The 144,179-nt window shown below is 45.7% G+C and overlaps 2 protein-coding genes across 2 annotated transcripts; both read right to left on the bottom strand.

The window, feature by feature from the left end:
• Positions 1-33,747: 33,747 nt before the first annotated feature.
• LOC149371348 (cell adhesion molecule Dscam1-like) lies at positions 33,748-97,901 on the bottom strand. Its single transcript, XM_089579881.1, has 22 exons — positions 97,583-97,901; positions 95,735-96,088; positions 93,322-93,499; positions 92,261-92,490; positions 75,020-75,181; positions 66,843-67,127; positions 55,021-55,140; positions 54,042-54,218; positions 53,022-53,169; positions 48,095-48,243; positions 45,412-45,543; positions 44,879-45,046; positions 44,033-44,103; positions 43,348-43,588; positions 41,822-41,914; positions 41,094-41,315; positions 40,012-40,317; positions 38,816-38,983; positions 37,449-37,779; positions 36,944-37,086; positions 35,799-35,982; positions 33,748-35,275 (listed from the first exon to the last, which is right to left on the bottom strand). The coding sequence occupies exons 1-22, from the start codon at positions 97,899-97,901 to the stop codon at positions 35,155-35,157; spliced, it is 4,302 nt and encodes a 1,433-aa protein (XP_089436007.1). The 3' UTR covers positions 33,748-35,154.
• A 1,676-nt stretch (positions 97,902-99,577) lies between these two features.
• Positions 99,578-127,726, bottom strand: LOC149371347 (cell adhesion molecule Dscam1-like). The gene is made up of 4 exons (XM_089579857.1): positions 127,717-127,726; positions 124,941-125,102; positions 109,951-110,106; positions 99,578-99,747 (listed from the first exon to the last, which is right to left on the bottom strand). The coding sequence occupies exons 1-4, from the start codon at positions 127,724-127,726 to the stop codon at positions 99,578-99,580; spliced, it is 498 nt and encodes a 165-aa protein (XP_089435983.1).
• Positions 127,727-144,179: the final 16,453 nt, after the last annotated feature.

The following is a 144,179-nucleotide window of genomic DNA, read 5'->3' as shown; positions in this document are numbered from 1 at the left end:
GAAACATAAGCTGGAAAGAGAGATAATGGAGGCATACTTAATTAGGTAACGGGACCCTTGTGCGCGAGCAAGCCGTCAGTGCCTCCAACAGATGAAGTGGTTGCCTTTTTGAACGATTCTATGCCCGCGATTTAATCTGTTTGCGTCCTGTCTTCGTATCTTTTTTTTTGTGTGTCCTCATCCGTGGTTAAAATCGGTTTATCGAGATAATAAATTACTTGGTAGTTGGCACCCGTCTTTTCTATTGCGTGTTCTCGTCCTTGTTTTCTTGAGCCGTTGCATTCCTTTAGCTATGTATAATGGACAAGTCGGGAGGTGCTTAAATGAACGCCCAATGACCTACGGTGGACATTTTCCTTACCACTGCAAGCATTGCAAGCCGACCGGATGCGTATCGATGCTATACAAGTGAATATTCTTGGACAGAAACAAGGATCAGATAACACGTAAGGTCTTGGAAGCCACGGCGATCAACGGCAACAGGGTATACTGTATTACTACCGCTTCCCTGGCCCTCACAGAAAACGAAATAAATATACCTTGTTCTGTTTTAGAAGTTTTAACGCTCCACGCACCGTTTGATGGCTTATAGCTACGCCTTTTTGACTGTTTTTATGCTTTTCGTGTTACATCTTCGCCTCTTTTCCCGCCACGCTCTGTGATACATTGGTTTTAGCTTTTCATCACTCGTGAAATTTCAACTGGTCGGCGCTTTGCTCCTCCCGGGTTTGGACGGGTTTTTTCTTCGTTCGTTTTCTTTGTTTGGTTTGTTCGTTTTTTCTTTGTTCGAAAAAACTGTGCGACTGCATAATTTTCTCGTGTTCCCAGAGCAAGGAACATTGGGACAAAGTAGTAAAAAGTGCTTCACTGCACGACCAGCTTCGGGCTGTCCAGGAGGCCCGCGAGGCGGCGGAGAGCTTCGGGCTCTGTGTGCCGACGTGGGAGCTGCCCTTTACACCTGGCGCCTAGCCGAGTGTCCTTCAGGACCCCTACTGGGAAATAAAGTTTTACCATCACCACCTCCTTCCCTCCTGTTTCGCCTACGTATTGTTCTGTTCGCCGAAATAAGTATAAGTTGTTAGCCTCGCGTCGTCTCTCTTTCCCGTGTGGTGTGCCTCATTGGCTGTTATATTTGCGCTACAATTTCTGCATTATTAAAGTAGTTAAACAATTCAAAAGGTGATTGCAGCTGTGGCCGAGCATATGATCAGGGCTAACTGGTTTACTCTTTACTTTTGCAATCGTTGCATTTGTAATAATTTATTTGATCATTGTGTCTACAGAGGGAGGCCCTAATGAGTGGTTTATTTTGTGTTAAATGTGTTGGCACGGACTTAACATTTTTTCTTGTGCTCTTTTGTTAGTACGAGAAGTTAGGTGGCAGTTATGCACCATAAGTGCAGAAATTAATTTGTTTTTAATGACATTTTTGCCCACTGTCCTCACAAGGTAAACAGCCTTTCTATTCTGTTTTCTTACCAGCGCACCGTGTCATACCGTTGCTTCCTGCATGTACCCTAAATTATGTTGGAAACCACACGAACAGTCTCTGACAAACCGAGCAGCCAACATGAAATAGAACGCCCTGTGCACTACTGATAGAGTGTCAGGAAACCTGGGAAGCAAGACGAAGAAAGTCAGTGGAGGCTACCTTGGCCCGTAAGACATAGCGACCTACTGTATAACGAATGCACGTATGAGAACATAGACTGACCAGATTTTCACTTGAACGTGAAGGCCACTTCAAGATTATTCAATATACGACCAAGTTCACAGATGTATTCTGTCATCTTTTGCAGAGCACTCGGATATATTTGAGCATTTGAGGATTGTGAACGAAAGCTGTGCTACTGAAAAAAAAAATAGAAACATAAATACGAAGTGCCTTATTTGAGGAATTTTATTTATTTCTCTGTGCCAATGATAGATTGTTTCTATACTTCATTCTGCCTTTATTGTTTCACTTTTTTCTTCATTAGCATACCATTGCCTTAATTCATCACTCGTAATAGACCTCCACCAGAACGAATAGAAAATTTTGATGAACGAATGTAAATGATCCAAACTCAACAGGCTATACCCGCGGTTTTCAAGCGGTCGGCTTGAAAAGTCGACCAAAAAAGCATGTAGAAAAGGAGACAAACGGTACGGAAGCATTCACCTGGCAAAATGGCGGAGCTCTTCCACCGAGGTCACATAATTCACTAGCGTTTTACTGCCCCATCCAACAGCGATCATTACCAGCCATCCATTGCAGCCCACACCATTAGTCTTCTACCTGAGCTGCATTATCTTTTTGTTATCTTATTTTCGTTTCCTTTGCAACCTACGGCGCGATGTGCTGAAGTTCTGGTATTGGTTTATGAGAACCGGGCATTGGCGCTGTCATAACGAAGTTCCTCTGCCGATGCCACAAGCTATCGCCGTCAGCATCGTGTGCTGGAATCCTATGGACTTGGACTATGAACTTCATAAACAAAAAAGCGAACCTGTTCATTAGAGCCAGGAAATTGGCCCTTCCAGAAGATAAAAAAGAGCAACAATAGGAGAACAACACAACTGGAACAATATGCACTAAATCGCTCTTTTTCGTCGGCCTCTTCCCTGTTCGTCAGTAACCATACGCACGTGTAATATAAAAAACAATTCCTAACGACCATTTTCTTTGGACTTCATGGTAATGCAATTAACAAAATACCGTAGCTCTAGTGCTTCGTTGAAGACGTCCACAGCAGCACCTCCACGCATTCTCACAAGTGCGGCCGCTCTTCCAGGAACTAAGGGGTTTCCGGGTTCCTGAAACAGAAGGTACGGAAGATTTGTGGCGACAGCTGAGACAGGCCAAGATTTAGTTGCGTCCGCCCCGGGATCGTTTGTCTTCGCATTGCAACGAATGTCAGTCGGTGCTTTCCCTTCAATTTCCCCGATTTTCTTAGTCTTTCGAGAACGCTGGTCGTTCATCGCATGTGTATTCCTAAGAACTTTCTGGAGTTACAGAATTTACCTTCCTTACATTTTTCTGCGTGGTTATCAAAGCTTTCCCTGAGGTACGCGAAACACTCCATGCATGCAGTTATTATGTAACCAGTGTGAACGTAAAGAATTGAAATCACGCAGACCATTTTTAATGTTTCGAACTCGATGAAGGCCGAAAATGCGCTGATATTCTCGTAGTTGGAACTAAAGAGGTGATTGTTAGTCGACTTGATATTGATAGACCGCAGCTTAGTATGGAGTAAATGATTTCTTTTCTTTATTTTTAAAATAATATTTCGTCTATAAAGAGTAGTCCTAAGCAGCACATTGTGGTTTGGTATGCTCTGAAAGGAAAGAACAAAGCGTATAATATCAAGACGATTCTGCACAACTGCATGCGACGATTCAAGAAGCTGTACCTATACGTCTTCTGAAACCATTTTTCGGTTTCACGGCTTTTCAGAATTTCTGGAGCGGATGATTCTAGTGAGGTAACTTAGTAGATCTTTTCTCGTCAGTTTTCCTATTCCTGTCGTTGGCTCTTTCTATCGAAATTAATCACTGACACTTTCTTTAGCTATGTGTGTTTGTGCCGTATGTAACTTGTGCTCACGTCGTTCTCCATTCCATTTTTTTTAATTGTCCTTCTTTCTACCCCGAAGGTCCGTTCTTTTATAGCTGGCCATCGCTGGGTTCGGCACACAACCTGGCTCGTTGTCTTGCGGTGAGAGCACTTTCAGCTTTCTCTCCTCATTCACGGGCGCCACTGTCGTCGTGGTGCACAGTCTATTAAACGAGCCTCTCCTTTTACGAGCTTCGTTTTTATAACACTGCCGTTAGGTGGGGTCGGCAGAGTGTTTTGGAAGTGCGCGAAGGACTGCAGCACTGTCGTCCTGTTCAGTGCGCCACGTACCCGTCCGGCGGCCCGGGGACTCAGTGCTGTGGAACCGCATTTTTTCTCAACCTTCGCAAGTACTATGCGAGAGAAGTGAAATGAAGAGATATTTCAACGGTACTCTATGGGATGCTATAGTGAAGCGCAAACAAAAAGCCTAACGTTGACATCTTTAGTGAGCGAGACATAGCAGGTTATGCTTTTTACTCGGAAACCAAGGTGAAATTCAGGATTGTACTTGCAGTGGGTGCCCGTTATGGGTGCATGCTTGTGCCTTAAGCAGGAGACCCTGGTTTTCGATCCTCGGATGAAATTGCACATAAAGAAATGTCATTTGTAGCACAGATGCCGCACGACACAACAGCAATGCAAGATTTCTGGCTGCGGCGGCCGTAAATTCGTTCAATACCACAGTCAGGTGTCGCAGTATTTTTCCGAACCTGAATATAGAATTTTCTGTGCCTGCACCTTAGGTCTGTGTCATCAATCAGTGCACTCCAAAAGCACATGTCGGGGACCTCGGAATCATATGTTGGGCGCCATTATTAGATAAATATTGTTGACTCGGCTGCTAATCGTGTTTGAGAGTTACTGCTAACAGAGTTCATGTGCCTATTATTTTAATTGCAGTAGCTATGTATGCGAATGGTGTCGAACGCTCATTGGCAGATAACTGAGTGAGGCAGGCAGTCCTACTGTAGAAACACATAAAGCTTTCGAACAACATCAAAACTTCGGCGCTTTAAATTCGTGGGAAGCAAGATCAGAAACTATAGGACTATAATCCGTCATATGATTTCAAAAGTTATATTTATTGGGCTTCTGAAATGTTTCATAATTTATGGGCTCCAGCCTGCTTAAAGATATGTAAGATGTAACAGAAAAAAGATGTAACAGAAAGCTTCAATTTACTCGGTCAACTTTGTTGTAGAAATCTTTTTTATTGCTTAATTTACTTACGAATGGGGTAGAGTTCAGGCATACATTCATGTGTGTAGTTTATAACCTTGATGTGCGAACTTCCCTGGTTTGTTAAGGCAGGGCAAGCTTATCGCTCGTGCGCAAGAGAAGCTACGAACTGTGGCCGTTGGTCGTTATCATATTTCAATTTTGTCCGTTCTATTACACAACCGCCTGTCCACTGTTCTCTCTACTGTAGAGTGTGCACCAACCTGCAGGTGGTCGCCACATGGCAGACTAGGAGGGCATGCGGGCTCCCTCGGTCACGTGACCTTGCGGCGTCATCAGAACCTGGCCACCGGATAGTGTGAAAACTCCCCACCGTGGCAGGTGGCCTGAAAATTAATGATTGCTCGCTCGTAAAGAGCAACCTGGGTCACCCGCACAAGGCCCACCATTGGGAGCACCTGCCATTGCAGGGCAGTGGAGCACCGTTTAACCGCTGCACCACTGCTGCAGAAGTGGTATCAGGACTGTGTGAGGTCTATGAATATAACCAGAGGAAGACCTTTTCCATATATTGGAATCAACTCTTTACAATATCCCGTCCTACCCTTAAGGTGTAGCTTCAGTGCCCGCTCTAATTTTTTTTAGGACTGATGACGAATTGGCCACGAACTGAACTACAGGAAACTAAAGCGCAGTTCTTGTAAGGAAGTGCACCGCGCCACAATCGTATAAGTTTCCTTCCGCATTTGAAAAACCTTTTTCTTTTCGCTTCATTTGCGCCATGCTGTATGCGTGTTAGACACTAGCGTTTTGCCACTGATTCTTCTGATTACGCAACAGTGTACCGAAACAAAAAGTCAAAGCTCCCAGTTTCAAAGTAAGAGCGACGCTTAACGCGTCAGACTGAACTTCGGCCTTAATGTGCTCCTCACCAACAGCCGCATCGCGCTCTCATCATTCAGGGCTGTTTTTTTTCTTTTTTTTAATTCGGTAAGCCCACTTGACTTTGACTCCAAGGCAATCCTCTAAGGACTCATTGAAGTTTAAAAATTGCGGGCGTAACGTAGCGCTCATCTACGCGAAAGAAAAAAATCAAAATAAAAGCAATGATTCACAAGGAGTGAGTGAGAGTCAATAAACGTTTTTTGGCCGACAGAACCCCCCCCCCCCCCCCCTTCTGGCGATAAGGCCAAGAGGGCGGGGGGCGCTGCCTAGATGTAGGCCGGGAAGTCTTGTTCCTTGGCGGCGTCTTCAGCCAGTCGGACGAGGAGTAGCTGGAGCTAAATGTCCGGGCTTCGCAGCAGGGTCTCCCATGTTTCTTTGTTATTTATATTACATGCCCTCCCGACAGAATGGAGACAAGGAGCCTCTTTTACGCAAATATGGTAACACTATACTGGGGTAGGAGAGAAATCATCCAAACAAAACACAACTACTCGAGAAATGCCGCTCAATTGAGACAGTCTTTCAGAGAAGGGCATCGTTTCAAAGAGACCTGGCAGAAGTGGTTGATATCTACATGCTTTCGAATAAAAGCCGTTTATGTGGTCCAGATGAAAGGGAGCAGGTGTTCCTGGAACGGCTTATTTTATAACCACTATCGCGGCTTCTAATAGCTCGCACAGTGAGCGACAATCGTCGGTGAGCGCAGGCACTTAGAACTTTATTGGGTAGTAAACTGCGATCTAGATAACATCTTCACGCAGATAAAGCACAATATATTTTGTGGGACATACCCGTTAGGGGCAGGCGGTCATTTCATAAATGGCCACTTTTGGGGGCAAGCTTACTCTGGGCACCTAAAAAGTCTAGTTGCCTGCGAAAACCAAAACTTCTGCGACTCTTTTAAGGGCGATACGCATTACTGGCAATAACTGGTAATACCAGTCTCGCAGACAGCTCTGAAGGCTACAGTAATCTGGGTAGTCGTATATTTAGATATTTGGAGATGCCTTCTAAATCGCCCGAAAAGCATTCGGTGGATTTGCAGTGACGAGGATCCTTTTCGCAGCTCCTAGGTATGCCGGCTACAGCTACCGGAAACTGTATGCGTTTAGGTGGCATTTTCAGCGCTGAGATGGCATTAATGTTTTTCCGGTTTACCCTAATTACACAACACAATAAGTTAGAGATGGCACCATATGTCTCCGTTGTTTTCATTAGAATGGCAAGGAATAATCAGAGCAACATGCACTAGCCCGAGCAATGTTAAAAGTTTTCACAACATTCTGTTTTCTTACCAGCGCACCGTGTCGTACCGTTGCTTCCTGCATGTACCCTAAGGTATACAGGAAATCACGCGAACACTACCTGGCAAACAGAGCAGCCAGCATAGAATAGAACGCATAGTTCACTGCTGATAGAGTGTCAGGAAACCTGGGAAGCAAGACGAAGAAAATCGGTGGAGGCTACTTTGGCCAGTAAGTCATAGGGGTCGATTGTACAGCGAATGCAAGTGTGAGAACATAGAATGTGATCAGATTTTCAGTTAAACGTGAAGGACAGTTCAACATCATTCAATATACAGACCAAGTTCGCATATGTATTCTCTCCTCTTTTGGAGAGCACTCAGTTATATGTGATCATTTGAGGAATGTGAGCAAAAGTTGTGCTACAGAAATTAATTAACAACATAAATGCGAAAAGGCTTAATTGAGGATTTTAACTTATTTCTGTGTACTCCAAGGGTAGATTGGTTATTTTTTAATACTTCATTCTTTCTTAATTGCGTCACTTTTTTCTTCATTATCATACCATTTCCTTAATTCATCGCTCTTTATAACAGACCTCCACCAGAATGGATAGGAAATTCTGATGTACGAATGTAAATGATCAAAGTCCAACAGCCTACCCCAGCGGTTTTCAAGCGGTCCGCTTGGAAAGCCGTCTAAAAAAGCCTGTGGAAAAGGAGGCAAATGGTACGGACGCATTTATTTGTCAAAACTGCTGAGCGCTTCCACCGAAGTAACATCTTTCACTAGCGTTTTACTGCCCCATCCAACAGCGATCGATACTCAACATTGAGCGGTGGTCAGCAGCTCGCTCAACTCCAACCCACACAATTCGCCTTCTACCTGCGCTGTATTATTTTTTGGTTTCCTGTGAAACCTACGGCGTCATGAGCTGAAGTGCTGGTATTTGCTTATGCGAACCGTGCATTGGCGCCGTTGGGGAAAAACTGGCGAGCCGCACCGAGCCGCCGTGCGGAACTCGCACACGCTGATTGAACCAAGGACGGGAAGGGAAACGGGTAAGTGGCGCCACAGAAACAGCTGACCTAAGGAGGAAAGGGAGGATGGATTAGCCTGTTCCGTGTCGTTTGGTTAGTAATTGAATTATCCACAGCTGAGAGCGTAGCGTTGTTATGCCCCGTGCCCACATGAACGCGAATGCTGTGAACCGGCATAATCACTGTGAGTTAGTACTGTGAGTTACTGTGAGTTACAAGTGAGTTACAAGTGAGTTTAGTACTGTTCATTGCTGCGTCAACGAACGCGTGACGGGTCGAGAACACTGTCTTACTCGCATCAAGCGGGGTAGGCTTCATCGGTCGAAGGAATCTCTCACCAAATAACCGGGTCTAACGTTCCGTAGCTCGTCACGTCGGTAGATCTGTACCCTACCATACTATTGACATAAAACGTTGTATCTTTAAGCTCTTTTCATATTATCGAGTGGTCGCAGTCAAAGATTTCTAGCTCTACCAGTGGGAAGGAAAAGTGGAAAGGGTCTGTGGGAAAAAAAATTTGGGACTGGCACAGTTCTCGCTATGCTCACTCTGATAACAAAACCTTCCGTAGAGTTTAGAAATATGTATCTAAGAATACACGGTTCACAAATACCGGGCTTAGCATTTTGAGGAGTTCAAATATATGTACGGTATTTCTTGGAGGCAAAAGAACGTTTATACCTTCACGTCAACGAGGTCACTACCCTCAACCGATATTAAAGGAAGCAGTGTAGAACTTAACAGCTGGCACCAGAAATTCGAGAGCCAAATTCTGACCGCGTTTGCGCTTCAGAACCTGAACCACTTCAGCGTGATGACCTTGCTAATAATAATGTCTTACAGACTGATAACAAAGGCACCCCCTGTTTACAGGCTGTTTTAGCGTGCGTATCATTTCAGCACTCCGGGCCTTTGTTTCCTGACTTTAGGTTTTCCGGAAAAAATTAACTTTGAAAGCATGGTTCATAATTTCGGGTTTCTGGGAGTAGTATGTCAGCCTCGTTAGCTGTAGTGTGTGTTCTTTTTTTCCAAAACTATTTATAATACCGCTAATGTGTTGTCGCTGGTATGAAGAAAAAAACTGATACTTCAACGCTACGTACTTGTGCACTCACTACGAATGACAGTTTGCATCAGCGCTTGGTTAGGAGCCATTATACAAATTCTGAAAACACTTTACGCGAGGATATAGTGAAGTAATTAGAAGTTTGAGCACTTTATTTTGAGTGGTGCGTGTGATCCATGACGAATGAAAATTTGCTGTGTGACGCTCTGCTGAATCGGTTCTCCTTGCGTGCCATTCGTAGATCATTACTTAAGCGCCATGAATTAGACGTATGATGCCCACATCTAGGCCCACATATTTTTTTTCGTCATAAGTGGCCAGGCGTTATTTGTTTCCACTAAAGAAAGCTACTATTGCCTGTTCGTTTGTCTTGTCGATGGCGCCAAAAAATAAACAAAAATTCTTCAATCTTTCGTAGTCCACTCTGCGTCCAAACAAGCAATTAACTGCTGCATTTAATACATTTATCTTAATTGGGACAGCTCGACACTGGAGTAATAAATCAGTATATGAACGCCGATTTTAAATTTATTACGGATTAATCCAGTACGCCTCCTGATGCAAAACATTCACTGAGAATGAGAATACCAGACGAGAGGTCTTTGGTCAATAATTTTCCACGCTTTCTAAAAGCGCATTGGAAGTAGAATTCCCAACTAAATTTATCAATGCGAAAAGATATCGCTCATTAGCAACAAATTTCAGCGTTGCCGTCATGATCGCAAAAGTGGTACCAAAAATCATAGATGACGTCACTGTGGTATAAATATAAAGTTTCTTTCAAACCCAGGACATTGAGGTTCTGAGGCGAGGACGGAGCCCATAGGGTAACGAAACCGCGTGGCTTCTTGGCGAACAATGATGAACATACGATATTCGTTGCCGTACAACTGTATGCGAATGGCTAGGTGCGTCATCAGAAAGGAAGGCAAAAATAAAAGTAAATTAAAATGAAGTAAAAATAAAAGTCAGTGCTTTGGCATTCAGTGCACGAAAGTAGTCTTAGCTGCTCTACCAAATTCTTGCGAACGCTTTAAATTAAAACAAAATTTTTATTTACTATGGAACTATGAGATTTGAAGAAAACAAACAACACGTCTTCCATTCCCAAATGCCGTTCGGGTTTGACCAGAGTGGCTGCGTTGCCCCAAGTTCAAGTTCAGTTTCCGACAAGGGAAAGTAAGCGTCGTTTTTCATACTGGTATCGGTGAAAACTTGCCGAAAGGCTGGCTTCTATGTATTTTATTCACAAGACACTGATTTCGATCGGTCGCTTACGTCAGTTGCTAAGCTTTTCTTATTTACTCGATAAAAATGGCAGCTGCAAGGCAACAAAAGCTACCCTGGCGGTACGACATGCTTTGTCGCAACCATCATACTTCATTTTCTGGGCGCGAGTGCACTTTGTAAGGGGAAGTGATCTGTGACTCGTTGCTACTTACCGAAGCGGCGGCTGTCTCAGAAGTTCAGTGGCGCATATTTTTTCTGGGAAATTTAATTTTTTCTCCCGAAAAGGCTTCAAAAATTCTTACGAAGTTTTGGCTGTTATTTCTGATTTAAGCACTGAAATGAAGACATGGACTGTAATACGTGCTAGTGTAAGAAGCTTCCTTGCGGTTGTGTGCCTGTTTTTATGCAAATGCATTCTGCGGTATAGTAAGCTCAGGGTATTAATTACGCTACATATATAGAAAGTCCTGTCCAAAATTGTGACAAGTTCTATATCTGGTAATAAGGGAGTAATTACTCATTGGCATTGGTGTGCAAGCAGTGTTGTTTTAAGGCTCGCTAAGGATAAAAAGTTTGCTTTTATACCCTTAACGAACTAGACATTTCATATAAAGGGAATGACGAAACCTCAACTTTGAAATACACTGTTGAGGGCCTTTCAGCAAATCTACTGGGCAACTCTCTCGGCGAGTTGTGCTTTCAAGTCGGGTGAGCAATAAAAAGAACCCCGAAAGACACCTTTTGCTCTACGAGGAGGACAGGATAGCGTGAAACTATGGTTGCGTGATATCAACGTCATTAACGATGTTTGCACGTGAGTAATATTCGCAGTCGTGAAACGCCTTCATCATAATCTGAAAAGAATAAGGCTGGAATAAAATCAGCAGGACAGCCGTGAAATGCGCTGTTCGTTTGCGCAATCAGGCCAGAGTAGTACAAGTTTTTTTATAAACATCTCTAAGGCAGGCGCTCCGCATTGTTAAAGAGAAAACGTATTCTCGTCACGGGTGTTAGTGAGCAACAATTGTGCCTCGAACGCACCATCTTTCACGCCTGTCCTGGGATCGATACGAGGCAGCAGCGAGCTAGTCAGGCACTCGTACTAACTTGTCCACTAACCCATGATAAAATACAGACTTTCAAATGCAATGCAATCATGATGCAAGCACATACAAATAACTTCAAAAGTAGAAATTAAATTACTTTTATGGTTCAGATTTGTATGATATCCAGAGCAGTGCCGAAACACGCAGAACGTCCCAATCCAGTAGAAAGCAGATGCAAGCAGGAGTTCTGTGCCTTTGTGAAACTCGCGCCGCCTCAACCGTCGCAGACAGTTTAGTGGCCGACCTAGGCACTGCAGTTTACGTCAGAACTGTTGAAATGATTGACGACAGCCATCGTAGCGAAACGCGGCGAAGCAGCAAACATTTTCACACTTTACCAAGCACTCGCACACAGATGTCGCTCACAGATGTCGCAAGTGCAAGTGACGCAACCACGTGAAAATGTTCCCGCGGGCAAGGCTGACGCACGAGCTGTTTCCTCTTTTCAAGCGGAACGAATAGCAACCCCTCCCCCCCCCCCCCCCATAAAAAAAAGAAAATAAAATGTTCACGCTGTAGTAGGAAGCAGCCATGCATTTTGTGTGGTGTACGGGAGAACAGTACTAGTGCGTGACCACCACCATATAGGATTGTGCTGTGCGTTCTCCCCGGGCAGCTTGAGAAACGCCTGCAGAAAGAGCGGCACCTGACTTGCGTGATCGTCCACACTTTTTAATAAAAGAGATTTGCGCAATTTTCTTTTTGTGGTACCATACTGAAAACCTCCATCTCATCTGCATACAGTTCTCGCCTCAAAACTGGTGGTCGTCGGGAGCTTAGCAGACGTAGTTGTTTGAGCGGATGATCGAGAGCAAAAACAAAAACAGAACAACGTCTTTAAATTATAATTCGTAAAATATTGTCACGGGCGCCGGTAGAACGTTCTGTCCCTGGCAAGCACACTGGGCGGAGAGCAGCCGGCCGACCCTAGCACCGAGCAGAAGAGGACGAAGTCCGGCGCGCGACAAAGGTCGAAGACAAACCGCACGGGGGCGCTGGTAGAGTGTGGCATTGCCCCTCCCCTCTGGAAAGGCATCGACTCGATGGCTGAGATTGAGGGGGAGCCACGGGTGTGCGTGAACCGAGTCCCGGGCGCGGAACGTGGGGAGAGTTGTTCTAGCGGGCATGGTATGGCTTGAGTCTTGCGACGTGCACAATTTCGGATGTCGGCGGGCGTCTTGAAGAACGAACACTCCCTTGCGGGAGCACTTCATACGTAACGTCGCTGAGTTTGCGGAGTACCTCGTAGGGACCGAAGTAACGGCGCAAAAGCTTCTCGGAGCGACCGCGCTGACGGATGGGGCTCCAAACCCACACTTGATCTCCAGGCTGGAAAATGACTTCGCGATGACGAAGGTTATAGCGGTGAGCATCGACTTCCTGCCGCACGCGGGTTCGTTGCCGAGCCAGCCGGCGGGCAGCTTCTGCATGGCGAACGAATGCATCAGCGTCGGCAACGGATGGGTGCGCAATATCGGGCAACAACATCGTGTCCAACATAGTCACGACTTCACGACCGTGTACCAAACAAAATGGCGTGAACCCCGTCGTCTCTTGAAGGGCAGTGTTGTAGGCAAACGTGACGTACGGAAGTATTGCGTCCCAGTTCTTGTGGTCATCGTCGACGTACATAGAAATCATATCAGCGATAGTCTTATTGAGGCGCTCGGTTAGGCCGTTGGTTTGAGGATGGTAAGCTGTGGTCTTACGATGACTTGTGCCACTGAGCCGCATAACTTCCTGAGTAAGCGTAGACGTGAACGCTGTGCCTCGGTCAGTTAAAACAACAGAAGGGGCGCCATGGCGGAGGACTATGCTGATGATGAAAAAGTCAGCAATTTCAGCAGCAGTACCGCGGGGAAGGGCTTTCGTCTCACAATACCGGGTGAGGTAGTCGGTTGCAACCACAATATACCGGTTACCCAATGATGACGTGGGAAATGGGCCCAGTAAGTCCATGCCGACTTGGTGGAAAGGAATTCTCGGCGGAGCAATGGGTTGGAGCAAGCCAGCCGGCTTGAAAGGTGGTTTCTTCCGACGTTGACACTCGCGGCAAGTGCGCACATAACGCTTGACAACCGCAGAAAGCCTGGGCCAGTAATAACGGTGACGAACTCGTGCCATCGTTCGAGAAAATCCGAGGTGGCCGGAAGGAAGCTCGTCGTGGCACGCCTGCAAAACGTCAGTGCGGAGCGCCGTCGGAACCACGAGTAGGTAACCAGAGTCCGTCGGGCCGTAATTTCGTTTGTAGAGGACGCCATCTCGCAAGCAAAACGACGACAAGCCACGCGCGAATAGACGAGGTGGTAACGAGGCGGTTCCCTCGAGATAATCGATGAGTGGGCGCAATTCCGTGTCGTCTCTCTGTTGTTGAGCGAGGGCGGACGTGGTCAGAGCACCAATAAATAGAGGGTCATCTGCGAGGTCATCAGAGCTGGACGGGATAGGAGCACGGGACAAGCAGTCTGCATCGCTGTGTTTGTTGCCCGACTTGTAGACAACTGTAACGTCAAATTCTTGCAAGCGAAGGCTCCAACGAGCTAGCCGGCCCGAGGGGTCTTTAAGATTCGCGAGCCAACACAGTGAGTGGTGGTCACTCACGACCCGAAACGGGCGACCATACAAGTAGGGCCGGAACTTCGTTATCGCCCACACAACAGCTAGGCACTCCTTTTCAGTGGTTGAGTAATTTGCCTCGGACCGTGACAGCGTGCGGCTGCCGTACGCAATCACGCGTTCAACACCATCTTGCCACTGGACGAGGACTGCACCGAGGCCAATGTTGCTGGCATCGGTGTGAAGTTCCGTGTCCGCCTCCTCGTCAAAATGGGCAAGAATGGGCGTTGTTTGTAGGCGTTCGCGGAGCTTTTCGAAGGCGTCCTGCTGTTCCTGTGCCCAGACGAAAGGCTGATCGTCTTTTGTCAGCCGTGTGAGAGGCTCAGCCAGCCTGGAGAAGTCTTGCACGAAGCGTCTGTAATATGCGCAGAGGCCAAGAAACCGGCGCACAGCTCGCTTATCAGTGGGAGTCGGGAACGCAGCTACAGCGGCCGTCTTGTCAGGGTCGGGGCTGACGCCCTCAGGTGTCATAACATGGCCCAAAAACTTCAGCCGTTGGTACGCGAAGTGGCATTTTTCGGGTTTTAGAGAGAGACCGGCTGATCGGATTGCCGTCAATACTGCACTCAAGCGTTTGAGATGTTCTTCGTAGGTCGCAGCGAAAATAACCACATCATCAAAATAGACGAGACACGACTGCCATTTGAGGCCAACCAGGACAGTGTCCATCATTCTTTGAAAGGTGGCAGGAGCGGTACACAGGCCAAAGGGGAGCACCTTGAACTCGTACAAACCGTCGGGGGTTATGAACGCGGTCTTTTCACGGTCACGTTCATCGACTTCGATCTGCCAGTACCCACTGCGTAGATCAAGAGAGGAAAAGTAGCGGGCATGACGCAGGCGATCGAATGAGTCATCAATTCGGGGCAACGGATAAACGTCCTTTTTAGTAATCTTGTTGAGGCGACGATAGTCGACACAGAATCGGAGAGTGCCATCCTTCTTGGCGACCAGCACAACGGGCGAAGCCCACGGGCTTGTTGACGGCTGGAAAACCTCGTCGCGGAGCATTTCCTCAACCTGCCTCCGAATCACCTCCCTTTCTTTCGCAGACACTCGATAGGGGTGGTGTTGTATAGGTCTCTCGCCTTCATCAACTACAATGCGGTGTTTAGCGACCGATGTTTGCCGAACTTTAGAAGTGGTCGCAAAGCAGTCACGAAAAGAGTCGAGGATCATGAGGAGGCGGTGTTTCTGATCGGCGGTTAGGTCGGGGTTCACGTCAGTCAGAACGGGGGCGTCAGACGTCAATTCATGGGTATCGTTGAGGGTCAAGGCGCAGTGGGAGACTGAGTCACTAATTTCATCGAAATAGGCTATGGCTGTTGCTTGCGGCAAGTGGCGGTATTCGGCGCTAAAGTTGGTAACAAAAAGCTGCGTTCGCATTCCGCGGAGGGAAGCAACACCACGCGCAACGCAGACTTGTTGACTCAACAGTAACGACAGGTTACCTTCCGCAATCCCGTGAGGCGTGCGTGAGTTGGAGCATTCCACCGTAATAAACAAACTGGAGCGTGGTGGTAGCGTGACATTGTCATCACACACGCGAAAAACAGGCCTGTCGGGCTCGCTTCTGCCGGCTGTGGCACACTGAGGTGAGAACGTCACGACAAGTTCGCGGAGGTTGATTATCGCACCGTGTTCTCGAAGAAAATCAAACCCGAGGATGAGGTCCTTCGAGCAATGAGCCAACACAGCGAAGCAGGCAATGAAGGTTACACCGCGAATCTCCATTCTAGCGGTGCAGACGCCAAGCGGTGTCACCAGATGGCCTCCAGCTGTCCGGATGTGCGTTCCAGGCCAAGGTGTCAGGACTTTCCTCAGGACAGTCGCCAGACCACGACTCATGACGGAGAAGTCGGCGCCGGTATCTACGAGAGCAGTCACGCGGCGGCCATCAACGATGATCGGGATTTCAGCCGAAGCTTGGTCACCTTCGGAAAAACGCTGTGTGGGGGTGGTCGGACTTGGGGATCGTTCTCGCGGTCGAGTTGGTGCGTCAAGCGGAGACGTCTCTGGGCGTCGAAAGGTCGTAGCGGCGTGAGGTCGGAGGTCGGGTGGCATGCTAACGTCGGTGAGCGGAGGATGTTCGTCATTACGTCCAGTGACGGCGGCCCTACCTCCGGGGGTCGCCGTACTCAGTTTTCCCGGCGCGGGCTGGAGGACTGCCGGACGTAGGACTGGCGGGCTGGTGAAGACATCCGTCGAGGTGACGGTGACCTGGACTGACGTTGGGCAGTGGGTGCAGGTGGGACGACGTTGGCCGCTAGGTACTGATCGATCTCGCGGGGTCGTTCACCATAGCGTGGCAGGGGTGCGTCTGGCGAAAAGCCGCGCAGGCCAATCCGGCGGTACGTGCAGTGACGACGGATGTGGCCTGCTTCGCCGCAGTGGAAGCACAAGGGCCTGTTGTTCGGCGTGCGCCACATGTTTGCCTTCGTGACGGGTGGGCGGTCGTCTGGCAGCGCTGCCGTATACGGGAATCGGCGGGACGGCGCGGTAGGGGCAGGAGAGTAGAACGCCGGCGGTGGTGGCGCAGTACTTCGCAATGCCTCGCTGTATGTCATCACATAGGGCGCTGGCGGTTGGGGAGGCGGAATGGGCTGCACCGTGCGGCGTATCTCGTCACGGACAGCATCCGAGATGGCGGTCACACTAGGAGGCTGCTCCACAGAGCGAAGCTTCTGCAGCTCTTCGCGCACGATGCTCCTGATGAGCTCTCGGAGGGAGGTGTTCTCATCCCCGGGCTTCGGAATGTGGCACTCCACAGCAGTTATGTTTGATGGACGGCCGTAGTGCGCAAACCGCTGTTGCAGGGCGCGCTCCATGCCTGCCGCTTCCTTCGCAAAATCGGCGACTGTAGCCGGAGGATCGCGCACGAGCCCAACGAACAATTGCTCCTTCACTCCCCGCATCAAATGGCGCACCTTCTTGGCTTCAGACATCGAAGGATCAGCGCGGTTGAAGAGCCGGGTCATGTCCTCCACGAACATCGCCACGCTCTCGTTTGGCTGCTGCGCCCTCGATTGCAAGGCCAATTCAGCACGCTCCCGCCGTTCGTTGCTGCTGAAGGTATGCAGCAACTGCCGCCGGAAGTCTTGCCAGGTGTGGATGGCGGACTCGTGGTTTTCGAACCACGTCTTGGCGGCGTCCTGGAGGGCAAAGTAAACGTTCCGAAGCTTGCGGTCTTCGTCCCACAGATTAAATTCAGCAACCCTGTCATACCCGTCCAACCAGTCCTCCACATCCTCAAACTTGTCACCATGAAACGACGCAGGCGTGCGAGGCGTATGAAGAAGTAGCGGTGGCGAACTCACAGATGGCTGGAAGGTCTGGCTGGCCACCGTAGAGGTCATCGTGCGGGATGGCGCGGTGAGGGGTTTGTACTCGGGAGCTAAGCCTTTCAAGCGGCGGCTTGACTTGTGGACAGGTGTCGTGTCCAGGGGGTGTGGCGGAGCGCTGGAGGTTCCTGGGACCTCTTCGTACATGGATCGTACCCCGCAGCTGCACCAAAATGTCACGGGCGCCGGTAGAACGTTCTGTCCCTGGCAAGCACACTGGGCGGAGAGCAGCCGGCCGACCCTAGCACCGAGCAGAAGAGGACGAAGTCCGGCGCGCGACAAAGGTCGAAGACAAACCGCACGGGGGCGCTGGTAGAGTGTGGCAATATGTTACAGTAAAAGCGACAAAATGACTTCTTTTTAGGCAGTAGTATGACTCATTATGCACGAGCTTCAAAACATGCGTTGTATATTTCCAACGAATTACACTGCACAGTAGGACTTGCCCAGAATGCATCGTAGACAGAAACAAGCCTTCCCAACACTGTAACGTTGACGTTAGGAAAAGAAAATGTGACAGTTTAATGCAACTTTAGAAGTACCTTTTGTTATGAAGCACCTTCCCAGACAGGCTTGCTCTTTTATTTATCTGACTTCGTTGTCCTAATCATTATAGTATATAATTTTTTAATGAATAGCACCTCAGACATGGAACTCCTTCACACGTTTTCCTTAAATCACAACAAACAAGGTTAGACGGCAGGAAACCACCAAAACGCCATGTGAGGTAGGACGAAGCTGATTTAGAGTTTGCCGCTGATATGCTTGGCGTCGCTGCCTTACCCCGTACGATCACAATGTTTGAGTACAGCGCGCCTCGAGTCTGTTCGGAAGACACTGAAGCGCTTTCGCCTCTGCACAAACTATTTCCCGAAATAGCGTGTGGTGCGCTCTTTGGCTGTAGTATCAAACCCGACACTAAAATGGAGGTCATCTATCTTCGGTCCTTCGCACAAATTCTATTTATTACAGCTTGTCACAAATCGAAGCGTGCATTTCACAGGGGGAAAAAACCAAACGAGAGGAGAAATTAATTTATCATTTCAGTGGAAGGACTTGGGTGTCAGCGCCATTTTATGTTGTTATCATCTGTGTCTAGTTTTCTTCACTTTCATTTTATTTTGTACATGGCTTAGGCTTTCCGAACTGTACAGCCATTACAGTAACTGCAACATTCGTATAAAACATTAAGTCGCGATATGCGACCTTAAAACAGTAATGAGAACCTAGCACTTTAGAGTGCAGAAAGCGCTGTCTTCATCGAAATATAAAATACAGCTTATATTTGATACCTCCGGTGCTTGAGAAACTGTTTGGAGGTTGGCATATAAATAAATGGCGATAAAGCATTGCCTTACTCTGAGCGAGTCTACGCCAGTCGAAGCGCTGTAGAGAGAAGCGCACATGCACATTCGCTCTCATTCACGAGCCCATAATGAGGTGAATATTGCATTCACCGTCCCACAACCTATTCCGCTATTCTCCCCCCCCTTCCTACCTTCCCTCCCACAGTAACTAACGTAAAGTAGAAATAACTAAAGTTGATTGAAAAATAATTGTTCTAGGCTAGAATTGTTTTAATTCGAATTCGCTTCATTAGAAATCACAACCAAACTGGCAGTTTCGCTCCCGAGAAACTTACGAGTACATGAATTAGAAACTGCCGGAAATCCTGAATCATTATCGTATAATTGGGGAGGAGGAATAACCGCAAACTTGACAGGACTGAAGATCGAGAAGAGGACAGGACGAGCGGTATACCGCTCGTCCTGTCCTCTTCTCGATCTTCAGTCCTGTCAAGTTTGCGGTTATTCCTCCTCCCCAACATGTCTGACCAACTGGCCCAAAGCTTCCCCTTGTTGAGCATTATCGTATAAGCTCGCGGTGATTACGTCCCTGCTCTTTGTAAACACCGCCCGCAGCTACTACCGATTCAATGATTTTGTGAGGTCTTCGGACCGATCTCCGGTGTGGCCTTTCGGTTGCGCTGGTCTCTTGCAAAGAAGAATTAAATTGATCATTTAGAGGGAGTAAAAGTCGTGAAAAGGGCCGCAAGGGGGCTTCTACCTCACGAGTGGGATTTAGGGTTGGTTGACGGCGGAACAAATCACTGGCCCTCAAGGCAGCATTTAGCGGCTATTGAAAAAAAAAAAAAAAACACAGCGCATCGGGCCTGGGGCATGTGGTGAAGGACCATAGCTGAGCGGCTAGCCTCCGGAGCAGCCTCGAGCGGCTGCGCATCAGTAACTATGGCAACCGATCACGTGACTTTTCTCTCGCTCTGTACGAACCACTGATTCTGTTTATTGTGGAGCCCAGAGAGAAACGACGCACGAGCGGCGCCAACGTGGTGCCTGCGCGCGTTTGAGGCCATCGGATGTCTATCAGTTGCCATCAGCACTGGGAGATGGCATACTTCTAGGGAAACCTTGGGCGCACCCACACGTCCCCGGTGTGGTTACTAGGGTTACATGCAACACAGCGCCGGGGAAGAGCCTTTTGTTGCCATAGAGCCCTCTTAGTATTAATAAATTTCGGTCCCTTTCTGGTTCCACTGATTTCACTTTCTAATTCGGAGATTCCTTTTAATTACAAAAACCGTGCAAGAACTCCTCGATAGGATTCATTCGCCCCAGTCATTTGCAATGAAAGCCACTCTTAACTACATTTCACATTTGATAACCGGCTGATTCAGGAGACAAAGACTCTAGTGTATAGGCTCTTTCAAAGATTGAGAGGACACAAGTAAATCTAGGATCAGGCTGTTATTTTATTGCAGGCATGCGTGTCATTGTCACTGCGTGATGCTTCTCTGCACGTCATGCGAACCTTCCCGGGAATACTAGCTAAAAGGAGGACATTGTGTGCGCCCGGTGCAGCCGGCTTGCGTAACAAAGTAGATTTTTTTTTTTGCATATATTACTGCCTCCTGATGCCGCTGCGCTGGCTCCGCTAACATGGTTTGGTTGCAGTTACTAGGTTGTGCAAACTTCCGCACATGAATTTCACGAAAGACAGGCTCGTTATAGCGATCACTTATTTCCACAACCGGCTTTCCCTCGTTGGAGATGACGTCATAAATGCAGAAGATCCAATACCATCACCACTTGCGTTTGCGAAACAACACAGCAGAAGACATAAGCGCCAGCGTTTTATTCAGGCAAGTAGTTTGAATTCTGCAGCCCCAATTTCACACATGAAAGACTTTGCGCTCAGAGCAGGGTCGTTTCATTTCTCTGGATGTTTCGCATGCTTCTCCGCGTCTCCCTTTGATTGAAGTTTAAGTTTCCAAATGCTCGGACGTGTTTTCAACCTCGCTTTCAACTTGTGGCAGTCTTTGAAACTGGTATCTGCGAAAAGCACGCTCCTGTCCCTTGGAATATTTGCATTCGTAATCTGAATAACGTGCTTCCAAAATCGATCCACACTGAAGCGAGTGGCGTTTGAGATGGCAGAGCAGGTGCAACATGCTGGCTGCCTTTCACATCGTGCCACTCTTTCTCCGCTCATCGATACTTTTTATTTTGTTTGCAGCACCATAATTTATAGCTTATTTCGACCTTCAAATGGTCTCCATTAAACTCCGAAAATTTGCGCCACAGTAAGCAATCTGCTGCGCGCTTTCAGGCAGTGATGCAATTAACTGCAACAAGGAAAACAGAACGGGGCAGGAGCACTCGGCGAAGTCTGTCGAAGTTGATGGTCTAACTTCTGTAGATAAATTCTACTGAAGGTCTGGGCATTTTGGGCAAGTAAAAGCCTAAATGTTTTCCTATTGTCGCGATTCTGCATTCATTGCTTCATTGCGCGGTTATTAGAGCTGGGATTAGCAGAAGGGAACAAGCCACTTTTGTTTGCAGAATTCTCCTTGCAAAAGTATGGAACGAGAATTCTCCTGTTCTGGACAACGAGGCGTTTCCCTAATGAGACTATTCCTACAAACATTTTGATCTCACATCTGTAGCATTCGTACCCACCCGTCACCCAATTCAGACTTGGCTAAAGTACTTCGCTTTCAACGCACCAATGCCATTATGGTAGGCGCACATATCTCTAACATGAAACACCTGATAGATCGGCTCAGTGTACCGCATGGTAACGGCAGAACGATGCTTCGTGATGCATCAGTGGTGTGGGTTACATGTCGCTGTATCGTGTAGAGGTTAAGGCAGAACACCGCAGCCAAATAAAAAGGAGAAACACGAAGAGCAAAGGCCTTACAGTGCTTGAACGCTGTAAGCGACTGCGAGTTCATAGTTCGAACTGCGGGCAATGTGGAATGATTGGCTGGAACGTGTCTCGAGGCATCAACGCTGCGAAAGCAAGTCAAAAACAAAAATTGCGAGGACACATTGGCAACTAATGTGTTGAGAGGCGAAAGCCGAGGACACTATGCCGTGACGACTTCCGATGGATGTGACGTCACACCGTTCCCGTGGCTATATCGATACCAAAATTATAGGCCTTTCGGGGATCTTAAGTGTTAAATACGCTTAATTACACATTTTTTCATTTAATTTGACAAATCCGACGTTTTTCCAACAATTCTGGGACAATTTTCACAACGCCGTGACCACTTCCGGTAAATGTGACGTCACACCGTTCTCGTGGCTATATCGACGTCCGACGTCGATTATACATCTTTCGGGATCTTAAGAGTTAATTCAGCTTAATTACATAATTTTTCGTCTAATTTCACATAAATCCGACGTTTTTCCGACCATTCTGTGACAACTTTCACTATGCCGAGTCGACTTCCGGTGGATGTGACGTCACACCATTTCGGTGACTATATCGACGTCCGCTCTATTTCGACGCAATTTCAACATTTTTGCTTATAATTAATTAACTAGACAATCTACAGTCATCAAATTTAACCTTTAGGTTCATTTTTTCGTCCTCTATCTGAGGCAACCATTGCTTTTCCTCTATGTTTTTTTATTTCTCGAGTAAAACGCGCGTGACACGCTTTGCTAACGGACGACAATATGAGCCATTAAAGGCTTTTGCCTTAAAATTTTTTCCTATTCTCTGTACAGCTATGGCAAGCCTTTGGTCAAGCGTGCCAAGAAAACGAAACCATAAAAGCATTGACTCCGGTGGCACTGGAGCTCCGGCATTCACTCTCGCCGCTATTCTTTCAAATTAGAGGCATATAAAAAAAACCGTCGGCATGCTATAGGCCACTTGCGCTGATGTTTTTCGTGTTGATCAAGCGCAAAGGCAGATCGAAGAAAAAATTGACGTCAAGATGACGTTTTTTGTGCGGAGTTAGAACCTGTTTTTTGTCCCAGAACATAAGCGACAAAACACTAGGCCAAGGGCAACGAAGATAGAACGGTGCTCGCGCAAGTCGCCAGATAAACTTGACTTCTGACTTTGCAGGAATTTTCACTGATAAATCGGTTTAAATTAAAGGAAGTGAAATGTGTTTTCAGCCGACTAATTGAACACCCTTCTTCCTCCGTCGCCGTTGACCTCGTCGTTCGTCGCATGTCATGTAAAGTCATGGTGCGTTCTTTTTCTGGAGGCAACTTCTCAAATAATTTAGTGCCCTAAAGCGAATTCCACAGTCCTTTAAATTGAATCACATTGCAGCTAAGTGATTTCCCTAAAGGCACAAGTGAGCGCTCTAAAGTTGGGTTACATCAAAAGCCCTGCCTTATTTACTCAGGATGAGACACTGAGGCATGCCGAGAAATAAAAAAAATGAAGTTTTGAAGGATAGAAAGCGAACCACTCGCCATTCAGATGCCGTGGAGTCTTAAAACGAACACCTTAGCCATAATAAAAAACTTGGCGCAGCCTAGGCAAACGAAACGTGGGCAAACCAAAAAAGGGTCACCCTCACGAAAAACCAGTGCAGTACCGTCAATGTCAAAAGGAACAAGCTAAAAAGCGAGCCGAAAAACACAGATGTGTTAGCTCATCGACAGGAAATTCAAAACCGGGTTTCTTAGCAACCAAAAACCGCCTGCCAACACGCCTTAGAAGTGAAAATGATCTCTCTACTTCTCAGTTTTCTTGATATAAGCACAAGTCACGCTCTACGCGGTTATGTTTTCTGCTCTCGTTTCATTTCAAGCTTACAGAAGTCAGTTTAAGCGAAAACGCGTATATTTGAAAGAGCAGTAGCGAAAGACTCAGCGTCTACAAATTATACTCAGGTCCATTACGACATTATGTACGTGGGCGGTTTATTACACCACGGACTCTAGCGTCGGTTGAAGGCGAGCACTGAAGCGTGAGGAACCGACAGCAGGGTACGACCCAGTGTAGTAAGCCCTTTGAAAACGGACGACCCCGTAACACGCTACAAATCAGGGGTGACTTCAGCGTTTAATAAATCCGTGCAAAACAAGTACTCACTCTTGAATCCACGAGTAATAACTTCTTATGCGCATTCGGGCAAGGCTGCTGTGTTAATGCGATGTAAAAAAAGGAGAAACGTGCAGCAAAGGTAATGAACCGAAGGCTTTACAACGGAATGCGACGCTCCACCAGAAAGCAGTAAAACTCAGCTTACGGGTTAAATACCAAAGTGGCACTCGTAGGCGCCTGCGTGCAGGTGTGCGTCGACAGAACATGCCGCCACTGACCGCGACGCCCACAGGAGGTTAAGCTTATAAGCGCTGACACAGCATCGTCGCACCATCCGAGAAGACGCAGTTCTCTGCTTGCGCTTATCGCTTTCGCCTTGCTGTCGCTACGAGCTTATCCACAACCAGCGCAATGAATTGCGAAAATGTTTGACACAGATAACCAACGTTGTCTACAGACACTTGCAAAAAAGCTGCACAACAGAAAACGGTAACGCTAGACCACAACCGCAGCTTCCCCGAAGGTAAAAAAGTTCGCACATGGACGTTGTTTCATACAGGCGCTGTTCATACGCCCAATGGATTGGCGGGTCAAAAGACTAAGTGGGCACTGAAAACAAGCTACAGTATTAGTACGACAAATACATTTCCCGCATCCTTTCTTTAACCCATGAAAACAGTATGACACTAATCTTTGTTCTGCGATCCTAATAGTTTACTTTTTTCTTTGAAACTATAAAACAGTTTTCACTTCCACAACGCTTCACTATAATCTTACCTCCATTACTAGGGGTCCTTCCAATCGCATATTTACCGGCAATGTCACTGGCAATAGGTTCTGGCGAGCGCTAGGTCCCTTCTAGCGCGGCCATTTGACGGACCTTGGCCGTGCCGTATCACACAGCCTAGTGCGAGGAGGAAGCAGTTCTTGACGCATCCGTGGTGCTTTTCCGCGCCACTTGCCAGCGCTCATCGACATGGCCATACGCGCTTTGTCGAAGCCACACGTGGAGTGCGTCAAGCAACTCGACGACGTCGCGAACACCTAGGCAAAAAAAGTAATAAGCTAAAGGCAGGCCTCAGTTGGTTTTGAGTGCGATTTGATGTTTGTAGCGGCCAAGCGACTGACGGCAGGAGTTCTTAGGGACCCAGTAGAATAATTCCAGTGCCCCCTGTGCACTGCGGATTGCCTATACAGGCAACCTGTACATGATGCGATGCACCGATAATGGAAAAGTTTCACTGTAAGAACACTTCGGCGTGTTTCATGCGATTTTCTATGCCAACTTTATAATATAAATCACCGGGGCCTGTATAATAAAACGCTCATCAGCACCGACCAAAAGTCTTGTCCGTGCGATCGTTATTGTGCAGACACCTTGCAACAGTGACGTCATGTTAAGCTAAAAAAGCATAAAACACAAAGAGCTCCAAATCTGGTCCAGGCTGGCCCCAAAATTTGGCCTACCCACCCACCACAAAATTTGTCCTTGGTCGATTTGAACCAAAATTATGTGCAGCCATAACTGACAGTGCTCTTTGCGAAAAGAAAGGCAGTGCTTTCGCACTACAATAGGGTTTGCCAAGTAAAAACTCAAACAATATTTATAGTGCTCGGTTCTTGCAATGTGAAAAAAAAGCTTTTAATTTCCATCATAATCTAATGGCATATTCTTGTCAGTAGTCAATGCCTTTAAAGCATCAGCAACTGAAATCCTTCTTTTGGGGAATGATCGATCCCGTATACATACCTAGTTTGGGCTGTTATTCATCACAGTGTAATCATAGCAGAGGTCTAAGACACATCGTGAGAAAGGTAACACACTTTAGTATATACAAATGTAGGGTGATTTCCTTCTCATCAAACGAGCCAGTGCACTTCACACTTCTCGTAGCGTGCGAGGCCCCTCGAAAGAGAACCGTGAAAGCTTCAAGTCGGCATCTTTTGATGACCCATAAGACGTCCTTTCACGGGTGTTTTTCTGAAGTAAACAGACAGGTTTCTTTTTTTAACCCTCAGAAACACGCTGGGTTTTAACGAACACATTTTCGCCTTATTACGCAAAATATACATTATTGTGAAAGTTAACGGCGGAAATTAACACTCCCATTTTTTAAAAGTCGCAGGGCTTTAACAGCAAAACTGAAAGCAAGAAAACATTGATAAACGCCACTTTGACTTTTGCCCTACTTTTTACAGCGACACCTCATTCCCGGCTTTCGGAGATCGCTCCTTCGGCGCTGTTGTGTGTAGGGAAGCGAGAGGAGGTCAAAGAGTCAGAGGAGGAAATGGAATGGATGGCGCGTAGTGGGGAACGAAAGCAAGAGTTGAATGGAGGTGGGGAAAAGCGATGCCATCTAGTTGGCGCCAGGCGCCGTCGAGCGTGACCATCTGTGTATTTTTCTTTGGCTCTTTTTGTGGAGTTTAAGGGCGCTGCTCATTGTTCGCCGAGTGCGACTGCGAAGTTATTCGGCTTTGTTATCGAACTCTACGTTTCGATTCTTGCGAAACATTGGATGTAATGACGTGAGACAGCAAAAAGAATTAAACACTCTAGTAAAAATCTTGGATGCCTTCTTAACCACATTTTTAAAACACAAAAAGCGAAAGCATATAGTCTAATCTCCTTCTTGCAAATTTGTGGCCAAAACTCGGGTTGGAACCGGTTTCATTGCCCTCATAAGGTGTGCATGAGTCATCACCTTCTAAATCTTCCAGTACCTTCCCTTGCATTCTCATAAGGAAGTATACCAATCACACCCCCTGATCCACCTTAGTCGATTTTGTGGATGGCCTTCCTCCCTAAAATTTGTGGGTAGTTTGGAAATTTCGAGAGTGGGCCAGCATTTAAATTTTGAGGGCTCCTCAGATTCTCAAATTTGGCGATGCGCTATGATAGATCCACTGGTGGTCACGCGATGTCGATGACGTCGCGATCCTATAAATAGCATTCATAAATGGCAGGGAGTCCTCATACCACTACCGGCGCAGTGGTGCAGCGGTTAAGCGATGCGCCACTGCCTCAGCTGGTGGCTGTTTCAAGCACAGCCGTCAGTGAGTCTTGTGAGACCCGACTTGCTTTTTCCCGAGCTCCCGTAATGCTCACGGGCAGCGCCGCGGTGGGCAGGCGGCAATGGGATTCAATATGGCAACGACAGGCAGTTTGCACCCAGTCCGGTGGGCACGTTGCCATCTTCCACGATGGGCAGGTTGCAATGACGTCAAAAGGTCACGTGACTATTCTCGACCAATCAGAAAATTTTGTGCGGAATTTCAAATTTCGCGGTGTTCTTTGATTGTTCATTTCGAGCCACGTGACCGTGATAACATAATAGTAGAATTCTCCAATCAGAGCATTTTCTTACGGAGAAGCTGGGAATGCCATCGCAGAATACTAAACGCCGATAAGTGCCCGTCATGGAGTCATGGACCCTGTTGGCGCAGAAGCATTGCGGTGGTCCCGACATCACAGAGAGAAGCGCTGAGCATAAGCATACTGTAAACAGCCGTAGGTGTAGTCGAGACCTCAAGTAAGAGGGTGCATAGAGAAGATACAGATGCACATTCCGCTGACACTCAGGAACAAAGACTTAGGTGCAAAGATTCATTGTTACTTGCCGCCGAAGCTGCCAATGAAATGGCAAGGTAAACTTTTTATATCCGAGTTTGTTTCTTTGAGTGAGGGGGCTCTCAGGAATGTTTACCCAATAGTTTACTGGTGAAGCTTAAAGTCCCCTTGGTGCCCACTTTTGGCAGACGCCAGGAGAAAATACAGTTCTCAAGAACGCCTGCACGCTTACCGGACCACTGCACCAATCTCCCTCGGATGTTTTTCTATTACAACGGGCTAAGTGCAAGTACCGGAAAGCTGTAAAAGAAACTAAGCACCTTATCTTGCACTGCGACAAGTATGCGGTACTGAGGGGTAGACTAAGCATTGCCCTGCGCAGAATAGACTACAGGCCGCTATTTCTGACAATATTTCGGTCCAACGGGCACCTAGATTTTTATATACGCATTTAGCATACCCCAGAATCACTTTGCAGCCGCATAAAATTTTCAAAAGAGCATAAAGGTTTTCTTACGTGTCAGATATATGTCCGGAGTAATTCACGGCATAATCATTTGGAACACTTGATAGGCATGTGGAGATAACTGCAGTACAAGACGTGGATTAGGAACGGCCTGATTTTGGTGCACCTTTTTGTTTTGCGCACTAATGTAGCTTTCGTGAATATATTTTGGATGCGCAGAGACCTTCATTCGTGAATTGTGGGATACGCTGGATGCGTCTGTTCTCTTCCACATTGCTGTGGGTATTACATCCGCCAACGCGCAGCCATAAGGTTACAAAGGAAAGCGACACAGCTTCTACAGAAAGTTCGTACTTGAATTTTCACTTCCGCCGGGTACTCACTGGTTTGCTGAAATTGTTACGACGCGTGGCCCAGCCTTGTGCTTTGCTTCCCAAAACACATGCCTTGCGAAAGCAGCCTGTGCCTTCAAGTCCCGCCACTGTGAGCTTGGACAGGGACGCTACGAAAAGTGTCACAGAGAGCTTTACCGCAAAAAAAAAAAGCCAATATTGATGACCCGATAATCAATTATCCGCTTGCAGGAGGCAGGTGGTGAGATACCCGGACGGATTTCTCTTCAGCTACGAAGTTTGCGTGCAAGCTGTGCAGTTTTCCTTTGTATCCTTAAGGCTGCGCTTGGATGGAAGCTAATGACTAATTACTTTTGTGTTACAAACAATCCACCTTGGGGTATGCCATAAAACATTGGACTAATTTCAGTCAGCAATTTGTCTAAGAATTGAATTCCACGTAAATTGTATTATGCTTTGCCGCTGCGTGTGTAATTCGTGCGCTGAGCCTGTATTCTGCTCACATCTATGACGGAAGACTTGCGCGAGAGTATAATTTATTCTGTTTTACTTTATAGTTCTGTATTTATCATCTTCCAATATAACTGAAAGAACAGCCGGACTAAGAGCAGAATGTAGGCATGTTTCTAGGATTAAGATAAAGGATCTCGTGCTAGTGCAGAAACAATGATTGTACAGATTTTAATTTCATGTGGCAGCGTAATGAAACGTAAAGCGCGAACCTTTGAAAAGAAAGAAAACCTTTAACGACTAGAACTTCTTTGCACAAAGAATAAAAACAAAACATCAGGTGCTCAGCACCAGCGACAAGAACAAAAATGGAATCTGTCAGCATTTCCTTTTTAAAAGAGAAAGCTCACTTCGATAGGTGCCACCACAGAGGCATAACAACTGCCAAGAACATGATCGCTGCCAACCCTGGAGATGTTTTCAGCGTCTTCCAGCACACCGTTCGCGCGCCAGAGACAAGTGCGGTTCTTCTGTGGGAACCCTTCTTACCATTCATAGTGGCGACGGTTTCAGGGCAAGGTCTCGTGAGCAGAAAGCAATGGACCCTTCAATGATGCGCTCAACAAAATACAAACCCTTGGCTTCGCGTCCACGCCTCCGCTGCCTGAATACCGATGAGAAGCGCCTTCCTCTCCACCAACCGCTCACTCTTGCGTCGCCTTGTGCCGGTCGGAATGCGAGGGGTAGGAAATAAGAGGCAGAAAAAATCGTCTCCCGTCGCTCACAAAAAGGCGCCTTCTGTTTTCTGCACTCGATGCCTCGTTCGGACGCAGGACATAAAAGCAGACGGGTGCCGAAGACACATCTGGTTTCGCACTCTCTTACACTTTAACAGCGTTGTCATGAGCAGTGTTTTAGCTCTTCAATTGCATGTTTTAGTTCGAAATTCTTTCAGCTCCAGTTATCGGCAAAACCAGGCAATGGTACTCCAGAGCCTGCGCGATTCCGACGCCAAAATTAAGAGAAAAGCTTTCGTACCGAATGGTGCCCAGAAGAAAATAACAAACGCGTACAACAGCGGTACGGCGAGTGATCACTGATAAATAGTTCGCGAAAGAACTGGTGAAATGATGACACAATGAACGACGAATTTGATTACGATTGCTTTGGTGGTGATAATTAATTTGTGGAGGAGTACTCAATGATGAGGATGCGAATTATTGCGCACGGCCGCAGCCTTCTTTGGCTCTCACTCTAGGTTGTCGCTTCCTGCAAGCTTATTACGCATTACCTGCGCTCAGGGAAATGCCTGCACTTGAGAGTAATCTCTTTTTACACAGCCCTGTCGGCTAACTTCATGTCGCTTTATGTGTTTCGTGATGCTGTCGGGAGTGCCAGACTTGTTTCCAGGATAAAGACCCGATATGCGGCGTCGTCCACTCATTCCTTGTGCAGCGTGACGATGAAGTTTAATTCTCCAGAAAGAACGATCAGCCAAGTATGGTAAAAACCCACAATGGTGGGATTAATGAATTTCATGAAGCTTTCCAGGGAGTTGTTTCCAGGCGTCTCGCGGAGCCTTTCTCGATCAGCGCCCACCACCCATTGATAACAAGACGCGAGGCACAGGCCGCCTGCAACGCATGATCCCTCGATCACAGCGATCCGATCCCCTGCCTACGCATGGAACCTGTCGACAGGTACGACTACACGAAAACTTTGTACTATAGCTAACAGCTCAAGCAGTTAAAAAAGATCTCGGTTTAAGTTCGTCACGGACCTATAAAAATTGTTTTGTGTTGGTTTTTCAAGATGCCGGTGTTTTCATGACGAAGTATCCCCGCTAAACCATTCAGTTCAGAAGGGAATCTATGGCGGCGACAGAGCTGGAACCACAAGAAAGGCCTGGCATACCTGTTCGACTGTACATTTTCGGCATAAGCAGTACATCTGAGCCAACCCCTCCCGCTCCCCTCTTTTTACTAATCTGGAGACGCAGGTGTTAGAACTGCCGAGAGTGCCAAGCGAACAGGAGGGGTCAGTGTTGGTGCAGAGCGAATAGCGAATGAGGCGCACAAATAAAATGTGATCTTGCGCCCTACCCAGTTAACTCAGTCAGATGGACAGACCGTTCTTGGCCGTGTACATGAAACTGCAACGAGCAAGCTGTCAGATGCATCAGCTACGCTAGCTGGGTGCTAGTTTAATGTACATAGTGTATGCATGGTCCTGTAGGTAGAGTTGTGCGAAATTATGTGATGTTCAATTTCCTGTTCTACGCAACGTCTGTGTGCCGTCCACCAGCCAGCGCCGAGAAGCCACCCACTACGAAATCCACCCCCATTAAATAAGCATCAGGAAAGAAACGAGCCAGTTTATCGTTCACTGTCCGGACGTGAATTTCGAGGTTGGTCAGCTCTGTCCTGTCTTGTTGTGTGTATTGTCTTCGTCTTTTAGCGCCAGTATGCTTTTTGCGTAAACATGTCATGCTACAACCAACTAGCTCAAATCAAAGTATTGCTGGTCAACTTTAATTTTTTAGCGCAATAGAAGGGACAGTGACCCCAGAATACTTTTCAGTACTCGGCACGTTGTGTGCAAAACAAAGTTTTGTTGCTAGCTTTGTTTTATTACATATCACCAAGCTCGAGAAGCAACCACCATTTAAAGGATACTTTGACAAATAATAACAGTCGTTTCAGGTTTCCAACTTGCAGAAAGTTCCAGCAGCACATAGCAATATACTTTTGCAGTCGGGAGCATTGCCGCGGTTTTAACTTTTGCGACAGAGTGGTCAGAAGAGGGAGCGCCGCGTCGTCGTCGACGAGTAGACTAAACCTGGCTCGAGCTTACTTTCCGGGAACCCCGGAGTCATCAATCATACGCTCTCAATTAGGCGTGCATTCCCCGGCAATGTCCTTCATTTACCAGAAAATTTATGCGAGTGGCAGGGTTCATGAACAAACCGGAACGCACTTTTCCATTGAAAGAAGCGTTAGCAACACGTTCTTAGCTTTAGCTCACAGCGTAAAAATAAAAGTAAATACGGACAGCATGAGAAAATTAGGCGATCTCTACTTTCTTGGGATATATACGAGATGTATGCCCTGCCAACGCAAGTCTATCGACTCGTTCAGGCGGCTACTAGGATGCAAACAAAGAAAAAGGTTTGCACGAAAATAAAAGCATCCCGCTCGCGCTTACAAGACGGGCCCACTCATGCAGAGAAGCGTGGCGACCTAAATTTCTTGGCAGATCTGTGCGCGCACCCTACTGGTCTTGTCCTTCCCGCGGCAGATCAACGTTGAACAATAGACGCTCTGCTGGATGCCGAGCTGGGATAGAACTGGAATGTTTTGGCGCTCCTTTCGACCATTTCTCATGCTTGTTGAATGTGCTTTATCAAGCACCGAATCATCCGGGACAAGTCAAAGCGGAAACTTGGGAAGGGGGCACGTCAAGGTTGCCGCTGAGTACAATCAGTCCAGAGGTGCATGAATTCACTTTTTATAGCTTTTGTGTTTAAAGAGTGCCCGAATTTAATCATAAATGCTAGAGGTTTAAAATAAATAGGGGCAAGCGATTGGTTCTTGTTGGCGCCATGGTTTTGCTGCAGCACGTAATGAATAATTGCCACCAGCGTAACCGGCGTACATGAAAAAGTGCAAAAAAATGCACGAGGAGTGGCTCGTAAATGTCTCGACTATGCGAACTTAGGCTGAGGAGGCTCAGTAGGATGTAAAGGCAGAAGCGCTGGCCGAGCATCCGCACATGATGAGGTCTGACCATCCTTGACGATAGTTCGCTGACAGGACACACTTGGACGTGATGGCACCGGAGGTGGTTGTGAAGGAGTTGTCTTGGGAGTTTCGGTTTGGCTGCTTTTGGCAGCAGTTTATAGGCGGAGAAGCATTCCATGCTAGTTCATTGAAAGCGTTCCGCTCCTGTATTTAAACCTACATTTTGCCTAGCCTCAATGTGTACTTTATAAATCCTCATGTTAATCAGTTACGAATTGGCCCTCTGATCGAAGGTGAGGACCATGTAAAAAAGCGCGCCTGAGAAGAATTTCTCCCAGTTTTTTTTTTTTTTTGCTCCTGACGCGGCGATGCGCACCTCTGAAGTGCAGTTCACGACAAGTAAGGGCTTCGGTTGACGGAAAACGAGACATGGAAGTATGTAGGTCGTGAGTGCTATGAACAGAATTTATTACTTCTTCAAAGAGATATCATCAATAATTCTGTAAAAAAGGTTGTTGCGCAAAAAGGTGTTAAAAAAAATTTTGTGCACGTGGAAGGCTAGAATCCTATGAGTTGTAACATTCTATGCAGTCAACAGAACAGCGATCCTCATCTACAATTTAAGCCTGGAGGAATCCGGACAGACAACATAGTTTTCTTGTTTTCGCCTATATACTAAAGAATGTTGACGGCGTTTGTATTGTTTTATCGGACGAGACCAAAACAAACGAAGTGGAACGTCATGGACTTAGTCTTTTCTTCGTGCGTGTTAGTTTATCGGTGTGCTGAAAATCTTTATTCACTTGCATTTCCTTTAAATACAAGCAGCTCACATGAAAAGAAATTGGTGTTTGGTAGAGACATATCAGAACGTCATCAGACTCCATTGGTCACCACTTATAAAATGCAGCAATGCATTCAGACATCAAGATATATTCCGTGGTACTCACTTTACTCCTAAGGTCATCTGAAGAGCTCATGCAATAAGACATTTGAATTTTATCAGCCATGAAATATGGCGCCTTCCGTCTTCATGTCATGGAGTAATCCTGCAACACACATGCCTCTGCGATTCTAACCTGAAGAACCGCGAGCAATAATGCCAGAAACGAAGTGTGCGATAATGTAAACAATAAATCCTTGGTAAGGTTAGGCGTGTGGGAATTGAAATAGTTTGCTCAAAAGGCGCACCAACATTGACTCGGAAAGCTTACTTCACGACCGACGATTGAATAAAACCCGCCCGTCCTTGCGCCCCTTGCTAACGGTCTTTCGTCTCCCGTGCCTGTCCAACCACCATCTTACTCGCACGCACGCACACATATTAACACTTCATGCTTGTATAATCTGTAAATGATCCGCTAATATGTGTGTTTTAAAGAGTACCTTACACTGGAAGAAAAAATTCTTCAGGCAGAAGAATTGTCTTCAAGACATTATTTATTCATGTAAAGAGCCAAAATATAAACATTTTCTTTCGGCATAGGCGTATAAAACGTTTCGGCATTTTTTTCTCTTTTGAGAACAGGACAATCCTTAACACACACTCCTGTGCCCGTTAAACACGATATAAAAACAACCTCTGACTTTTCAAACCTGTACAGGATTCCTCAGTTCTAGCGACCACACCATTCGAACGAAGTATTTCACAGCAACAAGGGTACTATACACTTTGTCCGACGTCCACTCGAAATCTTCCAACTGCAGATCAGGTATCACGGCTGAAATCCTGGTGCACGGTAGCGTTGTTCAGCTTGCGAAGTCTTCACTATGAAGGTCAGAAAAGGTATCTGAGTTGAGGACTTTCCTTCTTTTTGCGGGATCAGTTATTGGCTTGTTCAGTTTGTTCTCTGATACGATGTGACGATCGACACAAGTGAAAGAACAGGGAAGCGTCTTTGCCAGTGTTGTTTGTCAATCTGTAGAAGTAAGCAGCCTTCACGCAGACCCGTGACAACTGTTCAGCTAACAATGAAAGTTATATCAATCCATGCGGTTTCGTAGACTGGACTGTAGCGAAACAACGGACAGCGTACAGTGGCATTAGGATAATTTGGATGATTGCAAACAGAGGCCTGGTTGTGGGCAATGTCCCTCATAAAGGTAGGCAGTGTGCCTCATAAATATCTTGAATTTCAAATGAAATTCTATAGCAAAGAAAAATACCTCAGTTTATATTAATGTAACTTCAGACATTTGAAAAATATAATTACATAAGAAACCCTGACTGCCATATGCCTCTATGACTCCAGTCAGTGGCTCAGGTACTTTGTACCCCACCAAAACATCGGGCGACAAGATGCAATAGTTGACTGATCATTATGGCGGGAAAGCACTATATGCCTACATCTTTTTGATAGGTGAGATATCGATAACGCTAACCAAGCAAGGAGCCCGAACATATGGGAAATTATCCACGGGTAATTTCCCGTAAACTCTCTTAAATTGTGATAGCGCGAAGACCGACAAAAATCAAATTCGTATGAACAGAAACAGCACTTAATTCACGCTGTTGACTAGCACTTGAAATAAATATGAGATATGAATTAGGTACTTCACGGGTGAGAAGTAAGCACCACACACACAATTAGGCAGTCTGGTTGATGTGTCATTCTTGTCGCCATTTGATTTGCTTCGCACTTGTGGAGCTTCTCCTAATCCGTCGCACGTGTGCACCAAGGAGCATAATCTTTATCAAGGAGACGGCCGCCTCCTCACCCGCCGTTCACTATCACATCTGGTCCGAGCACAGCCTGGTGAATCTGTCTTTCCAAGATAGCAGCGCTCAGCGTGCGGCTCGCGTCCTGACACGACAAACAACGACACATCGTCAGTTGATGCTGGGGTTTCCTTGGGCCAGGTATGCGCGCCTAGTCCTCAAGGGCCGCCTAAGTCTGCACAGAGCAATGCCGCGTCGGCATATCACATTCGGCTTCAGAAAGTTCGTAAGCCTCTACGGCAAAGTCCAGGCCGTTGTCGTGCTCCGTCTGCTTCAGTTCGTCGGCGTACCTGCAGTTGGCAAACCATAGCGGAACGTTTTTTTGCATGAAGGGGCTGTCTATTTGTTACATTGCATTGTACTCAAAGCCTGAATATAATAATTAAATTGCTCTCCCAAACTGCCACAGCTACGAAATTCGAACAAGCTAGAAAGCATCATCGGTCCAACAGTAAATCCCCAGTGTGAAACCGAAACTAAGTTTGGCCTTACGGGACATATCAGTGCTTTCATCAGTTGAGTCAGGTGTGCAGTCAAAAAGAAATAAAAGCATATACGAAGTTGCACAAGGTTTCAAATGCGGTACCCCTGAATCAGCCTTCTTTTTCTAGTTGTCGGAGAAGAAAATACCGATCAGCCATAAGGAGACTAAAGCAAGCGCCTTTTAACAAGTGTCTAAAACAGTTCACGAGGTGTTATGTAGGAACTCTGTTCTATATTTGGTACAGATAGGCAGGCAAATCAGTAGGTAGAGAAAAACAGCACGGAATAAACCACCCTAAGTGTGTTGATAGTTCTACCCCTTCAGATTACCTGGCCAGGTTGCGCAGCTTGTGGTCTGCGTAGAACGCCTCTTCATCATGGTTGCCCCAGTGCTTCTTCTTGGGTCGTGAGTAGACGTAAGACACGTTGCTGTCGGGGAAGCCCTCGATGACGCTTACCGTGTGGTGGGATTTCCGCAAGCCTTTGCATTTCTCCGGAGACACATACACTACGGCTGCGTAAAACCAAAACACGGCTTGAGTACTTGACCAAATATAAGTAAAAAAATAATCGCATGAATGTTAGCCAAGACTGAAAGCTTAGCGAGATCAACACCGTTTTCTTTCTACACGATTAAGTGCACGGCTTTTTTAAATTAAACTTGGCCGTCGTTCCGCGAGTAAAATGCATACTGCCTTGCCACTGTGAACAGCGAGCAATTTTGTGCATTTTACATTGTCATTCGGGAAACGTAGTCCTGATATCGCAGTCAACTGGCGCATATACGTCGCCGCACTTCGTGTTTAAAGAGGAATCCCGCGAGTTGCTTTTTTGAGCAAAATAACTCAGATGATGGCTCCAAGTGAGTAACGGAAATGCAAGGTGTTAGCTGGTGCAAGAGATGGGAGGAATTTCAGGAAACTCGGTTTAGTTTAGATGTAGTGGCTGGGTGTAAGGGCGGGAGGGGAGGGAGGAGGATATGGGAGGGGGAGGGGGACTATGCGATAGCCTGGGCTTGCAGTTCAAAGCAGTTTACTAGCGGAACAAACATTGGTCTCACAAGCGCATAGGCGATAATTTCGGCAGCACAATGAGACTAAACTGCCTAGGTAGAAACTAATCCGTGGTCCTGCCTTCAGGCATACCAATTTACGAAACTATCACTGCTTGCCATATCACATCTGCTGAATGTTTATATGCTAGGAGCAGAGGTCACTCTACCAGTTTACATTGCATAGTGTGAAAGATTCAGAATTCCTCCTACAAGCCCGAATGGCACAGTGTCATGCTCAAGATGACATGTTTTCCCCTTATATGCCATGGCGGAGACTGCCCGATAATCTCATTCCTGCAGGCCAGCACTTCGTAAAAAAGACGACAATTATTTCAACCTCCCGATAAATGAGACACTTCAAATAATCTCTAGAAGTCGCTGTACATATCACAGAACATCACTCGGAGAATTATATGCATACCAGGTTTGGAGTATATGTGATCTCCAATGCGCTCTGTTGACCCAACTGCGTTGTCCTGCGCGCACTGCTGCGTCCAGATCAGGGTAGGGTTTGATAGTACAAGGAAGACATGAAAAAGGTAAATTGAGCGCCAGTTCTTTTTCCTGTAAAAGATGAAATACTTTTCTGGTTTACCTCTTTTTCCGTGCAATACTTTTCAAAAAATAATAATTAAAAGGACTATGCCTGACCACAACGTCAAATTTGAGCCAGGCTCCCCAGATTAAAAACGGGAGTGTGAAGCTCTTGGCCGAAGCAGGCCAGAATAGATTCTCAAAGGCATGCTTCAAAGCCGCAGTTTGTTCGATCGCCAGGTGCAATCTTCACAGCAGTATGAGCTATATGGCTTATTAAAAATCTTCATGAATCACCTGTTTTTATGCCGATATAGTTTCCTTTCCTATTGACAAAGAGGGCACATTAAGTAAACTCAGATGCATGAATCCAGCTAGTTTTTTATACCTGCTGCTCTTGATCGGACCCTGACGTTCTATGCAGGAAAGGCACGTCGTAAGTGTGCTGTGGCCTGTGCCTGTCATCTTCTGGCTCGTCGGTGGTGCTCTGAAGACTGCGGGCTGAAGTCCAGCCAGAGCGCAGACCCTCACTTGCGTACAGTGATCCTAGGCGTCCTGCACCCATCGTGTACGGCGAAGGGTAATAGAGTTGTTCAGGCTCCCCAGCTTGCTGCTGCTGATGCTGCGACTGCTGGAATAGATTCGGCTGCTTCGACTTCTCCCAGACGCTCATGGGTACTGTGTCAACGGACTTGGTCAGCTCTGGAGATGGTTGGAGGTCGCCTGCGATCGCAGAGTTTCAAAATATTCTTGGACGATTGCCTTACCTTCCCTTATGAGAAAATGAGTTTAGCTACTATGGTACCCAACATACAGGTCTTTCCAATATGAAAGGGCACAATCACATTGCGTACGAATACAGAATTTTGATTATTTCTATGCTTCAGTTTTGAGATGATTTTTGTATATTCTACGTAAAAGTGAAAAGTAATCATACAAGAAAAGGGGTGTTTGATTCTCATAATAACGTAATTATCATTAAATGAATAGACGAACTTTGGTGCCTTCGATATCAAAGGAACTTGTACTATTCAAGAAAGCTGATAGGGAAGTTGATAACCTTGAACACCGCATAGGTTTAGGAGACAAACGAAAATGATGCAGAAAAAGAAGTCAGCTTCTGACTTGTGCTGCTGTCTTTGTCCTTTAATATAGGCTCGGTTTACTCTGAACCAGTCATTTAGTGTGAGAAATGTAGGGATAATTTTTTCACGCGGAAAGATTATTTGGAGCCATTTGTAACCGCGGTGTCTTAGGGCAGAAAAAACAAGCTGCGCCCACGGAGAAGCGCAAGCGTCCTCTGCAACGTATTAGGAGCCTAATTAGATGCTAATTATACCATGCTAAAAATTATCAGGTGAATAGCAAAAGTGGAAGACATAGAGAGGCAAGCTCGCACCGGTCTCTTTGGTCTTGTATGCGCGAATGAATAAAGTTACTGCCAGGCTGTAATGACCAGCTCAACCTAAAGCCAAAAGAATATTACTACTTCTATGCAGGTCAACACCATTTATGCCCAACAGCTTTGTCGTCAGACGCTTAATAAATTTTGTGCCGGACGTATAGCCACCCAATCATTTATTGTTCCATGTCTGCTTGGTTTTTAGACGTGAAATGTTTCACAAGCACAGACAGATGGGAGTCACTTTGATCAGCTCTTTAATGTGTCGGATTTCGTTTTAAACAGAAATCCTTGTGAGTAATGCATGGAAGTGAAGAAAGCACTTATGACGCCATCTACAATTTGTCCCTTTCTTACCTGAGTATGGCCTCTGCATTGAAGTCTGCCTTCTGCGCGAGAAGACGTAGCAGATGGCGACAGTTAGAAGCAGCACAACGAGCAGAGTGCAGACAATGGGAATGAGGACGCGCATATGATGGTGCTGGGTCTCGACTGCATGGGTCCACTGGGGCGGCGGCAGAGTACCTAGGTAGGGAACCAGTGCTCAGCTGAATTGCACATAGCATGTGTTATCGGAAACCGTGCATGAATAAAAGTATGAAAAGGAAGCGAAGGGGTGACTTAATCAGCAATGATGTCGATGCCGATGTCAAACTTAAGACAAATGAGCTTATGAAGCGTTGTTTTCCGCATCATGACTTACGCGCTCTTCCACTACCGTTATTTGAATTAAGAAAAGAAAGAATAAATGCTGCCATTTCGCCGTTTTCTCGAGATAAGTGTCCTAATGAGGGAAGCACTTCGAGAACCTTCTTGCCTCCGGTTTCAAACTCTCTAGTTTCCTTCAGTCGAAACGCACCTTTCTTTAATATTCATTGCCTCCATTTAATATTTATTGCCCCCAATGTACTTGATAAGCCATTCATGTCTAAATAGCTTGTTAGGCATTGCGGTACTTAGAGTAAAGCAACGAATTCAGCATCGAACTTTTTGTGGCGTATGAAACTACGCCTATTCTGCATATTTTTACATCGTCTGCCCTTCCTTCCGTGCTTCAACCTTTTTTCTTTCTTCGCTCTCTTCCATGGCGCCCAGAGCAGAGTAGAAGGTTAAACCTATTTGCTACTGAGTATAAAACTTTTAAAGCCATCACAGAAGTGGTCTTGTTGCATAGACCCCACTGATCTCTTCCTTCATCTACCACGCAAAATATAATTTCTGCTTAGGGATTTTAAATACATAAGAATTCTACCTCTGCCAGTGCCAATGACGTACGAGTATGATGGGCTTTACGGCACATAAAAGCTCGTGATTCCGGCTTTCGTCTCCACAAATGGACCCTTTATCCAACGGCTAACAATAGAGACACCGACTTTGTTGTTCGATCATGCCACTTATGAGATTTTTGTTTCCGATAACACCTGAGGCTAACCTGCTATTGTTCCCTGTCATGAATTATTTCTCCTCGCTCCACTATACCATAATATGTGATAATGGCCGAATACACATGCAACTAGACATTAGCAGAAAGTATTTTTTTAAGGTAAGCATACCTCCGGAAAGCGTTAGTGTAGCAAAGACGTATTCAGCCTCTGTGGCTCCTGCATCGTTCTGCGCCGTGATCAGCAAGTCGTACCAAGTGGCCGGAGTCAGGTCAGGTATGACGAGCACTGGCGGCTTCTCGTGGTCAGGTACCAGATGCGTTGCCGCTGCCGGAGACCAGTCCTTGTGCGACTGGGGCTTGCAGAGCACGGCAAAAGCCGTTATGGGGCATCCTCCGCTCTTCCACGCGCCCAGCTGAAGTGTCACCGAAGACACATTGCACACCAAAAGGTCGCGTTGGTCCGGGGCCACAGGTGCTGTGTGCAAAACGGCAACTTAACTTCCATGTTGCCAAAAAGATTTAGCTTTACGTAATTAACAACTAGTTGTAGCGAAAATTTGAAATCGACATGAAATTTCCCAAACAACCTTGCCGACTCTGCATCAATTACCCAAACGACAATGGTCGTGTAATTAAGGCCCTAATGTACGCGGGATCTGCGTTATGGTGCCTAAGTGGAAAAGCTCGTTGCCAAACATTTGGCAATGAACCACGGCCGTTTCTGGTTGTAATGGTACAGGACAAAAGGTTGTAGACTTGATTCCGGCCACGCCAGCGGCATTTATTTAAAGCAAAAAAAAATTAAAAAACCGTGTGCTGAGATTTCCCCGCATAATAAAGAAGCACGCAGACGTGCCTGCGCACAAAAACTGATCATGCGAGCTATTTCAACATGCAAAATCCAGGAAAATAAAAAACATGCGGTGCCAACAATTAGCAATATCTTCCATCGTGAAATCGCGCACTTTTTCCAGGAACTGCTCATGAGCGGTTAGGGTTGGAGCTGTTGAAGCCGACGGATTACGTTCGACCCTCTGGGGTTGTTTAATCTACACACAATGCTGAAAAACGCTCGTGCATATCGCGTTCATCAAAATGCGACCACTACGTTCTTTAAGCAGTTTCGTGACCGAGCAGTTCCAACTTCATATTTTTTACTGCGATAAAAATAGAACTTAAGCTTCCACCAACGAAGGTCTGTAGCGCCTTTTCTGTTCTGTAGCGCTAGGCATTGGACAAAAACGCGCGCACCTGATCCATCTGTCTTTGCCACTACTGTGTTGCTCCGTGGTCCTCTTCCGGCGGCGTTGAAGGCCATGGCATAAAAGGCGTACTTCCGACCGCATCGGAGGCCGCGAAACGCGTATGCGGACCGCTCGGCACCGGTCTGAACTTCGGACCAGTCGCCTGCGTCTTCTGTGGATTGCACTTCGGGCGTTGGAGAAGGCTCGGTTTTGTGGTAGAGCACGAACCCTGCGAGAGTACCGCCTTCTCGTGAGCTTCTTGCTTCAACTGCGACGTAGCATCACCATCATCAAGCTAGGTGCATCGACTAAAAGATAGAGGTTTCTCCCGTATGTCTGCAATTAACCTTGTCCGGTCCCTGCGGTGGCCTTATCTCGGCAAACTTCTTAATCACATCCGCCCACCAAACTATCTGACGCCTCCTGCAACACTTTTCTTCTCTTGGAGTCCACTATATTACCATTAGGAAGTGTCGATGTTCTTCGTTTGCATTAAATGCCCTGCCCATGTCTATTTCTGCGTCCTGGTTTCGAGTAGGAATTTATTAACTCATGCTTGTTCCATGACCTATTCGGTTGTCTTCTTGCATTCTAACATTTCATCAGTTGTTTTTCTCTTGATAGCTCGCTGCGCTGTCCTCAGTTTAAGTTCGGCCTTTTAACGCGAACGCATCATTGGCCTCATAACCTGGATATTGTATAGTATGATTCATACTGTGCGCAGACGTCACTTACCGTTGATAGGTTGCTGTTTTTCGACATCCCAGCTAAGGTGAACCGAAGACGATGTTGAGGAGACCAGTTTCAGCGTCGGAGCCGCGGGAGGGTCTGCGCGTGTAAGAATAGCCGTATGCAGCCAGCCGCCTTAAGTGGTTTTAAGTGAGCGCATATTTCAAGACACTAGAGGTTAGAATTAAGTTACAGATATTAAAATGTTAAAGCTATGTTGGAAAGATTACCGTAAAATGTTGAGATATTTGCGCCACGTGGAAGTTCTGAATTCGAAATCCGTAGGATTTATTGAACTGGGCGTGGATTTTACACCGACGGTAATCGGCCCGTTGTTCCTATATATTGGCTGCACGAGAGCAAATGAGGTAGAAAATTAGCCGATTTTTCACCTCTGGTACCAGTGCAGTTTGCCTGTTTCTTTTTTCTGCCGTGTTAACTGTTATGGCAATAATGGCAGCAAAAATTGTGTATGAAGAACAAGCGCACACCGTTTTAGGCAGTTTCTTGTTTTAAGTAACTTTATAAAAGAATGATGATAACTATACTAGAAACACAATTCGCCGATATGTGAGTAAAAAGGAAGCAAGATGTCCTCTAGCACACTACTTTTCATAAAAGAAAGTGCAATAGAAAACAGCTTCCTCCCTTTTTATTCCTTTATGTTTAGTGTGTAACTTTTTAAATTTTTCACACTTCAAGCATTGCTGCTTAGAAGGTCTCTCTACAGCTTTCTTTCTAAGTGCCACTCAGTACTTTGTACTCCAGTAAAGAGTAACCGGATGAGCTAGTCAATATCCGGCGGTTAAGTTCCCGTTGAAACGTGTAATGAGACCTATATTTTGTTAAATACTGCGTGATTATCATGTCAATTCTGATTTGTTGAACATTCAGGGTGCAAGCAAAACGTATGCTCGAAGTTAGTACTGTAGGTTGCCTTATGGTTAAAAAACCACCAGGAAAACCCCGCAATAGAGAATAGAAAACTATCGTGTTAAATATAGAACTCCATCGGTTCCACACAGCACGATAACCGCACAATTTAGACCAGAACTCACTCGAACCTTGTAGAAGTTTTTTTTTAAAACTCTTCTCAAACATAAGAAACCAGGGATGTTTAGCGCTGGAATAAATTTTTTTTTTTTTTGAAAAGGAACACGCGCCCCGGTTTTTTCGTCTCAGGAATATTTTAAAAGCGACTGCGTATCGGCGGAGATTCAAGACACCTTCTTAGTTGCATAATTGTTTTAAAAAAATGAGAAAATAAAATATCAAATATTGATATGTGGGAGAGCTGTGCAGAACAGGGCAAAACTGCCAACACTGGCCTAGAAGCTAGCCAAATTGTGATTCTTTCAATTCATAGATTCTATAAGGCGTCTTTTTCTGGTCGACGTCGCCACTCTGGCAAACATAGAGGGTCACTCGTGCCAAGTGTCTATGCAGCGTCTATAAAAGTTACGTGCCATAAAAGTCTGCGATTCGATCGTAAGAGAGTGACAGGAGTCATATGTGTGCGACATGCAGCTCACCGATGTCGAGTGTTTGGGCGAACACCTCCTCGGAAGTCGGCCCAGCGCCCTTGGCATTGAATGCCTGCACCACGACGCTGTAGCGAGTGCTACGGCGCAGGTCCGTCAGGTCGCACAGTTGTATCGCAGACGACGAAGAGCTTTCCAGAGTTTTGTAAGCAAAAGACTCTTTGCTGTCGCGGACGCGGTACCCAACGTAGAAGCCCTGAACTAAACCGTGTGACTCTTCATCCAGGGGTGGCTGTTGACAAAAAGAGCGAATATTAGTATTGAAATAAAGGGTTGCCGCTGGCATAAAACGGCTACGCAATGATAATTTGGAACAAGTGAGAGACTCGGACGGCATAAAATACTTTGGATCAAATGAATGCTGAGATGAAATACGTTACGTTACAAGAGGGTGCATGTTACGGAGAACGAGCTCTAACGTGAGGCTAACTATTGCTGTCTAAAGAAATCTACGCCACATTCCAACGGCAGGTGAATCCAGCTTTTTAAAGTTGAACAAGTCCATCTTGTAGATATTGTTTCATGAAAGGTGAAGTCCTTACTCTAACGCAAAGCTTACGCAAGGGGTGCTCTTGATAGAAATTTGGCCATTATCTGCATGGTGCTTGTATAAAAAAACCGAGGGCCCTGTGCAGGAGCAATACGTAAATATCTAAGGGTCGCAATAACAGCTTACCTTCCAAGAGACGTGGAGACTTCGCGAGCCAGTTGGCGTTACTTTGATGTCTCGTGGCGCGCCACTGGGAGCTGCATTTGATCATACGTATCCATCACAAAAAGACACAACTTATCAGATACATGGTAGATGCCGAGCAATATTCAAAGCTAGGCAACAAGATAGCAGAAATAATTGGTCCGTTAGCATGCAAGCGGTGTAAACGTTAAAGCGAGGAGAACGTAGATGAAGATGGCATGGCCCTAGTTTATTGCCCTCCTCTCAGCCTGCACATTTAAAAGTGCCCATCGTATTTGAGTAAATTGAAACGTTGATGCCTTCACGGATGAAAAAACTAAATTATAACAATCTGTACAGCCGTGTTACGTCTGTTCTGAGCTTAAAGAAAGGAGGGCTGGTTCTTTCGTTACCATTTAGGTACTAATGCGAGAGGCGACACGTAGAAGAGTAGCTTGAACTATTCTATGCCTTCCCAAGTATGTCCATAATGACATAGCTATATCACGGATTTTCCGAATGGCAGTTAATCCTCATGTAGAAATATATGTCGAAAATGATCACCGCTATGGTCAGCGAACCAGGCTCTACTCTTTTGCCTTAAAGAACACTAAAAAAGTATCAATATTTTACAAACTAGGCACTAAAAACGCAAGTGCCTTGCAAGCGACTTTGCTGACACTCATTAATAAGGATCCTACTATTCTCTGGGCTGCAGACGTTGGCGCACTGTGTGGCTCCCCTTTTTGTTCTCGGCGTTCGGCATTCTTTCCTGCGATCTCCTATATTCTCCAGCATGGTTGATATTGTCGCAGGAGAAATGAATACATATACAAGCACTAGTCATACCCTCTTCTTCTGTGGCGACCACGAGCACTTCGCTGGGGTCACTGAGTCCAATGGCGTTCTCTGCCCGCAGCCTGAACTCGTAGCTGGTCCTGGGCCGAAGTCCACCGGCCACGTGGGAGAATTCAGTGGACTCGATAGCGGTCAGATAGGAGTCTCGCTCCCAAGAACCTGTCAAGCACAAGATATGGTCAACAAGAGCACAATTTTTTTCTTCTGAAGACGAAGGCAAAGATATCAAAAGTATGCTTTAGATATACTTTTCTTGCAGGAAGCACTTGAAGTTGCGAAGCGCTACTTTACTAAGTGCTGTATGCTGTTCGCATGCTGTTCATCACTAGGGACAACCTGAGAGCCTTGAACACGTTAATAAGATCACCTTAATCTACAGCATTGTCGTGCTGACGCAAATAACAAAATTTGCGTAACTTCTCCGAACTGACAGAGATGTCTGTTTTACTCTTCATCTTTTAGAATTTTTCCTGCTTACATCACTTGTTTTCCGCGTCTCCGCGCTTCGCTATTACAGTGCGTACCGTCTCGTGCCTTGTGTTCCAGGAGGTACTTGATCACCGGGCTGTTTCCGGAGTAAGGAGGAGACCAGGACAGCGTCACTGATCGACTCGTGGTCTGCGTCGCTTCAAGGCCTCGCGGCTTGTCCGGAGGCTCTGTTGGAGACGAGCGTAGCGCACGGTGAAGGAAGGAAAGAAAGAGCCAGGGACTTACTTCGTCAGACGTTGCATGCTTGCCATATGCCATTGAAGATATTCTCCTGAAAAGTTGAACCTCCCCGTATCGAATTTCCACAAGTCACTGTACGAACACTCAAATCTTTGGAATCAGCGAAATGTAGCACAGCTAAATTCAAATGATGTGCGGCGAGCTTCTTGGAACTAATATTCAAATTGGTTTGAACGTTAAAACACATGTTTGTTGATTTTTTTATTGAGCTTATTCAGTTTATTGAGCACCGTGCACCACAAATATTTGAAACATAATTTTTAGTTCAAGTTAGCTGTGCGCACCTTCGTACTGATTTGTTCCGTGTATGTAACACTTTGTGTACCCTATTTAAGCGAAGATAAGAGCAAAGTGCTGGATGTACGTTTTCAAAAATGTTTCTAGGAACTAAAATTGCAACAAGAATAAAGAACACAGACACCGTAATGTAGCAATCAACCGAATTAAAGTAAAGCATATAAACCGTCACAGCTATTGAAAATGAACGCAAAGAAAAAAAGTTCGTGGGTACTGAAGACTGCTTACGTGCTGTGGATGAGAAAGCATCAGTGTGTCATCGTGAGGGTTCGACCTAAACGCTTGTTGCGTCCTGAGAAGTGAACGAAGATGCACCTCCAAACGGTGATTCCACAAACGCTGTATCCACAAAAGTCGGAGTGAAACACTCCGACACTCACTTCGAATGCCTGTAAACTCTATGAACAGGGAAATCGTATGACAGCACCCGGGCTGTAATACAAACGGTTGCTTCACAATTTCGGTACGAATTTTTAAAACTGGCACCACAAGGAGGTCTACTAGTTACGACGAGGGAGAAACAAGTGCGAAGGAAGTGTTGGCGGGTGAGGGGTGAAGAGGGAAATAGCTGCTGCTGCCATCTGTTGTGCACGCCGTCATCATACGCACTGCTTCCATTACTAGACGATGACATTTGCTAAGCAGTCTTATTGGGACTATCTCGGCCTCAACAACGGCCGCCGTCAGAGTTCCGTCTTTTGGGGCTAGTAGGGATTTCACCACAAGACATTGTCCTGCGTGACAATTCCTTTTAAACTCTCGCATAAAGTGACTTTCCCTTAGCCACACCGTATCCATGTTATGTCATCTCCAAGGTCAAAGGTCAGAGGTAGAGGCTACAGTGGCCTGCCGTCTTTTTCAGGATTGCTTCTGAAGTGGGGCTTTCGAACTAAAAAAACCTGTGAGCTGAAAACACACTGGCTTCGTCATTTTTCTTTTCGCCGATTTTCTTGTGTTCAGTACATGTCCACGTGCTCTGAATACAGATATACACGGTAGTCTGCCGTCTATTCCATTCTATATACCATGTCTTTTTGTGTGCTGCACTTGCAATGAAAACGGAACCTGCTCTCAAAAGTACTAATAACGAAATCTACTGAACTTAGCCAACACCTAATTCCGTTTTTCCTAGAGGCACAGTGGTGAAAGCAGTGATGCAAGTAAGCGCCGGCCGCTAAGCCCAGTAAAGTTTAAGTTCGGGAAATGTAATCTGTGTCGTGGCGGAACAGCCTGCGAGAGTGGCATTCAAGGTCTAAAAGATCACCGCTGGAAATGCTGAGAAATGGTTGTTATATTCACGTTTATATTCCCGTTTCCTCGCTCTGTCAACTTCTTATTGAAACATTCCTATAAGTGCAATTTCATCGTAGCACAGTTGGTGACAGAGTATTTTTCAATCATAATGCGAAGACTATGGCAACCCAAAATAGTCCCGAAACTGTAAAAACCAAACAGAAGATAACCTAGGTGCCTGCGTATCTCTTCGTTTCAAAGTAGTGGACGCCTATGCTTAAAAGTTGGCACTAAATTTTCACGAGATGCCGATGTGGTAAAAAGGAACTTATTTAAGCGCAGTTGTCTAATTTCATTGGTTCAAATACCAACTGTAATAGCGGATGTGGATATTCCATCCGCAAGTATTAATTTCAGGAGCTAACAAGGCAAGAGCGGGGTCTAGTTTGTGCTACGTAGTGTAGATACCCCGCTAACTTGTACAGATACCACATACACACTTCTGTGCATGCGTGTATGTACCAGGGAAAGCTAGGGAAAGCTGTATGTACTAGGGATGCATGTACTAGGGAAAAGAACCTCATGTACTAGGGAATTATAACCATACGACACCGATGAGATCTCCTGAAATGATAGTAGATATACCAAGCTAACTTGTGCAAACATCACATACACAAATACACACTTCTGTGCATGTGTGTATGTGGTGTTTGCACAAGTTAGCTTAGTATATCCACTATCATTTCAGGAGATCTTATCGATGTCGTATGGTTAAAATATTCTTTTCCTTAGTGCATGCATCCTTGAAATATTTAGCCTCGATGGTACATGACTGTAATTCTGACACGCAAGCCAATTTAGCAAAAACTTCGCTCAATGCATAGCCGTAATCGCTGCATGCAGCCTTGACCAGTGTTGCTATAGTGGTGGACACACACACGGACCCACCCTGGACGACCACCTGGAAGTTGGTGTCGTCCCTGCCGTAGGCGTTCTCCGCGTAGCAGCTGAAGAGCGAGGAGTCCCGGCGGTCGACGCCCGGGATGCGCACCACGTACTCGAGGGCCTCGTCGCCGGGCTTCTCCTCCACCACGTACCTGCCGTCAGAGGGCCTTTTCAGAACAGTGCAAGAAGGACCCTCACGTGTGAGCTGTCTTTGTGCATCCTCTCGGAGCGAAGAGAAACGAGAAAGACAGCGGAATCTTTGCAGTCGCGCAAATTGTAAGCTCTAATTAAAGGTGTTTCCAGCGGCAGCCGAGATAGAAGAGCTGCCTCGAGTTAGCAGACTCGCCCTGAAGGGTTCCAAATACTAATTTAAAAAACGAACACTGTGTAAGACACTTGCTTATCTTGCTTCCTGCAGCCAATAGCTTCCACCTCTCATTTAGGACGTCTTTCGTCTTCAGCAGTTGAGACATTGAAAAGTAAATTACACAAAGGAGCTTCACGCAAATAAAATGTTAACCATATTTCTGCGAGAGCGCAATATTTGGTTCGAAGAGAGGTACAAAAAAGTTAATGGATCGTTTGGTTGAAGACTTGCAAAAATTGCAGGGTTCCAGGATTTTTACGCACCACAAATAACTGACTCTTGAAAAGTCAAACTTTTTTCAAGAGTTGTTGATATGGGACGAACAGATTTGACTACCAGACCGTACGTGGACTATGTGCATCTTTTGTTTTTAGAGACCAGAGGACAATATGGGCAGTCTGCATCCTACCACGATCTTAACTTTCTTTTTTTCTACCTCTTGCCTCCTTAATCTCTGTCCCCACATGTATGGCAGCCAGCCGGCCACGGCCCTGTTAACCTCCTTACCTTCCTGTTCTTCTTTCTCACTCCTCTTTTATGAATGCAATAATAAAACAAATGACCGCAACGTAAATGCGAGCATGAAGAAAACAGGCTGCTCTCTTTCATGAGCACATGATAGGTAAATGCTCTGAAATTCCCGTTAAAGCAAGAATGAATATTAGCAGCTCTGCTTTGAATAGTACAGCATTTGAGTTACGACGCTTATTTCCTGAAGCTCCAATTTCGTATCATAAAAGAGGTAATTACCGCGAAGAAGAAACTGACGACACCGAAAGCAGAAGTTGGACGTCTATGTATTTTGTTTTTTGGTACTAACTTTTCTTCTGCGAGTTTGCTACATGAGATCTCGGCGTACCGTGACAGCAATGAGCATTAAGTTGATTGCGTGCCTCTCCCTCATGTCGCTGTCAGCCACAAACTGTTCGAATGTCTCCTGGCAGCAAAAAAAAAAAAAAAAACTTCGCGTGTCATTTTTGAAGTATTTTAGATGAAGCGATGGTATTCAATTATTATGGGCGAAGATGACAAGAACTCGTGAAGCTTTATCCAGAGCTGCTCGGTCAAGCTGTCCGACATATGGTGGTAACGAAAAAATTATTAATATCAGTACTAATGTTACACGCTCCCGAAAGCAGGCTGAACTCTACAGTCCGGAGGTTTTAACTATTATGAAAGATTATTGAAAGAACGACAAAAAAAAAAACGAAAGTATCTGTACACGAGAAACCATCATATCCTGAGCTAAAATATGTCACGACCAGTTATCGCTCACGTCACATGTAGAAGAGGGCTTTTACGACTCTCGCAGCGTGAGGGTTGAATACCCGTTTACGCTGGGCGCTGAATCGATTCAGAAGATTGGAAAGACCTGCGTGTGGCACAGTGCAATGATTGGCCTGTCAATTCAAATGGGAGAGCTAACGCGTTTCCAGCAGCTTTGGTTTACTGACTGACGTTCTGAAAGAATCAATCGATTGCAGATAGCAATAAGAAAGCGACCTGAAGAACTCCGCAAAGGTTTGCAATGGCGTCTCTTGCTGCTTAGGTAAGGCTCATTGGGGAAAATTATAGCGCATTTTTACGTATCAAAACCGAATTTTCAACTGAAAATGCTAAAAGAAAGTACCGCTCTGAAACGCTTTCTTTTATATGTTTTCCGCCTCCTGATATTAGAAGACGACGAGAAATTTATAAAACATTTCTTGTTCCCCCCAAAGCCTGTTACTGAGATGCAAAAAAAATGTATAGCCTGTCTCTTCGTCGTGATTAGGTGTGGAAGGCGTAGCGCAATCTGGGACGATTTATAGGCTGTTTGTTTTATGAGGTTTAACGTCCCAAAGCGACTAAGGCTATGATAGACGCCGTAGTGAAGGGCTCCGGAAATTTAGACCATCTGGGGTTCTTTAACGTGCACTTACATCGCACAGCACACGGGCCTCTACAATTTCGCCTCCATAGAAATTCAACCGCCGCGGCCAGGATCGAACCCGCGTCTTTCGGGTCAGCAGGCGAGCACCATAACCACTGAGCCACCGCGGCGGGACTTATAGGCTGTTGTAACCACACTCTTGTAACCACACACCAGTACTAGCCAGGTCCTTCGACTACTGAACGTACCTTCGTATTAGAACCCTACTGTTCTTGAAGCTAGGCAACTCTCATAGCCTGCCCGCCTGCTTCCATGCACACAAGCACGCAGGCATCCAAACACGCACGCAGAAACAAGGACACCGGCACACGCGCGCACACAACCATGAGTTACACGGTCAAAGCTGAGCAGTTCCCTGTTGAATAGCAGGAGGGCACAGTGCTCCATTCTGCTTTGGTTCAAGCTAATGATGCAACCTACTCGCAGCGCTAATGGGTGTTCTTCCTAGACAAGCATAGAGCTACTACTTGTAGCGCTGCGACGACAAATCCGAACATTTTACAAGACACAGCAATTACGGCAAAGCCCCCTTCCCTCCGTTCTCGCATCTGAATCTACTAAAAGTTCCATCAAAGGTAGCATTAAAATGAAAAAAAAAAAAGAAAATGAAAATGTTGATGCACGCCGAAGGTACAATCGGTTCTAGTTAGCTTCCATGTCTGCGAAGACATTAGCTAAAAAAAGACAATGAAAATGTTGATGCGCGGCGAAGGTATAATCAGCTCTAGTTAGCTACCATGTCTGTGAAGAAATTTGCTCTTGATGGTACACCAATCTGTCAACGAAATCGAAATAGCGCCTGCTTTCACAGAACGCGAACTCTTGCGACTAATTCCACTACTACTGAAACTGCAGCCTAATGTCTCCTGCTGGTTTTAGTGAACAGTGCTAAATCCTCTTGGTTGCTAAATGCACAATTCGTCATTTTCATCATTAATTGCCTCTCGGGAAATTCCAGTACTTGTGCAGTGCAGATTCTTGCAGATTGTTTTCTTAAACTAATGGCTATGTTACGTTGCGATAACACCGAGCGTCGTTTCCCAATTTATGCCCCTAACTATCACTGAGCTGAACCACCGCGACAACTGATTACAGGCTATGGTATTCGGTTGTTGAGCCCGAAGACCGAGGATTGAACCCTTTTCATGGCAACCGCATTTCAATGGAAGCGAAGTCCAAAAACCTCCGCGCGGTGCGTGATGTCAGTGCCCGTTTACGTACCCCGGATGGACTATATTAACATATAGCCCTCCACTAAGGCGTCTCTCTAAGCCCTTCTGAAGTTTTGGAACGCGAAATCCAAAATACACATGTTTTCACCTTTAGACTGTCCGTAAATACGAAAATTATATATAGTTTGTTTGTTTGTTTATGGGGTTTAACGTCCCAAAGCGACTAAGGCTATGAGAGACGCCGTAGTAGAGGGCTCCGGAAATTTCGACCACCTGGGGTTCTTTAACGTGCACTGACATCGCACAGTACACGGGCCTCTAGAATTTCTCCTCCAAAGAAATTCCAGCCGCCGCGGCCGGGATCGAACCCGCGTCTTTTGGGTCAGCAGCCGAGCACCATAGCCACTGAGCCACCGCGGCGGCTAAAATTATTATATATAGTGTCGTTTAACGTCCTGAAAGGATACATGGGCTTTGAGAGACGCTACGTTGGAGGGTTAATTCGTTTGTTCATAGAAGGTTGTGGCCAAGTACTACACCAGAGTGGCCAAATCCTGCTCTGGTGATGGAGCGTGTTGTTGGTTCCGGTCAGCCAGGTCAGGCCGCGCCCCAGGCCTGGTTATGCAATTTCATCAACACACGGAGTTTTTTTTTTAAACCCTACGGAGAATTGCGCGGCATTAGATTCGAACCCGGTCCATCGCTGCCCCGCTTGAAAGGTGATAGGCATTACATGACATGTGTAACGTCAAGAGACCGTAACGGACAGTGGGTGAGGGAATGACATCCTAGTCGAAATCAAGAAGTAGAAATGGGCTTGGGCAGGCTTGTAATGCGAAGGCAAGAAAAACGCGGTACGTTTACGGTAACGGAGTGAATTCTAAGAGAAGGCAAGTGTAGCAGGGGGCGGGAGAAAGCTGGGTAGGTGGATGAGATTTATAAATTTGTAGGGATACGGCAGCCGCAGCTGGAAAAGGACAAAGGTAATAGGAGAGACAAGGGAGAGGTTTTTACCCTGCAGTGGACGTAGTCAGCCTAATGATGATGATGACGGTGAATGGGTCCGGGTTATATTAGAGCACTTGGGGTTCCTTAACGTCCGCTGACATCGCGCAGCGCTGAGGCGTCTTATTGCGTTTCTTCTCCATCGAAGTAAGGCTGGCACAGTCGGGTTCAAACCCAAAAGCCTGATATCCCCAGCCAATCACCAAAGCCACTCAGCCGCTTCGACGGGTACCTTAAAGTGGAATTCGCTTCAGGCAGCCAGGGGGATCGTGGTGTGTTCCGCGCCCGTATGGCTAATAAACGCTGACAAAGCGACTCCCCTTAGTGCTGCACACCAGCAGGTGTTTTTGGTTGCTTTATTCATCTTTCTTTCGCTTTTATTTTGAACAGCACAGCAGCCAAGCTGAGAAATGCTTATTGCCAAAAGGTACAACGTTGAAGACAAGTGCCTACCTTGGTTCAGTGGCGGGGTTGAAGGCGTGCCTGTCGCGCGTCCAGGTCACCGTAATGGGTGGCTCTCCAACGGCGCGGCAGGCGAGCGTCACGCCCTCCCCACGGCGAACCGTCAGTGCCTGGAACTTGCGCTCGAAGTGTGCCGCCACTACGCACGGGTCACAACAGAGACACGGACAAAATGCTCACAAGCAACATAAGCGCACAACAGTGGCGAAACTATTGCTCAGGCAGCTGTAACATTTCCTTTAGATAAGGATCCCAGCAGCCGCGGGTGGGAGCCGATCGCGCTACCTTGGATTCGGCAGCCGAATGGTAAAATCACTGAACCGCCGCGTCCGGTAGATTTCTTCAAGACACGCGCACAAAGGAAAATCATTAAAACAGGATTATCAGCTAAAAACAACAACTAAATTTGCATTAAATACTGATAGTAATTTTATTTTCAGGTAGCAGTAGCTGAGCCACCTTCGTAGTGCGGCATGCCACGGAACGAACACATATAGTGAGATGTGCCATCTCTAAGAGAGGAACACTGAGGGAAAAGGAAAACGAATCTTTTAGCATTCATTCATGCTTTTCCATGTATCACTGACATCATAATGTATCCGCTTCTTCCACCGGACAGCCTCCTGATAGGTGGTTGAATGATAAGCTGAGTGGATTGCGTCACACAGCTTCGAGTTTCCACCACCAAGGCTAACAGTGAAAATATCTCACACAGCATTTTTTATTCAAAGAAAGAGAAAAGAATAATGCTACAGTGCAAGCACGGAACTTTAGTAGGTCGTCATAATGAGCCTTAAAACTTCATATTTTCATTATTTTTCGCAGCGCAAGGGACAAAGTACGAGACAAGTTCAGAGACACGGCGCTCAGCGCCGTGTCTTTGAACTTGTTTTGTCCTTTGTCCCTTGCGCTGCGAAAAATAATGGCACACCAACTTGCCCAAGCTTCTACAGTACCTTGATGTTTTCGTTTGATCTCAACTTTGTGCTTGTTGCACTCTGCCGCACTTACCGTGAACGTCCAGTTTGACAACTGTGGAGATTCCCGGACCGACGCCGTTCAGCGCCTGACACATGTAGTGCGCGCCATCGCTGGTGTCTGCCTCGCGGATGCTGAGCGATCCGTTCTCCAGGATCTGCACGTTGGCGTTGCTGATGATCACCGAAAATTCTCGACTGCCCTCCGAGCCTGGGAGTATTGCGAATGTACAAAAAAAGAAAAGCAAGATGCGACGAAGCAAACTGGGAAGCTCCTTTAAGTAGCGCAAACCTACACTTCCTTCCGCTAAACCACCGGAAATAAAGAGACGAGTGTTGTACTGTACTAAACAAAAATAAGTCCACCTGTGCACTGTCTCACAGCAACGAGAATTTCTTTCTGAATTTGCTGTAAAGATTGGGAAGAGGAAAAGTAGTAGCTTAAAAAGAACAAGGTTAGGTTTAGAATACAGGGGCTTCAATGAGCTGTCGGTAGGAGAGTAATCCTGCAATAGTGACGCAGAACGGTCTGTGCATAGAGTTTCTCATTATTACGTAGTGGGAAAGCAGGTGCTGTGGTAGTTCATACATCATGGAAAGGCGAAGAAATACAAGTAAGATGAAGTTTAGTGTTAGCCTTGGCTACTGCTGGGCTCTGAAACTTGTGTTCAGCCGTTACAGTAACACTCTTGTCGAGGCTAACCTCGAAGAAATGGCGTAAAATCTTTCATACTAGTCTAACACCTGTGTTAAAAGTTTGAAAAAGTGAAAACGCGTTCTTAAAATAATTGATTCTGCACGAAAAGGAAAGCATCGCGCCGCAGCTACCGATTTAAAGGCAGAATGCACGTCATGGACTCAACACTAAGCAAGTCAAAGCATCATCTTCCCGGCATTCCCGCGGTTCATGAAGTGTTCTTTAAAAAACTCGCAGAAATGCGGCGCTACTTTTCTGTGTAATACTGAGGATCTCAATAGTTATGAGTACCAGCAAGCGTTTTCCGAATACTTACGGTTTGCCTTTTTCCACCGGATAACAGGGACCGGAAAGCCATCCGCTTGGCAGTCGAATGTCACCGCTTGCCCCATGATGGCCGACTTGTCAACAGGCTCCTGGCGCCACCTGGGTTGCACTGTACGGAGACAATGCATGCCCGAGGGGCTGGCACCTTCTGCTCTTTGTTTTCAAGCGTGTGGCATGAAATGTCACTGCTAGAGGTGTTTAAGTGAAATCTTGTCGCCATTCGAATGTTACAAGCCGCATGCTGGAAACTCATGCCACAATGATTCATACTTCCAGGGATTTGAATAAATGTGAAAACAGCCACTCTTTATAAAGTCACCATTTACAGCAAAGCTGCTAAAGGCTTATTTGTGACCTGAGCGCCAGCGTCGTCGTCTGCGTCGAGCGCTGACGTGAAACATCACATGACTTGCCCGACTCAAGGCTGTTTCACATAGTGCGACGCGCACAAAAAGATACGGCCCAGTCACACTGCCGTTGTGACACCAATCGTCCCCACTTTTTTTACATGCTAACAATTTTAGCCGGTTCGGAGCGATCGACTGGTTTTTTATAGGCAAGAAACGCTTTGGCAAATATACATGTCGAACACCTTAATGTGCACTTATTTTGTAATCATGACTACTTACACTGAGCTGTCGTGAATCTTTGCGTTCGATAAAACATATCATCATTTTTGCAGTCATCAACAGATAAACAACTACGAGCAGCCTGCCTCTCTTGGAATCCTATTGGTTGATGGCTGGGTCGTTCGCAATCATCGCACCGATGGTGCGGCGTCGCGACCAATTCGTTGGAAATCTGTCGCAAAGGGTTTGAAACGACACCGACGCGCCGTTCTGTCGCAAGACGACGGAAATCGCGCAGAGCCACGGCTACAATCGCATCATGTGAAACAGCCTTCTCGCGACGGTGCCGTCGCCGTCCCGTGACCAGTGATACCACGCTCGAGAACGCTCCGCACAGGTTTGGGCGGAGTCTCTTTATTCAACCGCAAACCGCAAAAGCAGGACCGGCTGCACTACTGAAACGCATTAATAAGAAGACATAATCGTGGAGGTCTTTCATCTTTTATTCCAAGACTACAAATGCTGCTTTTTGTCAATGTTCCCCGCATAGCTTTTTAATGCAATAGCGTTAAGTAGCTTATCTCGCAGAAAATTCGGTGTCGGTGCCGTAGGCGTCGTTAACGATGAACGAAAAATTCACGAAAACTTTCCAGAAAAGCAACCTAGGAGGCACGTGGGCCACCTACGGCGCGTAATTTAGGGCGTCATCACAACATGCCCACTGGATTGTGAGGAAAGAGCCCACCATGGCAGATGGCACATAAATTATTGATTGGTCGCTCGGGAAGAGCAAAGTGTATCGCACAAGGCCCACTGGTGGCACCACGTGCGCATACCAGGGTAGCGGCGCATCGCTTAACCTCTGCACTACTGCGCCAGGATGAGCATGACTTCGAGGGGCCTATACAGGGTCTGTTCTGAAAGTAGTAGGACTGATTTTTTCCTGGACGAATGGGCCGACTAGAGGCGGTCTGCGCGTGCAGGATTGTTGAAGTGGGATATTGGGAATGCTGGGGAAAATCGGCAGCCGGCTCTCGGCCGTTGAAGAGAGCAGGTAGCTTGTACTGTGAACCCCTGTCGAAACGTCTCGTCACCAGAATCATAGAGCGTTTACTGGATCAGCGATACGCGATAAAATTTTGTGTATATCTCAGGAAAACGGGCAAAGAAACTCGCGACATGATTAAGGAGGCCTACTGTGACGCTTTCATGAGTAGATCACGTGTTTTTGAGTGGCAGAAGCTGTTCAGAGAAGGTAAGAAAAGAGTGGAAGACGACGACCACTCCGGATGCCCTCCGACCAGCAAGACCAGCGAAAATGTGTAGCGAGTGAAACATTTTGTGTGCAGTGATGGTAGGATGACTATCAGAATGATCGCTGATGACAAGCATTCCTCAAACCGAAGTTTTTGAGATCGTGACAGAAAACTTAGCCATGAGGAAAGTGTGCGCGAAGTTGATGCCAGGAGTGTTGTCAGAGGAGCAAAAGGCCAACCGGAAAGCGATCTTCCAGGATCTTTTTCATCATGTGAATGAGGATCCCGATTTTTTGCCAAGGAGAAGCTGGCAACGCTGCCTCAGCCCCCCTACAGCCCCGACTTGGCCCCGCCAGACTTTTTTCTATTGCCGAGAATAAAATCGACGCTGAAGGGGATACATCAGGGATCGGTAGAGGCGCTTCAACAGGCCGTGACGAGGGAGCTAAACAGCATTCAGGTCCAGGCGTTCCTGGAGGCGTACGAAAACTGGAAAACTCATTGGCAGCAGCGTGTATGTATGGAATGGTGCTACTTTTAAAAATTGTAATCGTTTGTACTATTCTCATGAGTAAATTTTATAAAAAAAATGAGTCCTACTGCTTTCAGAACAGACCCTGTAAATATGTAAAGTAGATAATTATCTTCTGCATATGTGGGAACTATCCCACTACTCTATTGCGTCATTCCCTCAAGGTGGAGCTTAAGTGTCCCCACATTTGTTTTTGTTTTTTTTGCATTGCTTCCAAAATATTGACTGCCGGTGAAGAAATGAGGAGCAGGAGGGGAAGGAAAGGCAGGGATGTAGATGAAGAAAGAAATGCCAGTGAAACAGTGCACTGAATGTGAGGAAAAGACAGATTGCTTTAAGCGGAGTGCTGATACGGCGATGGTTGTTTGTTGAAACGTTAAAGGACAAGGTCATAAAGATGGTTGATCAATATTACTCAACTAAACTAGAAAACCTTCCTGCCTGCAGCTTCGCCTTCCTAACACATCCGCAAACTGATGGTAACCAGTCCAACTACATAATATTTGTGCACGTTTTGAGGCTTTTGTACGTGATTGCCAAGTATCTAAAATATGTCAGCTGCGTATTGTCAATAGCGCATCTGCACCTCCGAAGAGGAGAGAAAAAAGGAAGAAGCCACCGTGTTGGCTGGTCTACAGAACAATGGCTAGACACGTGGCTTTATCCGACGGTTTCCCACCGTCAGGCCCGGAGAAAAGAAAGGAAGGCCAGTGACATCCGAAGCCCCGAAACACCCCTGCATTATGCTTGAGGGGCGCCAGTGAAGCACTGGCAGGCACTCGACAGATTGGATTTTTGGATTGGAAAACGTTTATTGTCAGCACTGAGCCCTAGTGGGTATTATACTAGGTGGCTTCGAGCCCATGGCTCTTGGCGACCTTGTGAGCCCACTCAGTGGCCCGGACTTGCGTCAACGGGTCTGAGCTGGCCAGTATAGCCTCCCACCGCTCTGGAGAAGGGACTGGTAGTAGGTCCGCCGGTGGCGGCGCCTTTTTGCAGCTCCATAAAATGTGGTCATATCCGGCTATCTCGCCGCATTGTTTGCAAGTAGCGTTGTATTGTGTTGGATACATGTGTGCTAGTCTCGACGGGCTAAAGAAGGCTCGCGTCTGGAGCCGACGCCACGTTACCTCCTGGCTTTTGTCGAGCTTTTTGTCTGGTGGCGGATAGATCCTCCTTTCCAGTTTAAACTGATTGGTGTATTCGTGAAATGATATGAATGCATCTCTCGTGAAATTTGGGGACTCGACCCGGCTCACTGCTCGGCTGACATAACCTCGAGCTATACTGTGAGCCAACTCGTTTCCCCTGTTCCCCGAGTGTGCCGGCACCCATATTAGTTCCACCTCTCTTTGGTCCCAGTCTTTATGTCTTAATATTCGTTCTGCCTCCTGGGAGATCATACCCCGCGCAAAATTGTTGATAGCCACCTTGGAGTCGCTAATTATGGTGACTGCTTTGGTGCTGGCCATTGCCATGGCGATAGCCGCCTCCTCCGCTGTCCCTGAGTTTTTTGTTTTGACCGAACCGGCCGTTAATGTTTCACCCGAGTCGTTCACGGCCACGACCACAAAGGAGTCGCCTCCTTCGTATTCCGCCGCGTCTACATAGGTTGTGTGTTCCGAGCCTTCGAGCTTGGCTTCAAGGGCCTTTGCTCTGGCTCTCCTCCTGCCTTCGTGAAAAGCAGGGTGCATGTTTTTTGGAAGTGGTTTAATAGTGAGTAATTTTCTAACTTTGGTCTGTAATTTTGCCTGCGCGTTTCTTTCCGGAATTTTATCATGTAATCCTAGGTTGCTCAGGATCTTTCTCCCCGGGGGTGAGGTCGCAAGCCTCCTTAATTGCGCAGATATATGTGCCTCGCATAGTTCCGTGGTGGTGTTGTAGATCCCCAGTTTAAGAAGTCTTTCCGTAGGAGTGCAGTGGGGCAGCCCCAATGCTGCTTTATATGCCTGCCTTATGATCCCATCTATTTTGTTCTGTTCCGCCAGCCCTAGCTTGAGGTAGGGAACGGCGTAAACTATTCTGCTTATCACGAAAGCCTGAACCATTCGGCAGAGATCTTTCTCTTTGACTCCCCGTCTTTTGCTAGCTATTCGCCTTATGAGCCTGGTTGTCATGTTAATTGTGGACTTAAGCCTGTTTATTGTCTCTGTGTTCTTTCTATTGTCCTGTATTATAAGTCCTAGGACCCTGATTTTGTCAACTCTGGCTACCGGAGTCTCATTTACCAGTACGTGAATGTCTCCTGCGTTGGTATCGCGTTTGCTAGCCCCCCGGATCACCAGAAGTTCGGATTTGCTTGGCGAGCATTTTAGTCCTGCCCATTCTGCGTATTCCTGGACAATATCGATCGCGTGTTGGAGATTTTGTTCTATTTCCCCATCGTTTCCTGTATGCGTCCATATTGTTATGTCATCCGCATATAGCGTATGGTTTATACCTTCGACAGTCTTCAATAGCGGCGGTAGGTTCTTCAACGCCAGGTTGAATAAGAAAGGAGAGAGCACTGAGCCCTGCGGAGTTCCCCTATCTCCCAGCTTAATAGTTTCTGACTGGATATCTCCTAGATTTATTTCTGCGGTTCTTCCGGTTAGAAAGTCCCTTACGTAATCGTAGGTCCGCTTTCCAGGGGTAATCTCCGCCAGATTAGTTAGTATGACCTCGTGTTTGACGTTATCGAAGGCTTTATGTAGGTCTAGGCCCAGTATAGTTTTGGCGCCCCCTTTGTTGGGCGGGTCTATGATGTCTGCTTTGAGCTGGAGCATGACGTCCTGCGTGGACAACTTGCTCCTGAAGCCTAGCATCGTTTCAGGAAATACCTCCCTTTCCTCTGCGTATTCCTGGAGTCTGTTTAATATGACATGTTCCATCAGCTTCCCCAGGCACTCGACAGAAACATATCTGTGTGGCTCACGTGGCTTGCAACAATCAGCTTCTTTCCACGCCGTCCCAAATATCGCCTCCCCCCCCCCCCCCCCTATACAGTATAGTTTTGGCGCCCCCTTTGTTGGGCGGGTCTATGATGTCTGCTTTGAGCTGGAGCATGACGTCCTGCGTGGACAACTTGCTCCTGAAGCCTAGCATCGTTTCAGGAAATACCTCCCTTTCCTCTGCGTATTCCTGGAGTCTGTTTAATATGACATGTTCCATCAGCTTCCCCAGGCACTCGACAGAAACATATCTGTGTGGCTCACGTGGCTTGCAACAATCAGCTTCTTTCCACGCCGTCCCAAATATCGCCTCCCCCCCCCCCCCCCCCTAAAAAAAACAACAACCGGGCGTTGTCTACAAAATTCACTAGTCAGAATGGCCGCCCTCATACTTCGGTGAGATAAAAAAAGAAACCAAAGAAACACTCACTGAGCTCTGCGAGCGCGCAGACCAAAACATTGCCTTCGAAGAAGTGACCGTGTTGGCTTGTTGCGTTCCTTAGAAGTTAAAAAACAAAGCCAACCAAAAATGAAAAAAAAGAAAGGAGAACACAACGTTTCAGAACCTTTTCGGTTTCTTCATCAGGTGTGACCGCGGGCGAGTTCCAACTTGTCTTTTTAATTCATTGTTTAGTCACCGCCGGGTCATTGACCATAGACCGAGGATGTAAAGGTGGAAAAGGGGTCTTAGGCAGGGATTAACATTCTCCCGTGTCTGCTGTGTATGGGATGGCTCAAGTAAGAGCCCCTGCGTGGTCACGGCTCGGCGTCCAGCACAATCGTTCTCTCGAAGTCAATCTCGTGGTCACAAGCTTCGCGGAGGCGTCACATCGCAGAGGCGTCGCGTTGAGTCATGGCGCATTCGATTCAGAAAGGCGGCGGTAAACAGGTATCCGAGAACGCTCCCCTCTGCGTATGTTAATGGCCTTTGCCACGTGATAGCAAAGGTAAAGCGAAGCCTGCTCTCTGCTGCTGCTTGCTCGCCTACAAATCACCCCAGAAGAAGGCACCGAGTTGGTTTCGGAACGCTGGACTTAGACTAAATTATTGGTTGTTTTGAGTGCTTGCCATCTTTTATTTCAAACCTAACCAGGCGGAATTCCATCGAATATGTTCTCGTTCAAATAGTTTTCGCTTCATTAGAGCAGATGCTTAGCGCCGCTATGTACTTTAAGTTAATTTTTGTAACTTCAACAACAGCCTTTGAGTTTAATTAGCATATTTCAGAGCAAAATCACAGAGTAGAAGCAACCAATTCACACTCTAGAACCACCATATACTTTTACTTTTTTATGCAACATGCAGCAAAAGAAAATCTACTGAGAAAATTTTCTTTAAAAATTGGTTAGAAAGCGACATCTATGCTCTTCACAGATGCTTCACTAGTAGGCCCTGATTTTGTGCTATTATTGAATTAGTATTCGTATTGCTTCGCTCTGCAGGCTTGCTTTTACCGCAGCACAAGAAATACGACTCCAGAATTCACTCTTTGAATAGCCTTGCCACGTCCTTATCAAAGAAAGGACCTGCTACGTAACTACAAGGTTTTGATCTACAGGAATGCGGAGGCTCGAACTGGAAGTACCGAAGCAAGACCGAAGCGATGGTCTTGTGGTAGAGCATCCGACTCGCATTCGGGAGGTTCTGGGTTCGATTCATAGTGCCGGCAGGTGCCCATCGGTTTTCTAATAGATACAAGATTTCTCCCGGCCCTGAGCTCGGCTTTTCTGGGGTGGTCAACTTGGGAAAAGGGTCTTAGACTAAACCATTGCGTTGACGGGTCAATGATTCGTTCAGCCGCCAAGCAACCCTAAATCTGCCTCATGCGGTAAAAGCCCACTTGTTACCAGAGACCCCGAACCTGAAGACACGAAGTATCGAAGCCGAATTTAAGGAACACGAGTATGATTGCTGCAGCCCAAGGTGAGTCTGCACCTTAACCTGATGCGTTGCATGTTTCGCGGTAAATTTACTGGCGTTGGCGCTTGGAAACCTACGTTTCTTTTCTCATCCTACCATTTTTTTTTTGAAGCAGAAATAAACCTTCAGGAAAAAAAAAAGCATGTCTTAGGTATGGTTCTTCAAAACAAGACAGGTTACTGACAACGAAAGAGCCTCCATCGGCATCAAAGCAAACCTTCTCCTCCCCTTTCAACAGCAGATCACATAGCACAGAACCCACATAAGCTTCTGCAAAAAAGCCAAGTCATAACATTCCTCAGGAGCAAACAAAGTCAAAATATTTTGCAGCAAGAGAACGTGAGTTCTTTGAAGGGTTGCCGACCATGGAGACTGAAATGGCAAACGTGCCCACAGACGGCAGGATCCGCGTTAAGGTTGCAGCTTCCTTCCATAGGGTAACAAAGAAAAATATGGGACAACGTTCACTTCCGGCCGCGTTCCGTGTAACGAGCATCAGCAGCGCTCGGTATCGGCGGATACGGTGGTTCTTTCCACCAGAAACGTCTCAGTCGTCCAGTGCCGGAGGGGCCGTCGCGGAGCTCGGCGAGTACGCTGCCACACGCAAACAGCCGCGAAACATGACAAAGAAAAAGGCTCTTGAAGCATCCGTCCAGCGCTGCAGACAATCGAGACAGTCCTGAAAGGCTTGGGTCTTTTACGCGGACGCTTCGCTGGGTGCCTGTCCAGCCGCTGCATAATTACTGAGGTTCTCCGCGCTCCCCTGGGGCGGAGAGTTGCTGGGAGATGAAGGAGCGGTCTTCTTACTAGCACAGTTGCGTGCACTGTGTTTCTCTAAGAGATGAAGTAAGAGTGGCAGCAGGAAGGCAATAATCCTCGTTTTCAACTTTCTGCATCGATTGCTCCAATTGCGATTACGATTTTATATCAGCATACCCCGAGCCGTCACTATATTTCTCAAAATGGTTTTGTTTATGCTAACAATAAGCCTTGTATTTGCGCTGGCAGTGCAGATAAGTTTTTACTTTAGCACCTCACATTTACAAAGGAAAGGGTGCGGTAATAAGAAGGCTTGTTCGAATGTAAACCAGAAAAATTGTTCTTTAGTTATGTTGGTAGCCCGAAAGGAATATGATGAAGATAAGACAACACTTGGTGTGGGGAAAGTCGCGATACTGTTTCTTCTCAAATCTGGACAATTTGTTTGCTGTACGCTGCCAAGTAGTAAGTATAATCAGGCTGCTGAGAAGCCCTGCGTCTTTGCCGTCAAAGTCAAGCCGACTAGACCAATATTGCAATCCACCCGTAGGATAGCCATACCTTGCTAAAGACAAAGCGAAAGTAAAGAAAGACTTCCGCACATGAAAGACTTAAAAAAAATAGTTGGTCCACTGAAAGTGCTCGAAATTATACTTTGAGCTTCATTACAGCCGTCAGTTTATTGGTGCCTTTAATAAATAACGTATACAACAAAAAACTTCAACATCAGCTTTGCTATGCAATAACGAGGTATTACTGACTCTTCTACTTACTGAGCAAGGGAGTTTGAATGAACTGGCGTAGGGACGCCAAGGCGCAAGAAAAGGTGGTTCAAGTTTAGACGTATCTGCTAGCGAAAGAGAAACTGCCCCCGATTTAGGTAACTACTTATTAAATACGAATTTTCCCCTGAAAAGTGCGCGCTAGCATGCCCCAAGGTTACTCGTGCTTAAAAGTGTTCCAAATAAACGGGCCGTCGCGTGCGGTTTATGTATATGCACAAGCGGGTATACAAAGAACAATGTATCTGAGGCTGCCCATTAACGTGCATGTTCGCGGCTGGTACACGCAAATAGGGGATGAAGGAGGCATCGACGATGGCGAGGCCACGCTTCCTTGTACTTTCGCTGCTGGGAGGGAAGATACGCAGTATAGGAGGAAACATCAACGCGGCTGGGAACAACTAATCGTTGCCGCCGGCGGGGGCGCCTTTCTTTCCTCGAACGTATGCTTTCCACAGTAGCATTTTCCTCCCTTATTTTACCCCTCATAAGCGCTATGGAAAGCACAAAGAGCGGCAGGTTCGTGTATGTTTCATGAACATAATCCGCGCCAGTTCTGAGAAAGAAGGGAAGGAGGAAAGGCCGACTCAATTCTAGCCGAAAGGGAAAACTTTATCTTCTTGTTCCGCGCCTCCCCTTAAACAGTGCAGGCCCCGTAGGTGCTTAACTGAGAAGGAGCTTCTACAGCGGCAGACTATAGCATATTCGATTCAACCACCAAAGCAGAAACATCGATATGACGGAAAACGCTGTATACGATTGGGCCAAAATAGTGTATTGAATGCCAACAGCGCAAACGACGCAGACAAAGTAGAAGAAGACACAGGACAAGCGCTGTCCTGTGTCTTGTGTGTAGTGTAGTTATGAATCGTTTGCTGGTACGGGTAAACGTTTGTAATAACAACAGTTGAACAGTAAATCTGAAGGAAGATGATAACTTTAGGTTTAGGTCCCGCAGTGCTGCGATTTCATTAGCTAATTCCTCTTCCTTGTGTATGAAGCGTGGCTTCTTAAAATTCATTTGCCCTGTGGTGCTGCATATCTGAATGTTATGGCTTGTCATTTTAAGACGATATGCATGTCAACGTGTTATGTATATTATCGCGCAGCATGATACTGGCATATCCGGTTTTATTTCAAATTGCTGTATGTTGTCTATTACGGCGCAGCAAGATACTGCCATATCAGGTTTTATTTCAAATTTCTGAATTTTCTTTTGGTACTTTCTATTCTTTGCATGTCGAAACTGTCTTCTTAATATCCCTTCGATTAGTGGTGCGTGGACTATCCTGCAATGAGGACTTACACCAGAAGAAAATCGAGGATAGCCTGTTTTACATGCCTGTCTTTTGTTTTCTTCCCTATCTCTAAACCAGTCGTTCAACTGCCATTAGTGTTGTTTTAAGTATGCACGCTGTATACGTCGGTACGTATTGAGAACATATCAAAGATGTTTTTAGGAAGCATTAGAAATGGAGCGCTTGAGGGGTATAGATTTTTAAAACATCGATATTAACCAAAGGACATCTATGAACACTTGTATTAATGTGTATCAAATTTAAGTGAAAGGTTATTGCAAAAGAAGCTTTAGTTAGTAATTTATTGGTGCGATGTTCACGAAGGGAGCTTCACTCTAACTTCTTGTAATGCGCAGTAAGGATACGCTTAGATCGCACACTTAGACCAGATATATTTTATTCTATGGCGCAACACTCTGCCTGACATTTCTTCTTGCTTCTTTAACTTACATACTGAGCAGCACGAATAGGACCAGGGCACAGCAAGGTGACGATGGAAACGGTATTCATTTGGTACAGCCTTGGGAAACTTGCCCGATTTTATGTCATTTTACTTCCCCTTAAAACTTCTCTACTTAAAATGCGCCAGCATGATTTCTGTCAGGTTACTTAACGCAAGATGTTTACTTTAGTTCATAATGTTTATCTTTCGAAGCCTGCAACTGTCGTCATCTGCATGGCCCTTGCCAAGTCATTCCATCTGTTCTCTTTAGTAAACTGTTTTTTAACCTTCAGAATGAATGGATTACTTCACATATTGTTATGGAGGAGAGATTCGGCTATAAAAACTAGCCACACTGTATACGCGATGCCTTGTGAACTCGAGCGTACCAGATGCTCGGAAGAATGCTAATATTGTCTTAATTCCAGAGAGAAGACGTCAAAGACTTGAAAGATTAGAGACCGATCTGCATACTGTCCATTGCCTAGCTACAATGTATTTACAAAGGTAATCGTTAATAGAGTCAGGACAGCCTTAGCCTTCAATAAAAAAATGATCAGGCATGCTTTCGTAAACGATACTCGACAATAGACCATATTCACGCTATTGATCAGGTATTAGAGAAATGTGCAGAATATAACCGATTTTTATATACAGCCTTCATTATTTACGAGATAGCGTTTGACTAAGTGGAAACCTCAGCGGTCATGCAGGCATTGCGGAATCAGGGTGTGGAAGAGTGTTATGTGCAAATATTGGAAGAAATCTATAACGACTGCACAGCTACCGTAGTCATTCATAAATAAGCAATAAAATTCCAGTAAGGGAGGGTGTAAGGCAAGGAGACACGATCTCGCTAATGCTATTCACCGACTGAGTACAGGAGGTATTCCGTGGTCAGAATTGTAAACCATTCGGGATAGGCGTTATGAAAATACCTAAGTCACCTGCGATTCGCTGATGACATTGCCATGCTAACTCACTCAGGTCATGAACTGCAAAGCATGGCCAATGAGTTAGACAGACAGAGCAGAACGGTGGGTGAAAAATGAACATGCAGGAAACCAAAACAATGTTCAACAGTCTAGCAAGAGAACAGCAGTTGGCAATCGGTAGTCAGCCCTCCCCTCATGTGCGAAGATGTACTACCTGTGCAGCTGTGTGGACGGATGGTTGAAGAAAAATGAACAAGCCTGCGAGGTCGGGCACGAGAGAGTGAAAAGGAATCCATTCTTAATCCACAAATGAGGTAAGGAAAGCGTGCCATTAAGGGCATGCAAGCTAAGTTTTGGCAACGTAGCGAGGGCCCGTTCCACCACCGACCTTGGACCACCATGGGCGCCGTGTAGTTGGCCGATGCTGCCGGGTTGGAGGCGACGCAGGTGTAGTTTCCCGAGTGCATCCGGCGCACTCCGGTGAAGGAGAGGAAGGAGGTGTAGTCGTTGGCCTTGGCCACCGAGGCCTCCAGGGCGGGGTCCAGCTGCCGGCCGTCCTTGAACCACGCGATGGTGATGGGCAGGTCGCCCTCCGAGATGATGCAGGCGGCACCCGCACGCTTGCCTTCCGTCAGGTCGTCCGGAAAACTGAACGGGCTCACCACTGGCGGAGCTGCAAGTGAGGCGTGTTACGAAGTGACGGTATTTGTTGACGGCGTTAGTTTAAAGGCGAGTTTGCGGTATTTTAGTGATAATATTACCAGTTGCAATATCATCAGGCAATGTGCCTGTTTTCCATATCTGTTATTGAATACTCTCACGTCCGTATTCTACTCAAAGACTAATCTACGGTATGCAGAGCGCACAGGACAAAGGGTTCTTCAATACACAAAGCGAACAAGGCGGGAGGAAGATCTCAGTCCGCATGACAAAATTTCGACATGGAGTCTTGTCGAAAGACAAGAATTCATGTGTAAAATGTCACTCCCATCCTTGTTGCTAAGGCAGTAATGAGCTCCTTGATATCACCTCTCTCGGGTGGGCAGCACAGCTATTTGGTGTGTCGCGGAATAAATGATTTTTTATGGGAGACACTTCTCCCTACAGTGGGCGTAACCAGCCTGATGATGATGACAATGATGATGATGCATTGGCTATGTGACTGAGATTAACAGCGCAGGCAGTCATAATACCCCAAAGTAAAGCTACCTTGAGAGAAAAACAATGCTGCTACTATTTGCGTAGCATTTATGGTATATTTTATGAAATCTTACGTCTACACCTTTCGTGGAGCCGCCCTTGCGCTGTTTCTCATTTCAGTTCTCACACGGATGTTACGTCCCCCGACGCGGTGCCTACAGGTCAGATTAGTTTATGTGTAACACAAGTGTCCTTCCGCGCAGATGTCGATTAATTGCTTAGACTGCTTCACTTGCGATTTTTCATTGTTGCCATTGCTTTTCTTGAACCCACTGCCAAGTAGATGCAGCAAAATTTACTTAGAGAAGAGTCTTCGTGACTTTCCATTCAGCGTATTTGGCTATCAACTGCATCAAGCGGCCCTGAATTTTTGCTTTATTTGATTTACGCGTTTCGGAATGTTGTTGTGGTGTCAAAATTTGCAGTGTTCTGTATTGGTGGACCTAAATAGCCGGACTGAAAAAGCCCACCAGTAAGAATGCTTCATTCCAAATACAGTTGAAACCCTGAGTAAAGTAATGTAAAGCCAGTGAAATATTAAAAGACATGGATTAGGAGTTTACGCGGCTGATTATGCAAAACTAAGTTCCTTTCGTTACAAAAGCCTTCATCTGCGACGCTTGTTTACATTAAGTACACCCAAAGACCAATATAGGCCTGTGTAACCGTAGTACTCGAGGTTCACAACGCACTTCTATTCATTTTCCACTCAACCTTCAGCAGGTCATAAAATAGTGGTACTTATTTTACTAGCCGATAGCAGAGAGAAACGTGAACAATTGACAAAAAGCAAAGTTTAAATAAAGGGTTCTTCGCTATGCGCTGGGAAGTAGCGAAATTCATATCGAACGCAGACTCTCTGAGAAATCTTAGTTTTTTATTGCCCCTATCGTTTTCCTACTGGGCATCTGCCCTTAAGAGACAACACAGACTCCCTTAACCACAAGAAACACGTGAAGATTTCTTGAACATGCACAGAAAACAATTTTCACATGGCATTTCGTTGCGAAGAAATTTTAGCATTTTGTTTCGTGTATCTTTCATTTTATGTTTGTCTTTCTTACAATCTCTCATGAACGAGATTCGATGCACTGATTTTTGGAATGAGGTACGATGCACAAAAGTTTGCCACTTGTGAAATTTCCCACTTTCTACAGTGTCTCCCCACTCAATTCATGGTTTATTACTTTCACTTGTTTATTCAGGCATCAAGCGCAAGCAAAGTTTAATTCTTCTTCGCGTGTCTAGAAGATTCGCAGCAGTATGGAATTGCATATATAAGGTCGGAGTCCCGCAATTTTCGGAATTTGGAGTTTAGGCCCTTCTTTGGCTAGACCTACAGTCGCCTTCAAAGCTTCCGCGATGCGAGATAGGACCGCAACCCTCACGTGCTCGAGCCCAGCGGAGCACGGAAATATCGCAGTTGGTATCAAAAGCCAAGAAGCAATGCCCAAAAACTGGAGCTCGCACTCCAGCTACTTCTGATTCAAAATGCTCCCATTTAAGTGAGCGGCAAAATGCCTGAGCAAGAGCGTCACGCGAAAAAAAAAAAGCCAATAGACCGCATGTTTTATTCCACAGACAGCTCGTTGGTTCGAAAAGCCGTCGGCCCAATTAGTAGTCGGCACTGCGTGTAGGAAATAATCGTCGGCTGCGTAAAAGCAATCGTAGCATGCCAACCGTTTGGCGGGAACGTATCGAAGAGGATCATATGATTGAGCATTTTGTGCAGCATCAACTTTAGTGCGGTGAAAGCCTAGCTCGTGGTACGAATTCGAACCCGTGACCTATAATCAGGGGTTGCTTAAAAAAATCGTACCATGCGTGGTTCGGGTGTCCACGAAGATAACTGAGACAGTTACTGCTTCATTTCCTTTCCTCAAATAGCCAATTTTCGATTTGTCGAACAGGAAAGGCGACGTGCCGAACGGGCGATGGCGTTCAGAGGTACCACTGGCAGTGCTGCAACAGGCTGTCGTGTTCCACTCTCAAAGGCGAAGCTTAAGCGTCATCCAATGTTCCTAGCTCATAAATGCGAGAAAGTGGCAAAACAGCTATCACCATTAAGCCCTCAAAATCACCGGCATCCGCGCGTAAAGGGGCAAGTGCGCAACCCTTCCATCATGAGAACAATAAGGGGAATATGCGAACCCATAAACAAAAGCCGCATCTAAATCCCAAATATCGAACCGCTAAATTTGCATTCTTCTGCCTCAAAGGTCGTGCCTTTAACTCGCGCAGTTTGCTCCGCGCGAGCGAAGCAAAATTCAATCTCGCGACTCCGCCTCCAGTGCGTTTCCTCCGTCGCAAACGACCGTATATTTTATTTTTTTTTTCTAATGCACAAGTAAAGCCTTAAGCACTCCAGCAGGCAGCGAAATAAATTTTGTATTTTGTGCTTATATTTTGGCTGGAGCAAGTACTCGCTGGGAAAGTTTATAAACGTCTCCGTCAGCGTTTCAAGCTTTCTTTGGATTCCGGCAATCCGTTCATCGCATTTACTTTTAACTGACTTTTACTTTTTTTATTTATTTCGTGCTCATCTCTCTCCTTATTACTGCAACGCCACCCGTGCGAGCGCACCCTTTTTCCGCACTTCCCACCCTACGGGTTTCAGACCCGCATTTGTGAAATTGAACGCTAACATATGCGCCAGGCTTACGCCCTGCTTTTTATTTTCCCAGTGCTTTGTTCCTTTCCCTGGCGCAAACAAGCGAAGCGCGAAGAAACGTTTTCACGCCGCAGCTTCCACAACAAGGCGTAAGCAATGGCAGTGTAACGGGGTTTGCTGAGAGAGGAAGTAAATCTAGTGATCAGGAAACGAGCGGAAGATATTCTATTTTACCCGAGAAGTGAGAAGAAAAAATGTTCCACTGCGAGAATTCTTAGTCCAAATGTAACATAACAAGTATTAAAACGTGATGAAACTAAAAGATTTTGGCTGGGAAGGGAATGAAAAGGACGTGGACGAATTTCAAAGAGCGCGGAAATTCATTTGAGTTGAAATGCTTGTAATTTAACCAAAGAAGACATCTAAGGAAATGAGTTGCAAATCGCGCCACACAGAGCAGCCCGCATGACGACTAGTCGCCTATTTCACTCAAATAGACTTTCTTGCGGAAAATAAAAGAACCAAAGTGGCAGCCGGAGGTTGAAGTATAAATATTGTAAGCATAATTTTATTGCACCGGCTGGAAGATGGTTTGGTTTGGTTTATGGGGTTTAACGTCCCAAAGCGACTAAGGCCATGAGAGACGCCGTAGTGGAGGGCTCCGGAAATTTCGACCACCTGGGGTTCTTTAACGTGCACTGACATCGCACAGTACACGGGCCTCTAGAATTTCTCCTCCAAAGAAATTCCAGCCGCCGCGGCCGGGATCGAACCCGCGTCCTTTGGGTCAGCAGCCGAGCACCATAGCCACTGAGCCACCGCGGCGGCCCGGCTGGAAGAATTGCATCGAAGAATAGATTGGTTTCAGTCAGTCCAACGGGACCGGACCAACGAACCCGGCATGCAAAAGGTACTAATGCTTTGAATCGAGGTTTAGCGCTCATATCAGCCAACAACAAAAAAATTAAGTCGCCATGAAAATTGTTTATTTTATTTATTTATTTGAAATACCTTACAGGCCCATTGGGCATTGTGTAAGGGGGGCGAAAAAATATATAATACAGTGCATTAATAACCAAAGGAAACAAAAGGAAACATACGATCATGATAAAAAAGAAATCTATAATGTGCATTAATAACCAAAGGAAACAAAAGAGAAACATACAGTCATAATAAACAATATATCAACAAATTAGTAGACAAGAAGAAACGACGCGGAAATATCAACAGGAAAAGAGAAAAAAAAAGAACACGCGGCACAAAATAAAGCACTACAATAAAGGATAATGTGCTCACCGAACGTGGGAACAATGAGTAAAATAGCGCGATTAAGCCAGACACGGTAACATGGCAGGCAAACATAAGTAAGAAAACATCCGAATGGCATGAGTGCAGCAGCAAAGCAAAGAACAAAAAAAAAATCAGAAAAATAAAAGACTTGAACGTGGGCGTGCTAAATGAGGGTTTCAGTGAAATATGTGATGAGTTGAGAATGGAAAGATTCTAGATTAGACGCGGAAGCGATGTTGTCTGGCAGATCATTCCATAATCTGATGGCTCGTAATTCCATAATTACTACAGTGCATTCCGTCCCAAAATGCAAGCGGGAATTGATTATTTATTTAATTCTGCTAGCTCGAACCCGCGCTTCGTGACTGTATACGTGAGAGATATCAGGCAGTGTAAGATCTCTGCTTCTACCGGTTCTATTTGGTACGTCATAATTTGCAGCTTTTTGTACTTTCGCGCGAACTTCATATAGGCATTTATTTATTAAATATACAGTGTTTGCAACCACACATGCATACTAATAAAAATTATAGCTACATATAAACAGCGGTAAGTTATACCTGACTACTTCAACTCCGACTACGTCGAAGTACTCTATGCGCAAAGAACAAAAAAGAATACCTATGACTACAGTCTGTTACGGCCGACAGAGCTTAAATTTCAATACACTGCATTTGTTAAACAACATAACAGGCAAAGTCCGTTTTCAACACCCCAGGTTTAAAAAATACGTCAAATTCTATTTGTTAATTAATCCCATTTCTTTGACGAAATATTGACTTCCCATCATGTATCTTGATCATAAATAATGCATATATACATAAAATATTCTGTGCTGCACGCGACGCTATGTTATTCCTCTATATTTATTCCGCTATGATCTTTGTATCTATATACAGGGTGTTTCACCTAAGACTTTCTGCAATTTTTTAAAATAAGCTATTTGAATTAGATGCGTGCTTTTTATGGCATAGCATTGTCAGTGGTGTAGTACATCATAATGCAGCTAAGACGTGCTAACTAGCAGGCTTGTTAATTAATATTTAATAGTTAACTTTTAAACTATTACCGTTGGGCTCCTTAATTATTGAGAGGCATGTAGCCCACCGTAAGTGATGTCCATATCCGTTTTTAGAATTTAGAGAACGCGATTATCCTCGGCGCTGTGGCCCAACAAATTTTGGCTTTTTGGACGAGTTACGTGCACTGGAGAGGCTGCTTTGCCTGCAAGCTTCTCAAACCGCATGTATTTTGGCGCGATGTAGGCGAAGTTTTTTGGGCCACAGCGCTGAGGATAATCGCGTTCTCGAAATTCTAAAAACGGATATGGCCATTACTTTCGATGGGCTACATGCCTCTCATTAATTAAGGAGCCTAACGGTAATAGTTTAAAAGTTAACTATTAAATATTGGTTAACAAGCCTGCTAGTTAGCACTTCTTAGCTGCATTATGATGTACTACACCACTGACAATGCTATGCCAGAAAAAGCGCGCATCTCATTCAAATAGCTTATTTTTAAAAATTGCAGAAAGTCTTAGGTGAAACACCCTGTATGTTTGTGTGTGTATGTATGCATGCACATATATTCATAAATGTCGTTATGCGTATTTAAATGTGTAAAAATATTATACATGGAGGAGCTGCGTTTTAGTACCAAAAAGACGGTGATGCAAGTGATCGGAATATGTTTGCTGCACATTACTTCTGTCATGTACTTTGTGCGCTGTACGCTGAACTTGCTACTTAGGACAGGAGCCTCTGTCAGGCCTTGATCATTTAGCTACTGCTCCCCTTTCGCTTTAGAAAGAAAAATCAAAGAAAGAAAAAAAGATATTGGTGAGCTCTATTTTGCATCACGGGTGACAGCTTTAAGGGAGATGCTCTTGAAACTACCGAAAATACATGCATCTCTCATCCTTCCAGGAATAAGAGTGGTAACTGCCCAACTTCACACGTGGAGATTAAGCATGTCGCCATATTCCCTCTAAAGAGTGCGCTCAATGTGCTGATTATACCCTGCGCGCGCCATTCTAAAGCAACCTCTATCATCGCCACTTATGTGATTCTCCAGCGTGATGCTCCACACACTCCAGCGTGTGAGCAGTGCGGTTTTCATGAAACGATCGGGAACCTCCTGTGTGACTGCCCTCGTTTTGAGCGAGAGCGCGCCTTCCTAACTGCTACTGTGCGCCGCTTGGACTCTCGTCGTCGAGCGGAATCCAAGATTCTTGGGCCTTGGACAAAACCTTCCTCACAAAGCAAAGCGGTGAAAGCGCTCCTGAGGTTCTTAAAGGACTCGGGGTTTTGTTCCCTTCAATAAACTTTAAGCTTTATGTGTGCGCCCTCTGTCCCCTTGTCATAGTGATGAATGGACACTTGAAGAATTTATTTCTTTGCCATTCTTTTTCTTTTTTCGCCCCTTTGTTCCCCTCCCCACATGTAGGGTAGCCTACTGGTCATCGCCTGGTTAACCTCTCTGCCTTTCCATCCTTCTGTTTCTCTCTCTGTCCATGTGATTACACTCCGTAATGTGTTTCACAAAGGCTTTGATTTACATCGTACGCAGCTGGGCAATGAATGTTAGGTACCTTTGTTTTTTGTTTTTTTTTCTACGAACTTGCGAGCCGGCACCACTGCGAAGATGTAAACAGGCTCGCAAGGTACTTATACCACCACCTCCCACATTAAGTGGCTAGAACTGTCTTCACGTCAGAGAAGATGCAGTTTATTTCGACCGATGCGTGTTAGTGCGGATGACTCCGTATGAAAGGACAATATTTCAGGAGGCATTTATCCGTAAGACACAACAGAAATAGTATAAATATAGGCGCCTTATTTAGAACCCTCTCTCTGTAAAGATATTATATATGCAGAGCGTTACAACTGTATACTAAAAATATACTATGGACCGAGAATTCAATACCTGAAGAACCATTTGTACAGGCTCTTTGTGTAACTTTCCTTACGTTTCAAGCACCGGTAACGTATAACACCTCAAAAGATAAAATCTTAGTCTGTGTGCCAAATTCACATGATCTAGAAAGAGAGCTAAGTGAATATAGCTTCGATTACGTTGTAGAAAACTTTTATCGCCTATATATTTGCCCCCGTATACAGCTACATTTCTGGATAATGCCATTCTTCCAGTTTAAGATACGTAGCATTAGTCGCAGTACTCTCAGGTTCAGTACTTAAGTGGTCGCAGCTGTAGTTGCATTGGTAGCAACCATACTTTTAGCAGCAGTCTTAGCGGTTTCCATAGCAGTCCCAACATTATTACTAAAAACAATATTTCGGGAAGTAGTTGCTTCATTATCATTAGTATTAGCAATAGCAGTCTTAGCAGTCTTAGCAAAAGCAGTCCCATTGTCAACATTAGCGTTAATGGCAGCACTGACTACCATGTTCGAATGAGCATTAGTAACAGAAAGAGCAGTGTTGACAGCCCTGGCGCACACTTACTCATAACGTGGACGGCGAGTTGCCCCCTGGCGGTGTTGCCTTGCGGGTCCCGGGCGACGCAAGCATACCACCCACTGTCTGCGCTGCGCTGCACTTCAGCGACCACTAAGGAGCCATTGGGGAAGCTGCGCTGGCGATGATTCTGGGGCAGCGACCGGCCGTCTGCGTGCAAAAGTTAAGCAGGGGAGACAAAGACTTGTTTTATCACATAGACACCGGTTGACGAAATATTATTTTAACATAGCTGATACATACGAGCGCAGACGTATAACAGTTTACCGAATGCCGGCTGCGCCCGCGCAGTGGCTGAGGAGGAACGAGGCGGGCCCACTTCCTGTGCACAGCCGGCATTCACTAAACGTGTGCACGTCCAGGCTAGTATGTCTCGGCTATGTGAAAACAGTCAAACAGAGATCAATACTGACACGATAGCATTAAAGCTCCTGTTCTGAAGAAAATCTGGCGCCGTCGTCGCGTCGGCGTTGTGAGCGAAAAATACTCGTAGATGCAACCTAGTTTGGCCACCTGGGTCACGTGACCCTGTGGCGTCATCCCAACCTGCCCACCGGATTGTTAGCAAGCAAATCACCGAGGAAGGTGGCAAGTGACAGGTCGCGACAGGTCGCTCGGGAAGAGCAACCTGGGTCGCACAAGGGCCATCGGGGGCAGCATCTGACATGGCAGGGCAGCGGCATATCGCTTAACAGCTAAACCACTCAGCCGTTAATGGAATGAGCGCTCCCAGATATCTTTGAAAGTCGAGAATGGTTAATGCCATTCATATGGTCATTAACCCAGTAACGGATAGGATCGGGTAATACCCTTAAAGTGGAGCCTAAGCTTACCCACCATTTTTTTTCTTCAGTAAAACGCATTTTTGTATTGTTTTGGCTTTTTGAGGCTATGTTCGCGTTTTTTTTTGGGGGGGGGGGGGGTGGGGAGGGGGGGGGCAGAAAGAGAAGTATTGATTCATGAGAAAACCCAGTTTTAATGCAGAACATTAGTTTCCAGCCACTTGATTCAAACACTTTTTGTCAAGACCGGAAATGGGATCTTGAACTTAGTTTTGATATAAATGTCGTCTTAGCCTCGGAAAAGAGATCCGTGCATTAAGAAGAAACTTTTATGACATGCCTGCCGAAAAGGGTTGGTGGTAACGAGGCACCTGTAGTTTGTTTCCCGTTTTCTAGCCTAGAAAACCTCAAATTTCAGTGAAAGCTGCATGTGTTGTTAGGTCCATAAGAAAAACTTAATTATTCCTCTGTATTTTTTTAAAGTGTGGAAATTAAGCGTTCGGTTTATTCTGTGCCTGTTTGAACAGAGGTACCTTCCAGATGCATCGGCGACAACCAGACACTTCAGCAGAGGGGCATGAAGGGAGTGGACAGAGAAAACAAGATAGAAAATGGCTGTCTGGTCTGTGATGCCACTGCATGCTAAATAACCCAAGTTTGTGAATTTATCTGAAGGCCTTCCCCATGGCGTAGCTCATAGCCTGAGATTCCTTTGGAACGTTAAGAACCGTAATCCAAACCAAACTATTCAGGACAAAACATAAGACAGTGCTCTAGAATAGCGTCATGAACAGGGTAGTTTGTACAGGAGAGGTCCGAGACAAAGCCCGGATACATAGCTCCGTGTTTGGAGAAGCTTCGCTTCAACAAGCAGCAATTTCATAGACTAATGTTCAAATTTTTGCGAAAAACTTCCTGCCAGTGCTTTAACTCAAATTATTTCGTGAAAGTAGAGAAGACGACAACGGAAAGAAGTTAATTTGCCGTTCGTCGAGAGGAAGGGACCTGAAGAAAGATCTGCAAACTACAAAGCTTAAAAAAAAACTGGAGGACCAAGGGTTTGTTGTAGGGGTAAATACAAAGACAATAGTAATGTAATAATTTAGAACCATAAGAAAAAAACATAAAGACCAATTTCAAGGTGTTCATTATAAACAAAGACTGTTGATTGGGCTTGTTGGTGCATATCTAATCGATGTAAACTGCAGCACGAAAAGAACGAAGACAAGAATGAACACAGAAGACACACTAGGAGCACACAACCAAGACAAAAGCTCCACTCCTGTCTTCTGGGTTCATTTTTGTCAGTGTTATTTTCGCGCTCCGGTTCCATCAATTAGCTGTTCGTTATAAATAAAATGAAAATTTTTCTCAAGTGAACGCAAGCAATGACTAGACAAACTCAGAAGTCAGAACCAAACATTATTTTTTGTCACATACAAAGTGTGACTTTTAACCCCTTAAAAAGCGCTGGTTTAAGCCCAGTTCTGAGTTTTTTGTTTAGACACTTTTTCACGAGTGTAATGTGAGACGTAACAGCTGCCCTTTTAGTTCTTTCGTAAACAGTTGCGCCTCATGTGCATAGCTCACCTAAACTGTTAGAACAGAATAATAAGCAGTGCCATGTAAGCCAGGTCGGAGCAACTATTCAGCACGGTGGGTACAGCCACGAGGGCCTTTGAAGCTGCGAATGTTTAAACTTAAACTGACGACGTTATAAAAGCATCCTTTTTATTTCGGTCCAATTTACCCCTGTTGTAGTGTATGCGTTTATTGTAGCCTATTCTTGTATACTCTCTTCTGCTCATGTTCGTCTTTGCTACCTGTAAAATTTAGAACCACGGGATTCATGCAAAGCACAAACCGATTTTTGAACATCTTCTATGATGTGTAACTTACTCAGCGCAAAAATATTTATATTTTAATCTAGCGTTCTCTAATTGTGTTCAAATAGAAATCAAAACAAACCAACAGATTGGAAGGACAAAGCAAACCAAACAGAAACCAAACACAACAATCAATTGAAAGAAAAAGTTGAACAAAGCTTAAGCAGATCACTCGCGTATGGATGCCCGAGTTATTACGTAGATTATGTACAAGGCAATAACACTTTCTTTGCTATGATGCTGAAACAGAGGACCAAGAAAATTAATAGCTTCCTCTAAGCACGCATTACCCTAATTGCCTTAGACTACATCCCAATTACACATACAGCAGGGAGTGCTGCATAGGGAGCTAGCCGATGCAAGTAGGTGGTGTTCCTATTGTTAGTCTGAAGAGCGCCTTTTCCACTTTTGACGGCAAGGCCACCTACGATTCAGGCGGGAACATCAGCAAATTCTTCATACTCTGAGATATAGCGCAGCTAGCACGGAGCCTCGAACATTACCACACGCATTCAACTAACAGATGGTTGAATGCTATGAACAGATGATAGAACAAATGTTCCCGAAATATTTTGTGACCAGTCGGTGTTTTGCTGAAAGTTGCTTTCCATGGAACCTTTGGCATGTAGAAGAAAGGATGCTGGCTGCAGAGCCGCCCGTCTGAAGAATCTCGAAATAGTTTTGTCCGCATGCAGGAAATCAGTGTGCGCGTCCTTTACTTTCATTGAAATGTGGCCAGCGCGGCTTGGGGTCATATTTGTCAGCTTGTGCTGAGCATCAGAGCGTCATGTTCATTCACAGGCAGCGGTGGCGGTTCGTATTAACGCTACCGACAACGGCAGGCCTTCATGTTCGACACCTGCGTGAACAATAGGGAGCTAAATAAACGGTGCTACGAAGAGGTCTGTGAAGCAAGAAGCCACATGGAGGGTTTTTCCAGCAAGCTATCGAATAATAAGGTACTATAGCGTACAGTTTGTATCTAATTTACACTTTTATCATCACTGTCTTCACTCCACATGGCACCCATTGATAATGATTTGCTGTATAGTTGAACCATTCGATTTATAATCGAGAGAATTGCCACACAAAATGCTTTGTAACGTCTCACGTCTACGCAGTGTCCACAGAAGTAAGAACTTAGATTTATTTCAATTTCTCGGCCAGTCATGGGAAAAGCAGACATTAGTGTACAAAACTGGCAACATCATCATTATTCTGCTTTCTAAATGAGTATTTAGTTACTCGTACACTCTCACATCCGTCGTTTATGCTGCAGTAATTTTTCTAATTAGTTAAGCGCTTGCCCGCCCGGAGAACAGCTCTTACTGTGCCTCTTACTTTTTGCTGTGGGTGAACACATGTACGACAAGAAGCTTCGAGCAAGGTCAGCGCCTAGGGAAACGAAAGCCGCTGGGCGTGCTCTTCCGCGAACAAAAATCAAGACAAACTGTAGATGAAGAAAAAGAAAGCTTAAGCCTCGAGGGCAGGGAAAAAGGGAGATGTCAGATGATCGGTCGAGCGCTTTGTTTGACAAGGCGGAAGTGCAGCTGGTGCTTTTGATCTGCAGATAAAAATATGGTTTTCTTCTGCAAGTGTATTCGACTGCTAGGAATAAGTTCGAGCAGATGTTAGGGCAGCGACAGAGGATGGGTGGTGCTCAGTCAGAGTGCCCTTCATGCCCTGTGCCAAGCGGGCGTAATCCCTTTTCCTTGGTTGGCAACTCGCTGAAGATGATCGATCTCTACGAGCCGTCCAGCTTGACACATCAGCCCTATATAGCTTCTTTCAATACGAGAAGAACTCTGGTGATTGTGCGATCGCATATCAAAGCTTTATGTGGTCGCTTCATTGAAGCCTGTTAAAGTGACATAAAAGGTGGCTGGTGGGAATACGGCGGAGATGCTAAAGGCTGAAATTCGGATTTGCTAAAGTAAAAGCTTGGGCAAGTTGGTGGTTGTTCATTCTGAAAAGGCGCAAAAAAGACACCGACAAGAAGAAGAGACGTACAAACAGGCGCTGACTCACAACTAGAATTTTATTGCAGAGACACCACCTTATATAATGTAGGCGTGCAATGAAACTGAAAGTAGTGCGAAAGACACAAAAGGAGAGGGAGTGAAATAATCAAAGCATACTTGTCATCAAAGGTTTCACATATTGGCAGAAAGATACATCACTTCTTTGTCAGATAAAAGCACTGATGGCGCACTGACACATGTGTCTGTATTGGATGCTATGTTAAACGCCTCAATTACTTCCCTGGTGAGTTTACCTGCGTGCTGGGCTAAGATGAAAAAGAAGTCATCTATTCCGTTCCATTGAAATGCGGAAATAAGTATATCGGGCAGACGGGCAGATGCCCGAATGACCGGCTGCGCGAGCACAATAATGATACGAAAACAGGTTCAAAAGGCCACCTCACCGCACATTGCAAAACATGTATTGCATGCCACCCAGCTCCTGAGAAATGTGAGTCTGAATTAGTGCACTGCATCATCTTAGCGCAGCATGCAAATAAACTCACCAGGGAAGTGATTGAGGCGTTTAACATAGCATCCAATACAGACACGTGCGTTAGTGCGCCCTCAGTGCTTTTATCTGAGAAAGAAGTGATGTATCTTTCTGCCAATATGTGAAACTTTTGACAAGTATGCTTTGATTATTTCACTCCCTCTCCTTTTGTGTCTTTCGCACTATTTTCAGTCTTATTGCGCGCCCACATTATATAAGGTAGTGTCTCTGAAATAAAATCCTAGTTGTGAGTCAGCGCCTGTTTGTACGTCTCTTCCTCTTGTCCGTGTCTTTTTTGTGCTGTTTTAGAATTAAATTCGGAGTCAAGGATTATTATGTGCGGAAAAAAAAAGCTTGCAAAGAACGAAATAGAAATTCTTGATAAAAATATCGCCATCTAGACGAAATTCCACACGAAATGATAGAGAAGCTTCTTTGATAGATTTTTCATTGTTTACAATTTTTCCTAGATATTTCATACCAGAACAGAGCTTCCAATTGCGACAGCTAAAAGCACCGGCTGGGAGACAGCAAACCGCTGTCCTGAAACCAGGGTGCCGAACCGGAACTGAACCCGAACCCGAAACCGGAACCGAACCCGAATTTTCGCCCGGAACCGGAACCGAACCGAACCCATATTTTTTTCGCCATCTTGGAACTGAACCCGAACCGGAACGATTCAAAGGAACCGTTCCGAACCGGTTCGGGACCCGGTTCAGCCCCACTTTTTTCCCATCCCGGCATAAGTCTTGTTTTCCGACAAAATGATACGATCGATCGCATACACTTACCCACCCGTACCTGTCTGCGCTGGGAAGTGCGAAAATGGTACCCAGTATATGCAACAGCAAACTTACAGGAGGTCTGCTGCCTGGGAAGAAGCCTAATTGACGCTTCTGTATTGTACTGGCGCCAATTCTAAACACTTGTACGTCAGGTTTATGTGAAATCTTGAGTTATTACTCCTCCCTTTTACATATTTGCGCAAATCTTTAATCAAAGTGTTAGGACTGCTCTAACTCAGTAAAGTACTATAGACACGGAACTTTTTCTTGCGTACTTTCTTCTTTCAAACGATGCGTTAGACGTTGGTGTACATGGAGCACCGCGTGGTATTCACCAACACATAATAATTTATGCTTGAATTTCTTCTTGATCCTGTTTCGGTTTCACCAACATAACAATGGCTGTGATGTGTAGTGGAAATTGGGTCACGTGAGGTGCTATAAACGGCAATATCACTGCTGATATACGTCGTTCGTTGTAATTATAGGTCTTGAAGTCGGCTGATATATGGGCTACAGTGAGTCAAAACAACGTATCAGCGTTTGTATTAGTTTTCCCGTGCCTCACGTGACCTAATGTTGAACTCACGTCAAAGCCATCATTCGGTTGATGAGACCGACACAGCATGGGAGAAATAATTATTTTCTACATTATTTAGTGGAAGTAGGCGAATACCACACGGTGATACATGTATTCTAATATCTATGGCGTCATTTGAAAGGAGACTTCCAGGTAAAGTATGCGAAGTCCTTTTGGCCTAGCATTTGTAACGGTGACGTAATCACCAATTAAAATTGCGACGGCCTTCAAACTTCTCCGCAGCGCACAACGCTAAGTGGGGGACGCATGATGACGTCATCGAACGTATCCGTACATTTTCAACGCATAAACGCCTGCTTTGAAGGAAAAAAAAACAACGAAACCGAAGTCAAAGCCCGCTGAACGTTGTTTGGAAGCGTCCAATGAGGCGCGGCAGGGCGTGGTTGACGGCAGCAGTAATTTAAAATCATACCTTCCGTGATATCACACTGCACTTCCCCGCACTCCTTTGTTGCTTTGAGAAGAAGTGCAAAATTTAATCCTCGATTACGTCACTATTTTAAATGGTAGTGCAAAAAACTTAGTATCCTTTACCTACAGCCTGTATAGATTTGAATCCTTGAGTATCGCGAAATTCTCAAAAGGTGGCACAGTTGCCCTTTAACTTGCACTGACATCGCGCAGCATACAGTGCCTTTTGCGTTTCGCCTCCATCGAAACGTGGCCGCCGGGAAGGAGTTCGAACCAAGGTACATCAAATAAGTAACCGAGCGCCCTAACCACTGAGCAACCGCAGTGGGTAGTGCAACATTTACTTTAGGTAGGCGCTCATTGTCTTAGACAGCAAGTTCTAAATAAAATCCCTCACGATGAGCCTTTAGGGCAATAAAGAAAATAAAATGGCTCAATGGCTGTGGAGCTCGGCTGCTGATTCCAAAAATACAAATACCAGCGTGCTCTGTCGCGCGTCGAAAATCTCCAGCTGGTCTCCGTTAATCTGGAGCCCTCCACTACACAGTCTGTCATATAGCCCCAATGTCTACTCGACACGTTAGACCTGAGATATTACTACTAGTATTACCAAAAGAAGGATGTATAAATTGGTGCAGCTTCTTTTCTTTTTAGAATCCGCGTATTCTTGTTTGCGCGCGACGGAAATAAGCATTCTTGGCTACGGTGGAGATGTACTAAAAAGGAAAAAATTAAATACCGACTTCTCAAAAGGGGAATGCGGAAATACATGTGCTCGCTGGCATGCGATAGTGATTACGCCCAAAAAGATGCTACTGCGATGCAACGTAACTACGATGAAGTGATTTCGTTATGACGATTGGCTGAAATTGTTCTGCTTCTAAGAAAAAATTTGTCAGTCGCCAGCGCGCGGCTGCATCCGCTGTTCTCGCATTACTCGATCTTGAATTCTCTGTCTGGCGACTTACATCTACTTTTCGCAGTCATATTTCCCGTTCTTAGTGTCTGACGCGACAGGCTTATGAGTGTTAGTGTTTTTTTTTTTCTTAGAACGCTTGGGCGATTGAATACGTTGAGCCTTCACAACAATCTGCCTCGGCTATATCGGGTACAGGTGGGTATTGGGGGGTGGTGAGATGGCTGAAAGTTTTTGAAGGTGCATTTTTACCAGTGAATGCCCTGATGTGTCGTCCACCGGAGTGTGCATCAAGGATGGAGGCTGTACGCACGCAGCGCGGTTATTTTTGGGAAAACAGGCTATACTGCTAACGCAGTAAAAAGAACAACTAAAAGAGTATGCATACTCTTACCTCTGACTCCGAGTAGGATTCGTACTAATGGCGGCGCAACAGAAACCTCTGTTTACAGAGGCTTTAGGCTATTCGGCTATCTTGTAGGCTTCTTTTTATGGTTGTTGCACGAAATATTTGGAACCTCTCTGACCCTCCTCATGCCTTACTTGACCGCGTCGAATTCAGCGATCTCGTCCTAAGGCCTCACGTCACCATAACTCCCTGCGTCCGCCCGCACGTGAAAATTCCAGACGGTGCACACGCCATGAAAGGGGAACCAGTCAGGAGGTTGAACTTGCTCAGCATATTCCTCCTGCGTTAAAGTGCAGTGTGTCTGAACAGTGACCTCGTGGAACGCGGCGGTTCTGCGTCCTACGAGCACGAAGAGTTCGCACGGAATTCAAGAGTTTTTCATCGCAGACATAAATGTTATAATGAAATGTATGATGTCAGTGGGTTTTTTAAGAGACTTCTTAAGTATGTTCTAAAAGAATACAGCATCATGACAAAAATATCATTTTATTGCTGAAATTGTTTCTCGTTGCTCGCACAGGTTGAAATGCACTGACTACGGCACAAACGCCCCTTTGGCGCGAAGGTAGTACGTCCAAACATGTAAGGTCCATGTCTGAAGGATGAAAAAGGTTTTTGTGGCCGATAAAAACTAAGTCGAGCCCACTTATAGCGAACCTGACGGTCCCGCAGGTTCCATTCGTTATATCTGATGTTCGTAGCAAGTGGATTCTTCTTACAGCAGCCAAAAATACTAAGGCAGCTAATAGTGGCAATTATTTCTTACAAAGCTGCGTTATGCGTGCCTACTTGTGCAAAGCAGAGCCTGCCGCGGCTCTTTCCAGGCTATATAGGGTGGTCATTTAATCCTCGTCGAGACCTTGCTGCCAACTGTGAAATTTAGGGACGGGGTATAAATAATCATGGATGAAGTGTGCATGGCAACTAGTGGCAGGTCGGCCACGTAAATGAGATTCCTGGCAGTAGGAAGAGCTCGCACTTGGTGTTCAACATCTCCGTCAGAGCGGGCACTTCTGCGATTTTGTGGTCCGCAGGAACGTAGTTATTCGAGGAAACATCCGGTCGGCTATGGATCAACGAAGCGTTTCCATAAATCTGCAATCATCTGGTCACGCGTGTTTTCGAGCTTCTGTCGTTACTGGGCTGATGCAGCGACGAAGTAGTGCAGCGCTTGTGGCGCAGAATGCATCCGTTGCACTGTCAGCTATCTGACAATGCCTGCACATTGCAGCGGCGCCTAAGATTGAAACGACTGAGCAGGCTATGCATACCACGTGACCGGAATGGCCAGCAAGGATTGGAAAAATTATCTAATCATTGTTTTTAGGTGATCCGTGAGATTGGTCAGTAGCTTCGCTTTTGACGATGCCCCTGTATCACGCGCACCGCGCTTCTTCTACTCAGGATGCTTTGCCGAGCCGGCGAACGCGTAGGCAATGATTCCCCTCGTTGGCCATCAACGCGGGTTTGGCCGGCGGTTACTTACTATTTCAATATAGAATTATAGCATATTGTTACCGTGTTTACATTAGCATTTACAGTGTTACCGGACGCCGGACTTTCCGGTTAGCGCTGCCCACAGCAGTGCCGCCTTTTAATTCCATTTCTGGGTTGACATGTTCTTTCCGGGGCGGTGTGATGAAGGTTGAGAGGCGCTATTTCATCTGCGTTCTTAGCGGAAGGACGACCTCTACAACCTCGGGGTAGTTCACCACGCCACCTCGTTCGCTACAACCGAGTGGTGTGGCCAGAGTTGTTCGCTGTATCTGCGACGAATTTCCGTTGCCCTTATGCATATTTTCACGGTAGAACACCCGCGTTCGTTATATCTGTGGCCATTAATGTGGGCTCCACTGTACATCCGGTGACTTCTCTTTAATACACTAGTATCAAGAAAGTTTAGGTGACCTCTCCACCTTTTCCTCATTCAAATACCTTTCTCTCTCTAGGTAAGGCTGTAGATGTATGGGTAGAGGAAGTAATGACCGATTGCAACGTTTGTCATCTGCCTTGTGGAGAGGCCGTACAGGTAAGTAAAAGCCAAGAGTGAGAAAACAGAATAGATCAGCACTCGCGAACATGTCTAGAAAAAACAGGCAAGCACTTACTCACCTAATAAGCATAGCTGCCAGAAAGGGGTTGTTTGTAGCTTTGGAAAAAAAATCCGTAAACAAGTTGGTGGACAAATGGTGCACGCCAGATTAACCCCTCTGTATCACTCTACCAAGGGTGCAAAAAATTCTGTGGACGCAAAGGTTGCCTTTGATAGCGCCCCAGGAAGAGTCCCAAACATTATATCACGAACAAATTTCTTACTTTACTATAGTGAGAAGCCACGATTAGCTAAGTTTTTTTAAGATACTGTGCTATAGGGGCTCAGAATATATGACGTGAGTCACAAAGGCGATGTCGAATAGGTGATTTAAATAAAATATGTTTGGTAAGTTCCTTATGTTAGGGAGAGCCAGTGCTCCCACGAGGCTCTCGTTGGGTGGGGGATGGGCGGTGGTGGGATTCTCGAACATTTTCTTACCATGTAGTAAAAAAGGAGGGGGGACTGGCAAGTCGGTTTCGGTGTGACGGAAAGGTATCATCTGTCTGTATGTATACGTGCTGATACATGACAGTTTCATTTCTCAGTAGTGCGCGGGAACTTAGCGGGCGCGTGCGGCGGGAATTTTGGGGCCCTGTAAGTACACTTCGTACTTACGGGGCCGTAAGTACACTGCGTACGAGACCTATTACTCGCGCTACGGGATCTCCCAAACTGCTCAAGCAGGAGGGTCTTGTAGGTGCAAAATGTATCGGCTTTTCGTCCTACACCTCATAAGGTGGATTATAGCGTACACACAGTCTATTTTGATCTATTTCGAGTTCATTTTGTTTTGCGGCTCTTACCGTAAATTCGTCTTTTTTCTGCGGACAATAAATAAAATGGGTAAAATAACGCAGTAAACCGGACAAAAGGAAGAAAGGACATGACACGAGCGCTGACTACCAACTGGTTATTTTATTCTAGAAAAAGTATATAAAGGCGCAGGGCACAGGACGCACCCCCCCCCCCCTCCAAAAAAAAACAGAACAAAGGTTAAAACTTAAAAACCATACTGCGCATGCACATCACAGTCGAGTCGTGACGTCTTTTTCAACGAAATTCGAAGAGTATCTTCGATAGTAGACGGCACTCCCCTATCTCCTGGACCTCACACAATGCCAAGAAAGCCTGACTCCTTAACTACCAAACTGATAGATGGTGTAGCAACACGCTCATCTGCTTCCCCACTTAGAAAAACAAGTCTCCTGTTTAATCACTCTGATCGAATTTTTAGGGAGATGGTGGAGGCCTTTATGATCAGGAAGGATGCAGATGATTCACTTGCCACATAGCGCTAAAAAGACACGGACACACAAAGAGACACACAGGACGGGCGCTAGCGCCCGTCCTGTGTCTCTTTTGTGTCCGTGTCTTTTTAGCGCTATGTGGCAAGTGAACCATCACCAACTCGCACAAGCTTCTACTCTGACTATACTGATGCAGATGAGCGTGTTGCTTCACCATACATCAGTTTCGTAGATAAGGAGCCAGGCTTTCGTGGCAACTCTATAAGGTCAAGGAGATAGGGGAGTGCCGTCTACTATGGAATAAAGTCTTCGAATTTCATTGAAAAAGATGTCATGACTCGACTACGATGTGCATGTGCAGGATGTTTTTTAGCTTTAATTTTTGCTCTTTTGTTTTCTGGATTGTTCACTGTGTCCTGCGCCTTCATATACTTTTCCGAGAATGTAATAACCAGTTGTTAGTCGGCGTCTGTGTCGTCTCCAGACTTCCGTTTGTCCTGTTTCCTGCGCTGCTTAAGCAACCGTTACCACCTAGCCCAGTTTTATGTTCTCGTAAACAAATCTTTGCATTTTTTATTTTGTATAGCGATGTGCAAGAAAAAAGAAAATGCATATCACTGAAACCCTTCTGCGTTCTATTTTTTTTTTGTCCTGAACCCGTTTGAACCCGTTTGAACCGGTTCGAGACGGTCCGAACCGGTTCGAACCGGAACGGAATTGCCCTCTGGAGCCGAACCCGGAACTGAACCCGAAAGGCGTGAACCCGAACCCGAACCGAACCCGAAAAAATACCGGTTCGACACCCTGCCTGAAACTCTCTTCTTGCGACATTTTTGCAAATGCAAGAATTGCTGCGCTAGCAATGTCATAGCAAAAACTTTAAACCAATGACATTAAGCTTAAGATGCGAAACACGAAAGCAGTCGTTTCTCATTTATTTTCGCAAGGAAGTCCTTAACTTAAACATGATTTTTATGCTTTATTAGTGAAAACAAAATGTTGAAATTTTAGGCCTACCCAGTGTTGTGTACGAGATCCACCGCTATTGCTGGCGAGGGCTTTGGTGAATGCTCTTACGTTTAAGCAACAGGCAGCAGAAGTCACATTCCAAAGTTGGTCGTTCGACCAACGACGCCGTAGATGACTTGGTGGAGTGCCGTACCCGACATGCAGAGGTCATGGGTTCGTATTCCGCATGCGGCATGTAGCTGACTTTTCTTCTACCTAGTGTGGACGTATCTTCAATCGTTATACGAGAGGTAGGAGCGGGCAAAGATTCAAGGACATTACAAAAGTAAAACACCATTTACTGTCTTGTTTCATGCCTTATTTTCTTTGCACTGATAAAACATAGTATTAAACGCCGCACTATACCAGCTAACGAAACCGGGAACGTCGCTTTAGAAAGTTTTTCGCTTAACAGCTTAAACCGCAGTCACACAGGTAATCTCGGTCCCGAGGAGTCGACCGGTATTGACCTCAGTGTAGTTCGGGCGATGCTATGAGGAAAGTTCAGTCGCGATCGATCACGTTCATACTAGACCTCGTGCCAGCTTCTAAAGCGCTGTTACGCTTTTCGATTTCGGTTGAGGGAGGCTACATTCGTTCTCTTTGAAGACGCAGATGCAAGCTAAAATTGAAACACAGAAGATATTTTATAAATGTCGCAAAAGTTTTCAAGCGCAAGTGCAAAATCGCAAACGCAGCATCCGCGTGCACGGGCCGGTAATGTGGTGGCTTGTGCACCTTATTATAAGTTGCGGGAGCTGCGCCTCAGGTGCGAGATTTTTAAAGATGATTTGGTTTACTTGCCCATTTCTTTGCCACAATTTGGACAAATACGAGGGCATGCAGTGCCACCTGGCATTTAGCAAGTAAACTGATATACCGGGATTGGGTCGGAACGTGTAGCAGAATTGCTTTTCGGTTACGTTGATTTGTTCATTGGGGATCGGGCTCGACTGGGATCGTTAGTGGTCATGTTACAGCGGTATTCTGTAGCGTTTATGTCTTTGGTAGCGCCTGCATTTTAAAAATTGGTAAACTCGTTGTTCAGGAAAAGAAATGTCTAACATACCTTGGTGGGCACCTGAAACGCGCCGTAAGAGAAGGGAGGAAGGAAGAAGAAAGAGGTGCTGTAGTGGAGGTCTGCGGATTAATTTCGAGCACCTGCGGATCTTTAACGTGCACTGACATCGCAGAGCACACGTGCGGCTTTTGCGTTCCGCCTCCATCGAAACGCGGCCGCCGCGGTCGGGTTCGAACCCGTGTACTCCTGCTCGGTGCCTTAAAAGAACGTCAGTTTGGGCTAGATAGTGCATTATTCGAGACTGAAAATGCAATAGAACTCCAGCGAGACATACACAAGAAAGACTGATGCAGAATATTCGCTATCTTCATCTCAGTTTATTTACTGCCAAGCCAGCAAGTATATAGAAAATTTAAGGCATGCGCAAAAAACAGGAACACAAGGAATCAACAAAACCGTTCAAGATATGACATCTCGGTCTTGAAAATGCGGACCGAAGTATCACTTACATAATCTATTCCCCTCTTTTTTATGTGTAACGCTTCCAAAACCTCCCGTGCCTTCATATCTCCACTCTTGCCCAGAATCTTTATCTCCTGATGTCGTGGTTCACACTTCTTGCAGAGCTTGCGCGTTTTTTTTTTTCCTCCGCGCATGTCCTTCCGCATGGTTACACATGAAGCATTCAGCACTGTGCTGTGAAAGATGAGCACCTCCTAGTTGTTTTAGCGACCGTGCATGCTGAGCAGCATGGTCATTAACGCACTCCTCCATTTGGCCCACATAGGCCCACATAGCTACACTAAATTTACCATCTGACATAGCAAACTTTTTTCAGGATCTAGAGAGGTATGACAGGCGTAACTGGCTGGGTATCATTAAAAAGCAAATTTTTTTGCTCCCTTGGCTGTTCTATTTAGTAAACAAACTTTAGCTCACAATCAGTGCCGCTCTTACCAAAACTAACAACCACACGACACATGCGCCCAGCTAATAGATTTAGTTCGTCTTGTCGCGAGGAGTAGACCTTCTGTCATTGTTCCGTGTTGATATCGTAAGCAGCTGACACTCTTCCTGCTTGCGTAGACTAGAGGAGGCCTACAAATGCATCTCGCAGCGCCGGCGAACGGAGCTCGAAAGTACATTCAGCGATTTCTGTCATTTTAGTCCTGGAAACGAAATTACTTCCTAGTGAGATTTGACATCCCAGCTCCCATGTGGGCACGAAAGCTGCCCAGCGTGTCTGTGGCGAGACTCTTCGCGTTAGTACAGCATCGTTATCTCCGTGACAGTCTTCATTACGGTTGGTTCTTGCTTTCACTGGCTGTTTTCTATTTTCTTAGTTCACTGCATGCTCGTATTATTTTAACAAGAGCTGCTGTTTTTGAGTAAAGGGAAATGAGTTCATAGGGTCACGTGAGTTGTGACAAGTAGCTTTAAAAGCTCTAGGCACTTTCTTTCGGGGCTGCAGTAGCCTGAAGTTCACGTAACCCTCGCCCTTGTTAACACGCTTTGACGTAACCGGTATTCGACTATTACTTCCCAGGCGCATCCCACTTGGTCTTCGCATGAATCACCTAATTCTCAGTACACACCGCTCCCGCTATAATACGCGAGGCAGGCGATAGCTCTTGCACTCAATCAGCGTTGAAGCTGACACTATGTCTAATGCATTTATGTTTCAGCGGTAGGCGTTGTTAAAAGCTATAATTCTTGGTACGAGTACAGTAAGTTAAAAACGTAGTGCACGAAAAAAATACTTTTGTTTGACTTCCATGCTTGCAAGATTCATTTGGCAAGAACTAGTACACCAAGAAGAGGGTTGAATCTGCAGCGTTTGAAAGAAATCTTGATCTGGTTAAGTTTAGTGCGGTTCATCACTAACAGTAGTAATTATCATTTCATGATCTCTGTAATGCTGCGGGCTCAACAGGCGCCAACTTCAGAAATTTAGCTTTGCCATTTTACAGATTTCTCTTCACTGTCGTCGACAGCGCGCATTGATGGACAAGCTACAGCTTATTCGAATTACTATATTTTTTCTTTCTGTCTACATTTAGCCTAAGGCATGCCCAGCCGCCGCTGTGGCTCAGTGGTTATGGCGCTCGGCTGCTGTCCCGAAAGACGTGGATTAGATCCCGGCCGCGGCGGTTGAATTTAGACGGGGGCGGAATTCTAGAGGACAGTGTAGTGTGCGATGTCAGAGCGATGTCAGTGCACGTTAAAGAACCCCGTGTGGTCGAAATTTCCGGAGCCCTTCACTGCGGCGCCCTTCATAGCCTGAGTTGCTTTGGGACGTTAAACCCTCATAAATCATTAATCTAAGACATCCCCGAAGCTTATTTTGCCTATTCTTCAAGGGTTACAGCTTTTCATATATGATATGAGCGCTGAGAAGAGTGAGTAGAGCGAGGTGTCTGTTCCACATGGGGCTTTATGCGGCGGAAATCGTATTTATGTCAAAGCCGATGATGCAAGAAGACATGTAGTAGCCTGCTTAAATTTCCACTTAAGATAGCTCGTTCTTGCGTCTAGCGCCATTATAGCGCCACCCCTGCCTGTTGTTCGCGCCGGTTTGTGTGCGGATACAAAGGCAGTGTGTTCATCATCGTCAGCCTTACCATGTCCACTGCGGGACAAAAACCTTCTCTTCTCTTGTCCTGAGCCAGCTGTGGCCACTTTACCCCTCCAGACTTCCTACTCCCACCCACCCACCTACTCTCGCATGTCCACTGCTACACTTTCCTTGCGTTGGAGTGCACTCAGTTACCCTAAGTGAACAGCGGCATGCAGGAAGAAAAAAAAACAGAAGAGAGGCCGTCACGTTAATGTTCGTGCAGCCACACTGTACTCACAAGATGTGGTCGCGACATCTTTATGGTTAGCTCCCCTCTCTCTCTTGTCTCCGTTGTCCGGGGGACAATGCCCCTGGCGCGCCGCCCTTTATGCCGCTCATTTGCAACAAGGACGCCGTTGCTATCTGCCCCGTAAATTAGGCTTAACAAGTCATACGTGACTGCAGCGCTGTTTTTCGCAATAGATCTGCAATACATGGGGCATCTCTGCTTATATTTTTTCCCGCTGTCGGTAGAATTGCATAACCAGACCTGAAGTGCAGCCTTATCTCGGTGACCAGAACCAACAGCGCATTCTCTCACCAGAGCAGGATTTGGTCACCCTAGTGTAGTGCTTGGCCACAACCTTCTATGACCAAACCAACTGGAAGAAATGGGCTTAGTCAGGGCATGTAATGAGAAGGCAAGATAACCGCTGCTCCTTAAGGGTAACATAGTGGATTCCAAGAGAAGATAAGCGTAGCAGGAGGCGACAGAAAGTTAGATGGGCGGATGAGATTAAGGAGTTTGCAGGGATAGGATGGCCGCCACTGGCAAAGGACAGGGTTAATTAGAGAGACATGGGAGAAGCCTTTGCCCTACAGTGGGCGTAGTCAGGCTGATGTTGATGATGACGATCGGCAATCCGGTCTGTGCCTTAAATGCCCTTAGAATGCACACGCTCATCCCTGAACTGTAGCAAAGGAGGCGTCTACTCGCCTTTCTGCCAGACGATGCTCTGTATTGGGTGTCCGGCAACGGCGCAGTGCAGCCGCATGGTCCTCCCCGCGAGCGCCGTCACGTTGGCCATGGGGCGCACCAGGGGCCGGCCCAGCACGTTCAGCCGCGCCGAGTGCGAGGCCCGGCCGACGCCGTTGCGCGCCACGCACGAGTAGAGGCCGCCGTCCTCCACCCGCACGCCGGTCAGGTTCACGTAGCTGTGCACCAGCCTGTTATCACCACAGGGGCAGAAGAGAAAATTCCGAGGGTTTTCACGACTTACAACGAGAGAAACGAAAACAATCTGCAACGAGAAAAATCTACAGAGCTTAGCATTAGCCAATGGTAGATTTGCGCGTACTTCAAGCTTCCTTCAATAGTAGTAAGGTTTTTCAACATTTTGGTTCCTTCCCCTCTTCAATGCCATGCAAAAACGTTTTTCCCAAACATCTCTTCTGAGTGTCTGCAAGCCGCGTTTCACATATCTGTCAGCAGCTACAGCAATTTCTGATCGGGGCTCAACACTAAATCCTGTCCAATCCTTATCCTAGATATGCGCCATTTGAACCGACGACGTCAACAACAAGAATTCATTTACAAGGGTAGACGTGCGTGCTAGTTTGTGGTTCACGCTTCCTAAAACAGTAAAACAGACATGGACGCAGGCAAAGAACACGGGCGTGTTGGTCTGTGTGTCCCCTTCTGTCTGCGCCCGTGTCTTTTGCGCTGTTTCAAGGAACAGTTCACTGCCTGGTTACTTTCCTCAGTTGCTGGTCTCCAATATTTCAGCATTTTGTGTATGTGTTCTTTGTACCTTTAATGCTTAAAAATGCAGTTCAATAACAAGACGATGCAGACAAATTTACATGCTACAAAGGGACTTGAATATTGTCGCTGTCGTTATCCACCTCACTTCTTTTACAAGTCACCTATTCATATCATCACAGGCGTACGTGCAATGCGGACTTAGATGTGTTTTAAACGTCAACTTGAAGCCTGTATTCGGTGAAGAAAAACAAATTCTGGAGTAAGGACATTGGATGTTACGTTCTAGAACTTACCGTTCGCCGCTGACGTAGTCCCCGACCCGGACGTGATAGTGTTCAGGTACGGGTGCTCCATCCAGAGACCACGTGACCTGTGGCAGGGGATTCCCCGAAGCAGAGCAACGGAGAGAAGTGCTGCTCCCGGGTCGCACTTGGCGCTCAGCGAAAACGTGCTCCAGCACAGGGGCGTCCTCTGCGCGCCAGGGAAGGGGTCGCAATGTGGAAATAGCTTTTTTCAAAGCATCTCTCATTTCATCCTGATTACCGTGCCAGTATAAAGTGGACATTCTTCTCGATCAGCGAAGTTATACATATAAGACGAACTAAGCTAAAAGCTTCTTTAAAACTTCAACTGTTAGTTGGACAATTAGCACAGCAGTGTTGCGATATAATTATTCGTACACTCCTAGCTGTTTTCAATATTAGAGACATTTAATTTAGGGTTACCTTATAGGTTACGCGCATAGGGTAATAGCGGGGAGCCAGTGCGCAGGCGCACGACAATGACACCCCACCCTCCGGTTATTGTCCTGCGCCTGTACACTGACGCCCCGCTAGTACCCTATACACATAAACGATAGGGCTGCCCTATTCTGAAGATCCCTATATTACCGCTGCTAGGCTCCTTCCAGCAGCGATGCTCGAAGTGTGAAATTTTGGCAGAACATTTTGTTTTGTTTGGTGCTCATAGCGAATGCTGAAAGTACAGGGTCTGTTCTGAAAGTAGTAGGACTGGTTTTTTCCTGGGCGAATGGGCTGACGAGAGGTGGTCTGCGCGTGCAGAATCGTTGAAGGGGGATATTGGGAATGCTGGGGAAAATCGGCAGTCGGCTCTCGGCCGTTGAAGAGAGGAGGTCGCTTGTACTGTGAACCCCTGTCGAAACGTCTCGTCACGCAGAATCGTCGAGCGTTTACTGGATCAGCGATACGCGATCAAATTTTGAGTAAATCTTGGTAAAACGGGCAAAGAGACTCACAACGTGATTAAGGAGGCCTACGGTGACGCTTCTATGGGAAGATCAGGTGTTTTTTGAGTGGCACAAGCTGTTCCGAGAAGGTAAGGAAAGAGTGGAGGAAGACGACCGCTCCAGACGCTTTTCGACCAGCAAGACCAACGAAAATGTGTAGCGAGTGAAAAATTTACTTAACAGTGATCGTAGAATGAGTATCAGAATGATTTCTGATGACTTGAGCATTCCTCAAACCCAAGTTTTTGAGATCGTGACAGAAAACTTATCCATGAGGAAAGCGTGCGCGAAGTTGGTGCCGGGAGTGTTGTCAGAGGAGGAAAAGGCCAACCGGTAAGATCTTCTTCATCACGTGAATGAGGACCCCGATTTCTTGCGCAGCAGAAGGCGGCAACGCTGCCTCAGCCCCCCTACAGCCTCGACTTGGCCCCGCGAGACTTTTTTATATTCCCGAGAATAATATCGACGCTCGAGGGGAAACATCACGGATCGGTAGAGGTGGTTCAACAGGCCGTGACGAGGGAGCTAAACAGCATTCAGGTCCAGGCGTTCCTGGAGGCGTACGAAAAGTGTAAAACTCATTGGCAGCAGCGTGTAGGTGTAGAAGGGTGCTACCTTGAAAAATTGTAATCGTTGGTACCATTCTCTTGAATAAATTTTGTTTAAAAAAATGAGTCCTACTACTTTCAGAACAGACCATGTATTTTGAGTGACTCGAGTTCTGAAAGTGGTAATCAATTTCGCAAGGGCTCGGAAGACCTCTTGTGTTGACTCCTTACCGATGAGGATTTTAACTCAGAGGCCGTTGCCCTTAAATACATTGCAGACAGGGTACATGACGGAGAAGATACAGTTATCTGCACTGCGCGAGTTTTACCGTTCTAAGATGCAGAATGCGCTACGAAGCACGCTGTACAGGATGGAATTGGTCAACCGATGATCTTTTTACCATGCACAAAAGCCTTAGCTCAAGGAGGTTTTTGCAATTCGCCTCTAGATCTTAATGGGAACAACCAATTTTTCTATGTTATTTTGCATACTTTTTAGTAATTTTATTTTATTTTTATAAAAGCAATGGTCCCTATCTCGTATCCATCACTAACGCGTCAACTCTGAAGCATAATTTCATAAAAGGATTACAGATTGCATTCTCTCTTAGGTGCCCTGTCTGCCGTCGACATGCTCTCATCGAATAGGGCCATATAGATAACGTTTCTTCTCCAGCAAGTGAACGCGGCCTCAGGGCGACAGCTTGATACAAGAGCACCAGCGAATGTTCAGTGCGCAGGTATATTAGATAAAAGGGAATTTTCTATACACAGATTTCTTTTGTAAAGGGGGAGTTTTTTGTGGCTGTCTTCAATTCTACCATCTTCCCTACTGACATGGCACTCATGCTTTGCGAATGCAAACAACCAAATGACCGAAGCTTAACGCTTACAGCTAACAACTTAACGTACCTCCAATGACCAACTGTGCAGATCCTTGAGCGGAGTCCCTCTCGTTGTAGACGAGACACTGGTACATGCCCCGGTCCTGCCGCTCCACGCCAGTGATGTGAAGCAAGTCCCGAGAGAGGAGCGTCACTCTCGACGTAGGATTTCCGTGGCCCGACAGCAACGGCTTGCCGCTGCCGCGAGGAGCGGAATAGGACGGCGTTGACGCTGCCGAGTACGAAGACGACGACACGGGGCGGCCATTATGCGTCCACAGCACGCCTTGCACGGGGTGTCCGCCCACTCGGCAGCTTAAGTTGGCCCCTCTGCCTACGTCGACCACTTGCGCTGACGGCTCGATGCGCGCAGACAGCGGCACTGTAGGTGGGAATGAGCGCCGATTAATTCTGAAAATTGCTCCAAAAGATTTTGAATTTCTTTATCCTCAAAGAACACAAAACAGAGTGGGTTCAGCTCATTACAGATGTTACCACCTGCTAGCAAAGTACAAGAGGAATAAAGTAGAGAAATAACAAAGGGCGGTCCTGCCGTCTAAACACATGAGATTGGAACGGGGGAGGCCATAGGGAGGGGCCCTTATATGAACAACTTTTCCAAGTGACGGTTGGGTGGCCGCTCCTGTTTGCACCATGAATTTATTACTCTCCTCGTCAAAAATATATGTATGCGTTGTAGATGCACGATAGAAAATGTCTCTTTTAAAGCCGCCCATGATTGTTGATAAATTAGCTATCTTATAGTCCTTGGTTATTACCTTTTGTTCCTGAGCATTTTGCTAATAGTCCGAAATATATCTACTTAGCATTGGCGAGGCTATGACTAATAGCGGAGAAATGCGTGACCAATTGATAGATAATTATTAGGGGTGTGCGAATATCAAATTTTTCGAATACGAATCGAATACGAATACTTGGTTCCGAATATCGAATCGAATATCGAATAATCAAGGACAGCTAGACGCATTTAAACACTACAAAACATTTATTTAAGCACCCAAGAACATCACAGTTCAACTATCAGTGATGAAATGAGCACAAAAGGTGTGTGTGGCTGCACAAAAAGTATCAAAGTCTCCAACATTGTTCTTAGAAGAGTGGAAATAGTGGAAATATCAGAGAAGATGGCTAGTACACAGCATTGATCAAGGCTAGCTTCCCATAAGCACAAAAGCGCGTTGCTGGGATGAACGTAAAAGGTTGTCGTGAAGGAAAAACCGGCTGCTCCACATGGTCAGGCCGAAGTAGTTCCCTTCTAGCTGAAACGACTTCTCCAGCCAAAGAAAATGCCCTCTCAATTATCACTGAACTGACACGTATTGCGAGGTATTTCGTGCACAGCTCTGGCTATACCAGCTTCGCATGTATAGCCACAAAGAAGTTCACCAGCGCAGTCAGCTACTGCATGGCCCAACGTTACGCATTGTTCTGGGCGCCTCCATGTTGTTATGTCTCTGTCGATAGCACTTGCGGATCGAAATGAACGCTGGTGCTCGCAATAGAATATTCGGCTAGATACGAATATTCGCGTCGTGTCGAGTATTCGAAACACCACGAATACCTGTATTTCGAATCGAATACGAATACTAAAAATATAATATTCGAATTATATTCGAAAATTTCGAATATTCGCACACCCCTAATAATTATTATTGCCCTACGCCAGTGGTGGTCTCTTCATTTTGGCACTATATAGCCCCCGACTACACACTCTTTCCTTGAGTACGAACTGTTGTGACCTAAGCGGTAACCGTTTGTCTGTTCTCTGCTCTATACAACCTTTCTTATTTCGATTCCGTGACTTTCGATAATCTAGAAAAGTGATCATGGAAGCGATCCCAGCATAACAACGCACCGGTCACAAGTAGATCGATGTGTGCCTTCTCCTCTCCGGCCGAGTTATTGGCCACGCACAGGTACCTGCCGCTATCCTGCGCACGGGCCGCGCGCAGCAGTAGCGCTCCAGGCAGTACCAGAGACGCACGCTCGGAGAGCTTCACGGACACCAGGTCTTCGCCCGCGCTCATCGAGCCCCTGCTGAGTGTGTGGTCCTGGTCGCTGTTACGGGCGGCTCGAAACCAGTGGTACCTCGGGGGAGGGTGTCCCTGCGCCAGGCAGGGCAGGATGGCGCGCTCACCCTCCTCCACCCGCACGATACTCCTGTACTCGGCCATCCGTGGAGGAAGCTGGCTGTGTGGCTCTGTGTAAAAAAAAAAATGAAAACGGGCAGAGGTCACAAAAAAGCCATGTAAAAGGCATAGGCGGACAGTAACTACTAATGAATTACGCGGTTCATCTCGTGGATTGTTTGCCTAAAAATTAGTTTTTGGTTGGTTTGGTTTGGCTTGGTTTGTGATTTAACATCACAACATTCAACGAACAATTGCAACTTTCATTTCACTGAATCATTTGAGACTAATGATTACACGGAATGTTTGAAAATTTCGCCGTCAATAAGAAAATGGTTAGTATGAGGAAGTCATCGTTACGTTCTCTTGGATATAACTGAAATTAGTTTCCTTCATGCATTTTCACGCCCCAAAGCGACTCAAGCTATGAGGGACAGCGTAGTGGAGGGCTGCAGATAATTTCGACCGCCTGGGGATTTTGCACTGATTCACGCAGCACACAGGCCACTAGCATTTCGCCTCCACCGAAATGCAACCACCGCGGCCGTCTTTTGGGTTAGCCGCCGAACACCATAACCACTGCAACACTTCGGCGCAGCGGCTAAGAATCACTTCCAGATGTGTGCATGCAAAAAAGATAAGCTCTAACTCATTTGACATTGTCAACTGCATTGAAAATCGATTTGAAACGATAGGTTTCATTCCCTGAAATGTAAGAAATCAAAACCTTTATTTTTAGCCTCGCCATAGGCTTTGAACCGAATGCTGAGGCGCGGCGACGAAGAGAAGGTTGAAATCCTCTGCGTCTAAAGGGATCTTCAGAGATGGTAAAAAAGTAAATCGAAACGTTTAAAAAAGGCATTCAGCTACTTTTCCTGCGAAAGTTATGATTTTATGCACAATATTTTTCATTTTGTACGTTTAGCGCCTCCCAAAATGCGACACTTGCTTGTTTCCCTACACCCTCAAAGTTTTTGTTGGTATTTTTCTCTCTAGATCCAATACACTTATTCTTTTTCCCTTGTTAAAGCATGGAATTCACAAAATAAAAAGATGCATGAAGGTTCCATATCACTTCAATATCGGGATCGTGCGCATTGAAATTCAAAGACACCGGAGGCGGACAAAATGGAATTTAAACAATTCCACAAGGATTTGTTGAAAGAAACTTCCAGGCGCCCTTTAAACTGTTATTTCTATTTATAAGTAGTACCTGAGCCCTACTAGGGTTTGCAAAAGTGAATCCGTTTGGAATCTGGAATATTGCATCATTTGCGATATGAAAGCAGGCAGAAAGAAATAGCGCGCGCTTCTGGGAACAGAATGTTCTTCATCGCTTCTTGGCGTCCGAAACGGTCTTCAATTTCAATCTGTTAGACTTTCTCAGTTGCAACATGGGGTTCAACAGCCCATCTGTCAAGCACGGTGCCGTCTTTTGTCGCTCGGAGTAACGACAAGTTTTCATCTACAGTGCGACACCGATGAATAACCGCGGGCAGTAGTACAAGCCATCCAGAATTCCTTTTCGAAGGCTTGTGGCCGGATCAAGAAGGTATACGCTATTCGTAAGTGCGAAATTATTCTTCGCGTGGATGTAGTTCAGAATAAAAAGGATAGTAACTGGTGCTCGAGCACTCCGGCGAGTGGGGCGGTTTTGCTTTCTCCACATGGCGTTGAAGCACATAGTCCAAGCACAGCTGCCATGCGAATTCGATGGCGCTTTAACAGTCGCAGGATGGCGTCATTAACGTGGCCTTGCGGTGGCCTGTCGTCGGCAGAGCGTAGTGATCAGTGTGCGTCAGAGTGCAGTGGGTCAGTTTGCAGCGTGCATAGCGCGCCGGCAGCCTCTGCAGGCTTTGGTCGAAGCTTTTCACGAAGACTGCGACGTCCACTAGATGCATAAGACAAGATTGCGACTTGATGCCTTCCAGCACCATGTCCATATTCGTTAAAGAGTTTATGTGCAGAGCAAAGGCCAAATGACGCGAGCTTAAACTTCTGTAGCCTGTCCAGCTTGGAGAACTTTGCCAGCAGCGGCTCTTGGGACACACCGACGAGAAGTGCTTGGCGTCTCTCTCTTCAGTCCCCGGTAATTCATGCGCTACCTAGAGTGGCGCCTTCGTTTTTCAGCAGTACAGCTGATGCCACACAAAGGTGCCTCGAGGCCTTAATGATGTCGTCGCGAAATCTCTTTTGCACTTGGTCTCAGATGGCTTGTCGCTCTAGCGATGACACATAGTATGCACTCTGGCTGTGAGGACTGACGTGTTTGTCAGTTACAATACGATGTTTGACAAACGATGTTTGTGACAGCTGGGCGAAGGAGAAAAATAAAGGCTGCGACTAGGAAGAATAGAGCGAATCAGGTCTTGTCTAATCAAGGACAGTGATGGGCTGATCTGTAAGGTGGGTGCGCAGTGTTGTTTAGACGAGCTGTCGAAAGATCGGTCCTCGCATTCGTGTCATCGCGTCGCACACTGGTTTCGAAGTCGAGTCTCGGCTTTGCCGGGTGTGGAGGTCGTGGGTGGCGCTTATCGTCTTTACAGTCGGCGTCGTTGCGAGTTTGCTCAATATTTGGGCCTCATCTTAGTGTCTGCTTTCGTCGACGTTGAATTACCTTCGTTGCTTCGGCGCGACGACACCTCTGCTCTGGAGGTTGCTTTTTTCAGTTTACCCTGCAAGGGCTGGGAGACCTTCCACAAGCAGACTCTTCGCCGGTGGAGGCTGGCGACGCGAAGCGCCTGGCTGTAGGCGACGGAGGAAGGAAGTGACGGCTTTACACGTATTCAAACTGGCGCAGACAGCTGTCTAACTCAAGCGGCCGTTCTCCTGGTCGTGGTATCAATGCGTCAATGGCGAAGCCCTAGAATTCTTTACTCCCACACTAAACCACTGCAATAGCCAATAATCCGACGAGCTGCCAATTGTTCCCGTAAAGGTGGTTAGGCTGGATAGTATATATTCCCTTGTTTTTGTTTCTTTTTTTAGGGAAACTTAAGAAACCGCTGTCATTTATCTTTCCATGAGCTTAGATCTTTTGTACTCTATCGTATGGGCTGGGGCGCTTTATTTTTTATTGCTTTAAGTCCGCGCCAACTTACAATTTCTTCGTACAGCTGGCTGTGCGATAGGGGGTTATACCATGGCATGATTTCTTTTATATACTTTTATTGGCCGCTTTAATAATAGTGCTGACACTGATGAAAGATATGAGCGGTATTCTGAAATGGAACCACAACGAGGATCGTCATATATTCTCCGGACGTCCCTCTTAATGGGGATTCAGCGTCGCTCACAGGCTGGATGGGAGGGTGCTAGGGACGCTGTTTTGTCAAGGAAGGGTGTGCACAACGAGGGCTTGGCGTGGTTTGGCTGGGTCCGTGACTAGACAGTGCAGCAATGTAGAGCGTAGTCTAGAATGCTTCCCCAGTTGCCGGTCTGTTTTTCTATCCCAGTGCATGCTGAACTTGACCTAGGACGATGTGCATAAGGGTAACTACTTGAGCCTGTGGCGACAAGGGAAGCGGCGATTTAGATACCGAACAATTTCCCAAACAATTTCCTGCAAATTATTGTTGCTGGTTGTCGTATTATCCGTATGGCTGAAGTGAAGACCTCCAGCTCCCGGTTGTTTTAGCGGGTGCGAAAATCAGAAGCTGTTTCAGGTGTGGACGTCTCCTTGGATAATTCCTCGTCAGTCTTCGCTAGGCTCCACCATCGGGGGCATGAGACGTTGACGACCCAACGCCTCTATTCCGTATGACACGTGGATGATTTGACAGCGCGGATGAAGCCATTGACATTACAGAAAAACTCGCTTAAAATTAGGAGCGTTTACTCAGCTAAAGTGTTCCCGAAAATTAACGAAACTCGGCGATGGCGACGGCAACAAGCAAGCTCGGTGGTCCTACAGAACACCACTCAATACAAAAATAGCATTTCCCATTCGCAATAAGAGGAATAGAAGAACGACAGTAATCTCGAACAACATAGAAAATTAAATGAGCATTTATGAATTTTAAGAGCGCTTTGGTGCCTTCTTGATTTGGAAACAAAATGCAAATGCGCCGCGGGCGATAAGCAGTGCACAAAATTAAATGTCAGAGATAAGAATGAATGCTTTGAGGTAGTACTATATTTTCTCCAACAGGCTGAGATGTATCTTTAGAGGGAAAATTGAAGGAAAAAAAGAAATGCGTATCTCTTTGCTACAGAACATAGAAAGGAAACACAAGGTCGGGAGGCTATATATTATGGGACGGGCCTCAAGGTGGGAGACAAACGCGGTTTTGGGAAATCAATGGTAAAAATGAAACAGTACATCGGAGACCTACAAGGTGGAGACGGTCCGGAAGAACCACGTTAGTGCGTACACGGATTATAGCAATGAAGATTGGTCATACCAACTAGGAGCTTAGAGAGAAGATGGACATTTTTCTTGATTTATTTCCTATATTGTTGTTTGGTGCGGAGAGGTCTGCTGCTTTGTCTAAGGCACTCATATTTATCTTAAGCCTATTTAATAAAATGTTATAGCAGTATTACATGCTGACTGTGAGAACTCTCATGCGTAAACATTTTTTTTACGTATTTAATGGATATCCACATTTAGGAGGATATTTAAGTTATGTAGTAACTATTCACTCCACACCTTTGCGCCGCAAAGCGGGCCTTTAGAGGAAAGCTATAAGTTTTTGGGATTCTTCGTAGTAAAAAAAAAAACAAAAAAAACATTAGTCATGGTCCATAGAACAAACCCGAGACAAACCGCCTGCCCAAGCCGTCGCTCTATTAACTGAGCTCAATACCATCGGCTAGCATTTGGCACGACTATGCCTGACTGATAAAAAACTTGAAGAGGGAGCGCTGCAAGTACATAGCATTTAAGGAAGCTGTCCATGGTAGAACGAGTTTCATTTACGAGGGCATTCACTAATTAGCATCGATCATGGCGGAACTCTTCTACAAAAGGTAGATAACAAATAGTATTATCAAGTGATAGGTAAATAACGCTTTCTTGTTACCGGACAGTGAAGCAGCTGTGCACATCCCCTGCGCACGCTCACAGCAACAGATGCCTTTCTGTCAGCGCATAAAAATAGCTGCCTAAAAATAAAATCTGACGTCCCATACTTGTCGCATTGTCACAAGGACGTCTCGGGAGAGGAAAGACGGAAAATTGCGTTTGCAAAAGCATCAGTATTCTAGTTGCGCCGCAGACTTGTCCCCACTGCCTTGTACACTCAGTGAGCCAAGAATGGCAACACTCGACAACCCGAAATGTATGACTTAGTGGCTGGTGCAATTAAAAAAAAATCGGCGACATTTAAACTCCGTCTTAAGGGCATGACACGAAAGCTTTAATTAAAGCATCCCCTCACCATCCTGGGAACCTCTTTGCGTATCACTTCAGTGGCACGTATGGTGTCCTTTTTCTTTCCTTCTAATTTTTAAATTGTTATTTCTATTATTCTTGACTTGTTGCTAAATATGTGAAACGAAGTTGTCGCTTAATGCTCATAAACTGGCGAAATGAACGAACGTTCCTCACTGGTAGAGGGGCAGCGCGTCCGGCTCACTACACAAGGGGAAGCGATTTGAGTGGCGCCACGCCCACTTTTCTCTTCTACGGAACTGCTTTTCTTTCTTCAGAGGCACTGTATACGAACCCGGTATACCATTGCAAAATTGGGCAGTGGTGTCATCACTGTTGCACTATGTGATCGTTTTGGGGTGTTTGAATTACTCGAACGAAATGATGTAGTGGTGAAGACACCACCCTCTCGACAAAACACAATCTTCTCGACACGCCAACAACGACGGTGGTTTCTCCGCTCAGCGGGACCTTAACACTATCGCGTTAAAACTGGCGGTTGATTATACAATTTGTTGCCAGAAATCCGCGGCAGCACGTTGTCTACGCTCGCCTCCACTTGCGCTTGGCGATTTATACGCGCTGCTTCTAATTCGGCAGCTCGCGCAGCTTCTTTCACGCTTCGCTTCCCTTTCAGCCGCTCGCATCACTGAGTCCTGACGCCTTGCTCTTCTGGCGTATTCCAAAGGGAAATCCAGGGCAACTTTTCTTGCTCCGGAAAACAGAAGGGCGTGTTTAAATGAGTGCTTTGGATTCGGATCCCAAGCTGTGACTGGATCGCGAAGGATAGCCATGCTATTTCGACGATTTTAGAAAGCTGCTCTAGATCACTGATTGGTACGCGCCATTGGTCATGTAGGAATCGTCAAAAATGACACCTCTTGGCTCCTACTCAAATAATGTTCCGGCAGCGGCGGAGGAACCGCGCGTGCTCCTACAAAAGCATGGCCCACGACCGGTTTGGCATGGAGAGAGCTGTAAGGTGACTAGGATGGCGGAGATTTTTAAGTGCACTAGTCGGCGCCTGACGGCCGTACAATTTGTGGCGCGTGTTGCGCCACTAGCGGCGAGCCGTGCAAGCCGGTTCCCACTCCCTCCATGCCTTCCCCTCGCACTTCCGCAGCGGAACTCTGGCGCGAGCGCTAGTTGAGATCCGTCCGCATGGGGCGCTGTGGTAGTTACAAGGACGCCAGACCACCGCGACTTTGACGAAATGGGGCCGTAATGCTGTCTCATAAAAACAGAGGTGGCTTGGAAGCCTCGGAGAGGCTCGACGCGGTAGCTCACAGGGAAAAGTTTCGGGATGGCGGGCTTTTACAGACCGGTTAATAAACTGCTTTCACGGCATTGAGCAGGAAATCCCCAATACAAACTAGCACCCTAGCAAGAAACGGTATAAGTGGTGAAAATGCGTGCCCTTTAGGCAGTTTTCACGATAAGACTAATATGTATTCGAGGCTTCTCTGAAAATCGCTTCAGTGGTGTATGATTCTATATATAACTATATTATTGTCGAAAAAATAGTTCTTAGGTGACAAATGGACTAACTATTTGAAACTCTGCAAGTTCTGTGAAACGCCCGATAGGGTGCTAGGGTGCCTATCGCAGCATAAGGAATTCACTGAGTTGTTTCACGAACACTTAATCTTCTAATATAATTTGGCTCGTTTTGTCCTTCTTTGCGCGTTTTTGTAGCCAGAAATCCTGAATTATCGAGGAAAACTAAGTTGTAGCATATTTTGTTCCGTAGTAACATTTTTGGCGGTTAATGCACTCAAAAAGGAACTGCAAGCTTAGCGCGAGATAGTAACTAAGGGATAAGAACAGTGTCAAAAACGAAAATAAATGTGCTACATCACAAAAGTCTCTTGTTCCACCGATGAGCACCATCTCTATCGCCATTCCAAGCTTTCCCCTTCGGAATGCTGACCACCACAGCATCGTGACGGCTCGGCTGCTGCGTGTCCGGTGTATAAATGTGCAACGCGCAGCAAGCGCCATATCCAGGAGATCTTCGAAGAAAATTGGCCAGATACGGCTGCTTCGCCCCCGCGTCATCAGAACCAGCAGTGTGGAACGCGGAAAAGCATTGAGAGCCTCGGCTCTCACGAGACCAGAAGTCGGTCGCGCGGCGGAGGTGGCGAGGCGGCTTTTCAAAGTAGCGCACTGCGCGAGCGATCGCTTCAAGTGCCCATTAATTAAACGACCGGTTCGCCCCGGCAGCCCATTATCTGTAATGCCTCGCCCGTCCACTAGATGGAACATTCCTTCGCCCACTAGCAACTCGATGGGAGTCTGGAATCGAACTCAAATGGCAGCTCCAACGGACGTTAACAGCATCTCACGATGTGTTCGTGAAATCGCGTGTGTGTTCGCGTATGTGTGTGTGCGCCACGTGATATTTTCGACCGACACTTCTACAGGCAAATTTTAATGTTCCTTGGTTTTTCGCCGGGAAGTTTCACCAATATCTGGCGCACCAAGCCTGCTTCAAATGTGGTGAAATGAGCTCTAGGTATCGTGCCGCCTATATTTTGAAAACTTCTGTGACCTACTACTTTTGGTTTCATGCTTGGTTCCGAATATGGGAAGCCTTGAAGCTGTCTTTTACGCACATCGACCTCGTACTTATATATTCTTATCCTTAACCATAAAGTAGAAGCTGTTTTCAGTTTTGCCTCTACACTGGCTCAGTGGTTATGGCGCTAGGCTGCTAACCCGGAAGATTCCAGTTCGATCCCGGCCTCAGTGGTCGAATTTCGATGAAAGCGAAAATTCTTAAGGTCTGTGTACTGTGCGATGTCAGTGCACTTGAAAGAACCCCACGTGGTAAAAATATCTGTAGCCCTTCACAGCGTTAGTTGCTTTGGGGCACTGACCCCATAAACCAAACTAATTTCAGTTTTACCCAAAGAACGTAACGATGACTTCCTCATGGTAGCCATTTCATTATTGATGCAAAAATTTGAAACCTTCAGTATAATAATTACTGATAACTTATTCATTGAAATGAAAGTTAAAATTCGATATGTTATCAGAGCTAAGGGATTCAATGAGAACATGAAGTTCTTAAGGGGATTTTCCTCCTCCTGTGAGTGGCGCCATCTCTGAGGAAATTGCCGAATTCACAATTAGCAATATAGTGCAGTTTTGCTATAAAGGAGGAGCAGAGAGGGAGCAAGCAGGACACTTATTTTTTCTTTATTTAAGAAAGTCATAACAAATTGAACTGACCCAATCTGGACAAGAGCATAGCATGCTTTTTTTTTATCAGTCGTTTTTTCAAAGGACGGAATTTGTTAACTACTCTTGATAGAGTACTATCAGCATCGAATGAAACGCGAACAAGAAAACTGAAATAGCAGAACAAAAACACCAAGGTGTTAGCTCCTGGAGAGGAAGCACAACCGAGGTTGAAAACACTTCTGAAGAAGAGTCTTTGCGCCTTCAAAGTTAAAATAACCGAAGCAAGTATTGAGTTTCGCCTGGCTAAAAGCTTTGTATTTTGCTTTTTGTGGTTGAGTTGTCTTGTTCGCGTTTCATTTCTTGCTGATGGTACACGGTTGTATGAAAGCAAAAAGCTCCAAACGTTCTTTTATAGAATGCGTGAATGCAAAAATTCCCTACTTGATCCATCTCTGCAGAGAGAAACACTTTACCACACTTCCTTATTACGTTAACCTCACCTCAGTCTTTACTCTTGCCCCGGCTGTTACGAAACCGGAGCGAAATGGAGGGCTGTTCCCGTGAGCTAATGCGGCGTCCGGTTAGCAGAGATTTGAAGATCAAGCGATAAGAGCATGAGGATATCCGCTGAGACAAGCAGGTCAGTCGTATAATTTTATAGTAATGATCAGCCGGTAAGCATTTAGCAGTTAAAGAAACTGCCTATCTTGCCGAACAAGGCGTGGGAGGCGCTCTGGTATGTAAACAATTCCTGATCAACACAAGCACACTCTGCAATTGTAGGATACGACATAAAATAATACTTATAAGCAGCTTTGCGAATAAGTACGTAGCACGTAAGGAAAAAATGCTATGGAATGAGAGCCCATACCACAAAAAAATAAAGTAAAATTTCTGAAACTGTCAAAGTGGAAGTCAGCGTCAATGCCGTCAGATTTTGATGCACAACTTAGTCAGCAAACTGTATAATAATTAGATGAGCGAAGGTTCATGTTGCCCGTCATTTAATTTACAAAGCGTGGATGAGAGGAGAGTAGATGGGTTCCGTGGAAAATGTGTAGGCATATACCATACTTGGGTGGCCGGAACTTTAGCATGTTGAGCGTGCGTTTGTGGATAAGACTGTTGGAGAGAACTTGTCGAGATATCAAATGACAAAAAAAACGCTACTTAATGACCAAGTGTATACTTTATTACAGAATCCAGACTCAAAACCTACCTGCAAAGCTGTTTTCTCCCCCCCCCCCTCCCCCGGAACACACCAACCAACCTCCTCAGACCTACAATTACACCGATGTATGCCGTTGTTACCCGGCCGATTTGCCGTGAGCCAAACGTCATTCTCCCCGCACCCGCATCCCGAGTGGTGGAATGCATTAAAGCATAATGCACGAAAAGCCACAACTGTCAGAGCTAGCTGCACTCTTCTGTTGCAAGCAGCTTTAAGAAAACAACTCTGAACGCTAGCCACAGGCTTTTGCACCGACAAGGCAAGCGACTGGCTTGCCACTTGCGTTTCTTTTTTTAGACTTGTTTGAAATTTCGCCATCCACAGGGCTGTATACCCTACGTCGCAAGAAATGTGCCGCGAAACCTACCAGTAATGCCACAGCAGCGTAACGAGCCCACGCCAAAGCGCATCGGAGTGAACCCCCCCCAAGTCCGCAAGCCTATGTCTCCTCTCCCACAATGGTCCGTTTCATACTAACCCAGACGCATACGCCAGCGTCGGGCGTCTGCGCGGGCAGCTTTCCTAAATGCCTCCACATATCTCACCCCGAACGAGCTCTGTCCTTTTGTTCACCACGCGAGTGCGGTTTCCGGTGCGCGTGCAAACCTTCGCCCCCTTTCCTCGCGCACTAAAGTTTCTGCACTCTCTTTGTTTTTGTTTTCTCTTTGTAACGGGACTGCGCAATCACTCCACTCATTTCTGCTCCGTTTATTCTTTCGAAAATAGTGAAATTACTATGGTTGGAGTTAACGCTGTTTACCTACTGCCATAAGTGGACGCGCAAGCAAGTTATCAAACTCCCGTTTCTGAGCTTTTAGCGGAGCTTTTAGGGGCCGCTTCTTGCTATGTAGTACAGTGTGGTCACGTGATTACTGTTCTGGTCAATTTCAGCTTCATTGGAAACAGACGCGTCCTTGAGAAACTTAAATTGTAAGAGCTACCGCTGCTAAAAAATAGAGAAATTTAAGAACACATGAACACGCAAAACAGAATTAGGTAACACCAGAAGGCGGAATTAAACATGGCTGCCTTTTTGTTGTGTCACCACCGCGGAGTCGCTGGACTTTTTCATGGCATACCATGACGCCTAATACTTTTTTTACGCAGTGTTTTCTGCTCTACCTTTGCACAACAAACTAGTAGCCGGGGAGTGGCTTTAGGCTTTCTGAAGTCCGTCGCTTCTCCCTAGCCCATGTCAGTCTGCCTATGCCTTTTGCCACCTAGATTTTAAGTAATCTTGCGCAATATCCTGCTCTCGCGAGCTGCACAGTGTACAAACCTTCGTCGTTCCTTCGATCGCGTCACGTCCACATTGACGAGTACCCTGTTGCCTGCATTCTGACGCCAACTTATATTATTATCGGCACTAATCGCTTGCCGGTTCACTGTGACAGCTTTTAATGACACTCAGCAATTTCTTTTACACTGCAAAAGAAAACCAAATCTAATGCTGCCGTGTTTTAAATATCGAAAACATGAGTACATCCTCACGAACGCGTTAACTAAGCTTGCGTTTACTGGGCACCGTATTGCACGAAAGGAATCGCTTTCGTAGTTATAACAAACGAATGCTTGAATCAAGCCGCGCCTATGCGGCTCAGTTACCTCCGCTGAACAACACATGCTCTTATTAAATTAAACGGCGCATTCTTTTATGTGTTTTAGTTTCAACCAACGCTGCTACTTCTCTTTTCTAATGGTGTCGCAAAGGCCTGTACAGCTAAGCAGCCAGGCTGGTCTGCATCGGCCGATATTGTTGCATAAACAATACAGTGTGCGGCACCTCAAAAGTAACATTTTTTTATTGCTTCCGTGATAGCTTGAATACAGTCGTTGATTTTCATTAAAACCTTTTTTTTTTTACAGGGCTACATTAAAACACACGCCTGCTGTATCCCTCGGCGTTGCCGAAATAGCGTTTCTGATCACGTGATGATTAGTGCCACGACGCTCGTTATCACATGACAAGCGCCATGACAAGTTGACAAGAGATCCCACACCTTGACGATACGCAGAAAAGAGTCGTCCAAAGCGGAGTCCTCCAAGCCACCCATGCCATTCCCACACTATGATGACCCATCGAGCAAACCTCGAAAAGAAAAAGTTAAGACGTAAAAGAAAAGACGACGTTGTACCCCCACAAATCATAAACCTTAAGGCAGATTAGACACTTGAAAATAAATTAAGTCTTCAGAGAAATGTTTTCAGTTGTCTCTTAGACAACTTAGAATTTACATAACTTGCTGTTGTCCTGTTGGACTTACATAACAAGCGAGAGGAGTACGAAGGTGGTCTGGACTCACCAGTGACGATGACCTTGCCGGCGCTGGTGCTGAGCTGACTGTCCCCCGTGAGAACGTTGTGCACCTGGCATCTGTAGGATCGATGCGTGTCAGTGCTCTCCACATTGCGCACAATAAGCTCGCCCGTGGGGAGCATGAGGTAGCGGCCGTCCATGCCTGCGACAAAGAAAAAGATGGTACGCTCGTGTGTGGCAGCTGTTGAGGGGAGCAGAGAAAAATACTGTGCTAGAACTTTAAATGTGTTTTCATGCATACCATTGTCTTTGTGTGTGCGTGCCTGCGCGTGTGTGTTCACGCGCGCGCCTCCGGCGGATACGTGGAGCCATGCAGGCGTAGAATCGCCAGCTGTGTGGCATCGGGTCACATCACACCGCAGCGCGTGGCGACTGCGTACACAGTGAGCAGGCGGACTTACTCCTTCTCACACATAGGCAGTCTTGACTGTCTCTTCCGACTTTTTGGATATAACATCTGCGTGTAAGATGCAACCTAAAAGGAATACGGGGAATTTTTATGTATTTATTTATTTTGTGATGTTGATCAATGGAGAATATTACTCAATATGTTATCGCTGAAATATAATTGATTTGAAAAGAAAAAAAAAACAACCACATGCCGCCGGTGGAAACCGAACCCACGACCTCCAAATTGCGCGTGCGGTGCTCTACCAACTGAGCTACGGCAACGGCTGTCAGATCTTCGGCTTTCCGTGGTATTTATGTTTACAAGTAACCTAACCTTGAGAGTGTTCATCAGCGTCACCCACGTTCATAAGCTGCGGACGTAGCACGTCCTGAGTTACCGATGGTGTGACGTAGTACGTCATCGAACGGCGAGGGTGGAAGCTGTGTGAGAACCCTCTTATGCTTCCTATGGCATCAAGGCTGCCAGAACCGAGGCCCTCGTTAAGCAATGAAGCAGACAGGGGAGTGGGAATGAGGGGCTCGTTATGCATATAAGAGAAGCCAACAGGCACAGAAACCAAGGAACACGGGGGATATTTTTATGTATTTATTTATTTTGTGGTGTTGATCAATGAATAATATTGCTGTATATGTTATCGTTTAAAGATAATTCATTAGAAAAGGAGAAGAAAAAGCAACCACATGCCACTGGTGAGAACCGGAAGGAAAAAAAATCGCTGTGGCTTAGCTTATCCGTACCTACGCCATGGTTCAGCTAGTAGTGTAGCTGGTGGTGGTGCTTGTGGTTAGACTTGTGGCAATGCATCTGTTATACAATCCAGTCCAATCCAATCCAATCCAATGTAATCTAATATAATCTAATCTATTCAAATCCAATCCAATCCAGTCCAGTCAGGCCGCCGTTCATGTGCACCGCCGTCGCACACGGACGGCGCGAGATCGCGAAGCAATGTTAAGCCGCTGGTGGTTGGCACAGCTACTGCGCTCTAGCGACGTGAGTCGAGCCTAATCTCTTCAGCGTAACGCCACAATCGCGCTCCTAGCGGAGAGCGCAGGAGTTAGGCGCCGGTGGTGGCACCGCCGCGGCTTGTGACGGCGCGAATCGGTCGCCCTTCTCTTCGGCGTGATGTCACACATGACGTCACACAGAGGTCAACTAAAGGTCAATGGTGGCACCGCCGCGCCACGGCAAAGGCTGAAAGTGCAAGTAGTAAAGCTTTCGCTTTAAAAAAAAGCTAGGCCATCATCGCAGTCAACACGCCTGTTGTTAAACTGCGCCCCACTCTCGCGCTGTGCATTGGAGAGCGTCGTCTTCTTCAACTTCCATCTGTTCCGTCCCGCGGCACTGCCTGCTCACCGTCGTCTTCTACGCAGCACAAATGCGTGCTTTCGCTCCGATTTGAATGCAGTAAACAGTCTGTGTAGTTTTTTTTTTTTACAGGACTGCAACTTACGTCCCACTGCTCAGCCAATGCCAGAAAAATACTGTACTGTATCCTAATCAGGCAAAACGAGAATAGACAGGAGAATGCTTGACGGTGGTTTTGATAGATCTGTCCAGCGGCGAAGGATCACACTTTTGTAGCCACCGGCAACCCATCAGCGATATGGCGTTCACAAGCGGACGGAAGAGATTCGCCGGCAGCTTGAATTTTAAAGTGCGTCTTCTCTCCGAAAATTACAGCGAGTTCCCATCAAACCCATTCCAGCTATGCACCGACACGAATCACGCGAGCTGTATACGTACGGAGGCAAACAATCCGCGACGCTCCCGGCAGTTAACGGCTCGTCGGAAAGAGAGAAATGAGAGCGCTTTTGCATCGATCCGCCAGAAGGAAGAGGCGGATGAATAAAAGAACACAGAAGAAAAAAACCAGCGAGAGAATTGAAGTCAAGCTTCCCGGTACAACATGGTCGTTTTGTTTGTCCCTGCTTTTGCACGTGCATCTCACATCCGGGAAGGCACTTGTTCTGCAATCAGCTACGAAGCGTGGCGCGTTGGGAGGCATACTTTCAGGAAGATTGCGGGTTCTTGCAGCTCGCTTGCTTGGAGCAGCCATCTCCGACTCGAGCGCCAGGAGACGTGCGCTTTCTAGTTGTTCCTCGACGTAGCCTGAGAGGAAACGCACTTCAGATCTACGTTCGATGCTCGTTCGCGGAGTCAACCGTCTTGTTACTTTTTTCTCGTCTCTGTGTTCTCGAAGTCGCTGCACTTTAAAAAAACATTTCGTTTTTTTCTAAAACCTTCTTCTTGCTTTGTTTTTCGGTATTGTAAACACAAATATCCTGCAATTCGTGCGGGCCGAGGCATTGGTGAAGCGGCCGTCTAACGCCAAGTGGCAACCGCTACGAGCTTCGCAGGAAGAATCAATACTTACAACGATGATAGCACTTACATATAGAAAAAAAAATATTAGTTAACGCGTCTCCTTACATTGATTTTTCTTCGCCTACTGCGATAATTATTGGAATTTCAAAGACACCAGGGAAGTACAGGCACTGCAAAGAAGCCAAAGGATCTAATGTTGACAACGCCATTTTCCTCAGTGTGCGCTTCGTATTTCCTGCGCCTTTCCTTCCTCGCACATCCTCCTCCACCATCAAGAAAGGCTCAACCAACGATGAATGTGAAACTGGATTTTGAAGAAATGAAATGGCACAGTAGATCTCTCACTTGTGTCGGTGGACACCTGAACCACGATGTAAGAGAAGGGGGAAGGTGGCTTTGAAAGAAGAAAGGAAGAAAGAGGTGCCGTAGTGGAGGTCTCGGAAATAATATCGACCACCTGGGGATCTTTAACGTGCACCGACATCGCACAGCATACGCGGGCCTTTTGCATATCGCCTCCGTTGTAACATGGCCGCCGCACAAGGGTTCTACTGCGGGAAACCAACAGTGGCAGTGAATAGCTTCTAATTTCCTTGTAGACACAAGCAACGTTTTTCCTAGAGAAATATTTCACGGGTTAGGCGCCAGCAAAGTGAGAGAGTGGGTGTCAGACAGTTGAGTTGTATTTCTCAGAGTGTAGCTACGGGCTTTTCTCAAATTTGTCGAGGAAATACACGATCACATGTGTGATTTTCCGTGACTATAGAGCGTGTAAAGGAAGGAGGGAAGAATGCTGCTTGCAAGAGACAGGAAATATCTTGGCACGAAAGAGGCAGAAATATTATACCTTTCGACATAGATAACAATACTTTTCGGTTATGTGTCATTGATAAGGCTTCTGATAACCTTTCGGCGTTACAGCTGATGCCTTGTTGTCATGCCTTTTGTTGTACTGCGGTTCGCTTTTACAAGCAACTTCTAGGTAATGTGATTAAGAATACCGAATTTATCTGAAGCATTCTAAATAAAGTTTTTGTTTAATATATTGGTATGGTTCTAAGCTTCACCGTGTGATGAAGCGCTTTGCGTGAATGATGATTTATTTTGGCTTTTTTCGTCATAGCACTGTTAGCGGTGTAGCACATCACAATAAAGCTATGAAGTACCAACCAGTGGATGGCCAACTAATATTGAATAGTCGACTTTTTAAATGCTACTGTTAGCCTTCTTGTTTATTGAGGGGGTTCAGCCTACCATAAGTAAACTTCTTATCCGTTTTAATAATTTCGAAAACCCGGTTACCCTCGGCTGTGTGGTCCAACAATTTTGCTTATTTCGACGAGTGACGTGCACGGCGGAAGCGGCACTGCTTTTCTGCAAGCTTTCGAAAGCGCACGTATTTTGGTGCGATGTAGGCAAAATTTGTTGGGCCAAAGTGCAGAGGGTAACTGCTTTTTTCGAAATGCCAAAAACCTACATCGATATTACTTACAGCGGGCTACACGGCTCAAAATAAATATGAAGATAGAATATGTTTAATGGTTTAGGGGGCTTAACGTCCCAAAGCGACGCAGGTTATGTGGGACGGTGTAGTGAGGACTCCGGAAATTTCCACCCCTGGAGTTCTTTAAATAGATACTGAAGCAAATTCTTAAAATGAGACAAAAAAGGTGGAAATAGGTTCTCAGAATGTGATTACGCCGAAACCTAGTCGTCACTTCGCATATTTTTTAGCGGGTGGTTTTATTTTCGATGAATTATGAGCGCGCGCCAAGCCCTCCCGGCCGGTGCGAGGTGAACAGCGTGGAGTCATGACAACCCTCTTCCGACAGGCAACCAGTCACGCCACTCGAAGCGCGATGTCGCACTGCGGTTTGGGTAGACCAAGTGATAAGACTCCCAACCTCCGACGCTGCCAACGCGAAACTGGCAAAATCCGCGAGTAGCGATGGAAATCGTGCTCCAGCGGGAACAGTGGGCGCGAGGGTGTTATGACGTCTAGTTGCAACTTCCAGAGAGAGCCGCCAGGTGCAACGATACAGCAATAAATCGCGAAAAAAACATGCTGTCCGCCTTTTGTCGATATAATCCTTGTTGCATTTATCAATTTTAGCAGTCAAGCTCTTGTTTGTAAAAAAACAGCCCCAGAAGTTTGGTTCACTATCCCTTTAATGTGCACTGACATCCCACAGTACACGGACCTCAGGAATTTCGCCTCAATCGAAATGTGACCGCCATGGACGAGACCGAACTCACTTCTTTGGGGTCAGCAGCCGCGCACCATAACCACTGAGCCATCACAGCCCCTATAAATGAAATTAAGAGTAATAGGCAACAATTAGCTATTCAGTATTAGTTAACAATACTACTAGTTAGCATGGTTTAGCTCAATTATGATGTGCTACACCACTGGCAGTGCTATGCCAAACAAATAGCTCCTCGAACTATGAAAGACATTGTTTAAAATGAAAAATATCTGAGCACAAATACTCGTTATAGCCAGTTACATGCAAGCTAGAACAGAGCGACCCATAATCGCATTGGGGAATATGTGACCGCATATGCTGACTGCGGGGTTTGGGTCTCGTTTAAGAACTAACAACGAAATAGCATGTAGCAGTGTTAAGCACATTCAGGTCAGCTTTTTCTGACACACTCAGACCTTTAGGAGAAGACGCAGCATCAGCGGCTCTGCAACGACTTTCTCCTCGCCGTGTGGTTGCTCTTGGCGTTTCGCAGACAACTTCCATTAGGTTTCATTACAGAGCAGCTGCTTCGCGTAAACTGAAGTAGTCTCATTCGCCACCGTGTTCCGCCGACCAGCGCGTGCAAGGTTTCTTTGAGCCATCAGTGTAACAAAAGCCGCGGCTGGGACTCCTGGAACTCTTCATTTAGCTGCAACTAAGTGCGGAGACGGCAGAGGAATCCATAGCAAAAGTAAATACAAATTCAAGGTGTATAAGAAACAAACGCTAGAAAATGGGAAAAGGCCTAGCCAACCCTCCAACGGCTTCCACCTAGAAGATCCAGCCAACATGCTTTCTTCACGAGAGCCCGGCTAACGGGCCGCAGCCATTTCTGGCATTCGCTAATTAGGTTTACCGCCAAGGAAGTCGACCGACTAAACCACTCGCCGACGAAGCTTCGTCGGCCACATTTTATCTAAGTGAAGACACAGAGAGAGAGGGCGGACAAGATGGTGCGCAGGCCACGATGAAACCACTCCTTTTTATGCGGGTTGCTTAGCTAAGTTCGCCCCTTTTGGCTAGGCAGCGGTGGGCTACCAGTTGTTCGCCAAGGACTACGAGCGCCAGTGTGTAGAATAACGTTAATACGCAATTCCTAAACTGCGCTACAGAACTGCGAAAACAGGGAAGCAAGATGATGGGCAGGAATCGAGGTGTCTTCCGAGTGCGGTTTGGGGCCAGGCATTCAGTAAGGCTTTGAGTAAGGAAATGTCGCTCGCCAGACTTCGAAACAAAATCGGCGCTCACGAGTAAAAAATCTTACTTTTTTGCAAACTCGCCGGCTGCTAACTCCTCAACTTTCCTATTCTCCTATCACAAACTATAGGTGCCAGACATCAACCGCAAGGTGGGCTCGTCGAGCGCTCCTTAGAGCGACGGTCACACTAAAAGTGAAACAAAAAAATAAAATACAAAAGCAAAAAAAACACGAAGACGAACACTGTTAGATAAGTGGTAATACTTGAGCCGCATTCACTGCAAAAGTAAACGGAAACACGCTGGGTTGTCCCCTAGTGCGAGTAGAAGCCAAGCTGATGTGACTATTGAGAGTGTCGGATGAACCAGAACCACACGTTCTGACAGAAATGCATGTCGTATAGTACGCAAATAGCACTCAGTTTTGGACGCGCAATGGCCTCTCTCATTGGAAACAGGAAGGCACACCTGCATGAAAAAGCACTCAGCAGAACGCAAATATATTTTGCCGACTACACTTCTAAGATCAACACCTCCCCCTCCCTCATGATCCAAAATACATTTCCAGTAAGAGTCAAAGCCTTTTTCTGACTACCTGCAGCACGCATCACAATCATCGCGTATTGCTCAGTTGTGCGTGCAATTTTCCTCATATTTTACAACATTCATCCATGCGATAGACGCTTGAAATAAATGTGGTTCAAGCACTAAAATATTTTTGTTCAGCCCTTCGCATTTCATATGGACTCAGTCACCTGTCGATGTTTTTGCAGTTGACAGAGTTTCCCCGCCTTTCAGCATTTTTTCAGAATTGTTAGATAGTATCCCTACGCTCGGGGTTATTTCGACCATTTCCTTCTGCGTGCACAGTCAAGGTTTTCCTAATGCCTCCACACTGCCGACCACAGTGACTAATGTTATAATTAGTTAGGAAGCACATATCACTGATGAGTACAACAATGCCACATTTTGGTGGACGCACACAACTACATGGCTCTTTCGTCGCATAATGGAAATTTTTTGTGAATCGGTACGTTTCATGTGACTGCTAGTTTTAAATAATTTCTGGTTACACAACAGCTCCACTACACTTGTAGTAGTTCGCCGGCATATAGTGATATTCCGTTTATATAGCAATTTTCTACTGTTACAGCAACGCCGCTCTCAGTAGAGCAGTCTGTTGGTTTATGCCATTTTAGAGCACACTATATGTGTAAATTTCGCGGACATGTTCCAAAAATATGTATCAACGCTCTTGCAAGTTCGTGGCACATTTTTATAGGCATAAGCTGCTTTTATCTACATCTTTTCCTCTTTGTGGAATGAAAAGCGTCTCTTTTTCTGGCATCTGGTGAGGCTCCGCTAGTAACTAAAGTTTTGATAAAAGTCCCTCAGCTGTATTTCGTTATCGCATACTTGACTGAGAATGCCAAATGGCTCTTCCCAAAGAATGAAATCGGAAAAAATAGGAAGTAATAATTAACTGGGTTTTGACTGGTGTTGTGAGATTACATCTGTGCACCGCAGCGGTGGTCTAGAGGTCTGAGCATCCGCCTTGAGAAGACCCCACCTTGAGAAGATGAAGAACACCTTGTGCCGTGGCACTCTTTGGCCGCAGATGCACTTGCGCCATCAAAATCCATCAGATTATCTTTGCCTTTTTTTTCCTTTTACACATCAAGAGTAAAATACATGTTCAAAACTAGGAGAATTATAAGTGATAAAATTGAAATGCATCAGGCTTTTCGCGAAGAATAAATGGACGATATCTGAGTTTTACCATCTGTTGTTATACGAGCTCCCAAAAAAACGAGCGCGAGTAACCATAAACGAGAGGCTCATAAAGTTACGACGCTTTATATGTGTAACCCGATACTCTGTATAGAAAAGATAGGCAGCCCCAATACTTCAAAAAAAACAAAAAACATCCTATAATATAGTAAGCACGAGAGGTTTAGAATTTCAGAAGGTGTTCATTAACTGGAGCACATGAGAAATATGAAGCCCTCAACGCAACATGCCAAGTTAAATGACAGCGCTATATTTACCCGCACGCTTTTTCGGGGCTCCTTTTTTCTTTCTGTGGCTATATACGCTTCACTTTTTTATGCGATCGGGCGTTTCTGAAGAAAACTGTGAAAATGCCAAGTGAAACGTTAGACTAACAAAAATTACAATAATGAAATGAAAATTCTTTATTTCTCTCCCAGAATTCATCGTTGGTAGGGGACACAGCCAAAAAAGCTGCAATATGCAGCTTGGAGGCCCCTTCAAGTATGAAATATCAAGAACTTTCAATAATAGACTTTGTAGAAGACGTCGGCGTAAACAGATAGCGCAAGTTTAGCTTAACTTATCGGTGATATTATCTGCATCGTTGACTTTAAGACTTTTGTCGCACCATTTATGTATAAGTAGTCGAAGTAAAACAGGGCCGTGTAGGATACCGGACATTTATTTCCAAGCATGAACACAACGAATAGCGAGACCTTAAGAGTAACGGCGATCATTTAAGGCAACACAAATGATAAAACCCATTTGACACTACAAGGCCAAATAAATAATTGGATTTGCGCATTACAGTCAAGCACACAGCTAAGCGTGTGGTCTACCTATGACAAAAAAAAATGACGACTTGGGTGGCTGTAAAGGAGTTCATTACTTTTAACTAGAGTCTCCAAAAGTGCGCAGTATGTTTACTAGAAGAAATCGGCACCGTTTTTATAATGTAAAACGTGCTGACCATGCCCATTCGGGTCTTCCAGTTGCAATGTGCAAGTATGCTCTTTCTTTAGAACACATGGATTCCCAGGTTTCGTGCATCAATATCAGTATCGTGTTATATATCTTAGGCTCGAAAAGCATTACATGAGAGGGCCACTGCGAAAATTGCACCTCCATCTGTCCATGGCTCATCGGCGTTGCGCGGGTACAAGAATCGAGAAGCTTCATATTTAATATCCGTCTGGAGGAGCCACACATAATTTTCAGTGCTTTCTATCAATAAGTTAGGGGTCAAGTAAGTGTCCGCACTCTAATAAGAGTCTCCAAGAGCTCCAAGACTGCGCGGTAGTGGTTAATGATGTGCGAAGCCTTCGCCCATGATTTTATCAGTTCGTGCACAAGGCTTATCTCATGTTTTAAAACTATCTTGAAAGAAAACTTAACCAATGAGCTATTACCAAACAAGCACGTCCTTTGCGAATTTTGAATCCGTCTTTGTACACATGAAGCAATGCTCCAAACTCTCATACCCAAGGGAAACCGCAAAATATAGATGCTGGCCAACATGGAAAAGGTCGACAGAGTGACATATAATTATTGTTTATTCATACACACTGATCTCAAAATCCGCCCGAAAGGGCACATTCCACATTTGTGTGACGTTAGGTAGCTTTTTCCAAATCAGAAAATATTCAGCCGTATCAACATAATTTGATACTTACTAAAATAACACCCATATTAGTGCAAAAGCACTACTCCCATCTGTAAACCTCGAACATTATCTTTGGATGTTTGCGGGTTCGCGAAGTTGTTACGATGTTTATGATTTTGTTCCGAGTGCAAGAGAGAAAATAATTTAAATCAAATAAATATCCATAACAAAATTCGAATCCACGGCGACGCGAATAACGTCTCTGACCACTGCGCGAGAGTGCTAGGCTATCGCCGCAGCCGAACACGCCTCATATTAGTTGGTTGGTTGGCCTCAAATAAAATGGCACATACCCACTACAGAAGGACGGAACTGCAAGACACTCTCGCTCTCTGCGTTGCACATCGCCTTCTTCATAAACTAATAGTGTGCTATATGGTGCTAGCAGCAGAGAGATGTGCGCAGCATGAGTTGGCATGGACTACGCTGTGGCAGGTACAAGGGGCTCGATAGAGAAATACGCGTTGGCATTGACAACATCGCTGCAGAAACGCGGCACTGGAGCTTAGGCCGCCACCGTACATTGGTCAAATCGGGACAGGCAATGAGAAACTAACTGTACGACGCACATAAATGATTGCCTGTGTCTGTGTGTACTCAGTTCAGTTTTCAGATACGTGGCGACAATGTCTACCTGCAGAAAACTGTTCTTTCGCACAATATTTTGTGCTAACGCAATGATAAACTTCCAGCCATTTTTTTCATCAAGACCACTTACTATTCAATAATTATACTAGAAAGAACAAAAATCTCCATAAAAAGGAGACATTTAAATTCTTAAGCGTAATCTAAGCCTGCTTCCTTCAGCATTGCTTAACAGCATCTTTTATATAAAAAGCATGTGTATCTGAGTGTCCAATATTGCACTCGAAACAGAATCACTTCGTAAGCTTTCTCTTCTGCAATAAAAAAACAATATGCACAGGAGCTAATTGTTGGAGCAAACGAACATGACATGAATGAATATTTATGCCCTTTCTTTGATGTGTCTGGAGAAGAGAGCAGATTTTTTATTAGCAACCCCCACCTTCATAATTAAAAACTGGGTAGAAAGCAACTTCGGTTTATCTTGAATTTTTTTAGTGGTTCTTCGTGTTAGCGTGCACCCGAATTCGCCCACAAACATTGCGAAAAGAAACCCAGAAATGTGAGGCATTAGTTAACAATTCAAATGTGGATGAGTAAATGATCTAAAAGGGCGGATATTACCTCCGAGCAACTAAAGTATTAGTGGAAGACACAACAATTTCGCACTACCGGTTTCTGCATGTGCCGTTATACAAGAGAATTACATTATAGCAAAGATATCCTTTACTGTTTACGGTATTCGTACTGGTACGCATCATATTTCGCGCGCATGTGCGGGCGAGTATTCCGGCATGCATTTACGCTTAGGAAAATTTCGTGCACAAATACTGGTGCTCAAACCGTCCTTGGCCGCAGATGCAGCTAGGTAGTTATGCGGTGCTGACCACTATAGCTAGTTCCAGGATAACAGAGAACGAGGAGAGAACTGTAGCAGGAAGGGGAGAGGGGGCTATTTTTCCGCCATGCCATGCGTCTGTTAGATGCATCCTTTGCTACAGTATTCAATTTTTTTATCTATTAAGAATTTTTTTCCTAGTCACGCCCTTTTAAAAGCTGACTAGCAGAGAAGATGTTGCGTCTGGCAAAATGTTTTCTAAACAGGCACGATTTATGCAGTCTTGTGGCGCGGTGTTTTTGTTCAGCAACTGCGCACTAGTGCTCGCCCTTCTCTTTCTTTATTTCCATGTGCAGGTCTCATGCATGTGCATTGTTCCTGGAGTGCTTCAGTGTGGAGGCCAGCCTCTAACTAGCAGCACACTCAATGCGGGTTTTTCGCTTCAGGCTTCGCTACTATTTACACGTCGTTTCCTTTGATACCATCAACGCACGAAATGTTCCAGCCTGCGGAAAGCCCACCCTTAAGTAATTTCCAATTGGGCAGTCTACTATCGTGCCACCGACGCAGCGAAACAGCCACCATCGCTATTACACCGTTTCCGTGCCAGAACATACAACCTGTCCACTTCATTCGCTGCTCTCTAGAGCTCACTACAATTTATACTCCAATCCCCTCCCATTCGCATCCTCACCTCAACCTGGTTGTCGAAGGTTTAAGTTTTTTTTTTGTCAAACAATGCCAGGTGAATAAGGGAGAACATCGTTGTTTTGCAGATTGAATGCCACGGAACGATTAATTTTATAGGTATGTGAACATACAAGAGCCTTGAATAAGAATGAGGTATAAGTTATTTAAGAGTGGGATTGGATTCCATGTACCTAACGCTGCTAGACGTAGAGAATATGGAAAGGAATGTGAATATTTAGAGCAAACCAACTGTTCGGTAACGCATTTATAAAAAACAATTCCGAAATATTGCAGGCACAGCTTACCGAATTTCAGAGACAGTGACTCGATAACATCCTGGTTTCGCGAAGTGTCTTGCAGGCCATGCTTTAGTGATTAGGTGGTTGTGTCGGGAGTGGAAGGTTATTGCACGTCCACTATTGCAGTTCTTCTAAATCCCAGTCATCATAGTAATCACAATTAGTGTTCCGATCTTCCTCATAATTATGAGCGGTGGCACAAGAAACACTAACGACAGAGAGAGCAGACACAAAAGTCCCCCTTCAGTGGCTGCGCCGGCATAAGAACCCCACAGATTGCTTTCACGGTCCATGTTTGCAGAACGAAGCCAGCATAGCTCAATTCATGATCAAGATGAAGTGGTCGAAACCCGACTCAGTTTGTAGTTCTGTGGCAAGTATCGAGTGTGCATATTTTCATCGCAATGCGAGAGTCATGGATGTTTACACCATCCTTAACGTTTTCCCGCAAGCTATGTCGAGCATTCTACATGTGGCACTATTTTCTGCCAGGTGTCGTTTGCGGCGGCAGACAGGAAATGCTATGAACCATGGTGATAAATATCGTAGCTCACTGCTTACAGCCCGAGCGTCGGAGGCGAATTTTAGGGCCATAGAGCTCTGCGCACTCTCCTGCGCTCCAATCCCAGCAGCGTTATATTTAGCAGTTTTTTGGCTACATAGAACAAACTTCTTTTTATTTTACACATATAGCTGAAAAGGGACACGCACTTTTGAACACACGGTGCTCAAAAAGAAAGGAAAAACATAACAAATTCGCATTCAGGTTTCCACAGGGTAACCGATGTTGCCAAAACGGGCCGTACTGGGCGGTAGGCTGTCGCTCAGTAAGCGGTGTTGGATGAAGAAAAATAGGTGCAACAGAATAGCCTTCATTTCATGGCCAGGCACTCGCGCTTTCCTTCGTGGGCATACACGGGCCCGACTTACGAAGCCGTCTTCACGCGACATCAAACGCGTGCGCAGCCAAATACTCAAGTTGACTTTACTGCCACCGGCGCACCGCGAAATCAAATTAAATGTGTGCTTAGACCAGTTTCTATAAATTCTAACGAAGTGAGCTCAATAAACTGCTGTCACATGTACAGTCTTAATATGAACCAAATTCAGGCGCTACACAAAATAATTCTTTTTCATGCGATAAGTATCTTTAGAAGGTAAGGTCCAAAGGTGGAGGCGGCAATATCCACGCAAAAGTTTTTTTAGAAAGTGCTTTACGCTTTGGCGGCTATAACATAATGTTTTTTTTTCTCTCAGCTATGCTTTAGCTTTACATTTAAAATGTGAGATATATGAAAACGTAAAATTCTTTTTAGGAGTTTGTTGTCGCGCTAAACATAGAGATGAACCGAGACATATACACAAACAGCCATGCTACACGCTCCATAAACATCACACTATCTATTAGTGTGAAGCACACTAGAATATTAGTGTGCGTCACTGCGTGCAGACAACAGACAACGCCAACTGCGTGAACATGGTTTTATCGTAAAATCGGGAGGGAATAGGGAGCTTAAATTTTCCCGATTCAGTTCGTTTTAAAAGCAGCAAAAAAATTAACAACAACAGCGTAAATGAACGATGTGAGAATATCTGCGCCCCAACTACATGATGTCTCAGCCTTTGTCAAATTAAAAATGAAAATGCACACTCTCAGGGCACGTTACACACCTTCCTGTGGGTTATTACAGCCCTTAGCTACCTCCCATCAATGTCTTAAATGAGTGAATAATTGTGCGCTCGGGCCAATGCGAACTGTATTTTGCTGCCGTCGATGTACCGACCGCCGTTTTCTTGCTTTTACGGAGGTGGTGCAGTGTGGCGGAAAGTGTGAATCATTAATAAAATGATCCTCCGTGTTATCCGCGCACACACGGATAACACAGTTTGTTCCCAGATTTGTTCATGATGTAAGTAATGCGCGCCAGAGGCAGAGGGGAAGTGACGCTAAGTCACGAAATGGTTCACCGAAGCAGAGAATCAATTGATGAGTATTAATAGGTATTAATTTGCTCGAAGCCAATTGAAATCCATTTCCGGGCCATAGTTTCGTCAACTGTCGAATTTCTACGCTGGGTCAGTCAGTTCTCGCACAAGCTCGTCTTCTGATGAAGGATTGTGAAGCCGCAGCCACTCAAACACGCTCTGAGATCTGATGTAAATGTGATTTTCCAAAGTTTTAATTGCCGCCACCAGTTCGATATCATCTACATTTCAGCTTAATTGTCTCGAGAGTACGCGTAAGCGTAGTGGTATTTTGAACAATTCTAAACGCTCCTGGCAAGCACGCTGCGCCCTACGCTTCCTGCAACTTTTGTTGTCATCAGGTGCGTCATTGGGCGTGGTCGTAAAACACCGACATATTCTCATAAACACCTAATAGATGCTCTCTCGGTGTCTGTGCAGGAGAAAAGAAAGAAGACGCGTGAGGAGAAAAACAGCCTATGTACAGCTGGACGGTACGTGAAACTTATTGGGATTTTAGGAGACTAGGTAATTATAGCCTTAAACGTGGCACCAGTGCACCGAAAAACCGAAAAAATATGTAGCCCCGAAAGACGCTTTGTTTTGCCTAAGAAATACATAAAATTTAGCAAAACTACATCTATCAATCGTAGAAATCACTCACAAATACATTATGGAATATCGTGTTCATGCTCGGCGTTATGCTGCTAATTTTAGACCCCCAAAGAACATAACTTGTGCTGAAAAAACAATGTCGCTCCTAAATGTTGATATTTTGAAATAATTTACTGATATTACTTCAAAAAAACAATCCTTTCCTTTTGTCTAGCAATAATTACAGACTTCAGTAGCTGAAATTTTACAGGTACTAGTAAATTTAAAGGGCTCTAGTGACTTGCATGTAAGCTCGTAGTAATTAGTCTTCTTTTAAGTAGATTGAAATAGGCTGAACAAATGACAAGGCAATGGACAGGACTTACCATCGCTTCCTAGCGTGCCGATCGTCACGCCGTCGTCCAGCACCCATGACGTCACTGTGACGTAGTCCCTTACAGCGGGAGGCACGTGGCACCGGAACATGGCGGAGTTCCCGCGTACCACGTACACGTCATACACGCTGGCCACAAACTTCTCCAGCACCACTGTTGAACGGGAAACGGGATCAAAGCAGAGGAAGAGAGGAAAGAAAGAATGCATAATCAGGCACATGCACCAAAATGTTATACTCAGTGAAAAAAAATGAGCATTTTTGTGGGTGTGTGACTGTTTAGAAACGCATTTTCAGAGCTCAATATTGATGTTTTTAATCAGTGATAGTGGTTGGCGTTTGCGGCCTTATTTCGCCTTATAGGGTTGTGTAGAGTAAGATTCGTTGAAAATACCCTGAAACTTGAAAAATTTTCCCGAGCTCAAAAAGTCTACTCTGGGAAAAAATTGTGTTGTAGATGAGATCTGCGTTCGATCACTTTGAGCTGTTTAGAACGGACCAGAATCTGCCAAAATGCTAGTTTCTATGGTTGCTTTTAAATAGCCTAGACAGATCGGTACAATGATGGCGGGGCTGCAGACTAATTCCGATTTCCTGGGATTTCTTAGGGTACACTATTGTCGTAGAGCGCGCTGGCGCTTTTAAAAGCGTTCTTCGCGTCAACTGCTTAATACCTCGGACTTGAGATCTATAAAAAGTAAAATGTAAACGATTAATGAGAGACGAAAGGGCGCAGTAAGAGCCTGACTCTCGGAGGACACCTATAACAAGTTGTGAGAGCAGTGTTCAACGGCAGAGTAAAAAGAGACACTGAAGAATAAGCGCCGTAAAGGAGTGGTTCAAAATTGATTTAAACAACGTGACTCTCTTCAGTGTGCACAGACATCGCGCAGCATGCGTTCGTGTTCAAACATCGCCTCCATTGGAATGTGGCGAAATGATGCCTTCGTACATAGCAGCCGAACCGCTAACCAGGAAGCTGGCCGAACGTAATAGAAACTGAGAGTAGACTTGGTAAGAATTAGAAACGCTGTTATGTATGCAGACGTGTGAAATGCAATAAAGAAAGGTATTTCATATTCAAATAAAATCTAAGCGGACACAATTACTGTCCGATACACCCCTTTCTTTTGTTACGCTGCACTTGCGAGCATTGATTTCATACACCATGTACTGAGTTATTACTGTGGCACGTTGCAGTGCGTTGCTGTCTGCTTTTTTGCAGGTAATGTGCACATAAAGCTTCTGGCTTCTACGATCATGGAGCTCCACAGCAAGGAGGTCAGAGCAGTAGAGAGAGAGCCAAGGATAAAAGTTCCAACGGCACGAAAGACTTAAAAGATATTCAAAGCCCATTGCCCTTCATTATCAACTTTTTTGGTATTACTGAGGCGCAATTGATGTCGAATGCCGCTGATAACACTAATCCACATAGAATACAGCATAAAACACAATAAATTTGCTGACTGTTCTGCATATGAGATCTATTGGTTTGGTTTGGTTTATGGGGTTTAACGTCCCAAAGCGACTCAGGCTATGAGAGACGCCGTAGTGAAGGGCTCCAGAAATTTCGACCACCTGGGGTTGTTTAACGTGCACTAACATCCCACAGTACACGGGCCTCTAGAATAATGAGATCTATTGAACATTATTGTTATTGAAAATCTGGCAGTGGTAAAAATAATGACATCAGTATGAAGTAAGAACGTTTGTGCAAACTCTGGGTAAACGTCAACAATACAGCTTTAATTTAGAGCTCACAACATGCACCAGCTCTTTTTGCAAACCCTAGGCACATATGATCGGTTTTACTGGGTTGATTTTGTTTACAAACACAACAATAAAACGCTTACATTCTCCAATCCCAAGCAGGAAAAGCTCTCAATATAAACATTTAAAGAGTAATTACGTATTTTCATTCTCCAAGCGTAGCCGTAAGGCTAGAAAGGAAAGCTATAGATATTCCACAAAAACCTTGTTGTTGAAGAAAAATTTGTCGTAGTCCAAATTTTGTCGCTGTACAGCTGCGCTCAGGTGGATGTCTATGAGTAATTACTTCCTCATTACACATATACTCTATCTTGGAGGACCCGCCGCAGTGGCTCAGTGGTTATGACACTCGGCTGCTGACCCGAAAGACTCGGGTTCGATCCCGGCCGCGGTGGTTGAATTTCGATGGAGGCGAAATTCTAGAGGCCCGTGTACTGTGCGATGTCAGCGCACGCTAAAGAACCCCAGGTGGTCGAAATTTCCGGAGCCCTCCACTACGGCGGCCCTCATAGACTGAGTTGATTTGAAACGTTAAACCCTAATAAACCAAACATCTATCTTGGAGCATTCTCCCTAGACATTTATCCAAAAGAGTAGTTATTTCCACTAATTTCTAAAGTGTATCGTTCCAAAAATCTACCTCGTTTCACCACACAATTACCACCCCGCTCTGTCTTAAATCGCTTATTAGCCCAAGCACATGCATTGCGGCAAATATTGCTGCTTGGTTGATATAGGTATATTTTCTTCACCACCTCAATACACAAAAAAACTACAAAAAAAACTAATCGTGTTAAACACGGGCATTGTTCGGTGCTCTTTATATAGATAGAAACACAAAAAATACAAGGCCTTATCAGTAGTGCACTAAATAAATAAACCTCCGCTACATGATTCAGATTCCGTGGGACTACAATATTTATTTTTTTGTTATGTACCAAAGTTGAAATTTTACTTTTTCTAATTATGGTATCTTGGAAAGGAGAGAAACTACTTACTGAGCACCATGAGTTCAACGTTGAGACCTTCCCTGGTTAAACGGAACACCCAGTAGCGCGATTTAGTTGAAAGGCGAAAAATAAAAGCGCAATACTTGGTTCGTGGACGGCTACATCTGATCCTTCCATTTCCTTCAAGTGTCTAGTCAAGCGGCAAAACCTTCCTACACTCTTGGCCGAGCTACACCGGAGCCTTAACCGTGCCTTAACTCGCGCAGACGAGAAGTATCAAGGCACGGACGCCGACGGCACAGCCACCTGCAAAATGTTCGTGAAAAGAAACAACACTCTAAAAAGTCCAACAAAGAAAGCAAGCACGAACAACTCCAACACCGTCTTCTCGACGTCGTCATCTTGTAGCCCTCGGGGCGAGATCCATTAGGGCACTTCCGCTCGAAAATGAGTTTCTCCTTTCTTCTCTCTCACTTTTCGTTCCCCGCTTCGGTTTTTGTGGCTGGAGGAACACGCCAGTTGATAAAAAGAAGCCTCTTTGCCAACGGGCGCCGCTTTTGGTGAGCCTTATTCGTGCTTTCGGTGTTCACAGGGCGTATTGAACAAAACAGTGGCCGCGAATGTGATACCTTATGGTGAATGAGGCTAGACTGGGCTTGCGTAACGACGATCTTCAATCGTCGCACTCGGCTGCACCACCGCGAACCTACGTAGGGCGTGAAATATGGTGTGCTATATGATGCCTACAGACATCGAGATTGTTGCTAAACAGGGCATCTTGTATCATCACTGTGTAACGCTCCAGCTCGCAAGATGCTAGAGGAAGTTTTCTGGTTTTTTTTTTAGGCAGTTCTTCGGGGAACTAAGATCTATTAGGTTTCGCTGAACGTCTCCGTCAGTTTCAGCACAAAATGACAGGAATGGTTTCCGGCCATTCTTCCGTGGTGTCGCTGCAGTTGGATCCGAAGTGTGTAAGAACGAGTCAGGAACATGAAGGCTTCTGAGGCATGTCATATACAGGGGTTTCACCTAAGACTTCACACAATTTTCACAAATATGATTTTTGTGTTAGAAGACTGCTTTTTTGGTGCGATATAGCCCCAATTTATCGGGCCGCAGCGCCAAGAGTAACCGCGTTTTCGAAATTGTAAAAATTGATTTGAATTTTACTTGCCCCGGGATACACGCCCCTCAGTAATTAAGGTGCCTAACAGCTGTAGATAAAAAGCTAGCTTTGTAATGTTCGTTAACCACCCTTCTTGTTAGCGTTGTCTTAGCGTTGCTCTGATGTACTACACCACTGGCAGTGCTATGCCGAAAAAGCGCTCTTTTAACTCAAAGTGACCATATTTAAAAATTGTATAAAGTCACAGTTGGAACACCCTGTATATCGGAAACAAAACAGTCAAAGCTGGAAGAAAGAAAACAATAGATTTTATTAGAGGGAAGATAAAAAAGATTGTGGTCACCTAAGTAACTACGGAACGTTTTATATATTGTTAGCATTTACAGGGTCTCCAGCAGCTGCGCGTACCAAGATTAGTGTACAATGGCTACTGATTCCTTTCTGACACGTTGTTGTGAGTTGTTCATACGTTTGTTCTTTACTTCATCAGTTTTTATTTTGTTACCCGACTGCATATTGTACGGGCTGGTCCTAAAACATACGGCATACACAAAAAACCAGGACGGGACAGGACAAAAAACCGACTTGTCGAAAATGCTGCCCGGGTCCAAGGACTCCAGGCCGTCCTTTTTAGGTGGATGGGCTGAAGTCAATCCTGTATCTGTCGGAAAATAAAGTTACCCACTGCTGCTATCCTACTACAGCTGTGAGTTGGGTAATCAAAGCCAATTATCGTACGCCTAGACACTGCCCATGATTGGCTGTGATAGCACGAACAGCCCGTCAAGGCTTTTGTTGTTACTTCCTGTTTCGTTACGTCACTTTCGTTTATCACTGGAGATGGATTCCGGTCGTCGCTTTTGGATGGGTGACGTCACATTGTGAATTCACATGACTGGAGATGCTTGTCATTACGACGCGTCATGTGCCACGCTTAGTAACAACCTCATCCTACGTACCGACCATGCGTGATACCGGGACCTGACAATTTGCACCAAAATAATGCGCCACAATAGGCGGTGTTACTGCAAGCTGTGAAGGAATAGGCGAGCTTGACCATGTGCTACACGCGCCATGATAAAGGCGCCTGTAAATACTCGCCGTTCTGTCGTGAGCCCAGACCCGGTTGAACAATACGATGTTCTTCTAATATGAGTTGTACGCCATGGACGTGAGCACGTGAGCACATCTCATCGGATATCAGCAAGGTACCTATGCCCACCGCGGGCCATTCGTCTTTTCAAAACCAAAAGAGGTCACATATAAAGGAGCGTGCCGCAGTTAAAGAAGGACCCATTGTGGGAAAGCTTGCGTCCGCGGCTACAGACGCCGAGGGTAAATGTTGACCACTGATGCGTTCTGCTTGGAGCATGACAATAAATAAAAAAAGAAAATTAGATTATTGCCATGGTAACAATGCGAAAGTCACTGCGAAAAGAATTTGAATTTTTAGAGATTTATTTCATAATTCTGAAGCTTATTGCTTTTATGGTTACCAAAATAAAAACCATGGCTATTGCTCGTCCTCGCCGCATGTAGTACGAGAATAAAAAGAAAACATGTTTGATCTGCTGCGTTCTTTGTGATTTTTTCCGAAAATCCAAATGTGTAGGTTACAGTATTTTCTTTTCCTGCACTAAAAAATATTTTACTTTCAGTATGTTCGTTACGCACTACCAGGTAATGAAGATTCCAAAATTTCCGCTTATTTGTGCTTGACGAGTCTCAGCACATTTAAAGAATTTAGAAAACATTATGCTAAATTTCTTATTGCCTAAAGCGTTGTGCATTCCTAACAAACATGTCCGATTCCCTACCTCTAAGGCCAGTACATTTCCCTTCGGATTATATTTAGAAGTAAACTTTATCCATGCAAATCTTATTTCCAACTGATGACGTGTAGTTAGATAAAAGAAAATCTTTTTTTTTTTTTTTTTGCAGTGATTCAGGCTATGAAATGTAGTCGCGCAGTATTGCACATTGAGGTTTTCCAAAGCAAGTTCACTCTTCTGTTTCAAGTTGTTAATAAGTATAAAGTTTTTATTCGGGTGCATAACTTGTCAATGATGCGGGCGCTAGCCCTCAACCCAACTCCATGACGTTCAACACCCCTTCCCCCGCCCTTTTTTTTACGAATGAAACAATGAAGCAGTTGTAGCATGTATTTTACCTGAAACGCTTCCGACAAGTCTGGATGTGTTGGCAATTTTCTTCCCGATCCACAACGCCTATTAGAATGGGAATAATCTGGACATGGCGTTCACATAGCGCCGTGAAGCGCAATCGCGAAAGAACAAAATACAGTAACACAGAGTTGGACTGCTTCCAATCAATTGCAACATTCTCTCCATCGATTAGTTTTCGAGGGTGGCTCGAGGTTGGCCGCATTTCATCACAAAACAGCGAAATGGCGTTCTCTCAATACCAGCAGCAGAACTAAGCCATGCATATAAGAAAAAAAGCTGCCTTGTTCATAAGAGCCGATACCGTGCACTTCCGGCCTTGGCCGACTTCCGGTGGAACGATCGAACGCCGCCTATCTGTAAAACCCGACTGGCCTGTTCAATTTTTTTTGTCCAGGCCACAGGCTATTACGAAACCAATGGTGTGCGGCGTTTTTTTTGCGCTTTTATCTTTTTATTCAAAAGAGATTGCTAGTTTTTGCGGGTTATTCACCGCCCTGAATGTGAGAGGGGAAAGAAAGAAGAACAGACGAAAGAGCAGGAACAGAGGTAGGTTCCGCAAGTGCGCTTTTCCACATAACTACGTTCCCAGAGACAAGATGACCGACTTCTGCACACACACAAAAAAAAAAAAAACTGCGAGGGATAGAGGACAGGCGGAAAGGGTGCGAATTGAATGTAAGAAATGTATTTTGGAAGAATCAAGAAAAAAAACTAGTCATTCTTGCTTTGTTTTGAGCTGGAAACTCGTGGTGAGCTGTTGTCTTGGGCAACATTATACGCGGGAAAGCGCACTTGCGGAATTTTCAATATGCCATATTGGTGCCCTTATAAAGACTAGCGTGTATAGCGTGCAAATAAACACAGTGACCTTTGATCATCACCATTGATATTGCAGTAGATAATCAGATTGATTTCTTGATATAATGTATGCCATCAATTTCTTGATTAGGGTAAGTCGTAATTATTGAAACTGTGTATGCTGAAGCAGATAGCCAGCCGTGTGCTTAGAAATTTCGTTGTAAATTGGCCTTCCGGAATGATAAACAACAAAAAAATAGTCAAGCTACCACGAGTCAGTCTATAACGAGATATTTGCGACCAAATTGCACTTACGCACGCAAGTCTTCGCAGCTGCAAAACGGGCATTCAGAAAGCTGTGAACTTAAGTAGCATAGGTTATCGGGGAACAATCTGGAACAATTCTAGCAGTTTCACTGCATCTACGCTAAGTTCAGTAGATACCATATAACGAAAACAACACCGAACTTCGTACATATAACAACAAGTGTTAATGAAATGTGAATAATTTCAAAGATGGCTCAGGCTCACAAGATATCGTGAGCGCCAGGTAGATTAATTTACAGCCCCCGTCACAAGTACGCAGCCCAAGAGGTTTGCTTCTAAGCTGTTCAGCGGGGCTCCCTAGCACGTCTAGCAGTGCAAAGCCTGGGGAGACAGAGGAGGCGAAGCCATTCGTCTTTCGAGTGGTTATGGTTGCTGAGGTTGCATAGAAGAATTCAGCAGACCTCACAAGCAAACCCCTTGGGCCGTATACTTTTGACAGGGGTGTACAGCTTTGGTCAAAAGTCCTAAGGCCACAGCATTCACCTGCAGCTAAATGAATGTCCCTAGAATGCTTTGTGTAGTGGATCATTCAAAGGACAAGTCAATAAAGAAGCTTCTCTACATCCAAAAGAAACCTTCCGCTAGCATTGCAAGGCCCTTCAGTGTTTAATAGTGCCGTAATGGCTCTATTATGGGGCTGAAGCGAAAAGCCATTCGCATTAAGACTTTTGACCAAGACTGTACATTCTGACTTTCCTGCATTTCGGGTGAACCTTGTAAATCTTCTCGCGGCAAATGGCGCAACGTCATTCCGTTTTAAAACGTCTGTGCTGGTTTGTTTAGAAGAGTTAACACCGCTCAGAGTCAATGGCAACTTCGAGTGAAGAAATCAAATCCATCAGCCTTGCTATACATGAGCGCTACTTGTGCTAACGCTCCAGTGCTGGCTTTTACCACCGTACCTCCTCTTCCTCAGCCTCCCGTCGTGTCTGGCTTGTGTGAGACCAGCAGCAGGAGGATCAGTTAGCCTTGAGCCGCCAAGCCAGTGATCTTCTCAGGGCTTAATATTGCCACCCGAGCTCGGCAGTCCGACCAGCGGCTGCGTGCCTTCACAGGGAGCCACTCGGTGAATACGACGATAATCAACGACAGCTTACGTGAGGTTATCTGCAAAATCATTTTGAAACAACTGCCCCGAATGTGCTTATTTCCAGCATAGCCTAAATGCCCTTGAGATTGCGGGCATCGTTCGTGGGGAGGTACAACAAGCGCTAAGTGTCTGGAAATTGACGACGACTACATTTGTGCCAGCCGCATTGAATTACGCCGTAGCTGTCCGCAGCCAAAGACACCCAAGCCGCATGTCCCAGCCCAGCGAGCGCAGCCGCCCACCAGTCCAGCCATGGTGCAGTGATTCGCGCCCAAGAAACCAGGCGTCTGGAGGAGCCTTGATCAGCAGCGCACGCTCTGCTTAACTTTCAGCGAACCCAGCCACATTCTTTGGCATTACCCCCTCTTAGAGAAGCATCGACCAGTAACCTTGTATTCAGAAAAAATGTGGGCAAAAGTAAACACTGAGAACGAAGAACAGTCACTGAGAATGCAAACACAGTGCACATCAGAGCGCATGAAAAGGCTTCTGCTCCACTGCTTCGGCCAGTAGTGGCTCATTCGTCGACTTGGGGAGGTTGAATACGAAGTGGCCTCAGACAGAGCGACAGCTCGCAGCGGCGCCGCTCACACCGAGAAGTTTTATATGTGCGCCTAAAGCCTTATTATGCATGCAAACAAAGACTATTTTCCTTCTCAGGGTTTGCTTTTCATTCTCAGTGCTTATTTTCCCCCATATTTTTTTTTTCATTGAAAATCATCGGTTCGGTGCTTCTTTAAGAAAGGAGCTATTCCGCAAAGCTTTATAACTTTAACTTGCTTATGCTCAGTGCCGCCGGCACACAGCTTTATCTCTTTGATGGTGGCCCGAGGTGTGTCCAGACTACTCTTGAATGTTCGAACCCATGTGCAACCAATTATACTGTGTTCGCGACTGTCCTGTTGTCCTTGCACGTGCATCCAAAGGCCGTTGTCACCTTTAAGTCCTCTTTGACGACCGCCGTGAACGTTTGTTGCTATCGCCCCCACCGAGTCATTCACTTCTTTATAGGCGCAAGTAAGCCTGATAAAGAGTGTTCTTTAGAAACCTTTTCGCTGCCTTGCGGACCGTCGCACTGCCCTCACCACTACGTGATAATATTTTCCTCTCAGTAAAGTACTTTTCTGTCGCTCTCTTTCTTCCCTTGCCGACATTTTCGTTCTTATGTTTAATTATAGGCGAGGAGCGAAGAGTGCAGTCGCGTAGGGGTCGATAGCGTAGGGGCTTAGCAATTAGTCGGAGTTCTAACTGCGCACAGTCTCTAAGGAGGCGAAACTTTTCATGTAAAAAAATAAGCGTAATACAGTTGCTTTACTTGGCTGGCAGAAAGGAACGAAAAGGACGTTAGCACCATTTTTATTACACTTTTTCTGTTAAGTAAAGTCGTGATAATGACTGGAAACAAAACAAACGCTGTGCCTGAGAATAACCGCACTTGTAGGTTTTGCAGTGCGTCTATTAGGCACTAGCCACGCTGCTAAAGGTAGACTTCACTACAAAGGACCTGCTGCAGACTTTGCAATGAGCAAGCGAACTTTTGCAGGGGCACCGAGGTTCTGATAAGAAGTGAGTTGAACCCTTCCATTGAAGTCCTGGACTACGCGCGCATGCAGTTTCTCTTCCCCCGCACCGTTTTCATTACAGGCATCGCTCACCTTACTGTGCAGTTCAGTGTTCAACGCAGAATAGTAAGGAAGTTATCTTTTCATTCTTCCTGCCTCCTTGCCTTATCAATGTCATTCTCGACCCTTAAATACTACATATTCAGGAACCGATAGCTGAACTGCCTAAGAATACCTACGCTGCTCCCTTCCTTCAAAGTGTTCGTTGATGCTCCTCGAAGTGGCGCCTTTTCTTTCTGTTCTCACCACACACAAATTTTCAGTGCGGATGCTACGCTGACGCATGCAACTCCTGAAACCTCTCTGTTTTGACCAGTACTTGACTTGCAGCAAGGAATAAAATATATCACCTGCGGCTGATTCGAGCAGGTTCAAAGCACCATACACGATGATCAGCTTACCGCTACTCAAGCCCCAACCACAGCCTACCTGAGAAATAGTGATTTACAGCCTCTGCTGGGATATCAAAAATAACCGTTGATAACAATGAGGAGAATAATGAACCATCGCAGCGATAGTCGCGAATAAATAGCTCAGTAGCGAAAGTTGATTATTTTACCCTAAGAGACGCAAAATGCCAATGATAAAGGGAGCTGTGGAGGCAAATGAAGCAGGGCGAAACAGTGGAGTTCCGTGTGAGGATTAAATTTCTCTAGAAGCGTTCCAGAGAAACAAAAAAAAAACAGCGGAAGAGTTGAAAAACTCTGTGAAGGAAGTTAAGAAGAAAAATGACACGAAATTGCCGGAAAGACAGGCGATCTATTGAAGGGCTCGTTTCTCAGTTGGGATTCAGGCCCGCGATGGCAGACGAATGGGGCAGATAGGTTTTCAGCAGTCTTGCCTTCGGGAGCAGCGATGCGCGGCTAAGCGTCAAATATCGCTTTCCTTTCCGCTCCTACATCTCTCGAGCCAACTACGCGTCTTCTATCATGCGCTTGATGGCTCTTCAGACTTTCTGTGGCTTGATCCCTACTGAACAAAGAAGTAAAATGAAACAAAGAAGCATGAAAATTGCCAGATAAAAAAAGGAAATGGGTCTGAAAAGAACATGGGATTATTGTTCGTGCTCTGCCTCTCAAATTGCTTCATTCCGAGTTCGCTTCTTACTCATAACTCAAAACCAATTACTTTGCTCGAACACCGACGAGCCAGAAATGAGAATAAAACAGAGATCGGGAGGAAATTGAAGAAAAAGCAAAAAAAAAGAAAACAGGGTACCGAAATGAGTGAAAAAAATTAAGGGAATAATTTGTGCCCTGATGCAGTAATCAGGAGGCATTAAGATTTAGTCACCACTTTGTTTGTTTTCCCTAGTCACGTATCGTACCGACGCGTTCAATGAGCCCGATTTGAGGGCGTCCATTTTACTCTACTAATGCGAGGCGAGCCTAGTGAGTTTCCTAAAGAAAAAGTTTTAGTATACACGGAGTGCATAGACGGTGCAACTTATTGCAATTTATTTCTACAGTATCTCCATACTTACCTTGAACTTGTCACTTGAAGGTAAGATTACGAGCTTTTTGAGCACGGAGTTTCACACAGTGATAGACGGCGTTTGAACACATGAGGGAAGCTACGAACGTAATGCGTGCTCTAAAGAGGCAAAAGAAAATGCAGAGATTTCATTTGCGGCTGACTCAAGCGTGAGTTTGAAAATATCGTTTTCTCTTATATATATAAATTCTTGGTTGACTTTAAAAGATGCGCTTTTTACTGAATGAGAGTGGTGTGCAATTCGGCCACTTGAAGTAGGTGGCTATAAGACACCAACATATCTGTCAGCGTGACAGTTGCTCGCATGTGCTCTCAGAATCAAACTGGAATGCCAGCAAGTTCGTACTGCATCAGTTTATGGAGATCCACTGTATTGTAAATTTTACCGTAGGCATGTTTGAGAAGGCACTGCCTTTCGCCGTCTGTCATCTATACTTACATTTCCTTCTGTTTCTGCGCTTAAAATCTGTTTGTCTATCTCTGCCTTGCCCCTCTTATTTTTCCCGCTCTTTCTTGCAGATGCCATTTTTATGCGTAGTTATAGGTAACAACAAACCGAGCTTGCTGCTTTAAATGGAATCCGTCGAGATTTTCCATATCGGTTCTCGAAATGGGCTCACACAATGCCATTTCTAGCGCCAATGCTGCGTCAGCTTGCTCACTTACGTCTAAATGATATACCAACAGTAAGAAAGAAGCTTCTTGTTAAATCCGAATCTATACACCTCAAAACGACAGCCCTGATATTATTCTGCTGTGTCTCTCGTCGCAAAGAGTAGATGCCAGCATGAAATGCTCTCTAGGACAGCCGGAGAATCTCTCAACCGCATTCACTGAATCAACCGTAGCCATTCCATATATCTGTTTCGGCCGGCGTTTGCGGGCTTCTCTTTTTCGGACTTAGCGATGCGTTCGGCCACGCAAAGCTGCCGTTACTGATTAGCCGAGCGCATCTCCGCTCGAACACCATACTCGCCCAGCGTCGTGGGCCTTGAAGGTCTTCCTGACTCTAACCACTTCACACCATCAACCACCTGAACACTGCAAACAACGCTTCACTAAACTGTAGCGAAAGGTTTCGAAGAGTTATAGCACGAGTGCGTTAACATCATTATTAAAAATTATGCAGCTACTAGGCCTGGCATGTGGGATGCTTAACATGACGGGATAAGTGATTCCCTATTTCTACAAATACAAGTGATGTTTCTTCATTTACAACAGAAAAGAAAACTAAACCTGTAATTTCTTAAATATCAATCTAATCTCCCCCCTCGTTCAATCAACGCCGAATGAACCGCTTCTGGTATGTCCATCACAGTTAAGGCTGCACGCAATGGAACCTGCTCTCGGTAAAATTAGTAAAGGCCCCGGGAACTTCTCTTATGCTGCTAAGGATATAGTAACGTGATAAAAAAGTGAAAAAAGTATATCTATATAGGTACAGAAATGGTTCAACGCGATACATAAGAAGCGGAAGTTCACTTGTGAGCAAGCATTCATTAAGAAAACAGTCCCAGGTTACCAGAATGTAGTCAGGCGAGATGATAGTGGCGCTATACGCTAGAGCAATTCAACGGAAACGTTCATCTTCTATATGCAGCGAACGCAGCAGGTAGCATCCATCACTCTAACGGCGCCTGCACCATTATCTACGTGCAATAAACTCGAAGCCTCTCTCGCATGCCGGCACGGCGGCGAGAAATCAATGTTTGTCGTGCGAGAATGCTTAGCTCCTGTGATCTCGGAACTTTCCTAATGGCCATTAGTAACTACCGAAACAGACTGCTTTTCTAAGGAAGAGGGAATCGCAGATGTGCTCAGTGCTAGAAAGCTCAGCTGTTATTCTAGCTAGTTTCCTCATTAATTCCAAACGAGGACCGCATTTGTTCCAAGCAATGCTGCAAACCGGAGAAAGTAAATTAGGTGCCTATTTGGCTTGGTTGGTTTGTTTTGTTGGGGTTTAACGTCCCAAAGTGACTGAGGCTATGAGAGACGCCGTAGTGAAGGGCTCCGGAAATTTCGACCACCTGGGGTTCTTTAACGTGCACTGACATCGCACAGCACACGGGGCTCTAGAATTTCACCTTCAAGATATTCAGCCGCCGCGGCAGGGATCGAACCCGTCACTTTCGGGTCAGCAGCCGAGCGCCGTAACCACTGAGCCACCGCGGCGGGACAGGTGCCTATTTGGGCCGCAGGAGAGTAACTCATAGGAAAAGACAGAAACATACTGCGTAAATTTTTGCCGTTACCCGAGGCGGAAAAATCTGTGTGATAAACACATTACTGCATGCATTTTGAACCTCACAGATGAGCCCGAGTCTGCCAGGAGACCTCTTTATTGGATCGGCGCAGACGACTCTTTGTGCAAAGAGAACTGCACTGGTAGCTCCTCATCGATTGATATCGAACGCCTGGCTTGTTTTGGTACTGGATTTCAGATGAGAAAGGAGCGCTATGGTTCATTGCCATGAGGAGCTCACAGGTTCTGAAATATAGTGCACAGTGACACCTCTTCAACGAGGTATGCTTTTCGAGAAACAAATCCTCATAGTGAGCAAAGATCTCAGACTTGACGGCCCGTCATCTACTTCATCGTGTGGCTGCCAGTAACGCTGACGTTACCCGAATTTAGAGCTGTCTTAATGATTAGTTGCAGAACTATTCCTTCAGTGCGCTTCCGCTAAGACACCCAGTAATTGATTTTGCTTCTGTCTGCCCGGCTAGCTCGCCACTGCTTGTATAGCAATCAGATTGTGAACAAACTATCCACCGTGGCAGATGGATGCTCTATTAAGGATAAGTAGCGAGAGGTTGCTCGGGAAGACAAAACTGGGTCTCAGAATCCTCACAGCTGGCGCACCTACCATTGCAGGGCAGTGACGCAGCTTAACCTCTGCAACCCTGCGTCAGCAGTACTATGAGGACAACCAGGGATCTATGAATGTAGAGTAGAGAATGGCAAATCGTGCACACAATCCCATTGTCGCTATCGCGTCATACTCGCAAAAGAGGAGCTTAAGTCCGAATTCAGCTATCTTTGTCTGAAGCCTACTTTACGTTGAAAACCGAGCCTCGAAACTAAACCGCAACCGAAGTGAAAACCAAGGTGCTAGTGCACCTGATTTGCATTTGGCCTAACCAGACTCAATTGTCACTCATTTTTTTCAACCTGTCTTCAACGCTAGGTAGGAGGGTGCACTGCTTCTTAGCATGTGCTGAAGCCTAAACGCTGCATGATACAAAAGTTGCTTCAAAGATGCATTTGACTTGAAACTACACGGATGGGTCTTTCACCTTAAAAACAGGGGCTCCCAAGAGATCCTTACTGTAACGAAGAGTACACCGCTAGCGGAAAGCTTTAATGCACATTTATTTTTGTTTGTACACATTAAACACATAAGTGCTTATGAAGCCCATGTGCTTTATGCAGCAAAAAAAAAATCACCGCTTCAGGAAAGGAGCAATTTATAGACAATCGCCAAAGGGAGCTTAAATGGAAACAAGATGGCACCACGATTCTGCCCTTCCGGGAAAAGCAAAGAATGATCCTTAAGACGTGGAGGAGACATCAAATGGCAGTACGCTGTACAAACAGCCAAAGGAGTGAAGGAATGGCTCTTTAACAGTGTGTGTGACTGGCATAAATTCAAGAGAAAAAAACAAGAGCGAGTCCGGCGTAACGAAGCAAGCGAAGAGAGAGACTAGAAGACAGGAAAGAGTGTTACGGGCAATAGACGTCTTTGTCGAGAGCGTCACCGGCGTGACGCACTGGAAAGAGACGGAAACAGGCTCTTTCTTTTTGCAAGGACCAGGAGGAGACAGATGACACACGACGCCTACGTCCTCTCTATGCAGCGTGTTCGGGTCCTGTAGTGCATTTACTTTCATTGTAATTTTGTACGCATTAACACGTTAACAATTATTCTGTTTCGAAAGGCAAAATTTATTTTTTACAATCGTTTCGCTCCGAATTATTTTACTTCGCTGGCTACGCTTTTGGTGCGAGTGACGTATGCAGATTTGTTTGTTGTTTCCAATCCTTCGCTCTCGAATACTCTTTTCATCCTACCCGTTACAGTGACTCGAGAGTCTGGCTTAGTGCTGCTAATCCCAAGGTCGCGGGCTGGAGTCCCAGCCGCATCAGCCGCATTTCGATGGAAGCAAAATCCAAAAACTTCTGTCTCCTGCACGATATCTGTGCACATTAAAGAAAAACAGTCGCTTTGAATTTAATTTTCAGTTGGGTGATGTCCATGGGTATAGCGCCTGCGTTAATCTTTTTTCTTAGTGCCACAGCCATGGCCGTTTACAGGTGTATGATTGAAGCACTTTTAAAAGGAACGATTTAGTTGAAAGTTAAGCAGCGGATATGCATTTGGTCTCGTTTTTTCCCCTCCCTTCACTACAACATGAATCGTACCTTCAACAACGTTATCAGAGGGTTCACAAACATCTGGCGACAGTCAAGCACGAGCTGTTTCCAGTGCACTGGACAGGGCCAGAATCTAAATGCAAGGCATAAGTAAAACTACTTTTTTATCACTATGATGGTAGCCTCTTTTATTTTCTTTGTTTCCAGTGTTGGAAGCCAGAGCCGCATGTCTTTGAACATCTTTTGTGCGCAGTGTGGCTTATACTTCAAACAGCAGTCACCCAGTGCAACTGTCGAGAAATTTTAAAAGAGATTTGTGCGCAAAAATTATGCTACAATTAACTCGGTATGAGCCTGTGTCCGCCTAAATGTTCAGTTTTGTCATCATGAAGAGAGCTCATTTTCAAGTTTTTCTTATCTAGGATCGAATTTCGACGGTCCGCGCCCAACTGATTTTCGTTACTTTAAAGTAATAGTAAAAGAAGACGCACCCCTAAAACGTTTCCGAGGGAAATAAATTCCGACCGCCTCTTTCAGGACAGTCTGTATGGCTCTGGGTTGAAGAACCTGACAACGTGAAGAACTCGAAATTGACGAAACTCTTGGTTCTTCAATTCCAACCAGGTTAACCTTGCGCGTCTCTTTAAGAAAGCGCCATACTTGAGCAAAAGGAAGGATGCCACCTGAATACCTTTTGTGTTAACACTTACAACTTCTCCCTCTGAAATGCGAAGTTCTTCTTTGAATCTAGATATCTATGCTCTTTTACGTGTTTCACTTTTCTGCTGTGCGGGGAAACCGCACAAGTGAGCCGTAAAGGCTCACAAGGAAGCTGTGCGACGACATTTTGTGACCCCGAAAAAAATCAGTTCGGCGCATTTCGTCTCACCCCCGAACGTGCAACTCTGCGGCACTCATTCTGACAGACTGACACCAAAATAGAAAGTGAAGGCAGCTGCAAACGTACGACAAAAGGCGCACTGAATAGGCAAAAGTAAAAAGACTCGAAGAAGACGCAACGAAAAAAAAAACGGGGTTGTATACCACGGCCAAGAAAAAATTACGCCAGCGAACAAAAGCACCAACAGCACATACAACAGTGCTTGGAGAGGCCCCTTCTTTTCGAGAGGCGACGCATTACGAAGACAAATGGACCCGCAGAGCAGCGATTGGCGTCTCTCCGAGCTCTCGGAAGGCTGCTTCCTATCCGCGCCTCGATCCTTGCTTCGCGCAACCACTCCGTCGATGGGTTTTGCGCCGTTTCAATCTTTCTTTTTATTTGCCGTCTAGTATTGTGCTTTCTTGCTTTGCCCGCCTTTTCGATCCCGGTTTCTTCAGATGCTTTGAGCATTGGCACTTGCAAGAAGGCATTACTTTCGAGCCCACAGCTAGATTGCGTCCCATTGCTTAAGGGTTTGTAATATTGCACGCGTTAAAAGAAACCTTGGAATTTTTGGCTGCTTCTTTTTTTTTGTTGATGTATGCATTCGAATGAATATATAGAATGCAGAAAATACATAGATATGAATACGGAGGTGATAACCGGGGAAGAACAGTGAGTAAATTATCAACTGAGCAAAAGCGGCAGACAAGAGTGTTAAAGCGGTGGCATTGAAAGGAATGAATGAACAAGTTAACTGCAGAAAACAGATGGGCGGAGGTTTGGTTACGGGTAAGGCAATGGTCCTGAAAAGGTGCATTGTGGCTGGTGGCCTTATTTTTAAGGTAAGGTTTTGGACGCGAGTTTCTGCAGAGAAATCTCATAAGATAAGATGGTGACCTCTGGGGCCATAGTTGTGTAAATCTACGAAAAAAATGAAAAAAATAAATTGAGGCAGTGCAAACAAGTTTTTGTGCGGAGGGAGTTAAGGTATTTTGAATCCAAACTGATTGTCCTCAAGCCCTGAGTACAAAACTTCTGCCCAGGCTCTCTTTTATGGGTTTCACAATTTCGTGTGTTCTGCCGTATTTTTCAAGCCACTTAGTGGGGCGAGAAAAGTGAGTATAAAATGCATATACTCCTTCAGGTCGCAAGAGGTAACTCAAAGCAGTCTAAAGTAGCATTCAGTGGACTGACGGAAACTCTTGGAAAGTCATTAGTGGCATAATTCACATTTCACTTTACCAAAGTTCCTTCACTTCCGCTCACACCTTTTTCCTCAGCAAGATGTCTTCGTCAATTTTGCTTTCTCCTAAAAAAGTGCCTTATATAATTCATCGTTTTAAAAACTGCTCAGTGCCACCTGACCAGGCCAAAAAAACAAATTTAGTGTGGGCTGCGCAATATATAAAGCTCAAAGGCCGCGGGGTATTGATTTTGTGGAGAAGTGTTCAGGCGCAAGGTGTTGATGAAAAAACCTAAGTGCGATATAACTCGTATTCGGTACCCTAGAAACGAAACTTCGCTTGCGGTACTAGGCAAAATGTTGTCAAAGGAAACGTTGTAAGCAACCCACATCCCCTTCTTTGCGCAAGACTTAATATTTTTGCCGTAACTCGTGTGACACGACCACTTTTCTTGAACATCACTTTTCTTTGCGGGGAAACTGGAACACTGTACGATGCTCTTATCTATATTGTAGCGTGCAACGCCAAAAAGAACACCCGCGCAGAGACGAAAAACCTGCGGCCGTCCCCTAGTGGTTCGAGCGCGCGCGAGAGAGCCAACTAACTTCTTCCTCTTCTAGCGCATGCGCTACTTCTGTCTCTTCTTCGAATGCATATATCACTGCCCCCCTCTTCTGCAGCATCGACACGATGCGGCTAGGAGTGAAAAGTCAGCGAAAGGGTAGAACACAGCTGCAGTGGACAGCAGTTCAGTCAGGTAGCCGGTCGTGGTAAGGCTTCATGCGAACAACGTGTACGACTTCAGTTCGGTGCGACCGGCGCGATGAACAAGCTGTCGGGGTGGGAGCAACTGCATAAGTCACATCACTGATGCGGCGCACTACTTCGTAAGGGCCGAAGTATCGGCGCAGCAGCTTTTCAGAGAGCCCGCGGCGACGAACAGGTATCCAAATCCACACAAGGTCGCCGGGAGCATAACTGACGAAACGGCGTCCACAGTTGTACTTAGTGGCGTCAGCCTCCTGTTGACGGTGGATGCGCAGGCGGGCCAGTTGACGCGCTTCCTCAGCACGCTGAACGAAGGTATCTACGTCGATGTCAGCGTCAGAGTCGCAGTAAGGGTCGACGGGCAACATAGCATCTAACGGAGTGGTCACCTGGCGACCGAAGACAAGCTGAAAGGGGGTCAGTCGGGTTGTTTCCTGCAGGGCGGTGTTGTACGCAAACGTTACGTACGGCAGAATGGCGTCCCAAGTTCGATGCTCGACGTCAACGTACATTGATAGCATGTCGGCTAGTGTGCGGTTGAGTCGCTCTACCAACCCGTTTGTCTGCGGGTGATACGCCGTAGCACGTCGGTGGCTCGTGTGCGTCAGAGTCATCACGGACTGGGTTAAGCGGGCCGTGAAAGCAGTTCCCCGGTCAG

The sequence above is a fragment of the Amblyomma mixtum genome, chromosome 1 (assembly GCF_055824585.1).
Source record: "Amblyomma mixtum isolate Tamu chromosome 1, ASM5582458v1, whole genome shotgun sequence".
Classification (NCBI taxonomy): Eukaryota; Metazoa; Arthropoda; class Arachnida; order Ixodida; family Ixodidae; genus Amblyomma; species Amblyomma mixtum.
The sequence above is the reverse complement of the archived record's forward strand: the minus strand, read 5'-3'. Positions and strand labels throughout refer to the sequence as shown.

What these genes read in the sequence shown, in the direction of transcription:
- LOC149371348 (XM_089579881.1), bottom strand. Translation starts at nt 97,901, where the DNA reads ATGGCCGAGTACAGGAGTATCGTGCGGGTGGAGGAGGGTGAGCGCGCC. An exon ending in TCAGGGTCCGATCAAGAGCA is followed by an intron (nt 37,087 to 37,448) that starts GCAGGTATAAAA and finishes CATCTTTTACAG; the next exon opens with GAAAAAGAACTGGCGCTCAA. An exon ending in TCACATATACTCCAAACCTG is followed by an intron (nt 35,983 to 36,943) that starts GTATGCATATAA and finishes GGTTTTACGCAG; the next exon opens with CCGTAGTGTATGTGTCTCCG.
- LOC149371347 (XM_089579857.1), bottom strand. An exon ending in CGGCACGCTAGGAAGCGATG is followed by an intron (nt 110,107 to 124,940) that starts GTAAGTCCTGTC and finishes TCTTTGTCGCAG; the next exon opens with GCATGGACGGCCGCTACCTC. An exon ending in CGGCAAGGTCATCGTCACTG is followed by an intron (nt 99,748 to 109,950) that starts GTGAGTCCAGAC and finishes TTATGCATCTAG; the next exon opens with TGGACGTCGCAGTCTTCGTG.